At 40.4% G+C, this 144,179-nt stretch overlaps 2 protein-coding genes, 1 long non-coding RNA gene and 2 other non-coding genes across 5 annotated transcripts in view; 2 read left to right on the forward strand and 3 right to left on the reverse strand.

The window, feature by feature from the left end:
* Nucleotides 1–37, reverse strand: part of BMP4 (bone morphogenetic protein 4) — a 7,107-nt gene extending 7,070 nt beyond the window's left edge. Inside the window, exon 1 of the mRNA XM_024997309.2 lies at nt 1–37. This exon is cut by the window's left edge and continues 60 nt beyond it. Coding sequence (XP_024853077.1) covers nt 1–2 — 2 coding nt within the window. The 5' untranslated portion in view covers nt 3–37.
* A 4,876-nt stretch (nt 38–4,913) lies between these two features.
* Nucleotides 4,914–71,920, reverse strand: LOC132346381 (uncharacterized). The gene is made up of 4 exons (XR_009496221.1): nt 71,229–71,920; nt 36,339–36,545; nt 6,776–6,975; nt 4,914–6,672 (listed from the first exon to the last, which is right to left on the reverse strand). It is a non-coding gene; the product is annotated as an uncharacterized lncRNA (long non-coding RNA).
* Nucleotides 24,314–24,386, forward strand: TRNAS-AGA (transfer RNA serine (anticodon AGA)). Its single transcript has one exon. It is a non-coding gene; the product is annotated as a tRNA-Ser (tRNA).
* A 1,857-nt stretch (nt 71,921–73,777) lies between the features above and the next one.
* SMIM27 (small integral membrane protein 27) lies at nt 73,778–73,942 on the forward strand. The gene is given in 1 exon segment (XM_024998222.1): nt 73,778–73,942. A coding segment is annotated over 1 exon segment (165 nt).
* A 3,540-nt stretch (nt 73,943–77,482) lies between these two features.
* On the reverse strand, nt 77,483–77,553 carry TRNAC-GCA (transfer RNA cysteine (anticodon GCA)). Its single transcript has one exon. It is a non-coding gene; the product is annotated as a tRNA-Cys (tRNA).
* Nucleotides 77,554–144,179: the final 66,626 nt, after the last annotated feature.

Consider the following 144,179-nt stretch of genomic DNA (forward strand, 5'->3'; position numbering starts at 1 on the left):
ATCTTCTTCCTCCTCTTTCCCTCTCTCTTTCTTTCTTTCCTTCCTCCTCCTCTTCCCCGGCAGCCCCTCCCTTCTTCCCTCCTCCCTCGCTCGCCTCCCTTTCTGGGATGGGAGCCCCGCCCACATCCTCCCATCCAGCCGCCGGGCCTCGCCTCGCAGGCCCTGGTCCCGGAAACCCAGTCAGCGCCGGAGTCCGCCGCTGCCGCCGCCCGAGCTGGGACGCCGCTGTGTCCAGCTCTGGGAAGCGATCGGGGCTCACCTGGGGACCACGTGCAGAGGTACTAGAAAGCATGCACCGACTAGTCGCAGTACCTTCCAAAAATACCCATGGGAGTCTGGGCTTCCCTGACTTTAGGAGTAACTGCTGCCCAAACTGATGATTAAAACACTGAGTAATCACCATTTACCCCGAATAATTAGAGATAATGAAACACCTCTAAAATCAGGTTATGGAGAAAGGAGCTGTTGGATTGGTTTAAAGGGAGGCCTTCCATAAACTGTTAAAGGATTTCCAAACGTTGAGAAACAGGCTGTGCTCAGAGCTGTGTGCCTAAAAGAGGTACCTCTTTGGCTATTAAAAGATGACTTTCCTTCCAAAACTTTTTTTTTTTTTTTTAATGCTTGTGTAAAGCCTTTGTGATGACCCTCAGAAAGTCACCCCTAGTAGACATTCTGCCCCTCTAGACCTAACCCTTCTGAGGACAGAGGTGGCTTGGAGACAGGATGGGGCCACGGTTTTACACAAACAGAAAAGTCTGTTTGTAACTCAGAAGTTCAAAGAACCGACAAGGCAGTTAGTTATTTTTGTTGTTGTTATTGTTGATTTTTGATGTTGTGGTTTACTTGTGGTGCACCTAAGAATCCTTAACCTCAGCAATCTGATGTTCTAAAGAGGTAACAACCATAGAAGCAACAACCTTTACGGCCACAGGGACACAAGAAAAGATACCCTTTGGTCTGTTTTTAAAGGAAGAAGGAAGATGAGGAGTTGGCCCTTTCCATTAAGAAAGTGCTATTAATCATATTAGCAGGGAGGTGGAATGTATAGCTTTAAAACCTTCCCAAACAGGAGCTAAATTCACACAGTGCCTCTGATGGAGCAGTGAGGAAGATATCAGCATCATCTCTCTGTTTTACACACACTGAAGGGGAAGTACAGCCAGGTTAATGAGACTCGCCCAGAGCCCTGAATTAAATCACAGCCTCTGCTCTGGAGCTACTCTGGCTGCAGGGCAGGGCTGAGGGTCACGGCCCATAGCTCTAGGTAGGCAGGGGCATACTAAAGGATGGAGCACGGGTATACTAAAGTGCTGGATTTCTTTCCCTGGGATAGTCATTACCCTTCACTGTCTCAAGCAGGGCATTTAGGTCTTAACTTAAAAAGATACTGGTCCAACGTAGCTCTTCTCTAAAAACTACCTTCACACACTTCCAATATTTAGAAAACAGGAACTACTTCCTGTGTGGAACACAGGTTACAAAAGGGTGGAAAGTGCATGAGATCAGAGAAACAACTGTGAAAGCAGAGCCAAGGTCTCCTGCCATCTTTTCCAAGTCAGGCCTGTGAAGTCTTTTAACCCAACAGAACATCAAACAAGGAAGACAAGCTGAATGGCTTTGGGCAAGCCCTTTAATTCTCATGGGTCTCAGTTTTCTCATCTGCATAATGAAAGAATTAGGCCAGATAATTTCCATGACCCTTTTTAATTTGAAAGTGATTTAAATTTTTAATTGAAGTTTTATTAAATATCAACCTTCTTTCATTTAAATCACTGCTGAGCCCACTTCCTCTAAGAATCTCTGATTAAACAGGTCAGGGCAATACCACTGCCCTGAAAGGATGCTGACAATATACCTCCAGCTTCCAACATAATCAAAATTACATTAATTATTAATAACAACACAAAATTAAAACTCCATTAAATAGTTACCTAATGCCCATCCTGGGGCACTAGGCAGTGTGCTCCTTCAGTAAGGAATAAGGACAGATTAAATGTTTACCAAGTCCCCTAAATCAATCACTACTGTTTTAATCATTAACAAAATATGTTCCTTAATATTTAAACTTGAATTCAACAGTGATATGCTATTCTTAAAAGAATGTCCTTATTTCATTTTATTTTAAAGCACCAGATAATAGTATTTTTTTTTTAACCTAAATATTTTTGGATGATAGCTGTTATCTCATTTTGCTGAAGCCCAGATACTAAAGTGGCCATTGGCCCACCCACGAGTTTGTGAAACTCATAGTTCAGGAGTTTCTAATTAAGCCACCTGTCATACCTGGTTGAGACCCTGATATGAATCTTTCAATGTGTGTGGAGAGAACTCAGCTTCAGCTCTCTTGAGACAGCTTTATTTCTAGCCCACATTTTAGATGGGTGCAAACCATCTTATCAACTCCTTCCACTCACTCTTTTTCTCTCTCATGCCAAAGAAAAAATCACTTGTTGGTTAGAGAGCTTAATTGATTACAGCCTAGTGATCAGAATTGGTGAGGGCAATCAGTCCAGTCTTTTCCCCATCTCAAGTTTACTTGGGAATCTTGGTGTTTTTATAGAACATAATATGGACGGAACCAATGAAACTGTATCCTCAAAGCATATAGATTAGGAAGAGAAATCCATCATCGTTCAAGAGCTCCTCTGCTGCTACTGCTAAATGGAGGGCATTCGTTCATTGTTCATTGGGCTGGACAGTGAGTGAGCCCTTAGAACAGCCTTTCTCAATGTATGTTCTGAGGGCCATAAACTTCAGAACAAGGCTGGAGGTGCAGATAAAAATCCAGATTTCCTGGCCTGGATGTCTAAGATCTGGATCCAGAAATCTATATATTTCACAAGGTTCTCTGATTCCCAGTACACTAAAGCTTAAAAACTACTGTTTTGAAAGTCATTTCACTTATAATTTCAGTGCTGATACCCCTGAAAGGCTGACACCTAGACATTATTAATCAGGTAAGGAATATGCCTAGCTTGTGCTTTATAAACTGTTAAATATGGTAATCATAGTATTACTACATCTAGAACACACAAAATAGGTTTTTGCAAATGAAAAGATTTCTAATCCTATAGGTGTAATAGTCCTTGCTTCTAAGTCCTTGATTAAAAACCACATCAAGTCTTCAAATCTTTGCCTATTGAGTGTCTGCTGAAGCTATGGAATTGGAATTATAAGGGATCTCAGGAGGCATGTGGCATTTGTTTTTCTCTTATTAATATTTGCCATTTGTTTCATATTTGCTGTCTAGCCCTCACAGTGACCCTCAAAATTTCAGCTCTATGGATGAGAATCTGAAATTTAGAGAGCTTGTATAAGTTGCTCAAGGTCACAAAAGTAGTAGGTGGTGATTCAAATTCAGACTAGCTGAACCTGACTTCACCTCTACAAGCTGAGAGCTGGGCCTGCAAAAGGGTGGATCCCCATGGCCACAGTTTCTGACTAACATGGCTTGTCCTGGAGGCTTTCTCAAGGCCAGGATACCAGCAGCTCCATCCTTGCAGCTTACTGTTACAGAAAATTTCAGGATATCTTCTTGGTCCTTAGAAGACTGAACAAAATCACGACCTAGAAATTTATCTTCTCCTGCTCTTATTACACGGAGAAGGCAATAGCACCCCACTCCAGTACTCTTGCCTGGAAAATCCCATGGACGGAGGAGCCTGGTAGGCTGTAGTCCATGGGGTTGCTAAGAGTCGGACACGACTGAGCGACTTCACTTTCACTTTTCACTTTCATGCATTGGAGAAGGAAATGGCAACCCACTCCAGTGTTCTTGCCTGGAGAATCTCAGGGACGGGGGAGCCCGGTGGGCTGCCGTCTATAGGGTCGCACAGAGTCGGACACGACTGAAGTGACTTAGCAGCAGTAGCAGCAGCAGCTCTTATTACATAACCCACCTTAGGGCAAGACTTATGTGACCCTCCTCGGGAAAAGGCTGTGATCTTAAGTAAGAGGCTACTTACCTCTGCTGGGTCTGTTTCCTCATTGTAAAATATGAGGATGGACCAGAGTCCACATAGGTCTTTCTTGGGCTCAAGATCAAGAAACATATATCATTAGTTAAAATCATGGTCAAATGACTTAACCTCCAGAGTCTTGGTTTCCTCCTTTGTAATCTGGGAATAACAATTTCTATTTCATAATGTTCTTATAAGCATTAAATGAGTTAATGTAATAAAATGGCAGGTACATACTGTTCAATAAATATTGGCTATTATTATTTTGCAAAGGTAATGATTACATGAGTAAAGTAGGTGAGAAGCCACCCTGGTATTGACTTTTATTTAGCTAGTGAAACTGTTTAAAGGGAAGGGCTATATTTCTTGTTGACTTTGTAATCATTGGTACTTCACACATCTCAGGCATTGACTGAATAAGGGCTGTTTACCTGAATCTGTATTCATTGCATTAACATTCATTATGATTTATTGGTATAGATCTGACCCAGGAACATAATCTCTGCCAAGATAACTAATACCTGTCAAAGTAGACAGTCATAACTAGTGAGAGCAATAATAATAGGAAATAATAGATTAGATGACATATCCAAAGCATTTTCCATCTCTGATTTTTCTGATCCCTAACACCTCTCACTTTTAACAATTTTTCTCTATACTTCTTGCTAAAATGTGAGCCCATTTCCTCTTCGCTGGTCAGCAGAAGAAATAGAAACCTGGTTGTAAAGTTTTCCTTCTCCAAACATTTGACTGTTGTCAACCCTTGATACACCTTACTCAAAGATAAAGATATTGGATTCTAATATTTTCTCATGAATAAAATAAAATGTAAGATGACTTCAGTTCCTTATACTTTACACTGTTATCTTGCTACTTTCTGGAATATATTTTTAATCCATCAAAACAGACCAAAAATGGACAGAGAACTCTATTGATGACTGCAGAGAGATCATACAGATGAAAAGACTGCTTTTATGTCTTAACTTGTTTAACATGTGGATGGCAGACAGGGCATGGATGTTGAAATTCCTCCCTTTCCAAGGAAGGGTTATGACAAAGAACATGGGATTGGTACACAGTGCAGGATATTTGGCTTCTCTCTGTTTTAGCTTTCCTTTCTTTAAAAAAAAAAAGGTCAGTTGCAGCCGCTTGATTCTATAGCAGGGATGTTGTTTGGAAATAAATTATTATGGAATGTAGAAAGAAAGTTAAAACCTTGGAATGTCTTCATTCTCAGCATATACACTCTTCTCTTTCTCTCCCTGTTGTGCATGAACAGTGTGACCTGGATAAAATGCAGTGTCACTGTGGGGTCAATTTTGGAGGCAGAAGCATAGTCCTACATGGACATCAGACTGTATCAAATGAGTTGTTGTGGTTTCCCAACCAGATGTCAACTGGGCAATACTATCTGTCTCCCCTTACTTCATGCTAAGAGTCTTTTGCAAGGAAAGCTTTGTCCAAAGGGATTTGTGACACAAGAACTTGTTATTGTATAAATGAAACTTGGATATTTTCACAGATGGCCTAAATATATCAAGGTCATTGGGAAAGGGAGATCCTCTTCACTAATGTCCTCTTCAAGAATAATATATTATCTGTAATCCTGTCAAGGATTACATATAGATGTAACAAATGCTTGTTGGTGTTCACTTTGTGAAAACTCATCAGGCTGTATACATGAAATGTGTGCACTTTTCTACTTGTGCTGTATTTCAGTAAGAGTTTACAAGAAATATTCTTTCAAAATGATTTTTTTAAGTTATTTGACTATCAGCCTACCAGCTAGAGACAATATTTCGTCACCTCAGGTAGCCAAGGGGCTGCATAGGACAAAGCTAGAAGCATAATCTGTAGTCCCCATGTCTACAGCAGGGATGAAAGGGACCTATGGCTTCAGGAAATCCACTCTCGGGTCCCTAAAGTAAAGCAGTGGCAACCACCAAGACCTGGTCTCTGGGGACCAGTGCAAGCAATCCAAGTTAGGGGGCAAGGTGCTGCCCCCCAACGTTTTTCTCAAACTGAGGAGGGCAGGAACAAGTGGGCTGGAAGAGAAGCTCCGGGAGGCATCTGCACTGTGTACAGCCCTTCCCTTCCTTCGCCTCTTTCAGAGGCTCAGACTGGGCATTATAAAGCATCAGTCTCGGGGTCGGGGGAGTCAGGGACACCATATGCTTATTTCATAAGATAAAAATGCATTAAGCCCAAAGGAGCAGCGGTAACAGCATCAGAGAAAGGAATAGGGTCCATCTCCAGATTCCAGAGGCCCCTGGCTTGGGGGATTGCACTGGGGACGGGCTGGGGACAGGAAAGTAATACAGAACATAGGGCTCTGAAGGAGCGCCTCTCTCACCAATGCCAAGTCCCAGCTCAGACACGAAGAGATTGGTCCGAAGTGCATGTGGCCCGTGTTACCTCTTTTCCGGCCCTTGGCGTCCCCAGGGCCAGGCCCAGAGATGACACAAACTCAACTTCAAGGAGTCCGAGAAATCGGAGAGGCGTTGAGAGACTAAACTGTAGGGAGGGGGCCGATCCGCCGGTGCGAGCGAAAGGACGCCCGGCTCCCGCGACCTGGATACCCGGGCCCGAGACAGCCCAGGCGCCTCTCGGTCCTCTCAGGCGGCTGCGGACACATCGCTCCTGCTCCTCTTCCTGCACCCACTCGGGTCAGAGGCGGGGTTGGGCTGCCACCCCGAGGACCTCGGCGCGCGACCTGGCAGGCACCCGGGGTGTCAGCACAGCGTGGGTGGAGGCCACCCGGCTCCCCGCACCGCCAGCCCCGCATTATTTTGAGCGCGGCGGCTACACTTTCCTACCTGCAAGAGCTCGCCTCGCTCTAAGACTCTTCACAGGATTTGTGCCCCAGGTGGCTAATCTGACGCACACTTGAATAAACAAGCCAGCGTCCCGGTGGCGGGGTGAGCCGCCCGCACAGAATCTCCGTCCTGCCGCGCGTGAGACCTGGAGAGGTTGCCGACTGTTCTTGGTCTTCCAGATTGGAGCCTTTGGGCCATTCCTGCAGGGGGTGGGGGTGGTGATAGAAAGGTGGGAGGGAGGAAGATAGGTAGGTAGGTAACTAGGTAGGTAGATAGGTCCTAACTTAGGGTTCCTGAGACAATTTTGCTCCTCCTCCCTGCAATTCCCTGAGCGCTGTCCCGGCCCTTAGATTCGTTGGGGCACAGGGTACCTGAGCCCCATTACAGTCGCAAAAATTAAATCTGTATAGCATATGTAATAGGTTTCCCTGGTGGCTCAGACTGTAAAGTATCCGCCTGCAATGCGGGAGACCTGGGTTCCATCCCTGGGTTGGGAAGGTCCCCTGGAGAAGGGAATGGTTACCCACTCCAGTGTTCTTGTCAGGAGAATCCCCATGGACAGAGGAGCCTGGCAGGCTACAGTCCATGGGGTCGTAAAGAGTCAAACATGACTAAGAGCCTAAGCACAGCAGGCCACACAGTATATGTTATATAGCCCCTCTCTCCACTACTGGTTCCATCTTACAGCAGGTTGTGCAGCGAGTCTGGATTTTCCCATCAGGTAAGGAAAAGAGTGTGTTTCCCCAGGTGCCTGGGCTCAAGGGATCTGCTATTTCTACTCGCCATGTCCAACAGCAGTACCTGCAAGTTTATGCAACACTGGCCAGGTGAGATTATAAGGTTAGGAAGAGGAGGAGCAAGGAGCTGGCATGGAGAAGGCCCAGCAAAAGGTGTAAGGTTGCTGGAAGGGGCTTCAGATAGTCTTTGGTGGAGCAGTGAGTCATGGCCAAACAACCTAGGGGACCCCAGCCTTTTCTAAAGGAGTTAAAAGTGAAACTGGGTAACTCTATTACCCAGTACAAAGGGGTGACATGCTGGATTTTGAACCTTTTGCTTTAGAAGTCTTTCATTTTGAATATCTTTTTGTTCCTTCTTTGTTGCTTAACATGTTAGGGTGTCAACTACAGGTAATGGGTAAATATGTCTTCAGTTCAGTTCAGTTCAGTTGCTCAGTCATGTCTGACTCTTTGCGACCCCATGGACTGCAGCACGCCAGACTTCCCTATCCATCACCAACTCCCAGAATATGTCTTCAGTTTGTACCAAAATGATGCCACTCCTGCATCTGATTATATCTTTAGCTAGAATCAGAAGAGTTTGTTCAGTCTCATCTTATTTCCCCTACTTTAGAATCCAGGGAAAAAATGGGGATAGAAAGTGGAGGACTGAAAAACTAAAGACCTTAAGGAGAATATAAAAGTGAGTGCTGGCTTTGTTGTATTTAAATTAAATGCTAATCTTCTTAAAGATTCTTAAACCTGCTATGTGGCTTCATTAAGGATCCTAGAAGGATTTAGGGGATCTGTGAAAGCCACAAATTTAAGCATACAATTTTGGGGGTAAGTGTAAAAGTGCATGTAAGGAAGGATAATTTTATCAAATTTTCAAAGGTATTTGGGACCCAGGAAATGTTGAAAAACCTCTAGACTATAGTGTCTGTGGTAAACCTTCCTTATTGGGATAATGTCTCCAAGTTGCACACACACAAACCTTGACTCAGTGATACAGCTTTCACACCCAACAGCAAAATGTTCTTAACTCTTAACTGAGAGAATAGAAATGTCTCTCCATTTAGGGCCAACACACACAGGGGAAAGGACCTGGCAGAAAAGCAGAAGTGTGACCTGGAACTCAGCTCTACCCAGGTTAGCTGGCCCCCACTTGCCCACCTAAGACTCTGGAGACTTTTAATGTGTAGCTCAAATGCTGGAGCGTATGTGAAACTATTTCACAGATCACAAAACATATGGCTAGTGGCATTTATGAAAATAAATGCTGATGGGTTTCCACATGCTAGTTATAATTAGATGAACAATTATGTAAATAATTATAATTATGTGAACATTTGCATATTTCCTTCAACCGTATACTTATAAGAAAAATCAACATACTTTGGATTCTTGAACATTGTCCGGTTCAAGTTTCATTATCTCATTTAATTCTTGAAACAATTTACAGTTTATATACTATAGTTATTCCCTTCCCATCAACTCCCTCCCCGCCCCCCCTTTTTTTTTAAACATTTGAAGAGAGGCATAGAGACGTTATGGAGAAGGCGATGGCACCCCACTCCAGTACTCTTGCCTGGAAAATCCCATGGACAGAGGAGCCTGGTAGGCTGCAGTCCATGGGGTCGCAAAGAGTCGGACACCACTGAGCGACTTCACTTTGACTTTTTACTTTCATGCGTTGGAGAAGGAAATGGCAACCCACTCCAGTGTTCCTGCCTGAAGAACCCCAGGGACGGAGGATCCTGGTGGGCTGCCGTCTATGGGGTTGCACAGAGTCGGACACGACTGAAGCGACTTAGCAGCAGCAGCATAGAAACATTAAGTAAATCATTGAAGGCTGCCCAGCTAACAAACACCAGATTTCAGCTCTAGATGAGGTTCCTGCTTTAGAGAGGGGATTCTGGAAAATGAGCAAAATTTGTTCAGATTTAGGTAATGTAATTCCTGTGGTACTTGTGCATTCTGAACTTGGGAAGTTCAGTCCTCCCATATACTCTTTGCCGGAAAACTGTCTTTAACCCATTTACTTCCTTTTCATTTCCTCCACAGTTTAGGTTCACTAGCATCTTAATAGAAATTGATACACAGCACTCTTTATTAGTGATATCTATGCTTCAACATGCTTCAACTATGCTTCAACAGGTGGCTCAGTGGGTAAAGAACCTGTCTGCAATGCAAGAGACACCAGAGATATGGGAGCTATGGGTTTGATTTCCGGGTTGGGAATATCCCCTTGGAGGCATGGAAACCCACTCTAGTATTCTTGCGTGGGGAATCCCATGGACAGAGGAGCCTCAGTGGCTACAGTCCATAGGTTGCAAAGAGCTGGACAAGACTGAAGTGACTGAGCACAGCACAGCACATGCTTTGACTTATTAAGCAGCCATAGAAGGGAAGAAAACGCCTCTGCCCTCCACTAACCCTTTGCAGTAAGAACTATCATTTTTGGCAGCTAAAAGATGGCAAAACTGAGACCCCTCAGATGTTTAAACACCTCACCCAAGGTGAATTTGCAAGAATATGAGGTGCTTTTTTTTTTTTTGGTCTATACCATCAAGTCACAGAGCTGATGAAGACAAAATAGATTCATCTTGCAATTTCCTGAGTTAGCAGTACATTAAAAGAATTACCATGAGCTTTGTCTTTAGCACTGGTATGTGGGTTTGTTTCAACAGTTAATTCTTCTACTTTGCTTCTCATTAGCATAAAATGCATAATACCAAACTCTACACTACACAGCTTGTAGAAGCTCTGGAGAGCAGGCAGACACTGTTCCTGATCTTTATGTTTGAATTATAGCTTCAGAACCAGTGTCACAGAAAATGAGTTGCTGGAGTGCAAGCCCCAAAAGCAAAAATGAAAAAATATGGATCATAGTAGTGCTTTGCTCCAAAAGATTATGGGTTACTATATGTTTCTGTAAACAACTCAGGTTTCTAGGCTGGAATAATAGATGGAAACATTGTCTTAGTAACATTTTGTACTTAAACACTTCACTTTCACTTTTCACTTTCATACATTGGAGAAGGAAATGGCAACCCACTCCAGTGTTCTTGCCTGGAGAATCCCAGGGACAGGGGAGCCTGGTGGGCTGCCGTCTATGGGGTTGCACAGAGTCAGACACGACTGAAGCGACTTAGCAGCAGTACTTAAACAAGGGGAAACTGATGAACTCACCTTTTAAAGTCTGGTAGTCATGGTAGTGTAATTTTTTTAAAAAACAGACTTAAAATCAGATAGTCTGGTTTTAGGTATAGATAAAATGGGTTCATACTACATGTATGAACTTGGATACATGATTTTATTTTTAAAAGCCACCCTTTCTTCATGAGTTATATGGGCTATATGATCTCTAAACTTTAGGTGTCAACAAGCTTTTTGTGTAAAGGACCAGCCAGCATGTATTTTAGGCTTTGTGGGCCACATACTGCCTCCCATTATTTCTTCTTTCTCTCCTTCCTCTCACCTGAACCACCTCCTTCTCCTTTTCTTCTCTTCCTCCTCCTCCTTCTACAATTGTTTACAGATGTACAAACCATGTGTATTAGTTTATTAGGGCTGCTGTACCAAAGTGTCACAAACTGTGTGGCTTAAACAGAAGAAATTTATTCTCTCACAATTCTAGAGATGAGAAGTCAGAGATAACAGTGTCAACAGGGTTGGGTCCTCCAGAGGGCTATGACGGAGAGACTATTCTATACCTCTCTCGTGGCTGCTGCTGGTCCGCTGGAAACCTTCAGCATTCCTTGACTTGCAGAGGCTTTACCCTGATCTCTGCCTTTCTGTTCATTCAGTGTTCTTCCTGTATGTCTGTGTCCCAATTTCTCCTTTCTGTTGGGACACCAGTCACATTGGGTTAGGAGTCTACCCTATCCCAGTATGATCTCAACTAATTATATCTGCAATGACCCAATTTCCAAATAATGTCTCATTCTGAGGCGTTGAGGGTTAGGACCTCAATATATGAAAGCAGGGGCACAGTTCCAGTTTGTAAGACCACTCTGAGCTCATAAACCATATAAAAACAAGTCATACTCTTCTGATCCCTTTAGTAAACCACTGTTTATTCTTGGGCTTCCCAGGTGGCGCTAGTGGTAAAGAATCTGCCTGCCGATGCAGGAGATGCAAGAGATACAGGTTCGATTCCTGGGTAAAGAAGATACCCTGGAGGAGGAAATGGCAACCCACTCCAGTATTCTTGCCTAGAAAATTCCATGGGCAGAGGAGCCTGGTGGGCTACAGTCTACAGGGTCACAAAGAGCTGGACATGACTGAGCATGCTTGTACCCTGTTTATTCTGAAATCCTGTAATTTTCTATTTCCTAGTAGGAAAGGCAGACCACTGACAAAATAAACACAAACTATAGCATGCTAGATGGCAACAGGTACTAAGAATAAAAATAATGTGGGAAAGAGAGGTGGTGATGAGGTTGAATTTTAATAGGGCAATCATGGAATGGTTTATGGAAAAGGTGACACTTGAGCAGAGACCTGAAGGAAATGAGGGAGGCAGCCAAATGGATATCTGAGGAAACCACATTTTGTCAAAAGGAAGGGCAGCATAAACGCTGAGATGGAAGTGGGCCTGGTGTGTGTCGGGGAAACCCCAGGAGGCAAGTGAGCCAGTGCGGGGAGATGAAGGTCAGAGAGGTGGAGGGGTGAGAGGTTAGATGGTGATGGTCTTCACTCAGAGTCAGAGTCAGTGTCTAGGGGGATGGGGGAGGGCCGAGGGTCCACAAAGTAAGGAGGCGCTCTCTCTCAGGGACCTGGGAGGGCAGGTGGGCCCTGAGAGCGAGCACCTCCTTAAACTGCCCTCAATGCCTCGGTCACCTTACCCTAGTTCCAGCCCTGGAAAGGGCTTTGGCTTTAATTACAAGTGAGTCAGGAAGCTTCTGGAGGGTTCGCAACAGAAAAGTCGCATGATGAACCTTACAGTTTATCAGGAGCACTCTGGCTACTGAGTTGAAGGCAAGGATAGAATAAGGGAGACAACTGTTGGACTACTGAACTAACTTCCAGAGTAAAATGGTGAAAGTGTTCTTGCCGGGTAACCTGCTGAAAGTTGAGCCATCCCATAGCTATCAGGCAAAGCCGTGGACCCTGAGTCTTTTTCTTTTGTTCTCACTCAACATTTGTGGAGGTCACCTACATGCTAGACTAGAGGTATGTGAAGTGCTGAGATTCCTATGAGGAATAGGAAATGGTCACTACTTCAAACAATTTTTTTTTCTCCTTCCTTCCTTCCTTCCCGCTTTCCTAAAAATATTTTGAAATTTAAAACAAAAAGCCTGTCTCAAAGCTTATCTTCTGGGGAATTTACCACACCTGCTTTACTGAGGTTTTCTGGCTCAGGCTCTCCATTTCCATTCCATTCAGAGTAGTATGTGAACGGTCATGAGCATCAAGGAAGGACTTAGGAAATCAGTCACGTTTTATGATGACTTTCTCATGGGAACGCTACATCTCCCTTTCAATTACAGGACCAGGAACTTCTAGGTCCAGAAGCTTCGAGATTTTCACACTCAGCCCCCTCATTTTACAGATGAGAAGACTGAGACCCAGTGAGATCAACCTACAGTTATATACCTACTTAGTGATAGAGTGGGGCAGGTCATATTTTTCAAAGCTGGCTGGAACAATGTCTTCCAGTCCACATGCTCTTGAATGTGACTCTGGCACTCTTCCCATTGAGAGATGTGGTCTTTGGTTCCTCTCCTCGAATCTGGGCATGTTAGTTTTCTATTGCTGCTGTAACAAAGTAGCACAAACTTAACGGCCTGAAACAATACAAATATATTATTTTACAGTTCTGGAGATCAGAATTCCAAAATGGGTCTTCTTAGGCTAAAGTGAAGGTGTTAAGGGACTGCGTTCCTTCTAGAGGCTCCAGGGGGGAGTTTGTTTTAGTGCCTTTTCCAGCTTCTAGAGGCTTCCGGCATTCCTTGGCTCCTGGCCAGCATCACTCTGTCCTCTGCTTCTGCATCACATTTCCTTCTCTGGCTCTGACCCTTCTGCCTCCTTGTTTATAAGGACACTTGTGATTACACTGGGCCCACCCAGATAATCCAGGATAATCTCCTCATCTCAAGGTCCTTAACTTAATCACATCTGCAAAATCCCTTTTGCCAGGTAAGGTAACATAGTCACAGGTTTGGGGATGAGGACATGGATATCTTTAGGGGGTTATTATTCTGCCTGTCACACTGGGTAAGCGCATGACTACAGCAGAACTGAGCTATGTGCCTTTCAAGACTAGGCTATGAAAGTAACACTGCTTCCAGCTGGTTGTCCTGGATCACTTGCTTTGAGAAGCCAATTGCCACTGCCATGCTATGAGGTGACACAAGCAAAGAGGCAACATAGAGAGGCCATGCCGTACAGATGTTCTGGCTGGTAACCAGCAGTGGCCTCAGATGACCACCACCCATGTAAATAAAGAGACCTCCAGATGATTCCAGTCCCCAGCTATTCATTACCCCCAACTTTCAAGTCTTCCCAACTAAGGCTGCAGATGTTAGTTGCATCTTAGGAAAAATAAGTACCCACACTATGCCCTATTCAAATTCTTCATCCACAGGAAATGTGAGAAATAATCAATGACTGTTGTTACCTTAAGTCATTGGGATCTGTGAGGCAGTCATAGGTAATTCATATAGAGGGCCATAACCCAGGTCTTCAGTTTCTCAGTCCCAGTGATTTTCCATGCCAAGCAAGCAAACCAGGGAGCAAGAATCATTTATTGAGCACCTATTAGGAACAATGATCTTTGGGAAATTTAAAGGCCTATAGAACTTGTTCTCAATGTTTAAAGAACACTCCCTAATCTGGTGGGAAAGATGTACAGAAAGTATCTGTTAGGAGTGGAATTAGGAATTTGGTGCATTAGTCTTGGTAAGAGATGATGAGATCCTGAACCCTGGTTCAAACTGTGGAAAATTCTTAAAGAAACAGGCATACCAGACCACCTGACCTGACTCTTTGAGAAATCTGTATGCAGGTCAGGAAGCAACAGTTAGAACTGGACATGGAACAACAGACTGGTTCCAAATAGGGAAAGGAGTACATCAAGGCTGTATATTGTCATGCTGCTTATTTCACTTATATGCAGAGTACATCATGAGAAACTCTGGGCTGGTTGAAACACAAGCTGGAATCAAGATATGCAGATGACACCACCCTTATGACAGAAAGCAAAGAAGAACTAAACAGCCTCTTGATGAAAGTGAAAAAGGAGAGTGAAAAAGTTGGCTTAAAGCTCAACATTCATAAAACAGATCATGGCATCTGGTCCCATCACTTCATGGCAGATAGATGGGGAAACAATGGAAACAGTGAGAGACTTTATTTGGGGCGGGGGGGCTCCAAAATCAGTGCAGATGGTGACTGCAGCCATGAAATTAAAAGACATTTGCTCCTCAGAAGAAAAGTTATGACCAACCTAGAGAGCATATTAAAAAGTAGAGACATTACTTGCCAACAAGTCAAAGCTATGGTTTTTCCAGTAGTCGTGTATGGATGTGAGAGATGGACTATAAAGAAAGCTGAGCACCAAAGAATTGATGCTTTTGAACTGTGGTGTTGGAGAAGACTCTTGAGAGTCCCTTGGACTGCAAGGAGATCTAACCAGTCCATCCTAAAGGCAATCAGTCCTAATATTCATTGGAAGGGCTGATGCTGAAGCTGAAACTCCAATACTTTGTCACCTGATGTGAAGAACTGACTCATTTGGAAAGACCCTGATGCTGGGAAAGATTGAAGGCAGGAGGAGAAGGGGACAACAGAGGATGAGATGGTTGTATGGCATCACTGACTCAATGGACATGAGTTTGAGTAAGCTCTGGGAGTTGGTGATGGACAAGGAGGCCTGGCATGCTGCAGTCCACGGGGTCGCAAAGAGTCGGACAAGAATGAGCTGAACTGAGCTGAACCCTAGTCAGAACACTGAAACAAGAGACAAACTAGAGACTGAGGACTTGTCTGAGGGTTAGCTGACACTAACTTCTAGGTGAGGGAGACACAGAATGAGGAGGTAAGGAAGATTCTATTGCTTGTAGCCATCCATGCAGATAGAAAATCTAGGAGGAAAGTCAGGTTTGAAGAGCCTTTATGATATATAGATTCTGTGTCTGGTCATCAATGAGGCTAATCACCACGTTTTCCCCATTAAACAATGCTTACTGTCCAAAGATGGAGCATTTAAAGAACCAGCCATGCCATGCTAAGTCGCTTCAGTCATGTTGGACTCTTTGAGACTCTATGGACTATAGCCCACCAGGCTCCTCTGTCCATGAGATTCTCCAGGCAAGAGCAGTGGAGTGGGTTGCTGTGCCCTCCTCCAGGGGATCTTCCTGACCCAGGGATCAAAACTGCATCTCTTACGTCTCTGTCTCCTGCACTGGCAGGTGGATTCTTTATTACTAGTGCAAAGAACCAGCAGGAGTCACCTTAAGACATACTACTTCTGGGAAGGAGTTGCAATTCCTACCATTCATTGCCATGAGCATATCTGGTCTCTAGTACCATTTGTAATGCAGGAAAAGACAGTTTTGCATAAACTGCATATGTTCTTCATTGTAAATCATAGAAGGGAAGGTGCAGCCACTGGTGGTGCTACTAGGAAAACATTCAGAATGTGGACGTGGCCAGGGTGCTGCTCCTTCCCCATGTGTATCATGTCTGCAATGGAGTTTCTCTAGCTTAAAGGCAAGCATTTTCCCCTTCATTCTCTAATGAGTTTTGAACTATATAAGCAAACAAGAATTTGCTGCCATTTGCTACTTTCACAAGGGGTTAGAAAGTTTGCTTCCACATAATTATAAATGTAGTATTTGCTGCTCTATTTGAGAAACTCGGATTATAGCCAAGGAATGCTCCATCTTATCAGTGTTCATGATTCTGCAAGCAATCCCTCAGTGATCTGAACAGCAGAAACTCTTCTAGGAATTCACTTGAGCTATAAACAGATTATTTCTACTTTTGTTGTTGCTGTTATTCATGTAGGCAGAAGTGCTGTATTTTGACTCTACTGGAGGTTGGATGGAACAAATATACATGAAACATATATAACTGTTTGAGAAGGAATTGAAAGACTTTGATTTTATGGTCTCAGGAAATACAGAAAAATACAAGAAAAAGAGGTATATCAATGCTCCAAGTTAGTTGTATTAAATAACATTTTTCCTGATTATAAAACTATACAATTTTATTTTAAACATTTTAGAATGCATGTGAAAGGCGCTAAGAAAAAAACAAAATTCCCTTCTGAACTTTTTACCCACAGATAATATTGCCATTAGTTTGACAAAAACGCTTTTAGACTCTTTCTGCAAATATACAGAAAGAGTTGCAAAAAATAAGGTTTTTTAAAAATGGAATTATGCTTGTTCTTATTGCTTTGAAAACTGGTTTTAAAAACCTAGCCTTTTTACTTAACATATCATTAATATCTTCATATGTCATATTTTATTCTTGAAGCCAATGTGAGATGTTTTCTGTAGGCTGAATATATTTATTACATGAACATTTTATAACATATTAGCTTCATCTGTGATACATTCATCTTCTCTCTCCTCAAGTGTTTATTAATTCAACAAATACTTACTGTAGACCTAGTATAAATCAAGTACTGTAACCAGGAATGAGGATACAAAGGATAATAAAACATATGAAATCATTGCCATCTTGGAGCATATATTGAAAAGGGGAAGGCAAGTGACAGTCAGATAGACAAACATGTAATAGATGGTGTTAAAATAGTATTTCTCCTATTAAGGAAAAATGGAAAGAATTACAAAAGTTTTGCATGTAGACTTTGGTCCAGATTTGTATATTTGCCACAAAATCTAATTTAATATAAAGAAGCAGCTTACCACCTTCATCTGTGGATTGGATCTGAGTGTGTCTTAACTGTACCAGCAGCTTTAGGGAATAATGAGTGTTTCAGTTATCTAGTGCTTCTTAGTGATCCCAAAACAGTGTGGATTAAAATAACATTGTACTGTCATCTCTTGTAGTTCTATAGGTTCACTGGGCTCTTGCTTGGGTTTTGTGCAGCTGCAGTCAGATGGTGGATGGGGCTACAGATATCTGGGGGCTCAGCTGGGCAGGATGTCGAAGATGGCTTCTTTCCTACATATCTGACACCTCACCTGGAAGGCTGGAATTACTGGGGGGCTTTGTCTCCATGTAGCCTCTCAGCATGGATAGCATGGCTTTATTACAGCAGACTGGTCTCATAGTAGCTGAACTTCTTACACAGCAGCTGGCTTCTTCCAGAGCATGCTTTCAAAGAACCCAAGGCAAAGGCTACTAGACTTACTATGACCTAGTCTCAGAAATTATAAATGTCACTACTACCATATTCTATCATATTGTGTCTACCATATTATATCGTATCTATCTACCATACATAAAGACTGCCTAGATTGATTGAGGGAGGGGCCTACACAAAAGTGTGAATACCAAGAGGCATGGCTCATTGCAGGACCATCTTTGGAGGCTAGTTACCAAGATAAGGAAAGCACCTTAAACAAAACAAAATTGCATTTACTGAGGAAATATCAAAGGTAACTCCACAGAGCTTAGTGCATACCAAATGAAGGTCCTTCCCCCAAACCATTTCAGAGCCAGAAGCCTACTAATTCTCTGGGTCAATTAAAGCTGGCAGTGGACAGAAATCCAGACAGCACCATTATTCTGTTCAAAAGATGTGACTTTCTGAAGCACGGGGTCAGTAAACCTAGGAGTCCCTTTTGGAGGAGAAGCAGGACTCCTACCAGGGACAGCCAGAAAGCAGTATTCATTTCTTTTCTCCAGAAGGACCAAAATATATCCGAATGTCCAACTTTCCTCCACTCATACACCAGGCAAGCTGTCCTCAGGCCACTGTATCACACAGGCTAGTGGCAGCCCTGCCCTGGCTAAGCTACCAAATACTTAGTTTGGATCAGGTGATAGGCCAGTCTCAATAAGTATACTTACTCATTTTGTTTTCATAAGAACCTATGAAGCAACTGGAACCCCTGTTTTACAGATGAGGAAACTGAGGCATAGAAACTTTCAACAATTTGCCCCAGGTCACATGAGGATTCCCACCCAGGAAGTCTAACTCTAGAGCCCATCCTCTTAACCACTACACTGCACAGCCTTGGGCAGGTCACTTGACTTCTCTGGGTTGCAGCTTTTCCCTTCACAGGCTTGTACTAAGAAATGAGTGTCTCTCCAGCTTTGCCGTCTAGAAGCTTTGTAACCCTGGGCAAATTGCCTAATCTTTCTGCAACTTGGTTTCCTTATTTAATAAATGAGTATGTTCTTATGAGGAATCCAAGGGACAATGCATACAAAATTCTGTACTTGGCATAAGGAATTTAATAAATGGTATTAGTTGGTATTAATATTATTATTGCTTATATTGTAGCACAAAGTTCTTCATTTATGCCTAATACATTCACAAGACTCCTGTTAAAAGTGCTGTTATTTTGTCTGATTTTTACTGTTCTCTTACTTTCCCACCCAGGAAACAGCTGCACATTTGACCAAAGGGACATAAGAAGCATGGGTAGATAGTCATGTTACCACCACAGATGTCCTTGCTTTGGCTGAGGACAGAGGACAGCAGCCAGTACTCACAGAGGACTGCACATGTTCTCCTTTAACTTGGATGAGAGGGGCCATTACAGACACAGTGTGGGTGCCGCACACTTGTCTGTTCAGAATGGAATATGGCAGAAGATGTGTGCATTCATCCAATACTTATTGAATACCTACTCTGTGCTGAGTTGCCTTAGAAATACAAAGATGAATGGGGCATGTTCCCTGTTCTCTTGGACTTCAATATATAGACAGGGAGATGAAACACATCTAACTAACCAGAGTACAGTGTGAGTATTCCAGGTACAACAGAAAATCAAACAGTGATTGATCTCAGAAGGAGAAACTTTATCAGAGAGGTTTGAGGGAGATCAGGAAGACAACTTGGGGAAAGCAGTATTTCATCTAGACTTGAAAGGAAAAAATGAAAGGCCTTCAACAAACAGGGGGCAGGGCAAATATTGAAGGCAGAGGAAATGATGTGAAGGCAGATGTGGAGTAAGGTGAGTGAGCCACCTAATTAGAGTAGGTGTGTGTGTGGCAGGTACTACTGACTGGCTGGCCCACCTCCATCTACAATTCTGCCTCCCCCAGTCACCTTCCACCGTGTGACACTCTTCTGATCATTGAGTCATAAGCAGAAGATTGCTAGGTTAGCATTCTAGCAAAGTATTCACTTTATCCATAAAAACAGGACAGGTTAAATTAGCATGCACCTTCCTTCAACTTTTGCCCTTTGCTGTCTCTTCTTTCTCCTACTTGGAATGTAGGTGAGATGCCTGGAAGTACATCTTGAGGTTATGAAAGTGAAAGTCACTCAGTCGTGTCCGACTCTTTGGGACCCTATGCACTATAGCCCACCAGGCTCCTCCGTCCATGGGATTTTCCAGGCAAGAATACTGGAGTGAGTTGCCATTTCCTTCTCCAGGGGATCTTCCAGACCTAGGTATCAAACCTGGGTCTCCCTCATTGCAGGCAGACTCTTTACCGTCTGAGCCACCAGGGAAACCTCAAGGTCAAAGCCGTATGCTTGTATGATGGAACAGAGAAACAGAAGGAGTTTGCATCCATTGTTGAATACTTGCACTAGCCCTGGACTGCAGACCTATTAATTTCTTAAATGAGAAAAATAGTTCTCTATTTGTTTAAGCCAGCATACACTGGATATACTTGATATTTGTATCCAAATGCATTCCTGGTTGGCACAAGAAGCAATGGTGATTCATAGGATACATAGTCAGAAAAAATGAGTGGAATCCATATTTTGAAGGGCCACAGAGTCCATTTACAGACTGTTGCTTATTTAATAGGCAGTGGGGAGCCAGTGAAGGTTTTTGAGTAGTAATAGTATTGAAGCTGTGCTTTAGGAAGATTTATCCAGTAACAAAAGAGAAAGTGCTTGGAGTGAAAGAAACTGTTTAAGAAACAATTCTAATAGTTGCTATATAAAATAGGGTCTCCCCATCATAATCTCCACCACAAAATTTTAGTATATACGATGAACACTTCCTCAATTATTATAAAGCATACCTTGTATAAAACTTTGCCGTATGATTGTATAACATACAACCTAAAGAAAATTTCATTTTATCCCGTGAAGGCAGCTTCAAAACTAGTCTTCCAAATCTCCTTCGCCACCAGACTGTGACCCGCCTCACCCAGTTCTTCCCATTTAAAAAACTGAGTATTCGTCATTCTACAGTAGGAGAGCAGCAACAGTGAAGGAAGATGAGGCATGCGGGAAGTATTGTACGAGAAGAGCTGAAAGGTCTTGGCAACTTTAAATGTTTGTACCAAGGACAGGATGAATTAAGGATGACTCCAAAATAAGGCCTGTGTGGCTGGAAATTTGAGGAGAGAAGTGCACAGAAGGAACAGGTTTGAGGGCAGAGTGGTGAGAAGTAATAGGTTCCTCAGGCTGTTGACTGTTGGGAAGGGACACTTTAAGAACTATGCAGATAAAAGAGGGACTCTGATGGAAACCTGTGCCCACGAGGTCTTCCTGGGAGAACTCTACTCCAACCTATTCACCACCTGGTTAATTTTATGTTTCAACCTGACAGGGCCACAAGGTGCCCGGACATTTGGTCAAACAGTATCCTTAGTTTGTCTGTGAGGGTGTTTCTGCATGACATTTGAATTGGTAGAATGAATTAAGCAGATTGCCCTCCTCAAGGCAGGCGGGCCCCATCCAATCAGTTCAAGGCCTGAGTAGAACAAAAAGGCTGAATTTCCTGAGAGTAAGAGGAAATTCCTCCTGCCTGAGTGTCTTTGAGTCCAAAGGCAGGGGAAAAAACCCAGGATCCCTCCTCAAATGGAAACGTTGGCTCCTCCTGTGTCTTAAGCATGCTGCCACTCAGACTGAACTACATCATGGGCTCTCCTAGGTCTCCAGCGTTCTGAATAGATCTTGGGACTTATAGCTTCTGTAACAGTGTGAGCCATAATTCCTTTTAATAAATTCCTTTTTGTATTTGGTTCTGTTTCTCGAGAGAACCCTAATACACTCTACCATCTCTACTTGCTCCATAGCCATCCCCCTCTTTGTCCAGCTGGCCCCTAACTGGGTTTCTCTATCCCCAGTTTTGGCATTGCTGTCTACTCTCTGCCCATGGCTTATGACACTCCACTTCTGTAGCCCATCAGACTGCCTCTCAATCAATCTGTCCCATCCAGGTTGACCTCCTGGTTTTGCAGCTTGGTTTGAGGGGATATAAAGATCAGTAAGACACTCTTGAGAATCTCAGCATTTATTTTACAAACACTTACTGAGTTTCTACTACTTCCCAGGCTATGTGTAAATGAATACAAACACAGTATGATTAACTCCCAGCCCTCACGACATTTGATGAGACAGAGACAGATAAACTAAGGATGGCAAAGCAGCATGCTGGAAGGTGTGCCTCTGGGACTAAGTTGGGAGGTGGAGGGATATCTGGTAGGGCTTCGCAGTGCTGAGACCCCATTTGAGTACCAAGTGGGTGAGGGCATCCCAGACATGAAGATAGCATGTGACTAAGGTGTCACCACACTGCATTCTGCTGTTATGTTGCCACGGCTGTAGTCAGGGAGGAGTGTGTGTAATTAAGTGGATGAATGAAATCCAAGATGTAATCTACAATTTACTTGCACAATTTACTTAACCTCTCTGAGCCCTCCCTTTGCTTTTTTACAAAATGGAGATTATCTCATGGGATTGTTTCAAGGATTAAATGAGATAATGATGAATGTAAAGTGCTGAACACAATGCTAGGCACAGTGAGTGCTCAATAGCTCTTGTTATCTAGTAGGTCACAGGCTCAGAGTAGATTGATATTTTACAAAGACTGCAGTATGCAAGAGCAGAGTGTGAGAGACAGGAAAGCCAGATAGGAGCCAACTGCAATGGTCCAGGCAGGCAGAATAGACAGTGGTGGTGGGCTGGAGGGAGACGAGTGCATAAATCTAAACATGCTGTTAGTCTAAACAGCATTTCTTTAAAAAAAAAAAAAAGAAAAGAAAAGAAAAGAAAGAAAAAGAAAAAAGAAAAACTCATTAAGCTGGCATAGTAAGTTTTAATTTAAATGCTGTTAAGAAAAATAGCAGCAAACAGGCTATGGAAATGCTTAAGTAGTTTATGAAATTAGTTCTGAAGCTGTTGGCATCTTTTAATGCCTTAATTCTACAGTGTGCAAGAAACTTCACAAAAGGCACTTTTCCATTAGATTCTGTAGTGTGGCCATTGTTTAAGGAGGTTGGGTGGGCATCTAATAATACATAAGTATTTATTGGGTTTGTGCAAAGCATTATTAAAAGTGTCACAATCTTTAATACAATTTTCAAGTTTGTTCAAAAACGATTGCTCTTGTTCTATAGAACTCTGGAAAAAAACCAAAATGATTGTAACTTTTAAATTTGAAGATGTAAGAGCAACTAAATTTACTAAAATTACAAATGACTCTGTAAATTCAACCATAGATTCTTTAGAAATGGCATAGTACCCCACACAAGAGAAAAACTAAAATTTTGTCCCAGAATTTGTACAGGTCCCCAAACCACCCAATATGGTTTTGTAGTGCTCTGCTGAGACACTTTGGCAGGAGAAACAGAGACAAACTTTAGAGCTATCTATTTACATCAAGATGGTTTGTTCTCATGAACACACGTGAATTCAAATGTTTATCAGGGCTTGCCAAAATGAATCTGATGTTGAGTAGTACATTAAACAAAATCACTGTCCCACCATGATTACATTTATTCAGAACTTGTCATGTGTCACATAACTTGTCATTAATCTTTACAATTACTCTGAAACATTGGTATGCTCATCCCCATTTGACAGAAGAAAAGACTGAGTGCCCAGAAATTAAGGTTAAGTGGAAAAACAGGAATTAAACCTCAGATTTGTTGACTCCTGAGCTGAAGCTCTATCCATTTTCACTGGTAGCTTCTTAATCTATCTGTTAGTTATTTGACTCTTTTTTTTTTTTAATAGGATGATAGAAGTATGTCTTTAATGTTTCAATATTTAGGAACATATACAAAACATTAAAGAAGTCAATTTTGACTAGTGTATCAAAACTACAATATAGCATGCAACAAAATATATTATTGTAATTAAAATAATTCTATTTGTTTCCCCAAATTACTTACTAGATTAACTTTTTAAAGGGGGAAGCAAAGTAATGTCATAAAGCAATATTTCATTATATAGCAATAGTTTGGTTATATTTTGAAAAAACAATGATACATTTTCTCTTATTCTTTCAAGAAAAGGATCTGTAAGATTTAAATGATCTCCAGGAAAGTGTTTACACTGCTTCAGTTGTGACATGGAGAGAGGCTTCAGGGAGTTAGACTTCTGTTGATGTGGACCAAGCTGACAATTTCTAGACTCAGGGAGTTTTTCCAATAAGTCACCTGTATGATTTTCTCCTGGATATTCACAGCCAAGCAGGTCATGAGTAATGCAATGTGAACTTTCATGCAATGTGAACAAAATTTTAAGTTCTTCCACTGAAAACTGAATATAATCAGATGTCTTGGATAAGTCTACAACTGCCCCAGAAAGACCTTGTTTACTGATCTGTCTTTGATAGATCTTTTCCTCTATTGTGTCTGTTAGGAGGAGCCTGGAAATATGTACAGGGTGCTTCTGACCATCTCTCCACACTCTAGACATTGCCTGGATATCAGTAGCTGGATTCCAATCAATGTCATAGAGAATTAAGTGAGATCCTCCCTGGTGGCTCAGATGGTAGAGCATCTGCCTAGAATGCAGGAGACCCAGGTTTGATCCCTGAGTCAGGAAGCTCCCCTGGAGAAGGAAATGAAAACCCACTCCAGTACTCTTGCTTGAAAAATCCCGTGGACGTAGGTTCCTGGTGGGCCACAGTCCATGGGGTTGCAAAGAGTTGGACACAACTGAGCAACTTCACTTTCCAATAAGGTTAAGTCCCACACCATCAGCTTTTGAACTTAACAAAAAAATAAGATCAGACAGGTATTTACTATTAAAGCCATCAACAATTTGCTGCCTTTGAGAAACTGGGGGTCTGTCCATCAAGTCCTGTATAAGCATATCCATGACACTTGCATACTTCTTGTAAAATATCCAAAGTTTGTGTATAGTTGGATACCAACATAACTTTTTCAGCAGGATAAAGTTCACAGACAACGGCTAAGAGTTTGGACAGCACCTGCAGTTTTCTGGACTCTTCCTCAGTAAATATGATCAGGTTGTAATCAGCAGGGAACACATTCATCAAGCCTTCATAGAGATTTCTTTCTTCATTCTCATCCCAAGTTGAGCTGCTTTCTTTCCTCGCCCCCCACCCCACCAAAAAGCCCACTCTAATTGTTATGTAAATCTTTAACGATCACAATTTGGCCATGTTTGATTACAGAGCAGTTCTAATAATGTCTCCAAATGCCTGCCCCCTGAACCCCAGAAGTGCAGTATCATTGCTGATGTATGATTGAGGGGGAGGCAGGGACCAGAGAAATAAACAGGAGGAAAATAGAGGGCAGACAGTGCTAGGAAATCTATGCTCTCCGAAACCCTGAGAATCCTCATCATTGCTGCTTTGTTTTCTCTCTTCTGACTTGTCTCTTAAAATAGACATATAGTTTAATTCATCCTTTGGCAAAAAAATTTTTTCCTAAACTGTCCCCTTCTGGATTATTAAAAAATATAAGTAATCACTGCAGAAAATTTGGAGAAAATAGTAACATGTAAGGAAGCACTACATCTATAAATTTGCTAATCATTCCTAGGTTGCCAAGCTGAAACTTCACTGCCCTCATTAAAAAAAAAAAAAAAACTTTTCTTTTTCAAAAAATATTATTTTCTTATCTGGCTGCATTGGGTCTTAGTTGTGGCAATTTGGATCTAGTTCCCTGACCAGGGATTGAACCTGGCCCCCTGCATTGGGAACTTGGAGTCTTAGCCACCACACCACCAGGGAAGTCCCACCTTTTCTTATAAGTTGACTTAAAAAGGAATGCAGTGGTGAGGGTCTTTGCCAATTTTCAGGTATACAGAATGAACACATAAATGCTATGAGATGGCTTCCTTTTTTCTAAATGAGGATGAGAGGTGGAGGAGACAGAGCCAGATTCTTGTACGTGGCAAGATGGAGGCCCTTCTAAAGTCATTGGAGCACAGGCTCACACATTTTAGGGACTTACGTGTTACTCTCCAGTTTCCACAAGTAGATCCCAAGTCCCTGCCACAGCTTTCTACCAGCGATTAGGGAGAGTTTGTAAATTAGTTTTAAGCCAAGGATCTAACCATTTACATCTTGTTTCAATGTAAAAGAGGGGAGAGAAAGCCATGCAGGATATGAAAAGCACAGAAAGAGCAGTTGCCAAGAATGCCCAGTGCCCCAGTACATCCCGTACTGATTGTATATATTGATGCTATTGATGCTATTTAACTCTGAGATCAACTATCAGCAGGGGTAGATAGTCACCCTTCCCTCTTCATTCAAGAATCTCATAACATTTACCTTCACTCTAAGATTATGAGGCAACTCTGCCCTGTTCTCACTTTCTACATCAAGGGTTGCAAACTTCTGACATATTTTGTCTGGTTTAAATAGTATTTTGAAACAGTTGCATCAACATTTTTAAACTGAGAAATTTCACATAAAATCTTTAAGTTTTTCACTTCTCTCAGTTCAGAAGATCTGACAATACCAGGGATGAACTCCTCCATGGCAATAACCAGCTGAAACTGTGGCCCCCTTGGCAGCCCTATGGCCACATCGCCTCTGCCCACTGCAACTCTGAGACTGCAGGTCAGCCTCTGTTTCTCCTTGCTGAATCAGCGCTGTTTTTCTACAGTGAGTGAAGTCGCTCAGTCGTGTCCGACTCTTTGCCACCCCATGGACTGTAGCCTACCAGGCTCCTCCCTCCATGGGATTCTCCAGGCAAGAGTACTGGAGTGGGTTGCCATTTCCTTCTCCAGGGGATCTTCCTGGCCCAGGGATCGAACCCAGGTCTCCCGCATTCCAGACAGACACTTTAACCTCTGAGCCACCAGGGAAGCCCTGGTATTGCCAGATCTTTTTCTACAGTAGAGAAACACTTTTCTGTGCTTATAGCTCTGAGATGAGGGAATTGTTAAAAAGTCAGGAATATGTTCCTAGAAAAATCCAGCCTGCTTCATGCATTAGATGTCTTCATGCTTCCTTATATACTTCTGTGTTTTCTGCTTTCAGCAGCTCCCATCCAACTTACAGGTTTAAACTGCAAGACTAGTCCTAGGTTTTAACTTTCACTCTGCCCAAACTGGTGCTGTGACCTTGAACAAGTCACTCCACACTCGACCTTAATTCCCTCCTCTGTTTAGAGAGGCTGTAGGTCTCGACCTTTCAGTGCTGACATTCTCTGATCTCTAAGGAGCTTCTCTGGTCCAGGTAGGACCTGTCTCGTCCCACTGGGCTCTTTTTCATACAAGCTCCCAGGATTAGGCAGACAGCTCAGTTCAAGCAGATGACCCTAACTGAAGGAGGAGAAAGGGCAGCAAAGGGTGGAAAATGAGAAGAAGGGGAAAAAGCAACCCACGGAGAAACTCAACCCAGAGATGAGCAAGGGACAGAAAAGAGGTTCAAAATTTTCTCATTTAAAAATATAAACATCATAAAACATCATAAGATTTGCTAAGTTCTTTAGCAAAAATTATATATCAGTAATGTTATAACCATTAGAGAACCATTAAAATGTGCTTGTACTAATAATCATTTGTTCTTTCAGTAACCCTTTGCATACTATTATTATTAACTTTTCTTTTTAGAGTAGAAGAAAGTGATATTTATAAGGACTAAGTTACTTTCTTCAAGTCACAGAACTCATCAATTGAGGAGATGACTGAAAAGTTTATCCTCTTCAAACAGAATCAAATGAATGTTAAAGAATGGATGAGATGAGTAGCTTTTTGGATTTCCAAATTCTAAATGGTGCTACAATAAGTCCAGCCTTAATTCACAACGTGTATACTGGTCCTGTGCCCACCAATCTAGAAAGCCAGAGGGAGGAAAGGGAAAAACTCATGTTATTAAGCACAAACCTCCTTTTTTTGAGCATTTTCATGTGTGTGTGTGTGTGTGTGTGTGTGTGTAGTTTCAGTCGCAGAGAGTCATGATCTTCAAGTTTCTTTGTTTACTGGACATAGAAGTATTTTTTTTTTTTATTATGTGGAATCTAAAAGGAAATGATATAAATGAATTTATTTACAAAACAGAAACAGACTCACAAACTTGGAGAATGAATTTATAGTTGCCAAGAAGGAAGAATGGGCAGAAGGAATAGTTAGGGAGTTTGGAATTGACATGTACATAGTGCTATGGGTAACCAATAAGGACCTACTGTATGGCACAGGAAATTCTGCTCAGTGTTATGTGGCAGCCTAGATAGGAGGGGAGTTTGGGGGAGAATGGATACATGTATTTGCATGGGTGAGTCCCTTTGCTGTCCACCTGAAACTATCACAATGTTGGTAACTGGCTATACTCCAATATAAAATGAAAGGTTTTTAAAAAATTCTCTTTTAAAACACCCAAGAATAAAATGATTGGAATATTTTTATACCTCAAACAAAATTATATTGTTTTAAAAGTAATAAATATTAATTATAGAAATCTGGAAAATTCTGAAAACTGAAAAGAAAAAAGATCAACTATAATTGTACCATTTAAGGCCATGTGCTGCTTAACTCTGGGTATATGAACTTCCTAATTTTTAAGAAAATTCTTTTCGTAGTTGATATTATATAAAAAGCTCATTTAATTTGAAAACAAAAAAATCATAAAATAAAACATTCAGAATTATCTTATTAAAGTTAAAACTAGATACACTGATACATTGTTTGGTTTAGGTATTTAATAGGCAGCATTTTGAGCAAAATACAAAACAAAAACAAAAAAGCTGAATGAAACCTTTCATTTTCCATCACCTTTTCAACTTACCAGTATATTTGAAGGGTTTTGACATCATGACTTTGACATATGGGCTTTATTATAAAGGGTTTTAAACCAAGACCAATTTGCAGAGTCTTAATAAAGGAATAGCTTTCTGCATTCTGACTTCTAGGTCTTAAGAGCATTTTCCTACCATCTTCCCCCCTACCTCTTTTTTTTTTTAAAGAGGGCTTTCCTTTGGCAGGGGTTCGGGTGTCATTTCAGAGGTCAAGCATTCCTTGTGTCTATTATTTCATTTCAATCAAGAGCTATAAACTGTTGGTGATAAAATCCTCTTAAAATCGATTCTACCAGTTTTGGGGACACAGCCTAGAGACGGCCACAACTCAGTTTTAGATGACCTTTCCTGGATGCACAAAGGAAAGGTAAGAAGATGTGATTTAAACTGTTTGTAAAAGTAAAAGAATAATCTCCTTGCTCAGAGAAGTTGGGAAAGAGCCTATCTCTAACTTTCCGTGCCATTAAGTATACTTGGAGAATGAATGCCCCTGATACAAATCCCAGAGGAGGAGAGGCCGCCCCTGCCTAAGCAAGGGTACTTGTTTGCAGGTCAGCTTACCTGATTTGCAGAAGATCTTCAATCTTATCAGAACTGAACTACCTGGCTTATTCTATTTCTGCTTTGTTGATACCCAAGCTGGCCTTTTTCCCCACTTTTTTTTTTTTTAAACTGAGAATGTCTAAAGCCTGGGGCAAGCTTCTGGGTGTTCTCAAGACTTAAATGCCACTGCTTAAAGAGTTAAAGATCTCCGTGGCTGCCAGTAAAAGGATGATAAGGTAATCACTCATCCATTGGAGATGCTCTTCTTGTCCTTAACCAAAACAAAGTCTGAGAAACATGGAATGCATTCAATGGTTTAGGGAAATTCTACCATGCAAAGCCAAAGATTACTATTAGATTTTTAAAGTCAGAGAAAGTTCACATTGTAATAATTTATCTAGGAGAACAAGAGTTTATTTTTCATTTATCAAAAGCTTAACATTTCCTTCTCAGAAAAAAAAAAAAATGCTTTGAGGGATACACTATACCCAGGAAAATACTCACTAACAACATGTTTTAATTTATCAGTTCAAGCTAAAAACTCCTCTTAGAAATAAATAAATACTGTTTCCAGGGTAAGGGGAATCCCATTGGAACGGCTGTCCCCAGAGAGGAGGGTCGAGTCTCCGTTGTATCCCCAGTAATTGTCCTAGCCCTAGGCCAGGGGAAAGTTGCCCAGAGAGGTATTTTGAAATAACAGTAAAAAGGATCTCCACTATGTCTACTCTGTTGCCAAGAGGAATTCCAATCTATGCCTCAGATGAAGCCACTTGAGGCTTAGTATTTGGGAACTTAAGAGTAGAGAGCACTGGAGAAAAAGTGATAATCAATTGAGTTTACTGAGGGTCATTTAAAATTTTTATTTTAGTCACACTTATTAGAAAAAGAAAAAGGAAGAAGAGGAAGAGGGGAAGTGGAGGAAGAAGTATCCTTTTTAGTAAATGTGTTCATAAAGTAAGATACACTTAAAATATTTGCATCCTAATGAAATAAAAATTCAGCTTTTAAGAAGTCCCAAATTTCATTCCTCTACCAAAGTCTCAAATTATGAGCAGGATGACTCGAGGTTTGAAGGACAGAATTTTGGTAGAACACATTCTCTAAATAGAAGATGGTTGCTCTACCCAGAATCTTTCAGAATTAGGCACGCTGAATCCTTTTTGTGGTGTTTATTCAAATTTTAAATGAAAATTTTTTTCTAATGAAACTTACTATAGGTGATTGAAATGTTGGTGGGAGGCAAAAAGACCTGTGCAAAAACATTTGAAAATGAAACACTCCAGCACATAATCCCTTCCTCCGCAGTTCAAGATTTTCAAATAAGTGAAAAAAAGAAAAACGCACATGAGACCATGCCTAGGAGAAGGTATGTGCCTAAGAATCCCTCACTGCAAAGTGCTGACATTTGACACCACTTTGAGCTCTGCGTGCAGCTAGTGCTGGGCTCTGAATTCTCTCCCACCTTGTTCTTGGCCTTTCACTCATCCCTCTGGCCAAATGCCCCTGTGCCTTAGGGGCCACTCCCAGTGCAGAGGTTACTAGCAGGGCAGAGAATGAAGCTGGCATCCTTGCCAGGGTTTGAGCCACATCCAATAGCACCCATCAGAAGGCAGTTCATCAGTGACTTGCAGAGGGCCGCTTGCTAGGCAGGTGGAGATTTTCTGCTGGTGTGTAACCAGCTTCTGCGAGTTAGTGTGCATTTTTAGTAGCTCAGTCATGTCCAGCTCTTTGTGACCCCATGAACTGTAGCCCACTAGATTCCTCTGTCCATGGGATTCTCCAGGCAAGATACTGGAGTGGGTTGCCATTCCCTTCTCCAGGGGATTTTCCCAACCCAGGGATCGAACCCAGGTCTCCTGCATTGCTGGCAGATTCTTTACCAACTGAGCCACCAGGGAAGCCTCATGAGTTTGTAAATAGCTGTAATTAATTAAACCCCAGCCACAGTGGTGGGGAGAGTCCCTTGCATGAGGGAACAGCATTAAAGATGCTGTGGCCTCTTTGGTGCGGTAGCTATGGAAGCATTAGGTGTGGTGAGAGATTAGGCTGCAGCCAAGCCATTGTACATTGCCAGACAGAATTATCCTTTGATGTACACTGGGGTCTAAATTGTTTTCTTTCTTTCCATTTAAAATTAAGATTTCATGTTAATCTCCCATTAATTCCAAGATCAAGCTTCTATTTTAGCTCCTTGAGTGAGTGATGTTGGAATGCTTTTAGGGAAGTGAAACCAGAATAAAATATTTTCCAATTACCTTAAACACCTTGCAGGCATGGTTATGAGGCATTGCTGTATTAAATGTGGGATTTTAAATTCAAATGTCATGGTTTTAAATCAGAAATCATTTAAAGTCAGAAATGGTTCACTGAGGACAATAAGGTTCCACATTTAAATAGCTGTTTAAAAAAAAATGAGAGAGAGATTGAAACTATCAAAGATGAAAGTTCAACTTGGATCATGAGCTGTGAAATTTAAAATGATTGAATATTAAGTATGAAAACTGAGTATAGAATAAGTAAGATGTCCACCAGCTGGGAAATGTGGAGATGGAAGAATAAAAAGAAGGAAACCTGTAGTTGACCAGAACTTTTTCTAAACTGCAATTTGCAAAGAAAATCCACCTCCACTCACATAAGGGCTTCTTACAGACCCTGACAGAGGGTCAAAAGACAGCTGACCTGGACTGGATCCAGGCATAACTGTGAGGGTGGTTGGGATTAATGAGTCACCTTGTGAGACCTCCCAACAATCCCATCCCAGGTGTTTGCATCTAAGGCCAGAAGGAGGGCAATCCTTTATAGTAAGGAAATAAAACTCTCCTTGACCAGTTTTTGGGTGAAGCGCAGTAGTGAACACCAAATGATTCCTGAGATCTGTCAAGTCTGTCACAAATTTGTAGGCCAGTCATAATTTAAAATATTCTCTTTATCTTCACAAATACAGTAATACTTGTCAGACCATGAGTCTGAGGCATTGGGGAAGAGGGGAGAGGTGTCATCATTGCAGTCTTCTAATTTAGTCCTTCTCCTCTATCTCAAAAAAAGTGAACTTGCATTTTTTAGTCTTTTTTTTTTTTTTAGTCATCATTTTCCATTTACTGTCATTTGTCCTGGAAGGTAGGTGAAAGCAGGTGATTTTCTATTCTCTCTCCCACTCCTAATTAGGGGGCCCATCCATTTGATAACATCTTGGGGGTAGTTTGACATTATCAGTGGGTAGCCAGTGGAGTGCTCTGGGAGCACTTGTCTGCATCAGTTCTGAGGGGACCTGCACCTGGTTGTTAAAATATTTTTACTGGTTGCTTAATGTTTTTAATATCACCTGATACAGAGACTGCATTTTATGAGACTCCTGGTCACTCAGTGAGGGCAGCTGTGATTCAGTGAAACACTTTGTGTTTGGCACCATCAAAAGATTCTAGTTTGAGTGCTGGCTCTGCTAAGATATAGTGAGACACTAGGTGTGAACATCTAGAACAAGAAAGTGAGCTTCTGTTCATTTCAGGTATAACGGTGTATGATGACACATTCTTAAATATAGCCCTTCTTATGATGCAAAGGAAGGGATGTACACTGGAGCATCCCAGCTAAGGGCAAGCAGGTTGCAACTGGACTTTGTGAGTTTCCAAAGCCACTGAGGTCTCATTGGCCTTATTGATTCAATGCTACAATGTAGGGTAGACTTATCAGGCCTTGAAAAGTATCCATAAGTCTTCAAAAAATCATTATTCAATGTGTGATTCATTATGGGAAGCCTGTTATTGATTTGTCTCCCAAATGTAGATTCTTAGATTCTGCCCCATACCTGCTAAGCCAGGATTTCTGAAGGTGCAAGGCCCAGGAATTTTCATTTGAAACATTTCACAGATTTTGACAGATGAATGTAAAAGTAAGAACCACTAGTTTAGGGGCCAAATACTGAGAACCACTCAGCACTGGTGATACAAGACAGAAATCAGTTTCTGGATACCTATATTAATGGCCACTGCTCAAGCAGTCTATCAATGCAGTTTCTGGACCAATTACTAGAAAAGTGTATGAATGTATTTGAGAGAATTGTGTGTGGTTGAGTGAGTGTATATATGCAAGCCCAAGTGTGTGTTTACACTGCATCACAGTTAGGCCAGTCCCTCTGGATTCATGGCAATCCCACTGATTGCATCTGGTTTTCATGACTTTGCTCAGGCTTCCACAGAACAAAGCTAGACATAATTCTTGTCAAATTTGACCCCTAAGAATTTAATGAACTTCTGACCAGGCACTCACAGTAGAGTTTGTTGAAAAGTTTCTTTAGCTCACTTGAACTTGCACAAGTAAAGCTGTGTACCAGTTGCAGGTTTATGAAGATCTTCTCAGAGATCTCTGATCTTGAAACTAAAACTGGACACCAGGTCCATATTTTGAAAAGTATTATTTGTGCCCACCTGACCTCAGCAGGCTCACATGTGCTTTTGTTACCTTTCACCCACAGCTACTTGCTTTGGGTGTGGAATGCCTTTCATTCAAATACTTCTGAGTGACATAGTCCAGTTTCTTCATGACAAATGGTAGCAAACTGTTTTCTTCCAGCTTGCTCTTTTCTCCCGTGTAGGCCCAGACATTGCATTTCAACTCAGTTCAGTTCAGTTTGCTGCAGCTAAGTTGCTTCAGTCGTGTCCAACTCTGTGTGACCCCATAGACAGCAGCCCACCAGGCTCCCCTGTCCACGGAATTCTCCAGGCAACAGTACTGGAGTGGATTGCCATTTCCTTCTCCACAGTTCAGTTTAACAAACATTTATTTAGTACCAGCTAAGTTCTAAGCACTATCCTAGGTACTATTTGTATTTGTAGGCTAGGGTGGGGTAGGAGAGGGTCAAAGGAGACAAATGAGCCAGAACCCACTGCTGCTCTCCAAGTATTCAACCAAGCACAGCTCCTGAGACAGCTACACAATTAACTATACTCAAAGTGTAATGAAGGGATAAGCCAGTAGTTTACCCAAAGTTTAGAAAGAAGAAAGGTTACTCTCAGGAAGTTCAGGAAAGTGCCCTTGACTGGCATCTCAGAAGAAGGTTAACATTTAGACCCTCAAATACTTGGGGCTTGAATATCCCACATATATTTTAAGTCTCTGGTAGCGCTGGACATAGAATCATAATATTAATAACTAAAAATATATTGATCACTGATTACTACATATTATATATATTCATTTAGTCCTCCCCAGAGCCCTGTATAATAATAAACACTGTTTTTTTCATCGTTTCTGAGATGAGTAAATTGAGACAGAGATAAAGTAATAGACTCTCAAAGTCACACAGCCAGTAAGCAGTGTTTTGCTTGCAGGCTGTTCAATTCCAGAATTGGAGAGCTTAAACATCATGCTGGAATATGCACACATTTTACACTCTATGCATAAACTACCTGTTTATCTTTTACCTTTTCTGCCTACACAAATATTTTTCTATCCTGTTTGGCATCTCTTTTATTTTCCTTCAATATTTCTACTGCTTGGGGAGATGACTGATTATGGATTTTTAAAGGTTTTATTTTGCTTTTAATCTCAATATTTTATGGGTAATCACAGAAGGGCCCAACTTGTAGAACACACAGCCAAAGTGAGTTTTTCCTTCATGCTCTTGGTGTGCTGTCCCTGGGGCCCACTGCAGAAGAATCAATGAGAAGACCCACCAAAGATGGCATGGCTGTGAATCTTTAAACAAACCTAGATCTACATTAATGAAGATATAGATGTATGTCAAAATGGTTCTGCTTAAGTATCATTCTTGCCCCAACTCCTGCTATCCCTTCCTTGTGAAGTGAGTGAAAGTCGCTCAGTCATGTCTGACTCTTTGTGACCCCATGGACTACACAGTCCATGGAATTCTCCAGGCCAGAATACTGGAGTGGGTAGCCATTTCTTTCTCCAGGGGATCCTCCCAATCCAGGGATCAAATCCAGGTCTTCCACGTTGCAGGCAGATTCTTTACCAGCTGAGCCACAAGGGAAGCCCAAGAATACTGGAGTGCATAGCCCATCCCTTCTCCCGTGAATCTTCCTGATCCAGGAATCGAGCTGGGGTCTCCTGCCTCGCAGGCAGATTCTTTACCAAATGAGCTATCAGGGAAGCCCAAGTGAAAGTGAAAGTTTCATCTAGTCATATCTGACTCTTTGCGACCCCATGGAATATATAGTCCATGGAATTCTCCAACCCACATCTCTTATGTCTCCTTCATTGGCAGGTGAGTTCTTTACCACTGAGCCACCTGGGAATTCTGTCCCCTCCTTGGGCATTTTTAATTTCTGCCCTAGGAAGGCAGAAACTTCTCAATCAGATGCTGTCAGACCTTTGCACTTTTAGACACTCAGAAGTGCCAAGTTGACAGCCTGTTAGGGAGAACCCACAGTAGGAAGGGGCACATTCATGGGCATCACGAGTCTTAAGAATCAGAAAAATAAGAGTCAACAGACCAAAAAGGACACAGCTTTGCCTCTTGCCAGCTTTAATCTCTACTAAAGAGATTTAATGTGTGCCCATTTAATCTCTCTGCACCTCAGTTAATACCTCTGTGAAGTAGAGATAAGATCTCCCTGATATGCTTTTTTTGTGAGGGCTAAATAATGTTTATAAAATGCTTAGCATAGTCCATCCTAAAGGAAATCAGTCCTGAATATTCATTGGAAGGACTGATGCTGAAGCTTAAACGTCAATACTTCGGCCACCTGATGCAAAGAACTGACTCATTTGAAAAGACCCTAATAGTGGGAAAGATTGAAGGCGAGAGGAGGGGACGACAGAGGATAAGATGGTTGGATGGCATCACCAACTCAATGGACATGAGTCTGAGTAAACTCTGGGAGTTGGTGATGGACAGGGAGGCCTGGTGTGCTGCAGTCCATGGGGTTGCAAAGAGTCGGATACGACTGAGAGACTGAACTGAACTAGCATAGTACATGCCACATGGTAAAGAGACCATAGTTACAATTTTTTGATTTGATTATAACGGGGATATCACAGTAGGGAATACTTTGAGGGTCAAAGGGGAGGAATCAAAGCAAAGAGCTGAGAATTGAGTACTCACTGCAAACTGTGCCATCTCCTTTGACTTTGTTTCCCCATTTGGTCCAAAAAGGTTCTGTATTTATTACAGCAGCACATTTAGGGGGAAGAAAAGCTAGGCAGTAGTGCTGAGCACAGTACCACTGAGACCCCAAATGTTTTCCAGGCACTGTTCCTTCCACCCCAGGGCCCAACCTCACCCACAAATCCACTCTTGCTTGAACTTCATCCTCACATCTCATGGTCTGTCCTTCTCTGAGGGGCCTGAAGGGCTGGCTTCTGTTTCCATTTCACTGATGGGCCATTCCTTTAGCCATACCCAGTCCTGGCTTCACATACACGTGCTTTCCATTCTTTGAGACTTTCTCTTTGGGCTTCCCTGATGGTTCAGTTGGTAAAGAATCCGCCTGCAATGCAGGAGACCCCGGTTAGATTCCTGGGTTGGGAAGTTTGGCTGGAGAAGGGATAGGCTACCCACCCCAAGATTCTTGGGCTTCTCTTGTGGCTTAGCTGGTAAAGAATTCACCTGTAATGTGGGAGACCTGGGTTTGATCCCTGGGTTGGGAAGATACCCTGGAGGGGGGAAAGGTTACCCACTCCAGTATTCTGGCCTGGAGAATTCCATGGACTGTATCAGACCATGGGGTAGCAAAGAGTCGGACATGACTGACTTTCTTTCACTTCACTTTACTTCAATTTGACTTTTGAATTATGTAGAACCCTGTGATTTAACTTCTAAACATTTGTGAATTTTCCAGGTATCTCTCTATTGCTGATTTTTGTTTAATTCTATTATGGTCTGAGAAAATACTGTGTGTGATTTCCATGCTTTCAGCTTTGTTAAGGCTGGCTTTGTGACTCAGGATATGGTCTATGTTGGTGAATGTTCCATGTGCACTTGAGAATAATATGTATTTCACGCTCTTTGATGCAGTGTCTGTGAGAGTCAGTAAGGTCAAGTTGCTGGATAGTGCCATTTAGATCATCTAAATCCTTATTTGGCCTTCCCTGGTGGCTCAGATGGTAAAGAATCTGCCTGCAATGTGGGAGACCTGAGTTCGATCCCTGGGTTGGGAAGATCCCCTGGAGGAGGGCATGACAACCCACTCAAGTATTCTTGCCTGGAGAATCCCCATGGACAGAGGAGCTTGGCAGGCTACAGTCCACGAGGTCACGAAGAGTCAGACATGACCGAGCAATTAAGCATAGCACACACATCTTTATTTTCTGCTGTATGTTTTATCAATTACTGACAGAGGGGTGCTGAAGTCTCCAATTATAATTGTATATTTGTCTGTGTATTTTTAAATATTTATTTTTATTTGGCTGCATGCAATCTTAGTTGAGGCATGTGGGTTGAGCATGTGGGATCTTAGTTCTCCAACTAAGGGATCGAACCTGTGTTTCCTGCATTAGAAGGCATATATTTAACCACTGGACCACCACAGAAATCCCTCTATTCGTTTGTTAGCTGTTGCCTCCTGCATTTTGAAGTTCTGCTATTAGATGCATACACATTTAGGACTGTTATGTTTTCTTGGAAAATTGACTCCTTTATCATTATGTAATATCCCTCTTTTTCCCTTATAATCTTTGTTATTCTGAAGACTACTTTGTCTGAAATTAGGGTAGTTATTCCAGTTTGCCTTTAGTTAACATTTTCATGTTATATCTTTTTCCATCCTTTTTCTTTTAATCTAAGTCTTTACATTTAAAGTGGGTTTATACAGCAACAGTCTCACAGGCTTCCAGAACAGGCTTGCGGTTGCCAGGGGGAAGAATGCGGGGGAAGGATAGTTAGGGAGTTTGGGATAGACATGTACACACTGATTTATTTATAATGGATAAACAACATGGACATACTGTATAGCACATGGAACTCTGCTCAATGTTATTTGGCAGCCTGGATGGGAGGGGAGTTTAGGGGATAATGGATACATGTACATGTACAGCTGAGTTCCTTCACTGTTCACCTGAAACTAACAACATTGTTAACTGGCTATACTCCCAATACAAAATAAAAAGTTTAAAAAAAAATAAAGTGGGTTTGTAATAGACAGTGTGTAATTGGGTATGGCTATTTTAGCCAATCTAACAATCTCTCTTTACCTGGAATGTCCAGATCATTCACTTTTGAAATGATTGTCGAGGGAATTCCCTGGCAGTCCAATGACTAGAACTCTCCAGGGGCCCAGTTTGATCCCTGGTAGAAAACTAAGACCCACAGTCTTAGTTGCAGTGCAGCCAAAAAACTGAAGTGATTGTTGCTATTACTGGATTGAATTCTGCCTTCTTATTGCTACTGTTTTCTCATCAGTGGACTAATTCTTGCTTATTATATCCTCCTTTTCTTCCTTCTCTGGCTTTAATTAAGCACTTTTATGATTTCATTTTATCTATTATAATTGACTTATTATTTATACCTCTCTTTTCTTTTAGATTTTTTAAGAGATTGACTAGAGTTCTAATGTATGAGTGATTTAAAAGTCTGGTCATTTTTTATTTCCTAAGTGTGGACTGGGAAAAGGCTGTGGTTTTGTTTCCTTCTGAGATGAACTTTGAGATATTTTTGGTTAAAATAGCTAGAATTTAAATAAAATGTTGAAGTATGGAATAGCATCTCCATTTGAATAGAATTTTTAAATATACATTTCATTTGTAACCAGTCAACTAACTCACACACTTTATTTTAAACAGAGGAAGATTAAATCTGGATGAACAAAAACAGCATTCTATATTTTTATGCAATGAAAATTGTATGAAAAGGAAATTGCAACATAGATTTAACTGTTCAACTTAATTCTTTTAAAAAAAATAGCCAGAAATTATTGAATTTTGCTCATTGGGAAAATCCTAGAGAATTTTTCCCTTCTAGAGAAGCAGTCATTATTTTTGGGACCACAACCTCTTTGAGAATCTGATGTACCACACTAGACAAATACATATGCTTGTCTACACATCAACTTTTGTCTATAATTTCAGGAAATTTGCTGACTCCCTTCAGTGTCTAGGTTCCTGTTCAGGAATACCTGCCCTAGAATAAGTAATAAACACTGTCAACAAGTATTTTGATGTAACCATATATCTTGGTATGTACGCCAAACAGCACAATTACCAGGTTTGACTTGAGCTAAACTCTTGTCCTTTATTATTATTTAAGCAGAGTCTCAGTTCCAGGCCATGCCTGGGTCTAGCTCTTAGATTTGTCATCTGCCCAGTCCCATACCTTAGTGTGACACCACTACAGTCTCTACAGTGGCAAAGGACTCAGACAGAAAAAGCCACCTGGCTAGTCTAAACAGCCAGCATACCCAGAATGTGTTTGTCTCCTTTTATGCTAAAGGTAGAATTCTCCCAGGTACAAGAAGTACTTAACTGAGGTCTACAGTAACCTAGACAAATTTGTTCATGAGCATGTTTTCATGCTAATATCAAACCTATATACAGTAAAGAGGGATAAGTTTCAAGCAACACTTGCCTGTACTTTTAAAAGAACAGTCTCCCATTTATTCTTTTAAGTCAGGGTCACAAACCATTTTATGGAAACAAATCCCAAAGGATCCACCAACTACTCTTCCCTTAGTCTTCTGCCATATTCTGAAATCTCCCTCTAACTATGATACCCTCAATTGGTATCAGTTTGATTGGGTCAATCAAAACAGATTTGACTCTTCTCTATAAGCAAATAACACCCTTGCTGTATTCATTCTTCCACTAATGCAATTGTCATTGTCTAGTATTTCATTTTTTTCTCTTTTTATGTATTTGTCTCTTTCAATCATTTAGTTAAATCCATATCTTCAAGATATTTATGTCATCTGCAAAGGAATCCCATTTCAATGGACATAATGCCATATAGAAGTATTTTCATATACTTTAAAACAGAGAAGATGGATCACATTTTCAATTTTATTAACATATTCACTTTCTAAATAGTAAAAAAGTAGAGTGTTTACATTAGCCAGATTGAATGGAATCCTTTGGAAACAGCTATGAAGGGGCTGGTTGACCTGTAGCCTGGAGGCTCACTCTGGCAGCTGGGAAACTGCCTTAGATACATCATGGTTATCTGGGTCATGAGGATCTTTTTTGTATAGTTCTTCTGTATATTCTTGCCACCTCTTCTTAATATCTTCTGCTTCTGTTAGGGCCATACTGTTTCTGTCCTTTATTTTGCCCATCTTTGCATGAAACATTCCCTTGGTATCTCTAATTTTCTTGAAGAGATCTCTAGTCTTTCCCATTCTATTCAGTTCAGTTCAGTTCTATTGGTTTCCTCTATTTCTTTGTATCAATCACTTAGGAAGGCTTTCTTATCTCTTCTTGCTGTTCTTTGGAACTCTGCGTTCAGATGGGTATGTCTTTCCTTTTCTCCTTTGCCTTTAGCTTCTCTTCTTTTCTTAGTCATTTGTAAGGGCTCCTCGGACAACCATTTTGCCTTATTACATTTCTTTTTCTTGGGGATGGGTCTTGATCACCACCTCCTGTGCAATAACATGAACCTCCGTCCATAGTTCTTCAGCAACTCTATCAGATCTAATCCCTTGAATCTATTTGTCACTTCCACAGTATAATCGTAAGGGATCTGACTTAGGTCATACCTGAACAGCCTACTGGTTTTCTCTACTTTCTTCAGTTTAAGTCTAAATTTGGCAATAAGGAGTTCATGATCTGAGCCACAGTTAGCTCCTGGTCTTGTTTCTGCTGACTGTAGAAGCCAAAGCTTCTACATCTTTGGCTGCAAAGAATATAACCAATCTGATTTCGGTACTGACCATCTGCTGATGTCCATGTGTAGAGTCTTCTCTTTTGTTATTGGAAGACGTTGTTTGCTATGACCAGTGAGTTCTCTTGGCAAAACTGTTAGCCTTTGCCCTGCTTCAACATCTTTGGATAAAACGTATCATATAAATATTACCTTTCATCTTGTAAATACAGATGCTTGGAAGCAAAAACAAGTGTTATTTATGATAAAAATCTCTTTTCCAAATTTTCTTAAAGAAATGTCTTGTGAAAACTTCATTTCCTGAAATATGTTAAGAGAACCCCAAAGGAACAAAAAGTCTTCCCATTCTGTATGTCTGTGTTTTTTCAGTGTTCTTTGAAATAATCAGAACGTCAAGAATTTGGTATTTTCCAAGGGAATGTTCTCAGGTACTCTAAGATAGTTTTCATTCCTCTTTATTCTTTGTAATGACTGGTTCCAAATAGGAAAAGGAGTACATCAAGGCTGTATATTGTCACCCTGTTTATTTAACTTATATGCAGAGTACATCATGAGAAACCCTGGGCTGGAAGAAGCATAAACTGGAATCAAGATTGCCAGGAGAAATATCAATAACCTCAGATATGCAGATGACACCACCCTTACGGCAGAAAGTGAAGAGGAACTAAAGAGCCTCTTGATGAACGTGAAAGAGGAGAGTGAAAAAGTTGGCTTAAAGCTCAACACTCAGAAAACTAAGATCATGGCATCTGGTCCCATCACTTCATGGGAAATAGATGGGGAAACAGTGTCAGACTTTATTTTTCTGGGCTCAAAAATCACTGCAGATGGTGACTGCAGCCATGAAATTAAAAGACGCTTACTCCTTGGAAGGAAAGTTATGACCAACCTAGAGAGCATATTCAAAAGCAGAGACATTACTTTGCCAACAAAGGTCCTTCTAGTCAAGGCTATGGTTTTTCCAGTGGTCATGTATGGATGTGAGAGTTGGACTATGAAGAAAGGTGAGCACTGAAGAATTGATGCTTTTGAACTGTGGTGTTGGAGAAGACTCTTGAGAGTCCCTTGGACTGCAAGGAGATCCAACTAGTCCATTCTAAAGGAGATCAGTCCTGGGTGTTCATTGGAAGGACTGATGCTAAAGCTGAAACTCCAATACTTTGGCCACCTGATGTGAAGAGTTGACTCATTGGAAAAGACCCTGATGCTGGGAGGGATTGGGGGCAGAGGGAGAATGGGACGACAGAGGATGAGATGGCTGGATGGCATCACCGACTCAATGGACATGAGTTTGGGTAAACTCTGGGAGTTGGTGATGGACAGGGAGGCCTGGCGTGCTGCAATTCATGGGGTCACAAAGAGTCGGACACGACTGAGCGACTGAACTGAACTGATACCCTATAAAAGATAAACTTCTTTTTTATTATCAACTTTTTTTCCATTTGATAAACAATACTTTTCAATATGTCCCCAAAGAAGCCAAAATGAACTGAGATTAAGTTTGATGGCTTTCTTATTTATATGTCATCCTCATTAATAATATCCTCAAATACTATCCAACAGAGTTCATCTACTCAGCTCTGTCTCCTCCTATCTTGAACATCTTTTCTCTAAACAGTTGCTCTTTTTCAATTGTTTGCCAACATTAATAAGATTTGAGTTTTCTCTTAGTGATAAGAAAAGAAATATATTCTTGGTTTGATTCTGTTGTTCCGAATAAAATCAGAACTAGAGAGCAAACATTTAAAAGTTGATGCATGATTTTCTCCCTCCTGTAAATGTTTTAGTTCTCACCTTAAAATGAGATCTTGCATGAAATTTATGATGTTCCAAGTTTTCCAAGTTTTTACACCATGGTATTATAGTAAAAGTCTCTCTCAGTGGGGCATCTAATACACTGACTTTACGGTAAAGCAGGCCATGAAGAAAAAGTTAGCTACCCTTGTTTTAGCCAATGATTTTAACCACTGATGGCCACACAATGTTCTCTACTCTGAATGTCCAAGTCATAAGTGGCTTGGTGTGCCCATTGAGGGTTACTAGTTTGATAGTTCTGCCAACTGCAGAAAGCTATTCTTTCCCTGAAACCCACCACAAAGCCCCTCACTTCTTGCATACTCAAGAATCAGAGTGTAAAGGAAAACAGAGAGAAAGAAAGGAGAAAGACACAGTAAAAGAAAATCTAAAGATGGAGCAAGACAAAGATCCTCATCTGAGGTGAAAGAATCTCTTGTAGATGAGAAAAGTACAAAGGTCAGGAGAGGAAATTTTGGTGCTCCCCACCCTCTTACAATCTGGGGGATGAGGGGGCTATTCATCAACTCCTTCTTGACTTGCACATGTTCCTCATAAATTAAAATCTGTCCCAGAGAAATTTAAAATGTTTCAATGTTATGAAATATCTTTTCTTCCATTTATGGCTTCTGGGTTTGTGTCTTGTTTAGAAAGGCTGGGCTCATTTCATTTATTCCATGATGATGAATAAATTCAACCATGATTTACTGTAGAGGTTAAATTTTTAATATTTGACCCATTTTTAATTTACTTTGTGAAAATCAGAAAACATATTTTTAACGTAATTTTGTTTCAATGCAAATTCCACGTAGCTAACACTTGGGTCTGTTAATCATTGACTATTTACTAACAACCCTCTATAAGCCAAGCCAGTGAGGGATCCAAAAGAAATATAAGAGATGGTGGTTGAGTTCAAAGAAGCTACACTATATTTGAGGGAAACAACTAACACCCTGAGCTGGTTCTAGAATTAGACAGCATATAATTAAGTACTAAATACTGAGATGCTGCCTAGGATTATTGTGGGAGCTCAAAGGAAGGAGCCATCTATCTGGGCTATAGTTACTAGGAAAGACGTTGTAGACAAGTTGAGGCTTGAGTTGGATATGTATTTCTCTAAATGCCAAAACAAAAAGCTATGGCTTTCTCTAAGTGTATGTATGTATGTATGAGTGGTTTAGGTGGACACCCAGTTTTCAAAAAATAACCTATCTGTTGGGAAAATATACCTGACACAGACTCAATAGGATTTAGGTGCATACTTGTAGATTTGAGACAAGTTTTAGAGCCAGAAGTAAGTGGCAGAGTGGTGAGGGTAGTGGTGAGAAATATGTGCCTAAGGGAGGGGTGATTACCTGGCAGTCTTACCTTCTGTTCACTCCCCAAGCATCGGCCCACCCTACAGACTATCCCTGGGGTTTTGCCTACTCTGAAACTCCTGGAGTTCTGCCAAGTGCGGGTGGGCATCCCTTGAAGGCCTCTTCCTGTGAGAAACTAGCTGCTGCTTCCCTTCTCTCACTACTTGAAAGAGCTGCCACCCCACTAACTCTTAACCAGTCCAATATATCCTCTGTAAGTGAAGTGAACAACACCTTACTACATCACTTCTACGAGTCTGTTATTGTTGGTTGGACTAAAAGTTGGTTCAGACTTTGATGGATTTGTGGGCAATAGGAATGGGTAGTTATTTACCAGCATGTTTCAAAAGTCTTATGTTTTTATATACCATTTGATCCAACCATTCAACATCCAGGAATTTCCTTTTTATTTAATAAAAACATACTGCAGGTACTGTTTTAAGTGCTTAAAAAGCTCGATACATTTAATCTTCATAATAATCTCATGTGATAGGCATTATTTCTTTACAGTGAAAGAAAATGAGACAGAGAGGCTAGTAACTTGTCCACTGCCACCAGCTAGTGTCAGAACCAGCACTTTTAAAAAATTTATTTATTTAAATTGGAGGCTAATTACTTTACAATATTGTACTGGTTTTTGCCATACATTGACATGAATCAGCCATGGGTGTACATGTGTTCCTCATCCTGAACCCTCCTCCCACCTCCCTCCCCATCCCATCCCTCAGGGTCATCCCTGTGCACCAGCCCCGAGCACCCTGTCTCATGCATCAAACCTGGACTGGCGATCTGTTTCACATATGATAATATACATGCTTCAATGCTATTATCTCAAATCATCCCACCTTCGCCTTCTCCCCCAGAGTCCAAAAGACTCTTCTATACATCTGTGTCTCTTTTGCTGTCTTGCATATAGGGTCATTATTACCATCTTTCTAAATTCCAAATATATGCATTAGCATACTGTATTGGTGTTTTTCTTTCTGACTTACTTCACTCTGTATAATAGGCTCCAGTTTCATCCACCTCATTAGAACTGATTCAAATGCATTCTTTTTAATGGTTGAGTAATATTCCATTGTGTATATGTACCACAGCTTTCTTATCCATTCATCTGCTGATGGACATCTAGGTTGCTTCCATCTCCTGGCTATTATAAACAGTGCTGCGATGAACACTGGGGTACATGTGTCTTTTTCAATTCTGGTTTCCTCAGTGTGTATGCCCAGCAGTGGGATTGCTGGGTCCTATGGCAGTTCTATTTCCAGTTTTTTAAGGAATCTCCACACTGTTCTCTGTACTAGTTTGCATTCCCACCAACAGTGTAAGAGGGCAGAACCAGCATTTAAACTCATGCTGTCTGACTCTAGAGTCCTTGATGCTAAAGGATATCAACACTTAATATTCACTGGAAATACTGATACTGAAGCTGAAGCTCCAATACTTGGGCCACCTGATTGGAAGAGCTGACTCATTGGAAAAGACCCTGATGCTGGGAAAGATTAAAGGCAGGGGGAGAAGGAGACAACAGAGGACAGACGGTTGGATGGCATCACTGACTCAATGGACATGAGTTTGAGCAAACCTGGGAGATGCTGAAGGACAGGGAAGCCTGGTGTGCTGCCGTCCATGGAAAGTCCATGCCGTCTTTACAACATGCCGTCCATGTTGTAAAGTGTTGGACACGACTAAGTAAATGAACAACAATAATAACACTATACTGCCTGTGATGGTCAATTTTATATGTCAATTTGACCACAAAACCCAGATTAAACATTGTTTCTGGGTGTATGTGTGTAGTTATTTCTGGGTATTATTAGCTTGTGAATTGGTAGACTCAGTAGATGTCCCTCTGCAATGAGGGTGGGCATCATCCAGTCTGCTTAGGGCCTGAACAGAACAAAAGGCAGAAGAAGGAGGAGGCTCCTCTCTTTTTTCCTGCCTCACTGATTGACCTGGGACATCTCTTCTCATCTTCTCCTGCCCTTGGACTGAGATTTATGCCATCAGCTCCTCTGGTTCTCAAGCCTTCAGACTCTAATCAAATTATACCACTGGCTTCTCTGGGTCTCCACCATGCAGACAGTAGATTGTGGGACTTAGCCTCCATTATTGTGTGAGCCAATTCTTCATAATGAAAGAGAGAGAGTGTGTATATATATATATATATATATATATATATATATACTTATATATTTTATGTATGCAAATACATTAACAATAAACACATTATTTATTAACAAATAATATATTTTATATATACAATATATATGTATATAATATATATGTATATTGTACAATATACATATACAAAAATATATGTGTATATTGTATGTATGTACAAATAATGTATACAAATAATATACTATATATACATATATATATAAAAGAGAGAGTATATATATGATAAATACATATCCAATAGGAGATAAACATGCATATCTATTCCCCTAGAGAACCCTGATTTATATGCCACCTAAACAGTCAGCATGGATGCCTACTGTGTGCCAAGCACAGCCCCTGCTCCTGTGGAACTACTACTGACTTAGTGTTTTTCTAACTGAGGGTTAAAACTCATCTATGAGACATAAAATAAATTTAGTGGATTGTGACCAGAATTTCTTTAAAACTGATGTAGAAAAAAGGAGAAATTACCAGAAAATGAGCTTTGCTTCATGACATTTTTTCTACTTTTATGTGTGTGCACAAGCAAACAGGAGCAGATGAGTACTGAGTCACAGAATCAAATGTACTTCTTATGAACTGCAGTCAGAAAGGTTTAAAAGTCAGCAGTCTAGCAGGAAAGACAAATATTATTGATAGGTAAGTGATTATATTTATGCAAGTTTTTTAAATTAATTGCAAAAAGTTGTCTGAAAATGGGAAATTATTAAACAAATTATGATAGAGATATAATGGAATTCTATCCAGAAACTCAAATTACATTGTGGGTATTTAGTGACATTGAACATTTGCAAGATGTGCAGATAAGGAGGAGAGTCAGATTATAAAACAACATGTGAATATAAATGAATGTATATGCAAACTAGAAACAGATTCACGGATACAGAAAACACACATAGTTACTGAAGAGAGGGAAAAATCAGGGATATGGAACTAACAGATACAAACTGCTATGTATAAAATAGATAAGCAACAAGAATGTACTGTATAGGGAGTCATAGCCATTATCATGTAATAACTTATAATGAAATATAATCTGTAAAGATATTGAATCATTATGCTGCATACCTGAAACTAATACTGTTAATCAACTTCAAAAATATTTTTAATAAAACATGTATAATATATATTTTTATAAATATATATACATATATATATATTTGCATAGAAGGAGGACTAAAAAGGATAGTCACTCATGAAGATGTCCCTAGCTGTGGGAGTTATGCAAAAAATATTCTTTTGTTTCTCTGCATTTATAGGATATACCTTCATCTAAAATAAGATATATCCATATATATATATATTACATGATAAGGATTAGTATCAAATGCAAAGAAAACTCTTGTAAACAATAAAAATAAAGAATTCTTGCAGACAATAATAAAAGGGCAAATTATCCAATAAGAGAGTATGAAAAAGACGCAAACAGATCATTCACGGAAGAGAAATCTTTCTTCCCAAATAAACACATCAAGTAACACATAAGTGATAGAGATGCAAGTTAAAAAAACAAATAAAATAAAAATATCTCTTTTGGGAATTCCCCTGCAGTCCACTGGTTAGGACTTGGGGATTTCACCATCTGGGAGCAGGTTCAATCCCTGTTCAAGGAACTAAGATCCTGCAAGCTATGTGGCATATTAGGGGAAAAAAATCTCTTTTATTAGTTTTGCAGCCAGCCAGCCCTGCCCTATAAAAACCACTTTAAGAAAATTCAATATTTGACAACCTGGAGTTCCAGAATAGAAATAAGTGAGTTTTCATCTTTACAAAAGAGTAGGTTTACTTTAAATATGAAACTTTCCCAGGGCACTCATTATGTGTTTCTATCTCTGCCTCATTCCAAGGACTAGGGGTCAAAGAGACTGAAACAACTCTCATTGATTAGGAGCCCCTAAGATATCATAGAGGAGAGTGAAAAAGTTGGCTTAAAACTCAACATTCAGAAAATGAAGATCATGGCATCTGGTCCCATCACTTCATGGGAAATATATGGGGAAACAGTGGAAACAGTGTCAGACTTTATTTTTTGGGGCTCCAAAATCACTGCAGATGGTGACTGCAGCCATGAAATTAAAAGATGCTTACTCCTTGGAAGGAAAGTTATGACCAACCTAGATAGCATATTCAAAAGCAGAGACATTACTTTGCCAATAAAGGTCCATCTAGTCAAGGCTATGGTTTTTCCAGTGGTCACGTATGGATGTGAGAGTTGGACTGTGAAGAAAGCTGAGCGCCAAAGAATTGATGCTTTTGAACTGTGGTGTTGGAGAAGACTCTTGAGAGTCCCTTGGACTGCAAGGAGATCCAACAAGTCCATTCTGAAGATCAGCCCTGGGATTTCTTTGGAAGGACTGATGCTAAAGCTGAAGCTCCAGTACTTTGGCCAGCTCATGCGAAGAGTTAACTCATTGGAAAAGACTCTGATGCTGGGAGGGATTGGGGGCAGGAGGAGAAGGGGACGACAGAGGATGAGATGGCTGGATGGCATCACTGACTCGATGGACTGAGTCTCAGTGAACTCCGGGAGTTGGTGTTGGACAGGGAGGCCTGGCGTGCTGTGATTCATGGGGTCGCAAAGAGTAGGACACGACTGAGCGACTGAACTGAAGATATCATGAAATAAATCATTAAATGAGGTACAAAGACTTGTCTAAAGAAATGCAAAAAGTTTTCATAGATAGAAAAATAGCATTTATAGACATAACAGATAATTTTCTAGTGTTCTATACACACACACACACACCCCATGCTAATCTCTTAACATACATTATCTCATTTAATTCCTATGACAACTTTATGAGTTTTCAGCTCCATTTTTACTATAGGACAAGTGAGGCCACCAGAGGTTAAGTAACCTGCTTCATAGGTAAGTGGAGGAGATGGAATTTGAGCCCAAATCTCCACACTTCCACAGTTTGCAATCTCAGCCACTTGGGTAACTTCACATATTGTAACCTAATTGGTTGTGCATGATGCTAATGAGGAGTAGTTTTTGAGGTCAGAGGGTTTCAAAGAAAGGTCTGGGGATTATTGGTGCTGCATACAGTGTCTCTAAGTTTTCAAGTGAGTATTTCTTAGAGTACACATCTATAAAGCGGTCATGACTGGAAATTGTTTCCCTGATGAAAACCTGAATATCATCAAACACAATGTATCTTGTTCTGGTGAGGTTTTTTTGTCAATATGTAGGATAATGAAGAAGATGCTTCATGGTCTTCTTCCATGCTGATGTGATTTGAATAAAAGAACACTAAAATCATCAACCTAGGCTCTTTTATAGCTTCATAAAGTAGGTTTATTATATTTGGCCCACAGACAACACAGTCATCAAAATAATGACCATAAGAATAATAATAAAAATAATAACTATATTAATAATAGCAATGGACTAAGGGAAACAATCAGCAATAACCAAATATAAAGGCTATCTACTTAGAGATATATATTTCTGAATGGAACACAAACCTTAGGTTTTTTTTTCTTTTATCATTTCTGTGAGGCCAGAATAACTAGAAATCTGTGAGTTATCTGTGAGGACAGATAACTAGAAAATATGAATCAGTTTGAGTGAAATAGAAGACACAATGTCCATTCTCTATGATTTCTGACAGCATACTATTTAGCATTTGTGTTCTTTAAATAACCCATTGGTGCAGCAGCTATTAGCTGCAGCAGCGGTCGTGATGGACCACTGTGCCTTGCTGCACAGCTGACCAGTGTCCACAGAGGACAGCACTCATCTCTCTGACACTGTTTCTCCTGCCTTCATTTTCCCTTTGCCCTGATTCTTAACTATTTTATCTATTTTATGAACCATCTCAAATAACTTGGGGAATAAGTTATGAGATAAATATGTGCATAAAGAGCCAAACAAACCTCATCTTGTAAAGCAGCCTGAGTTTTTCTCCCCATAGACACAGAGTTTCAGGTTAAATGGCTTAGCTAATGGTTTATATGGCCTGATAGTGGGAGTTGGCGGAGAAGGCGATGGCACCCCACTCCAGTACTCTTGCCTGGAAAATCCCATGGACGGAGGAGCCTGGTAGGCTGCAGTCCATGGGGTCGCTAAGAGTCGGACACGACTGAGCGACTTCACTTTCACTTTTCACTTTCATGCATTGGAGAAGGAAATGGCACCCCACTCCAGTGTTCTTGCCTGGAGAATCCCAGGGACGGCGGAGTCTGATGGCATGCCGTCTATGGGGTCGCACAGAGTCGGACACGACTGAAGCGACTTAGCAGCAGCAGCAGCAGTGGAAGCTGCGATTAAGGTCTCAGGTGCTGACATAATGACAGGAGGCTACACCTTCATATCTCAGAGAACTGAGCCTAATTGTCCTTATGGTCCTTACTTGCTATTTCATTCTCTCCCTGGTAGAAACTGTGGTCATTTCCAGTCAAGCCCAGTAGAATGTGATCACTAGTGAAAAACTGGGAAGGTGGGAACAGCGGGGCAAAGCAGAGGATGGATATAGTTAGTCCTCTGCATGGAAAACAGTTTTAAAAATAAAATCTATTTTGTCCCACATTTTTAATATGGGCTTCTGAAAGTAAATTAATGATGCTTTAGTTACCTATCAGGTTAAAATACAAGATATATTTACTCCTGTATTTTAAAGTGAAAGTGAAAGTTGCTAGTCCTATCCAACTCTTTGTGACCCCATGGACTATACAGTCCATGGAGTTCTCCAGGCCAGAATACTGGAGTGGGTAGCCTTTCCCTTCTCCAGAGGATCTTCCCAACCCAGGGATCAAACCCAGGTCTCCCGCATTGCAGGCAGATTCTTTACCAGCTGAGCCCCAAGGGAAGCCCACACATAAAGATGCACATGCACAGAGACGTGAGGGAAGAAATATGCAGTTACATCAAACTTTACTTGAAGGTCCTCCCAATAATTAGTTTATAAGAGGTGATTAACCAGTTGCTAAATATACTTGAAATGAATTTAAAAGGGCAAATGAAATACTTTAACCAACAATAACATCATAGCAGCTAAGTATGTACATAAAACAAAATAAAGTAAAATAAGATAATTACTAAGATTTCTTTTCAACAGTTTCACCAAGCCCTGCTACTCACTGGGTACTGCATGGCTGAGGTAGATCCATGGTTTATAGCAACTGTTGGTGCCCCTAGGGCTACAGCAGTGGGTGGGTGGCAACATGAAACAGAACCCCAGCTAGTCCAGAATGTGGTTCTGATTCACTGTCCTCACTATTGTGCTGGGACAGATGCGGACAGTATGAATCACCATAAGAAAAAGGATGTTTTTATCTTCTGGGCTACATGGGGAAAAGTGGCAAGAGCTAAGAAGCTTCCTTCAGCAGTTCTGCAGCTTCAACTCATTTTTTAAAATCTTTTTATCCCTCCCCCAGAGTCCTAAGAGCTGGAGCTTAAATTCGGTTTTGAGCTAATAGAGGGAAGGCAAGAGGTTAAACCAAACTGTTAACTGTGTCTCTTCAAAACTGACATTTAATACAGGGTGTAAATCACTAGGGGAGCCTGTTATTCCTTCAGGAATGCAATTACATAGGGTCAAATAAAACATGAAAGAAACCAACAAGTTTTAAAATGTAGTATGTTCTCAAAAGTAGGCAAGAAGGAATGTGAAGCAGTCCAAATATGCTAACACTCCCTGCTGTCCTATAGGAGAGGATTACAAGCAGAGGTTTCTGCTCTTTAATGATTATGTGGTTAAGCATGGGTATGGAAGCACATCGCCCAATCTGGCTGCTCCCCACTGGACTCTGGGCTTCCCCAAGCTCCCTGCATTCATTCAAAGCAGGTGTAGGCTCTGCTGTTCAGTCTATTACCATTACAGTCTCATTACCAGCCCTGCCCTCCACTTAACACTCTTCAGAAGTGTTTATATGGGTGTACAGAATACACCATAGGCATTTTTTCTCTTTCTCTCGTTCATACTAAAAACCAAACCACAAGCAGAATTCTTATTCTGTGACTTCAAAGACAGACAAAAATTCGTAAGATTTCAGCTATAAGCTTTCTGATATTTAAGGTAACTTGCAAATTGTGTAGGTGCTAATTTACTCCATGGGGTGGGTGGAGGGTGGGCTTATGTTTGTATTTGGGAAATATCTGTTAACAGTTCGATGTACTTCAAAAAATTTAATGTGTTGAAAACTTGGGTTGGATCTCCTTCAGCTTAACATTCTCAAAAACTAGGGTGACAACGTGTTCCATTTTACCTGGCACTCTCTGGATTTTAGCACTGAAAGTCCTGCATCTCAGAAAATCTCTCATTCCGAAGACAACTGGCCATCCTATGGCAAACAAAGGACATCCCATCCACAGACCACACATCCTCCCTTTGGCCCTGTGCTCTTAGCCCTGTGTGCACCCCGTGTATGTGCATCAGGTGTGTGTATAAACAGGACACATATGACAAGCACATGAATTCTGAATCAGACCAAGAGACCCAATTTGTAATTAATAGTTTCTTTAAACTCTTGTTTCTAAGCATATGCAACAGCATGATAGAAAGCATGGTAGATAGACTAAGGTGAGGGAATGCCTGGGAAGGGACACTGGGATCAGGACTAAACTAATAAAAGAATTCAAACAAAACAGATAGGTCAGCTGGGTTCAGATTCCTGTATAATCACTGACTTTCTGTAAGCTATTTCTCACTTCTCCAAGAAAAATGGTTTCAAAAGAGTTGTGACTCAAACTTGAATTTTCCTAATCTTGCTTACAAAACGTATCATACTACAAACTGACTGCCCAGAGTATAATTCCAAAGGGTGCAAGTTCTATCTGGTTGGCTGAATCTTGGGCACCTCCTCTCCCTAACCATCCCAAGACCAACCTGGCAATGGTGGCCTCAGGCTGGTCCTTGTGAATCACGAATCCTGTCCAGGGGCAGCTGCAGAGGTCAAGTTGGTCTACCTCCTGCTCACTGATGAGGCAGGCACCATGGGGTGTGTCTCTGAAGTGCACTACTTCCCGATTTCCTTACCACACTGGCAGTTCTGTATGCTTCCAGGTTTTTCTAGCAATCCCTTGGCAACTTCATAGATTACATGGCTGCCTCAGCCCATAAAATACACCATTTCAACTTCAGGCTGAGTTATGAAAGTCTTGGGCTCAGAAGAGCTCCTGAGAATAGCTTAAAGCTGAGCAGACCCAAGACTAGAGGAAAATGCAGTTCATTTTACACTTCCAAGTCATTTGGCTCTTTTCTTGACTCTTCTCCTGACAGTGCAGCAAGAAATCTATCTGTCCAAGGAGAATTCATATCCATTCTTTCTCTCTCTCTCTGGCTATTTCCTTGTTCTGTTTAAAAGATGCCAAACAGACACACTCACTATAAAAAAACACAAAGTAAAGCAATAGTAATAATAATAATAATAATTACAGCTTTCCCTCCTGACTTATCATGCATGCCCCTCACTACAGAGGCTCCCCTTTCCTGTGCTTGAAATTTGTCTGTCCAGATCAGACAGTCTTTTAATATAATCGTCAGTCTCTAAGCTTAGTGAAATGTAAAGAAGTTGGTGGTAGACAGGACAAATAAAGGCTCAAAGATTAAAGGAAGAGACTTGGGAGGATAGAAAGGTGACTCCTTGAAGTTTTCAGATGAGCATGAGGTATGTGCTGGGGAAAGAACACGGGTTGAGAGGCAAACAGGTCTGGGTTTGAATTCCATCCCAGGCACTTATTAGCTAGTGATCTTGGACAAGATACTTCACCACTGTAAATTCCAGTTCCTCATCTGTGCCATGGGGATAATTCTAGTTTCAATATGAGGATAGGAAATAACATATTGTAAAGCACCCAACACATAGTAGATGTTTAACAACCCATAGCTTTTACTACCACAGAGATGCATGTCTCAGGAAAAAGTGACCCTTCCAACAGCCCAGTGAGTTGTGTGCTGCAGCACCCTCCGTGTTTTGATTGCCAGGTTTCTGCCCTAATGGACATCTCCAGGAACTCTCTGCTCTTAATCCCAGTCCTCCACCCACACTCCCTAACTGGCCTGAGGCAAATCACTTAACTGCCTCAATTGCTTCATCTGTAAAGAAGAGGATAATAATATTTACCTCCCTCAGAAGAGTGTTGGGAGAATTAATGAATGCTTGCAAAGTACCCTGAGATCTACAGATGAAAGGCATATAGAATTGCTAAGTATTATTATAAATATTAGTGTTATTTTGATACATTTGCATACATACATGTGCGAGCAAATTTGCATCTAGAGTACTAGATGAAAGTATGTGACTTTCAAGTATCATCGTGCAAACACCTCCAGTACCCGTGGATGTTTACATCTGTGTAATTTTTATACGATAAAACAATTGGTCCCAGAAATAAGAATTTGCCTGTACGGGAAGCACTGCTTTGGCATGCTGGTATAAAATCATTCATAGCTTATGATTAGATGCTTTCTAGAAGTCCTTTTGCTAGTGCCATGATCCTTCCAGCTGCCTTTAGCGACTGAGACCTGACTATGTGATCAGCTCCCTAAAAAGCAATAAAGTATAACTCTCAGATTCCTGTATCTGCCAATTGAAAAAAAACAACCTTGAGCCTAGAAGACTTTGCTCCCAAGCTAACCATATCCACTTGCAAAACACACAGTCATAAAATCAAGTTGCAAAGAAACACCTCTTTTAACCCATCTCACAGCCATTTCTCCACCTTCCGCATCAGTGGTGCCAAATCCCAGCTCTGGCTGCTCCTCTCTTCTTCCCAATAAAGCTCCTGCTTCCTCCATGTGTTCCTGCTCCCCAGCAACTCAGTCCCCTCCCTGCAAGTGCAAGGTAACATTATAACACTGTCCACCGCAATATCACAGCACATAACTCCCAGGAGACCACTTCTGTAGCCTGTGCTTTTAGGAATAAAAGAGTGAGAGCAAGTGGAAGCTACATGAGGAAGTTAAAATTCCCTAGTGCTTTGACTGAGCCCTCAGCAGTCATTCCTGCCTGGATGAGGATGTGGCCTCCTCCTCTGATTCCGGAAACAGAGTAGCGTATGGGCGTGAGCAAGACATATGTCTGGTCTCCACCATAAACCTTTGCAGCCTGGCAGGAAACAGCAAGGCTTATTCCAGACCCAAATTCTCATTCCTGCTACAGCCATCATAAACGCCTGCTGACACCAAAGAAGAACAAGCCTGTAATCCTCATAAAAGAACATTCTTGAACTCTGGAAACCAAAGAGCGATGATTCAATTGCCAGTTTTTAACTGACATCCCGTCTGCTTCTAGGCTAGTTAGGACATAAAGGAAGCAGGTGACGGCCTCTGAGGTATGGGGTAAAGGCTGTTCCTTATATCTCCCTGTACTGGCTGGGCAGATGGCCTGAAGTTCCCACAACTTGTGGTTAAAACATTGTCTCAGAAGGTTGTGTGTAGCATTGAAATATGCAACATGAAAATCAACATTTTAAATCATTCCAGCGGTGTGCTGGAACCAGCTAACAGTGGATCGAGAGAGAGCCAACTCTGTGGTTCTCTCAACCCAATTCAGTGTTCACATCACACTGAGCTTGAAGTCAGCCATTAATTCTTGGAAATCACCAAAAGCTGCACACCACCAATTAGTACCCAGTTATTAACATTATCATTTGGCTACAGGTAGGTTGATACCATTACCAAGAAACGAAGTCCAGGTGGGCCTTGAAAAAAGGCAGATGAGACAGTTGAGAGACATAGTGAGTTAACCCAAAGGGAGGTGGTCATGGAGGAAAGGCAGCATCATTGCAAGCTGTGCAGGGAGCAGTCAGAGGGTACTGGGTGCCTCAGGGTGGAATGAGCAGAATGCCTCAAGGTTTTGCCAAAGTTTGCCTGGCCTTGTAGATTTTAGGAGCAAGTAGAGGATGCTGCCAGAGAAGGCAATGGCAACCCACTCCAGTACTCTTGCCTGGAAAGTCCCATGGAAGCAGGAGCCTGGTAGGCTGCAGTCCATGGGGTCATGAAGAGTCAGACACTTACTGAGTGACTTCAGTTTCACTTTTCACTTTCATGAATTGGAGAAGGAAATGGCAACCCACTCCAGTGTTCTTGCCTGGAGAATCCCAGGGACGGGGGAGCCTGGTGGGCTGCCATCTATGGGGTCACACAGAGTTGGACGAGACTGAAGCGACTTAGCAGCAGCAGCAGCAGCAGAGGATGCTGCAAGCTTTGCATTCCCTGAGGTATTAGCAGAAATAAATCTGTTTTAGGTCCTTTGTTGTCCTAACAAACAGTATAATCTCTGAGCCTTTTTAACTATGAAGCAGAGCTAACTGTACTTTTCTGATGAGACTTGTGAAGGATTTAGTGAGATAATGTACTTGCTCTTAACAGCGGTTCTAATCTAGATAAATTGATGAATACTTTTCTGCCCTCTTCTTATTTTATTTCTCAACAGTATTTGTTACGTTCAGTCAATCGAGACATGAAACTCTCAACTCCTCTGGCTACTGAAACTCCATGCTCTCTTCATTTTCTTTCCACTTCTCTGATCCTGACTTATGGAGTCTGTCTTCTCCACCCCTCCTCAAACCTTAATCTCCTCCTTCTGTTTCTCTGCACAGCCTCACTCATCTAGGCAATCTCATCTAGTCCCATGGATTTAAACATTATCTTCTTGCTGATGACTTCCAGACTCCTAGATTTATCCGCTGTTTGGACCAGTGGTTCTTAAAGTGAGAACCATGGACCAGAAGCATCAGCATCACCTGAGAACCTGTTAGAAATGCAAATTTACAAGCCCCACTTCTTAATCAGAAATTCTGGGGGTGAGTCCAGCAATCTGCTTTCCCAAGCCCTGTGGGTACTTCTGATGCTTAATGAAGTCTGGGAACCACTGGTCCAGACTAACATAGTTAATGGCCTTATTTACATTTCTATTAACATGTCTCATAAAAATATCAAAATTAACACATTCAACACAAACCCCTTCATTGCCCAGTTCCTCTTCAATTCTGCCCCACTTACTGTGTTCTCAGAATTGCTCACTTAATAAAATGGCACCATCTTTCATTCATTTACTAAACCTGGAAATCAAGAAGTTGTCTTTCTGTCCTCTCTTTCTCCCACCTTCCTCAGCCCACATTATCCATTAACAACTACTACTGTCTCTTTTCAATTTATACCACAAATGCTCTATTTTCTCCACATTTCCATCACTACCACCATAACTGGGACCACCACCAAGTCTTGCTCATTCAAGTTAGACCAGTGAAACATTTTCTACCTGCTTCTCTATTGTCCCCATCTGACCCATACTTCATGTTGCAGCAAGAATGCAAGTTCTTCTCAAAATGGAACTTGGCTCGTGTTGTTCTCCATTCTAAAACATTTTCAGGGGTTTCCCCTTAGACCTATAATAAATCCAAACTCTGTACTATGGTTTAAGGTCCTGCTTGACTTAACTCATACCTACCTATTACCTCACCTCCTGACATTCTCTCCCTTCCTACTGTGTCCCACACTCAATGGTTTTCTCTCAGTTCCCTGAGAGTTCCCTTAGGTCAACTCCTTTCTACCTCAGGGACTATGATCTACTGTCTGGAATCTTTCTCCTCACTCTGTGAGTGGTTGACTCCATCTCATGCTGCCATCTCAGGTTAAATGTCACTGCCTTTGTGTCCTTTCCCTGCTATCGATGTAAAGTACCCTCCACAGCCCATTATTCTCTCATAACCTTTTTATATTCTTCCTAGCAGATCTGAAGTTTGTTAGCTTTCTATTCAGTTATGTATTCACTTGATGTTGCTTCCATTTTGTTTTTCTCTGTTCCACTCATCCTACAACCCTGAATGTAAACTGACAAAAGGAGGGGGTTCACCTACATTCCTCACTGGCAGTGTATGGCAGTGACTGGCACAGGGCAGGTAGCTGCTGTTACTGTCATTATTACTAACATATGGACAGGAACCAGGGACTTAGGAGGTGGGAGAGCCACTACACCAGGCCTTTCAGAGCTTCCAGATGCTGGATCCTAAGTCACAAGCAACAGTAAATCTCTTGCAGACCTTGTGTTCTGGTGCCGGCCCTGCTCTCAAGGAGCATCCCCTCTAGAGGTGCGAGGTGAGCCACATGTGTATGCAAACACTACTGAACAAATGAACATGTGCCATCAAGGATGAGACTGGTTCAAAATCTACCTACCATGGAGATCTGGGGACAAGAAAGATGACAGGGCAATAGAAAAGGTGAGAAAAGCTGTGAACTGAAGAATAGGTTTTGAAGGAAGAGTAGGCTTTTGGTTTATGGTGATTTCTTCATTGTGAGCTTCTCATGTGCGCAAGATACAAACATTTTCCTGTTATTCTCTTAAGTATATGTTTTGTTTTGGTTAAGGGCATAGTTGTACTCCCCCTTAAAGTGAGAAATCAGGGCCACTAGTCTAGCTAGGAAGCCTTTTTCCTCCAGGGAATACTCTCTAAGCATTAGTTGACTGTAGGGGAGAAGTATTGTACTGTGTGAAGTGGGGAGTGCAGTCTTGGACACAGGTTCTTTTTCTGGTTCCACGATTTGCCAAATATGTGATGCTGGATGAATTAACTTCTCCAAATCTCAGTTTCCTTGACCAGGAAAGAAGTGCTCTGATTAAGATTAAATGAGATACAGCATGTAAAGCACTTAGTTTAATACATTGTGGATAATCAATAAATAACAATTCTGTGATTTCCATCTAGCTATCTAGGTCATAATTGCTAAAATATTAAGGGGAGGTAATATTACATCATCTTCTTTATGCCACCTTCTGAGCTGGGCATGGTATACTTGGTTTTCATTTAATTCTGGAGTCAGGGGTCTCCAGAGAAAGAGAAGCAACAGCATACATATATTTTTAAAATCAGCAGCATATATATACACATATGTGAAGTGAAGTGGCTCAGTCATGTCCAACTCTTTGTGACCCCTTGGACTGTAACCTGCCAGGCTCCTCCACCCATGGGATTTTCCAGGCAAGAATACTGGAGTGGGTTGCCATTTCCTACTCCATATATACATATATTAATATATAAAACAATAATGGCTCATGTGATTTTGAGGTTGAGAAGTCCAAGATCTACAGCCAGTGAGTAACCCAGGAGATCTGATGGTACAGTTCTAGTCCAAAGGCTGGTGGGCTTGAGACTTGGGAACAGGCAATGATTCAAGCATGAAGTCAGGAAAAAATGAATGACCCAATTCAAAGGCTCTCAGGTAGGAGGAATTCTCTTTTTCTCTTGAGGTTTAGCCTTTTTGTTCTATTCAGGCCTTCAACTGACTGGATGAGACCCAACCACAATAGGGAGAGCAATCTGCTTTACTGTCTACTGATTCAAATGTTAATCTCATCCAGAAACACCCTCACAGTCATGCCCAGAGTAATGTTTGACCAAATGTCTGGGTACTCCTGGCCCAGTCAAGTTGACACATAAAATTAAGCATCATACCACTTTACTGATAAAACTCAGATTAAGAAAGTTGTCTGCTAGTGAAACCGGGGTTCAAATGAATGTTCTTCTTACTCCAAAATTCACACTATAGGTGCTGTTAAATTAGTAAAATTTTTACTCATGATTCTCAAGTTTAGCTTGTGTAACAAAGAAGATGTCACTTTATTTGTTTCTTTGTCTAGGAGTGAATGTTTTTATCAAGGTCAATCCAAATTCATTTTGTGGTACAAAAGCATCTGCTCCAAGAAAACAAGAGAAACCAGCAGCAAGGGAAAGGGAGAACAAATGACACTTCTGATCTTGGTTCCATAAGCAGACTGAAAATAATTTTGTTTGCTCCCTTGCTTGCAGAAGTTAAAGCCCGCAAATGATTCATTGCTGTAGCTATATCTGGCATATAAAGGTGCTCATTAATTGTTTGCAAGTCAATAGACAAACAAAGGGAAATAGGATATTAATCTGAAAATTTCTACTGAGGCACCAAGATACAACAGAAAGGAAATTTCAACAGAAGATGCAGACCAAGAATTAAACAGTTAAAGAAAAGTCTTTCTCATCACTTCTCAACTCAGAATATGGTCACCCTTAATTTGTACTAAAAGGGCAGGGACAAGGTCTCCATACAGGTCTGACTCACTGGGATTTGGGATACATGATTTAGAGTACCCTAAATGGGAGCTTTTCGGAAGAGAACTTCATGGGGTCCACTTTGGTCTGTGGCTCCCACTGCTTAGCCCTCTTCCAAACAGGGGAGGGGTAGAAGAGTGTCTAATTCTTATCCTAATCCTGGTGAGAGGCTCTCCAAAAGAGCCTCTGGAGAGCCTGGCATATGTTTCTCCAAGTTGTGAGACAGAGAAGGCAAGAGGTTGGCTAACAGCCACTGGAGCAGAGAAGTGCCTGCAAGTCTGAGAACAAGCCAGTGGCATGAGACACCCCCAAATTGTGTGAAACTCACAGAAGAATGTTGTCCTGGCAGTACTGAAGAGGGGACTCTGATCTGTCTAAATAAGTTTCTACTAGGCGTCAGAAGAAGGCGGGAGGATGCAGAAGCCAAGTGAGCAGCCAAAGAAGATACACTGTCCACATGAAGACAGCTGCATGTGAAGAGGCTCTGCAGGGGAGCCTCTAAGGTGCCCAGAGAAGAACTTACAAGTTCCAGGGAGGGCAAAATCAGTTTACAACAGCAGCAGTCAAGCAAGACCTTCCTAACTCCCTCTCCTTTCTCTCGCTACTGAGGCCCTGCTCAGTAAGTGGTGGGAGGATAAGGAATGCTAGGCAGCAAAGAAAAGGACAGTAAAACCTTTTTCATTCTGAAGGGTCAGCAGGAAGCAGGACTCAACCACAGGAGGAGCAATGATTTAACACTAGACAGAGTTTTGGCAACCCACTCCAGTACTCTTGCCTGGAAAATCCCATGGGCGGAGGAGCCTGGTGGGCTGTAGTCCATGGGGTTGCACAGAGTCAGACTCGACTGAGCGACTTCACTTTCACTTTTCACTTTCATGCATTGGAGAAGGAAATGGCAACTCACTCCAGTGTTCTTGCCTGGAGAATCCCAGGGACGGGGGAGCCTGGTGGGCTGCCGTCTATGGGGTCGCACAGAGTCGGACACGACTGAATCGACTTAGCAGAGTTTGATTATTATATATCAATAGGATGGAAAAATTAATTACTAAATTTTAGAGGCCATGTTTAAGACACACATGATTGTAGGATTTCTTTTTTTTCCTAAGTGATTAGCGAAATAACAGGATCAGCCTGGATTTTCATCCAGAGTATGATACTGAGGCTATGTCTGATAATTAATCCTCTGATTATTAATAATAGGTCTGATGTTAATACTCCATGAGTCCAGCTTAACTAACACACTATTTACAAACTGAAAGGATGACAAATACATGAATAAATAAACCAAACATGAGAATCCCCAAAGCTAACCTGTCCAAGATGAGGAGACAGTTCCAAAAGTAGCATGTTCTTTCAGATCCCTTGTCTGTAGCATCCACTGAAGGAACTCAGAGGTAAATCCAGGAGAAAATCCAGGAGAAACAAGGAGGTTGTTTTATTGATTACTTAACCAAAAGCTATGACAGCTTTTTAAATAAAGGAGCCAGGTAACAATAAAAACAACTGTCTTCTCGAAAATTCTAACCAAACTCCTCTTCCAAAGGACAACCCAAAGTCAGCAATTTGGTCTGTAACTCTCTAGTCCTTTCTCTATACATTGGCATAAATTTAAGTACACGACAGAGAGCCATATCTATTTTGGACTTCGTTGGCTTTTTTAATGAGTTTACGATATATCTGTTATTCAGCAGCATTTCTTTTGACTGAGCAATAAATATCTTTCACTTTTAAATAAAGTGTACATGATAGTGATATGTCATAATTTACCACATTTCTACTGATGGACATTTAAATGTATTGAATTTTTTATCAAAGGGATACAAAGGAATTTTTTTAACATCTGTATTTGCATGTGCAAACATTTCTTCAACACAGAATCCTAGAAGTGGAATTACTGAATCAAAGATTCATTTTAAATGTAGACTGCTGCTGCTAAAAAGACATTATTAATTTACATTTCTACCAAAACTGTCTGATGGTACTTAGTTTCCCACATAATTGATAATGCTGGATATTATCAAGCTGTAAATATTTTCCAATCTACTGAGTAAAAAATAACACCTGAATGTTTTTCTTTGCATTTCCTTCATGAGAAGCAAGACTGACCATCTTTTTATGTTTGTGAGGACCATTTATATTTTTTGCTGTTAATGGCTTATTCATATTCTTTCCCCATTTTTCAATTAGGTTGTCCTCTTTTTTTGTACTTGTGTGTAGGACATTTTTATATTGTGGATATTATTTGTTAATTACATGTTTGACAAACATCTTCATCTCAGTCTATCATTTGTTTTATTTTTAACTTTTTAAATGATGTCTTTGATTGAGGAAAACTTTATATTTTTATGGGAAAAAGTGATATTTTTTTTCCTTTACAGATTCTATATTTTGTGTGTTGCTTAAGAAAACTATCTTTCCTTCTAATAATCATGCAATTTTGTTTTTCAAGTTGAAGTTTCTTAATCACTGGAATTATTATAGCATGAGGTAGATATCTATATTTTTCCAAATTGTTCTAGCACCACTGATGATTCACTCTTCCTTCTTTGGTTAGAAATATAATTTATATTATAAGCCAAATTCCAATTCATTTATTAGTCTGGAGAGTTTCTATTCAATCATTCTCTTTATATTATAGGAGCTAACAGTATATTTACTTTAATTACTACAGCTTTATAGAATACTTTGATATTGGAGAAGTCAAGCTCCATCTCATTTCTCTCCATTTTTATCTTGTGTGTTTGAGAATCACTTTTCAAATTTCATAAAAATTTGAAGGTCATTGAATTTATTAATTTGGGACTGATGTGACAGCTTTACAGTGTTAAACCTTCCTAACCAGAAATACAATTCCCATCTCCACTTACTGAGATCTTCTTCTATGCCCTCAAGTAAAGTTTTTTTTCTTTTTGGCCATGTCAAGTGGCACGCAGGATCTTAGTTCCCCAACTAGGGATTAAACCGGTGCTCCCTGCAGTGGAAGTATGGAATCCTAACCACTGGATCACCAGGGAATTCCCTAAAGTATTTTTATATAGTTTTTACACACTTCTTGATAGATTTATTCCTGATACTTTATATTTTTGTTGCTTTTGCTATTATATTTCCTAGTTGCTGGTATGGAAATTCTACAAATACCTTATATCCAGCCATTTTATTAAACATTCCTTTAGCTGATTCTCTTTGTTTATCTCTGGAGATTCTCATCACTATTACTTGGATGTTTTGACCTCAGGTTTGAGATATATTCAAATATCCTTAAATATCTGTAAGATTTTGCATCCAAGAGGGAACAAATATGTAAAGAATAGAGAATTCAATCAGACAATAAAGAGATTAGATGAACAGAATTATCAGCAACTTCAGTGGGAAGCTGTAGACTTAAATCGGAGAAGGCGATGGCACCCCACTCCAGTACTCTTGCCGGGAAAATCCCATGGACGGAGGACCCCGGTAGGCTGCAGTCCACGGGTTCGCTCAGAGTCGGACAGGACTGAGCGACTTCACTTTCACTTTTCACTTTCAAGAATTGGAGAAGGAAATGGCAACCCACTCCAGTGTTCTTGCCTGGAGAACCCCAGGGATGGAGGAGCCTGGTGGGCTGCTATGGGGTCACACAGAGTCGGACATGACTGAAGAGACTTAGCAACAGCAGTAGCAGTAGACTTAAATTAGAAGAATTGGGTCATCTGTAGTATTGAGTTTTTCTTTGGTATCTTTCGTCAGAGTTTCGTCGTTTTCTTCATACAGACAGACCTTACTGAAATTTTGTGAGATTTACATTTAAGAATTTTGGGGTTGAAGTACTAATGTAAGTTGTAAAGTGTTTATAATTTCAAATTCCATTTGTTCATTGTTGGTATACTGGAAAGTGATTAACTTTGGCCTATTAACCTTATATCCTGCAATCCTCCTATAATTGCGTATTAGTTCCAGGAGTTTTTTGGTATATTGTTTTGTATGTTCTGCATAAAAGATCATGTCATCATCTCATTTTGGCTTCCATCCCTGTTAACCTTTCATTTCCTTTTCTTGTTTCACTGCATTAGCTAGGACTTCTAATATGATGCTGACTAACACGGTGGGAGAGGACATCTTTGACTTGATCCAACCTTAGAAGAAGAGCTTTGAGTTTCTTATTGTTAAGTATAATTTTGTTGTTGCTTAGTCATTAAGTCATGTCCAACTCTTTGTGACCCCATGGACTGTATCCCACCAGGCTCCTCTGTCCATGGCATTTCCCAGGCAAGAACAGTGGAGTGGGTTGACATTTCCTTCTCCAGAGGACCTTCCTGACCCAAGAATTGAAACTGCATCTCCTGCTTGGCAAGTGGATTCTTTACCACTGAGCCACCTGGGAAACTCAAGTATGATGTTACCTTAGCTTTTTTCTGTAGATGTTTCTTATCAAGCTGAAGAAGTTCCCCTCTATTTCACTTTGCTGAGCTTTTTGTTTTAAAATCATGAATGGTGTTGGATTCTGTCAACTTCTTCTGTTGACAGAATATGCTTCTTCTGTATATATTGATATGATCATATAATTTTTCTTTTTTAGTCTGTTGATGGATTGAAGTAATTTATTTTTGATTGTTGAACAAGCCATGCATACTACAGTACGTCCTCCTTGATCTTGGTGTATAATTTGTTTTATACATTTTTGTTCTCAATATGCTAATAGTTTGAGGATTTCTGTATCGCTTTTCATGAGAGACACTGGTGTGTAGTTTTCTTTTCTTGTAATGCCTCTGTCTGGTTTGGGTATTAACATAATGCTAGACTCATAGAATGGGTTAGAAAGTATATTACTTCTTCTATCTTCTGGAAGAAACTGTAGAGAATCATTGGGTTTTCCTGGTGGCTCAGATGGTAAAAAATCTGCCTGCAATGCAGAAGATGCTGGTTCGATTCCTGGCTTGGAAAGATTCCTTGGAGAATGGAACGGCTACGCGCTCCAGTATTCCTGCTTGGAAAATCCCATGAACAGAGGAGCCTGGCAGGCAACAGTCTATTAAATTAAGGTCAGCCTCATAGAATGAGTTAGAAAGTATTACTTCTACCTTTTGAAAGAAATTGTAGAGAATCATTATAATTTCTCCCTTGAATATTTGGTAGAATTCACAGGTGTACTTGTTGGGGTCTGATGCTTTCTCTTTTGAAAGTTATTAGTTGTTTATCCCATTTCTTTAAATAGATATAGGCCTATTCGGATTGTCTATTTCTTCCTAAGTGAGTTTGGAAGGCTGTGTCTTTCAAGGAATTGATCCAGTTTATCTTGGTTTTTAAGTTTATAGGCATAGAGCTATTCATAATATCCCTTTCTTAGCCTTTTTAATTTCCATGGAATCTATAGTGATGTCCCCTCTTTCATCTCTGATATTAGTAATTTGTGTTTTCTTCCTTTTTTTGTTATCTTGGCTAGAGGCTTATTGATTACTCTGACTTTTTCAAAGAACCAGCTTTTGGTTTTATTGATTTTCTCTATTGATTTGTTCTTAATTTCATTGATTTCTAATTTTTGCTATTTCTTTTCTTCTACTTATATTTGATTTAGTTTGCTTTTCTTTTTCTAGTTGTCTGAGGTAGAAGCTTAGATTGTTACTTATATTAGATCTTCCTTCTTTCTAATATATGCATTAGCTGCTACAAATTTCCTTGTAAGCACTTTTTTCACTGCAACCCACAAATTTTGATGAGCTGCATTTTCATTTAAATTTATTTAGATTTAAAAATTTACCTTGATATTTATTCTCTGATTTATGTGTTATTTAGAAGTGTGTTGAGTATTTTTTCATTTTCCAGCTATCTTTCTATTAATGATTTCTAGTTTCATTCCATATGATCTGAAAGCAGACATTGTATGATTTCTATTCTTTATACTTTTTAAGATGTACTTTTCGGCCCCAAATGAAGTATATCTTGGTGAAAGTACCATATGAGCTTGAGAAGAATGGATAATCTGCTACTGTTGGATTATGTAATCTGTAGATGTTAATTATATCCAGTTGACTGATGGCACCGTTGAGTTCAACTGTGTGTGCTATGCTTAGTCGCTCAGTCATGTCTGACTCTTTGTTACCCCATGAACTGTATCCTGCCAGGCTCCTATCTCCATGGGGATTCTCCAGGCAAGAATACTGGAATGGATTGCCATGCCCTCCTCCAGGAGATCTTCCCAACCCAGGGACTGAACCCAGATCTCCTGCATTGCAGATTCTTTACCATCTGAGCCACCAGGGAAGCCCAAGAATACTGGAGTAGGTAGCCTATCCCTTCTCCAGGGAATCTCCCTGACCCAGGAATTAAACTGGGGTCTCCTACATTGCAGGTGGATTCTTTACCAGCTGAACTACCTTACTGATTGTCTACCTGCTGAGTCTATCCATTTCTGACAGAAGAGTGTTAAAAGTATCCAACTATAATACTGGCTTCCTCTCTTCTCCTTGCATTCCTATCAGTTTTTGCTTCATGTACTTTGATTGTTATGTCATTTTGGAGTTGTTGTTCAGTCCCTAAGTCGTGTCTCTTTATGACCCCAGGGATTGCAGCATGCAAGGATTCCTTGTCCTTCACTATCTCCTGGAGTTTGGCAGACTCATGTCCACTGAGTTGGTGATTCCATCCAACCATCTCATTCTCTGTCACCCCCTTCTCCTCCTATCCACCAGAGCAAGATCCAGTTTTCCTCATGGCTGCTCCCTCCCATTAGGAAGCTTGCACAAGTTTCTTACCCTCATCCATCAGAAGACAGAGAGAAGAAGCAAGAACTACAATCCCATGGCCTCCAGAATGAAAACCACAGTCACAGAAAATTAACCATGAAAAATAGGAGTTCAGTATCATTATTCTGTCACCAGGTGGCTAACTAGTGATATGTGACCATATTTCAGTAATGGTTAAGTGTTCGTATCTGCTATTGGCACATGGGTTCTCTGCCCATGTGCAGAGAGGCAGGGGGTCAGATCCCATATAGAACTTCCATGCCTACAGCCACACTTTCTATGAGCTCACTAAGAAATCACTGGAGTGACCAAGGAAAGTGGCTGCTGACTGACATCCATAGAATGGATCATTTGGGCCATCTTTTGCCCTTATGATTACTGAGAAAGTCCTAGTCTGTGAGCGCCTTTGGTGAGTATTCATGAATACAAATATTGTGGGTCAAAGGCAGGATAATGGGAGTGGCTCTTCAGGTGCAGGTGATAAGAGGGTGCATTGTTTGTAGAGAATTTTAAAATAATAATAAAGCCAACTATAAATTAGCCTTCTTTTAGTATCATGTGATGGGCATTCTAAACAATATCAGTGATGCAATACTCTTCTTCAAAAAATCTTTTGTTGATTTACATTCTAAAAATTGCTTTGCCTGCGGTGGACTGTTCCTAAAACCCACCCTTAGTATGTCAAAAGTTTCCATCCACTTACCTTGTCTCTAGACATCTTATTGTCAATCCTCCAGTATTATTCTTTTCCAATCTGTCCATCCAGACTACCATTAGTTACTGACTATGTCCTGGTAGGCTGCAGTCCATGGGGTCGCTAAGAGTCGGACACGACTGAGCGACTTCACCTTCACTTTTCACTTTCATGCATTGGAGAAGGAAATGGCAACCCACTCCAGTGTTCTTGCCTGGAGAATCCCAGGGACGGGGGAGCCTGGCGGGCTGCCGTCTATGGCGTCGCACAGAGTCGGACACGACTGAAGTGACTTAGCATAGCATAGCATAGCATGAATCAATCTAGATTCATAACACAGGACATCTCTCTTTCCAGGAAATGTGAACAAAAATGTACCACTTATAATTCTGCCCACAGTGAGAATTTCTCTTCATCATTGTCTTAAAGACACAACTGAGGTTAAAGAGTACAGCAGTCTGCATATAGTGCATGCTGCTGCTGCTGCTGCTGCTAAGTCACTTCAGTCATGTCCGATTCTGTGCGACCCCATAGACGGCAGCCCACCAGGCTCCCCCGTCCCTGGGATTCTCCAGGCAAGAACACTGGAGTGGGTTGCCATTTCCTTCTCCAATGCAGGAAAGTGAAAAGTGAAAGTGAACTTGCTCAGTCGTGCCTGACTCTTAGCGACCCCATGGACTGCAGCCCTCCAGGCTCCTCCGTCCATGGGATTTTCCAGGCAAGAGTACTGGAGTGGGGGGCCATTGCCTTCTCTGGCATATAGTGCATAATCATCCATAAATCAGGTTACATGTTTTCCTTCCTTATTTAACTAGTCAAGGGTGCTTCTCTCACAATATAGGTAGAATCTGGTAGGTTGGAGGATATGTGACTATGTATCAAGGTTGGGAACACTGAGAGTGTGCACCACTTACTCACATAGCTAACTGGTCCCAGCAGGCCTGCTTGAGCTCAGTCTAATATGTTCCACTTACCTTTAATGAAGAAGTATTAATGGACACACTCAACTTTATGGCTTGCTAGATAACATAACACCAAATTCAAGTATTTTTCAAGTTTGTGATTTGAATTTATCCCCAGGATATGTATTGCTTTTGATTTGCTATTCTACATTCTTGAAATTATTTGCAAAATTTGTTCATATTGTTACTATTCTTTTAATGCCTCTACAATCTATAGCAATGACCTTTCCTTTACTCCTGATGACCATGATTTGTATTTTCTCTTTATTCTCATTGTCTTACTGTATTTTTTAATCAATTGTATTAATCATTTCAAAGAACCAATTCTTTTACTTTTTTCTGTTGTCTGTCCATTTTCTATATCATTGATTTTCATTCTTATGTTAGTTTAATTTTTCTAAATTTTGTTTCAACCTCCCCTTCTTTTTTTGTCATCTTAAGGTGAAAGTGTGGATGACAGATTTCAAGGCTTCCTCCTTTTCTAATATAAAATTTAAAAGCATAAACTTCCCTCTATGCACTGCTTTAGCAGTATCCTTTTCAGAAATACCTTCATTATTCAGCTTAAAATATTTTCTAATTTACATTAATTTTTCTTTAATCCATAAATTATTTAGAAGGGCATTGTTTAATTTCCAAGTATTTGAGGACTTTTTAGGCAGCTTTGTATTATTGATTTTAACTGTTTTTAGAAAAAATATTCTGAATCATTTTGAAGCCTCTGTACCTTATGAGGCTTGTTTAATCCAAAGGGCACAGACCAAATCTAGTCTTTGTACACTAGGATGTGGTATAGAGTAGGCGCTCCATAAACATTTGAATTAAATAAATGAGTGAAGAGTTGCTACAGCCACATAGATAAAGTGAGACACAAATTATAGAAGTCAAAAGAGAGTAGTGAAATCGTGATGGTGACAGCACCATGTAACTTTCCTACAGTTGAGAGTGCAAAGTCCTTGTTCTGTAACAACTGGATCTTGAGAAAGTACAGAAAGGATTTAAGAAGTCATGTAGTCAAAGGATGAAAACTAAAGATAAAGCCTAAGAAACAGCAAATGTTGGAGATAGAAATAAACCAAAAAAAGGGGGCCAGAATCCAAAGTGAAACTTTGCCTCTCTAGGAAGCCAAGATTTGACTAGTTTATTAACTGTCATTTGTGAACTACTGGTGATTTAATTAGGCCTTATCTGCATTATATATGTTGTAGTAATTGACATATGAGCAAAGATAACTTTGTGTGTGCTTAGTCGCTCAGTCATGTCTGACTCTTTGTGACCTCATGGGCAGTAGCACACCAGGCTCCTTTGTCCATGGGGTTCTCCAGGCATAAATACTGGAGTGGGCAGCCATTCCCTTCTCCAGGAAATCTTCCCAACCCTGGGATCAAACTCAGTTCTCTTGGATTGCAGGCAGATTCTTTACCATCTGAGCCACCAGGAAAGCCCAAAGATAATTTTTAGTAAGCCTATAAGTAGGTTCTTTTATCTCTAAACTAATGCCTATTATTTTCAATGTCCTGCATCAAGTATCCCATATTATACAGACATCAGCAAGGTGCCCTGGCAGATGCTAAAGATAATTTAGTCTACCAGGCTCCTATCCAAGCAGAATAATTATGCCTCAACTGGGGCATCCCCTGATTTAATGACTTAGGGTGGTCAGTCTTACAAATATTAAAGAAATAGTCTCTCATATGGGAATGCCAGCTGGCCTTGCTGCTGCATAGAATTTCTTTACCCAGAAGGCTTTAAACAAGAAAGAAAAAAAGCATTTCATTATTAATGCCTGTCCCCAAAAAATTGCTTTCTAAAAGCACAAATTTCCATAGGACACTATTTAAAGCAGTTATATAACTTTTTCCCTATATGGTTACAACATAATTCAGCAAGTCCCATATTGATAGTTGTTCAAGTTAATGTCAACATTTTGCTATTGTAATAAATATTACAGTGAACACCTCTCTATATCCATTATTACACTGTTACACTCTTTGTCTTTCTTTTTAAATAAATTTAAGTGAAATTTTATTTCTGTAGCCCCAATATCTAGTAGAAACCAGAGCAGAATAAATATTATGAACTGACACTGTTAAAAGAAAAAACTTTTTAGTTTCATAGACTTTCTAAGTTCTTATTTAAATTTCCTTAAGAATAAATATGGGCTTTCCTGGTGGCTCAGATGGTAAAGAATCTGCCTGTAGTGTGAGAGACCCAGGTTCGATCCCTGGGTTGGGAAGATCCCCTGGAGAAGGGAATACCCACTCCAGTATTCTTGCCTGGAGAATTCCTTAGACAGAGGAAGCCTGGGGGGTTTCAAAGAGTTGAATACAATTGAGAGACCTTGACAAGAATAAAAATGCAACTAACTTCTTAAAAAAAAAAAAAAAAAAAAAAACAGGTCTAGACCTAGGGCTGCAGCAGCTAGAAGCTTCTGGGGTAACTACTTACTTGTGTCTGAGACTCCCCTCCCCGTGGTTTGGGAGACAATAACCTGAGACACATAAGGCTTGCAAGTACCTACAAGTCTAACTGTCTTTCTCACCTGAAAGAATGGATAATACAGAATTAGGTAATGAACACCTGTTTCCTCTATTTGGCTTTCCTTGGATTAAGATACTTACTGTATTTTCTAATTGTTCTTCTCCCATTCAAGAAATGCCCCCCCTTGTAAGGCAGAGCAGGAAAGAGTCCTTTTTTATCTTTACTACTGAGGCTTGGTGACCCAATGTGCTTGCTGCAACTGGAGATTACTTTTGCTATGAGCTCTTCATGTTGGTTAACTTCACCAATCAGATCACAAAGATTCTGAGGAGGTATTCAGATTGTTCTGGAATTCTTCATGTGTCACTATGGGGGACTATCAGACCAAATGTTTTATTACACATACACAACATTTTAAGGTCTGTTGTTCAGTTGCTCAGTGGTGTCCAACTTTGTGTGACCCCACGGACTGCAGAAAGCCAGACTTCCCTGACTTTCACCATCTCCTGTAGCTTGTTCTAACTGATGTCCATTGAGTCAGTGATACCATCCAACCATCTCATCCTCTGTCGACCCCTTCTCCTCCTGCCCTCAATCTTTCTCAGCATAAGGGTCTTTTCCAATGAGTTAGCTCTTCACATCAGGTGGCTAAAGTACTGGAGGTTCAATTTCAGCATCAGTCCTTCCAATGAATATTCAGGGTTGATTTCCTTTAGGATTGACTGGTTTGATCACCTTGCATTCCAAGGGATTCTCAAGAGTCTTCTCCAACACCACAATTCAAAAGCATCATTTCTTCAGTGCTCAGCCTTCTTTATGGTCCAACTCTTACATCCATACATGGCTACTGGAAAAACCAGTTTTGACTATACAAACCTTTGTCAGCAAAGTAATGTCTCTGCTTTTTAAGGTTAAGTGCATATTAAACAAAACATTTTATGAGAATATGCATGTGTGTGGGCCTGCATGCTAAGTTGTTTTACTTAGTGCTAACTTGTGTCTGACTTTTTGTGACCCTATGAGCTGTAGCCCACCAGATTCATCTGGCCATGGGGTTCTCCAGGCAAAAATACTGGAACTGGTTGCCATGCCCTCCTCCAGGGGATCTTCCCAACCCAAGGATCAAACTCCCGTCTTTTATGTCTCCTGCATTGGCAGGCAGGTTCTTTACCGCTAGTGCCAACTGGGGACTCTGTTGATTGTATTCCCCTAATATCACAGTGTAAAATATTAAATATAGAGGGGATATGCTGTTAGAATGATTACTGTGGTTTTTTGTAGTGTGGTTGTTAAGGGAAGTGGAAAGATAAGAAAATATATTTTAGCTTAACTAAGCATTCAAATGAACAGTATTTTCATCTAATTTACATATTCAAACTAATATTAATGTATAAAATATTTTGATATACTTTATTATCTGCTATCAAATTTCAATTTTACCTAAAAATTCAGAGCTTTCAAGAAAAAGTTAATTTCAGATGACATTATGGAAGGATTCATAACACCTCCTTGCCCAAGGTTACATACAGTCAATTAATATCCCTAGGTCTTGGATTCCTCATCAATAAATATTGAACCAGGCAGTTTCTAAATAACCTTCTCACCCCAAATTCCATGATTCTACATATTTGGAATGAAATAATTCATTGCTCTACAGATCATATATCTCTCTGAGGAATGCAAGGAGTTAACAACAACAACAAAAAAAACTCAAGGTATAAATATGAATTGTTTTGTGAATTGCCAATAATCCATTTACTTGCAAATATTCCACAAATTAGTTTTTTGGTGTAGTTATTTCTGTAAGAGCTTCAGTGTAAGAGGGAATCTCTATCTGTATGTATTTAGCATGGCAGAGTTGGGAGGAAGCTTTCATAAATTTTCTTCAATGCTGAAAAAAGTAAGGATAACAAGTTTGAAAGGTTGGAGAAACTTGGACTTTGAATCACAGATAGAGAAACTGCAATTTAGTCAACTATGAGGTTATGTCTAGTGTTGTCTGCTTATTTTCTTTTGCTGTTTTAATGTAATGCAGTTGTATTTAGTGCTGAATTAATGAAACTGCTCATTCATTGATTGCCTTCCTCTCCATGATACAAATGAACATTACATCTAGTTTTGACCCAGCCTGACAATTTTAGACTCAGAAAAAAGGTAACACGATCCAGTGAAAGAACAACAGATGAAACCAGGGAGTTCTGGATGACAGGTTTGTTTCTGTGACTTTGAACAAGTGGATTAACCTTTTGGGTTTCAGCTTTTTCTCTCATAAAATGAAAATATTGAATTGCTTAGGTCTCTTCCTCTTTAAATATTCTATAGTTCTATGGTTCTATGAATGATATGGCCTCCTCACTGCCTATTAAGAATGAGTTCTCCTCACTGCCTATTAAGATTTGAATCCACCCCCGATTCTAACAGGATTGATTTACAATAGAAATTTCTTGCTTTCACCTTAATAATGACAATAATAACAAAAGCATCATTCCTTATCTTTTCTTTTCTGGTTTTTGAATGTTCCATTCTCTAAGCACGAGCGAAATCTCAAATTGTGAAGTCTCATAAATAGAAAGGATGGAAAATTAGAAAAAGAAAAACTCAAAAGAGTTTTTTTTTTTAAACCACTTCAGAGATTACTCTAGAGCCTGCATCTTATACCCATGCTTTGAATTTTTGTCGTCTTCTTACCATGAAGCCAGTGAGTTGCCACACACTGGACCAGATTTATTCAGCTTTGTATTCTGTCATATTGCTGTCCTGGGGATATATCATCTATGCATCAATTGTAGCTGTATGATGACAGCTAAGGAAGGAATACCCAAGCAAAATCTTCAGGATGAGTGAAGATTTCTAATTCTTGTGGATTTGATTCCATGCACAATCGTTTAACTCATGCTTATCTGACATGTGTGTCAATTTAAAGTAAAATCCTTAATATAATGTTTCTGAATTAAAAAAAGATTTTCACACCCATGGATAAGGAAGGGGAATAAGCATATTAATAAAGAGTCTTTACTGCAGGTGGCATTAATCTAACTCAAAAAAATGTAAGCAAATGAAGGGAATTTGTTAACTCTCATAAATAGGTTAGGAGATTCATCTGGCCTCAGGTACACCTGTAAGGACACTCTAATTCTTCAACAGTTCCTCTCCACCAACAGAATGACAGCTGGAAGCTGAAGACTCCAATTCTATATAAGCTTAATAACCCAAAAGAGAGGAAATACATTTTGTATTGTTTTCCCAAATAACTCTAGGAAAAAGTCCCAAGAAAGAATGATTTACTGATCTGAGTTGATCATGTACAGTTCCTGTACCAATTAAGGTAGTTTATGGGATGGGTTATCTGATTTACTGGGATAACCTAGGTGATACTGCCTCTTCTTGGAAGCCTATAGTCGGGTCTATGACACTCATATGGAATGGGTTGCTCTTAGGAAAGAAGGGTTTTGTATTCTGAAAAAGTGGGGCCTCCTTTATTAGGATTCTGAAATGGTTTTTAGAAAGAGAAAGATGATTGTGAGCTGTGCAAATGTCCTAAAAGATGCCTATGGCTCAAATCTTTCCCACAGAGCATGAGAAAATTACATGCAGAGAAAAAGATGCACATAAAGCTAATTTAAGTTTTATAACTTGATTCAATAATGCCACAAAGGGAGTAAGTACAGATCTTGGAGCCCAAAATACCTGTGTTCTAATTCTAACTCCAACAAGTTTACTAGCTGTGTGGCTTGGACAAATTCTTTCACCATTCTGCTCAACTTTCTTTTCTTTCTGTGAAATTGTGATAATAATACATATTGCATAGCACAGTGTACACAGAGTGATGAAGTACTACTACTTCTGAGGCACTTAAACATTAATGAGTATTTACGAGTGCTTCCTCTATAATAGGCAAATGTCCAAAAGGATGCACAAGCAGCAAAAAGGGAAAGGTGAAGAAGCAAAGAATCTACTTGGCCTGGTGGACATTACCGTGATATAATAGCACTATACAATGACAAAAGCCAATAGGTACCAGTTGTTGTATATAATGTGATGGGAAATTTTCTTAATGCTTCACATATATATTTATATACATTAGCTGAGTACTACTACTGTCCGCTTTAGAGGCACAGAGAGTTTATGTAACATGTCCGAGGTCACACAGCTAGTAAGTTGTAGAATCAGGACTTGAGCCTAGACAGACTGGCTCCAGAGCTTACATCTTAAACACTACTCTGTACTGCCCTTAGGCCAACTGTGTCAGAGCATATCCTGCCACATGTGTTCCTAAAGCAGAGAGGTGTCTGTGGACATACCACCACAGTGAGAACACATTATGGTTTCAAACCTTCACACTTGCTAGAATCCCCCTGGTTTACTCCACATGCCCCCTTTCTTGAGCTTACCTCACCAGAATTAATGGATTGTTATTCTTCTTGATGGGTTGTAAACTGTGAGATAGTTTGCCTACCACGCTTAGTTTAAGATTTGGAAGGTTTACTTGCAAAAGCTCTTAGAAGCACCCATGGATAAACAAGAGTGAAAAATTAAACCAAGGATAGACATTTTTGTTTGCACTTTTTTCAAAACTATCCAAACAACTGGATTCAAAACATTTCCTTGGCACCACAGGCAAATGCTTCTTCCTCAGGCATGAAATGGGCCATTGAAGATGCAGGCACATTGCTGTAGTAACTGAGGAAATTTGTAAACAATCTATAACTTCATATTTCTGCCACCTTTACAAGAGTCCTAAAGACCAAAACACTGATAAATGGTAGTGAAGCCTGATGACTTCTAAGAGAATTAAACAGGATACATGTGGCAGAAGCCATTGGTTGGTTAGCCCATCTCCTGTTCTCAAATCTACCTTACTTGGCATGTTGCATTACAGAGACTAGAAAAGCCATATATTTGCTTTCCTGCTCTCCTGAAGCTAGGGTTGGCCACTGAGGCAGTTTCAGGCCCAGTGAGGTGTAAGTAAGCATCTCCAGGCGTTCTGGCAAATCCTTGCTTTCCTGATACAAAGGAGAAATGACACTGTCACACATTTCCTTCTGCCACCCACTTCCTGTTTTGGATATAGACTCATGTCTAGAGCTATGGCAACCATCTTGCAAAGCACAAGAGAATGGCCAACAAAACTGGAGAAACGCTGGCTTTGTATTTTTCACACTGTTAACAGTCACCAACCGCTGTTTACCTCCAGAATGCTTGTTACATGAGTAAAATAGTTTGTCACTTTGGTTAGGTTTTCTCTTGATGCTGAAAGCATTCCTATTGATATAATGGGATTGCAGATATATTAGCCCATCTATTTGTCACCTTTTAATTCTACACCAATTTGTCTATCTCTCAAAAATCCCCCAGAAGTTGGGTTAAAGAAGCATTACTTAATCAAGTCACTGACATGACTTATAGGGCACAGAATAATCAAAACAAATCCTCTTTCTGGTTTATCCCCTAATCATACTATTTTAATGTAACTCCAATATAACATCATTAATAGTATAAGGAAGGGTGCATTAATAGCATAATAGTATAATTAATAGTGTAAGGTCTAGCACATTAACCAAACTTAGTTCAATAAAAACCATCTTTTACTTTAAGCTCAAGTTCAACTTTATAGAGTTCATAGTTGAGAGAAATGATTGTAGTTATTTGTTCTACATCACCCTTCTGCAGCTCTCAGATAAGGCCTCCCAAACATGCCCTGAAGGTCATCCATCTGGCCCTCCCGGTAATGTGCACCAGGAAATCTAACTCACTCTCTTTGGACGCTCTCTTCTCTTCCCTGATACCTAGAGATGAGCAGAGCGACTCATAGAGGAAAATGACCCTCATTAGTTAATACCACTGAGTAGTACATAATAAGCACTCAACTTTATATGAATTAAGTGAATAAATTAAAAACTATTATCTACTAGACTGTAGGGACTTTCAGAGAGGCTTTCTGGGGAATATGGTCTGTCTTAGTTTGGGCAGATATAACAAAATACCATAAACTGGGGAGCTTATAAACAATAGAAATTGACTTTTTCCAATTCTGGAAATGAGGATGATGGCACTGGCAGATCTGGTGTCTGGTGCAAGTCCGCTTCCTCACTGATGGCTGTCTTCTCACTGCAACTTCACATGGCAGACAGGACAAGTGATCTTTCTGGGGCCTCTTTTTAAGGGCACTAATCCTGTTCATGCAGGCTCTGCCTATGACCTGATCACCTCCCAAAGGTACCTGCTGATACCATGACATCGAGGGTTAAGATTTCAATATATGAATTTTGCTGTGCATGCTCAGTTGTATCTGACTCTGTGACCTCATGGACTGTAGCCTACCAGGCTTCTCTGTCCATGGAATTCTCCAGGCAAGAATACTGAAGTGGGTTGCCATTTCCTACTCTAAGAGATCTTCCCGACCCAGGGATTGAACCTGGGTCTCCTGCATTGCAGGCAGATACTTTACCACTGAGCCAGCGGGGAGGACCATAATATGAATTTTGAGGGGACACAAACATGCACTCCAAGTACGATCTAAACAGTCTTAAACACCGCTGTAAGATTTAGCCAAGTGAGAGGCGAGCAAGCCAGAAAAAATCGACAGTACAAAACGAAGTGTTTTATATGAATACAAGAGTGGTGTATGGGAGAGAATTGGAAATAACTTCATACTGTGGAAGTGAAGTGTGAAGCAGAGAAGTTGGCAGGGATCTAATCAGGATGGCTCTTGGCAAATGGAAAATTTGAAAAATTTTAAGAAGGAAATTGGCATTGCTCTGCATTTCAGAAAAATCACTTTAGGGACAGTTAGGGGAGTGAATTCAAGACAAGAAACTGGATTCAAGAAAAAGAGGATCATCATGGGTTCCTGGAGAAACAAGAGGCCATGAGGTTTAAACTAGTTCATCCATTCTGAAATGTATTAAGTATAAATTTCAACATTTTAAAGTACTCTACCATGCTGAATTCAACTCAACTATGTGCTGAGTTATATACTGCTGCTGCTAAGTTGCTTCAGTCGTGTCTGACTCTGGGCGACCCCATAGATGGCAGTCCACCAGGCTCCCCTGTCCCTGGGATTCTCCAGGCAAGAACACTGGAGTGGGTTGCCATTGCCTTCTCCAATGCATGAAAGTGAAAAGTGAAAGTGAAGTCGCTCAGTCGTGTCCGACTCTTAGCGACCCCATGGACTGCAGCCTACCAGGCTACTCCATCCATGGGATTTTCCAGGCAAGAGTACTGGAGTGGGGTGCCATTGCTTTCTCCTGAGTTATATACTAGCCAGGAAGTATCCCCATTCTCTCATTGAAAGGGAGGTGGCAACACAGGACCAGGGAGCAGACTGACTACAAGATGGGAAAGAATCTACCCATGTACGTAGGCCACTTGGCAGGTGCCCTGACGGGAGGCCACCTGGCACTTTCCCAACTGCTCATCCCATTCTGAAGCCCAGAAGATAAGAACTTTAACCAAGGTCACACAGTGACCAGTCAGAAATAGTCCTAGTGGCTCCTAAATTTCAGATGACAAAACCTGCTGCATAAAATAATTCAACTAAAATCTAAAATAAAATGGTCACTTGCTTGCAAAAAGAAAACAAGCACAGTATTTCAGCTAAACATCATGAACCTGGATGAAACTGTAATTCAGGAAGTTGTAAAAATATGGCTGCACAATCCTGTTGGGCTGTCACGCCTATCACGTGACTGTGAACTTGTGCCCCGCCCTGGGGCTCTGCCTTGCTTGGTTCGTGTGAGGCTGTGTGTGAGTGAAACTAGAGTGGGAGGTCAGCTACACAAGATGGTCTATTTAACAGCTGATCTGCTGGGACCAGTGCCTAAGAAGTTAATTTCTAGCTTTGAGATGGTTTCTGGTAATTGTAGGTAATTTAAAATATAATTGCAATTTAGTTGGGAAAAAAAAAAACTCTGTTTGCAGTGTTTATGCTCATCACTCTAATTTAAGGTCTAGAATGTTGGATGAACTACACTTCAATACACGCCCATTTTGCATCTTCCTGATTTTTACCACCAGTGATTATAAAAACAGCCTCAGCAAACCTCAGTCTGTGTTTCAAGACAGATGCTGCAAAGCTCAGATATAAAGTTTCACATTGCTGGAAGGTTAACTGCTGCGCATGTTAATGATTATCAAATAGATGAAGAAAACCACAAGGCTCCAAAATGCAAAAGCCCCTCAAAAAAATCCAGCTTGCCCATGTTTATAATAAGGCCACTTTATTTTATTTTTTTTCAAGAAGGATGACTATGGTTGAGTTCAGTGTGGTCTGCATGCAGGCTTAATGGAGGAGTAATTACACAAGTCTGCTTGTGAGGGGGCCAACCGAGCTTCCCTCTGGGTTGTGTGTTACAAAGTTCTCTGCGCTGAGCCAGAGCATCCAGAGCTTTGCAAGGTTCAGAGATTTCTTACCACAGTGAGATCAAGTGTCTTGAATGTACTGGTTTATTTTAAGTGAGGAAGAAACTTTAGGATATATTGTGTGTAGATTTATAGAAAAAAAATGGTCTCAATTATCTAAAATGTGGAAAGGACAGCTACTCAATAGCAGACACCCTGAGAATTATTAAGATTCCAAAGCACTGCCATGAACAAATCCAGCCATCATTACTTACCTAGGACACATGCAGCCAAATGATTGAGAAATTAGTTTGAGATGAGCACTTAATCTAACAACTTCGCATACAGTCTCCCCTCTACCAGCTTGTAAAACTTTCTAGAATGAAGGTCAGGGTGGAAGCAGCACTCCACTGCTATGGCAATTACACTGCATTAACACTGGCAGTACAGTCACACTCTGAGTCTGAGAACTGAGGGCCACGGGTCAATCAAAATCTACAGTGCTGGTACTCAAAGCTTGCTTTCAAAGACAGACCCACACTAAGGGTAGTCACCAAACAATTCTACAAAAGGCAGTGAAGACTGTGTGCCTAGAAAGCTTTCACACAAAGCTGAGAAGTTTAGTAACAGGGAAAACAAAATGTGTTCTTCAGTGGCAGAACCAAACTGATCTGGTTTTGCTGATAACCATTCAACAAGAAAACAAACATTTTAAAAGAACTGATAACTTGTTACATGTCCCTGATTTTTTAAAAAATTCAAATATTACAAAAGTGAAAATTTCTCTCCAACTTCAAACCCCAGTCCTCCTCCCCCATCTCCTTCTCTCAAAGTAGGCCCTGCTATCAGTTTTTTGTGAGCTATCGTCTATTCATATCTAAGCACATATATGTATGCCACATACACTGAAATTAAATTGCTCAGCATTGCACCTGGTACATAACAGGGCTAGGCTCCCAAATTTCTATACTTTAGAAGGGGCTAAGTGGCTATAACCCAACTGGATGTTGGTAAACTGCCTAAAGCTACATTTGCCTAGTAATTTACATAAGCAAAAATATATGAATTTGAGTATCAAAAGAAGTACAGCAATCAATTATAAACCACTAAAAAAATGGGAATTCACAAGTCCATATCAATAATAAATGGACAGTAAATAAAATTAAATGAGGGAAAAGGGAATCCTCAGCTGTAATGAAATTCAATGGCTTACTGGTGGGTGGGGAAGTAGTATTAGACCTGGAGGACCATTCTTTTGCAACCATGAAAATGAAGATTAGATGAGACAAGATTCATCAATGGATGCTACATCTAGAGAAAATTTTGATGAGAATGTTTGCATCATAAAGTGTCTCCTCATGGATTGTTCTTACTAGATGCAAAAGTGAGGAGAGAAACACTAATTATATAATGGAGAATTTGGAATACACCTTGAGCAAGTCATTGAAATTAACATTACCAATGTGAACAGACATGGTACTCTGAGAAGGACACAATATCACCTATGTGGTACTCTGGCCTAGAACGTATCACTTCACTCTAATCACAAGGAAATGTCAGACAGACCTAAAATGAGGATTATTCTATTTTTAAAATGGGTAGGGTTCAGGAATTCCCTGGCAGTCCAGTGGTTAGGATTCAGAGTTTCTATTGCAGGATCCCACAAACTGCACAGCACGGCCAGAGGGGGGAAAAAAAAGGACAGGGGAGGAGGTGTAGTGAGGGCTATAATTCTTCAAAAATGCTAACGTAAAAGACAGAAAGACTGTGGAAATGTTACAGATTCAGTTCAGTTCAGTTGCTCAGTTGTGTCTGACTCTTTGCAACACCATGAACCGCAGCACACCAGGCCTCCCTGTCCATCACCAACTCCCGGAGCCTACCCAAACCCATGTCCATCGAGTCGGTGATGCCATCCAACCATCTCATCCTCTATCGTCCCCTTCTCCTCCTGCTCTCAATGTTCCCCAGCATCAGGGTCTTTTCAAATGAGTCAATTCTTCGCATCAGGTGGCCAAAGTACTGGAGTTTCAGCTTCAACATCAGTCCTTCCAATGAACATCCAGGACTAATCTCCTTTAGGATGGACTGGTTGGATCTCCTTGCAGTCCAAGGGACTCTCAAGAGTCTTCTCCAACACCACAGTTCAAAAGCATCAATTCTTCGGCACTCAGCTTTCTTCACAGTCCAACTCTCACATCCATGCATGACCACTGGAAAAACCATAGCCTTGACTAGACGGACCTTTGTTGGCAAAGTAATGTCTCTGCTTTTGAATATGCTGTCTAGGTTGGTCATAACTTTCCTTCCAAGGAGTAATCATCTTTTAATTTCATGGCTGCAGTCACCATCTGCAGTGATTTTGGAGCCCCCAAAAATAAAGCCTGTCACTGTTTCCACTGTTTTCCCATCTATCTGCCATGAAGTGATGGGACCGGATGCCATGATCATAGTTTTCTGAATGTTGAGCTTCAAGCCAACTTTTTCACTCTCCTCTTTCACTTTTATCAAGAGGCTCTTTAGTTCTTCTTCACTTTCTGCCATAAGTGTGGTGTCATCTGCATATCTGAGCTTAATGATATTTATCCCGGCAATCTTGATTCCAGCTTGTGCTTCCTCCAGCCCAGCATTTCTCATGATGTACTCTGCATGGAAGTTAAATAAGCAGGGTGACAATATACAGCCTTGATGTACTCCTTTTCCTATTTGGAATCAGTCTGTTGTTCCATGTCCAGTTCTAACTGTTGCTTCCTGACCTGCATATAGGTTTCTCAAGATGCAGGTCAGGTGGTCTGGTATTCCCATGTCTTTCAGAATTTTCCACAGTTTATTGTGATCCACACAGTCAAAGGCTTTGGCATAGTCAATAAAACAGAAATAGATGTTTTTCTGGAAATCTCTTGCTTTTTCCATGATCCAGCGGATGTTGGCAATTTGATCTCTGGTTCCTCTGCCTTTTCTAAAACCAGCTTGAACATCTGGAAGTTCACGGTTCACGTATCGCTGAAGCGTGGCTTGGAGAATTTTAAGCATTACTTCACTAGCGTGTGAGATGAGTGCAATTGTGCGGTAGCTTGAGCATTCTTTGTTACAGATTAAGTAAAATTAAAGAGACATGAGAGCCAAATGCAATATCAGACCCTAGACTTGAAGAAGAAAAGGTATCATAGGTTATTAGATCACCTGACATGATGGGAATACAAGCAGTAGAGCAGAGAAAAAGTCAGTTGTAGGACTGCTATTTATGCTTCTATAAGACAACAACCCTACCAGATCCACCCTTACCTGGGAGCCCTGAGTCCCATGCCCTTCAGGAGCACTTAAATCTTTATCCTCTAAGCTCCTTCTTTGCCCAGGTAAGTAGAGGATGGAAAAACTCTGATGCCAGGTAGGTTGCTTCTGCAGCAGGAACAATAAGCTTCAGGATCTGGAAATTTAGACTATGTCAGTGATACAGACTCAAAAGTGAGAAACTACATCACAAATTTCTTTCTGGTCCCCTCTGACCAGCTTGTGCTAACTTCACTGAAATCTTCCTCTTACCCTCCTTTTTCCTAAGTCCATTTAAAAGCCAAACAAACTCTGAAAGTGAAAGTCACTCAGTTGTGTCTAACTCTTTGCGACCCCATGGACTTCTCCAGGCCAGAACTGGAGTGGGTAGCCTTCGCCTTCTCCAGGGGATCTTCCCAACCCAGGGATCAAACCCAGGTCTCCCACATTGCAGGAAGATTCTTTACCAGCTGAGCCCCAAGGGAAGCCCAAGAATACTGGAGTGGGTAGTCTATCCCTTATTCAGTGGATCTTCCTGACCCAGGAATCTAACCAGGGTCTCCTGCATTGCAGGTGGATTCTTTACCAACTGAGCTATCAGGGAAGCCCTAGGGAAAAAAAGTAAGGCATGACAAATGTAGGTAGCTAATAACTGTTTGGTGAATAAATAAAAATGAATGAGTGAATGAATGAACAAATAAACAGTGAAGGTATTTCAATAATGCTCTGATAATGAAGACTAGTAGTATGGTTTATGCAGGAATAACAAAAAGAAAACGTGTTTTTCTAACTTTAGCTCATGTTAGCTGAGCTTAGGTAGTGTAGTCATTTCCTTATATCTGTTTTTAAATGTAAGTACACCTGTATTTGAACCAATATTAAGTCTAGGAATATATACCAGGGTAAAAAGGAGAAAAATATCCTTTAAAGGAGACATGGAAACACAAAGGACTCTGCTGGCCTTTCTAATGGGGATGAAAATGGAAAATTAAACTTACAAGAAAACTAGAAGAATTTTACACTCAAATGAAACATTGAGATAAATGAGATTTGGGCTTTAAGTAAAATGTCATAGACTAAAAAATGCCAGAAGTGGATTCAACGCAGCAGACACGTTCTGAAGAGAGACCATCCATTTTTGTTACCTGGATCCTCAGATTCTGTCATAATGATTCCTGTCCTTTCCAAGCCAGGTGCCTAAGTTTTCTCTTCTATTCTAAGAACTATTATATATCCTTCCAGTAAACTCTCCCTCTGCTTAAGTTATTCAAAGTTCATCTCTGCTGCTTATGAAAGAAGAACCATGACAAGACACGTTTCCCAGCTCATTGTATGAAGTACACCAATTATTATTCCCAAACATGGGCTTAGTAGGGCATCCCTGCAGAGAAGGCAATGGCACCCCACTCCCGCACTCTTGCTTGGAAAATCCCATGGATGGAGGAGCCTGTTAGGCTGCAATCCATGGGGTCGCTAGGAGTCGGACACGACTGAGCGACTTCACCTTCACTTTTCACTTTCATGCACTGGAGAAGGAAATGGCAGCCCACTCCAGCGTTCTTGCCTGGAGAATCCCAAGGACGGGGGAGCCTGGTGGGCTGCTGTCTATGGGGTCACACAGAGTCAGACATGACTGAAGCGACTTAGCATAGCATAGCATAGGGCATCCCTGGTAGTTCAGCTGGTAAAGAATCCACCTGCAATGCAGGAGACCTGGGTTCAATCCCTGGAGGAGGGCATGGCAACCCACTCCAGTAATTCTTGCCTGGAGAATCCCCATGAAACAGAGGAGCCTGGCAGGATACAGTCCATGGGGTCTCAAAGAGTCGGACATGATTAAGTGACCAAGCACAACACAGCACAACGTGGGCTTAGTAATAAGGTTTCCAGGTGGCACAATAGTAAAGAAGCTGCCTGCCAATGCAGGAGATGCAAGAGACATAGCTTCGATCCTTGAGTCATGAAGATCCCCTGGAGTATGGAATGGCAACCTACTCCAGTATTCTTGCCTAGAAAATTCCATGGACAGAGGTGCCTGGCGGGCTACAATCCATGGGGTCACAAAGAGTCGGACAGAACTGAGCACAGCACACCACATACATACGGTAAGAAGGTTAGAGGAAGTTTGTGGATTTTTTTCTCCTTTTGTTTCCATATGTCTGGTTGAGCTCATCAAATATATGTAAGGGCAAGAACTTGAGTCAAAATGAAAACATTTAGTTCTTTGCCTACTCCATAAGAACCCTTTATTACTGTATCTAAAAGTACTTATTGTTCAATAATATTAAACAGGGTTACATGTTTTTATGTTAAAAAAACCCACTGATTTCTAGATTTATTTCAAAGGGTGCATTTTAAATTTACTGATTTCCAAAGCCCTACCTCAACTACCACAAATTTCCCCTGATTTTCATGTGCAATTGCTTGAAGCAGAAACAGGGTACCACTTTTGCTGCTAATGTTTCAACTTTCCAAGTTCAACTAGTCATGTAAAGAACTAATTTAAACAAGTTGTAGTATCCTTTTTCAAAAATACAGTTTAAACACCACATTACCTTTATCAGTCTAGGTACTTAATTGAAAGTCCTGGAAGAAATGGTTATTGCTGTCCTCTTTCAACAAGCTGTCCTTTAAGTAATTAAAAAATCTCCATTGATAATTCTTATTGTTTTGACCTTGATTTTTGTGCCTAGTACATTTCTACGCATCTAACAGATGTTTAAGAAATAGAAGTTAAATTCATGAACAAATAAATGTTTTGTTTTCCATTGTGAAGCAATTTTGGCTTGATTCATCACTAAGAGTTGGTTAAGAGGCTCTACTGCATAGCCATTTTAAAGTTAGTGGACACAGATGTCACAGCAAATAGCTATTCTTGATGGTTCCACAAGCTTTCCATAAAAGTTTTAGAGTCCTAAAGTGGTCCCACTACATAATGAAAGCCTGAACTGCTGCCTGGGATGATTCTGTGGTAGCATTTATATTCCAGCAGTTCCCCCTCATGCTCCAACATCAAGCTAGAAGGCTTGATTTTATCTTAAGCCATATCTTTAATTGGGCCCTTCCCCTTCCTATCCTGTCTCCCTCATTACCTTATAGATTCTTACCAAAGAGCAGTTGAAGCCCTATCTCAGGCTCTGCTTTTAGTGAGGCCAACTGAAGACAACAGTATGCTATTATCTTATTAATAAAGAAGTATTATATAACAATACCTACGGACTTCTTTGCCAATGAAATTCCATATTCTACCTAAAGTGTAGATGTCTGCAAAAGACATTATCATGGTACAGAATCAACACAGACAACTATAATTTATGGAGAGCGTTCCATGTAGATACTAGCTCCTTGAATTCTAGGTAGGCACAACCACTCACACTTACAAAATTTTAAAAAATTGAGTCAACAATGTCGAAAAAATCTGTGAAAAATCATATAACTAGTACATGACAATTTATTTTGAGTATTTCCTGAAAAGGCTCACAGATTGATCATAAATGTTCTAAAATACTCTGAGAGAAAATGGTGATGTCCCTCTAACTTCCTGTTCTTTAACAGTTGTGGGATAAAGCCCAAGTGATCACTTCAGAAATGATTGATGTGTTCTAAGGCTTACTCATGAGATTTAAAGCATACTTTTCTAAAAACAAAACCAAAAAACCCCACCCTGCTCTCATCACATTAATATCTTTGTTCACACAAGCCAAATCAACCAACGTCTCCACAGCCAAAAAGAGGGAGTGATAATTGCTAAAACAGCATTTTAGTTTGGGAAGAAGTTGAAAACAGGAATAGGTAAAGAGCATGTGACCCACTCTCAACCAGAAATACCAAAAAGCCTTTGTTAGCAAACTGGATGAAGCAATTATAAGCAGTATCACAGACTGTCAATCTTAGATATCGGTCTTCCTTAAAAGCCTGCATGCTCTGTCATCAACAAGGTTATCTCAACCTTTCCTGAAACTATTTTTACTTTTAGCTTGGCTTACCTCTTAGTATAATCATCTCCTAAGTTCAAGCCCTGTCAAGAAAAGCAGCACTACACTACTGCAGCACTAAAAAAGCTAAGTCACACATGCTTCAGTTCCCAAATAAGTCATAATTTATAGAGCATAGTCTAAGAGGTTAAAACAAATTATAAAAGAAATTCACAGCTATGTGAAATAAACCAGACACAAAAGGACAAATATTGCATGATTCCACTTGTATGAGGTACCAAGAATAATCATTCATGGAGATAGAAAGTATAGTAGTAGTTACCAGGGGCTGGTGGGGGAGGGGTAGAAATGAAGAGTTATTATTTAATGGGTCAAGTTTCTGTTTGGATGATGAAAGAATTCTGGGAATGGACAGTGGTGATGGTTGCACGACAATGTGAATATTCTTAATGCCACTTAATGCCACAGTATACTTTAAAAATTAAAATGGTAAATTTTCTTATGTATATTTCCATACAAGAATTTTTATAAAAGATATTCAGTGCTCTCCTTACATCTCTTAAAAATGCTAATGAGACTCTAATCAGTAAAATTTCCACACTTACCATACATTTTTTAATCCTCTCCCCAGTTTCCTCAAAACCCATACTTACCAACATCACTCCTCCAAACCCACCACCAAATTTCTTAAAACTCTATTCTGGCCACTACCTTCTGTCTTCCACCTTTCCTCCTTTTCCTCATGAGCCTATATCATTTAAGCACTCAAGAGATAGAACCGTCACTTGAGAGCAGGAAGAGGAAAACACATGAGCAAGCGAGGTCTTCCGCAGTGTGCAGGAGAAGGGGAAAAGTTGGAAGTAGTCATCCACAGTAATTTTAATTTCATCACATTCATTTTATTTTATGGTTAATCCTTCTATAGCTTCAAGCATTTCTCGTCACCTATGATTTGGTGAACAAATCTGTATTGACTTTAACTGATATTCATGATTTCACAGTCGTCAATCAAATTATGCCTCAGCCCCTTGCATATCAGGTATTTACACCAAGATTAGAGGTTTTAGGTCAGGGGTTCTCAATTTCTGCTGTACACTAGAATCGCATGGGGAGCCAAAAGGCACCATGTCCAGGCCACAGCTCACACCAACTAAATCCGTAGGACCCAGGGCTAGAGACCCAGGCAACTCTATCTTTTTAAACTCCCAGTATGCAGCTACGTGTGACAACCAATGTGTCAGAGAAATGCTTTTCCATCTTTAATGGACATACCAAATATGTAGAGTTTGTGTTGATTATTAAAAGGAAGGCTGATTTAGGAGGGCTCGAGGAAGCACCCGGATACTGCATTTCTAATAAGTCAAAGTAATGCCAAATCTGCTATTCCTGAAACCTACCTTGAGTAGTGAGCCTTTAGCAAACAAAAGCCTTTCAAGTTTCCTTCTCTCCTTCCTCAGAGGAGCATTTATTATACACACAGTCAGTGAAAGTGAATTCATAGTTGGGCTTCCCAGGGAAGCAGGCCTGGACAAGGACTTGGGACACAACTGCGGTGGCCTCAGTGGCAGGCGTTCATCACTCTGCCCAGTGTGGCTTCAGCTGCTCTGCTTCTGCTTATAGGCTGGTCCTAGGTTTCAATCCAACTCAGCTTCTCTAACTTCACAACTGTTAACAATACACTCAATTCCCTAGGCCTCATGACCTCATGTGTAAAATGGAGAATAAACATGGCAACTATTTCACTGCGTTACCATAAGGTTTAAATGAGATCATCGTGTACAGCACTGGTGTGCCTGCCATTATGCATGCCTGTCCTTATTTCTGCTGCCAGCAAAAAGCAATTCACTAATTCTCTCTCTTTCCCTCAAGCGTCTGTTTCTGGATTCAGCTAACTCGCAGTTTTGCTCTGTGTGCTTCTTGAACTCTGCTTCCCCTACCAACTTCTGGCCCTCTCTACAAGTTCCAATTAGTACGTTCCAAAAGTGGCTTTGATTGGGTCAGTTAGTCACGATCCACTAGACCTCTTCAAGGAAGACTCTGTGTTTGCACAAAGTCTCCTCTAAGATAGACCAAGGAAATTTGTGGACTGACTTCCACAATCAGGGTTTGCCTCAGACTAGGGCCTCTCAGGTGATGCTAGTGGTAAAGAACCTGCTTCCCAGTGCAGGAGCTGCAAGAGATCCCTGGCTTGGGAAGATCTTCTGGAGGGAGGGCATGGCAACCCACTCCAGCATTCTTGCCTGAGAAATCCCATGGACAGAGGAGCCTGGTGGGCTACAGTCCATAGGGTCACAAAGAGTTGAACATGACTGAAGCAACTTAGCACGCATGACAGCTACAGTGTAAGACAAGCTAAATGTAAGAAACCTTCAGAAAGAGATGGGGATATAGAAGGCAATGAGGTTTTCTAGGATGGGTGGTGCAACTGCCAAGCACCTTGCTTGCCTTGCCCAGTACACTTAGCAAATATTTACTGAACAACTAATAACTGCAAAGCATACATTGTAGTCCCTGTCCCTGGAGGCCTGAGACCGTCTACTGATCTTGGTTCTGGACTGGAGAGGTAAAGCACCCAGACACAGAGTTTCATGCAGATGGTATAAGCAAAATACTAATATTTTTGCTGTCTGAATACTGTTTTTGGTTTTTGTTTAATTTTGTGCTGAGAAATGCTATCCCCTAAAGGATAAAGAGAACCTCTCCAAAGCTCAGAACTTGGTAAGGAGATAGTAGCTAACCTTTAGTTCTTATTATATACCAGCACTGTATGTGGCTTAACTCATTTAATCCTTACAAGGGTATTATCATCCCAATTTGGCAAACAGGGAAGCCAAAGCTTTAAGAGGTTAAAACACTGTCAAATCACACAGCTAGTAAGTGGGAGAGCCAGGGCTCAAGTCCCAGAGGCCTGCTTCAGAGCCTACACTCCTCCACAGTGTACAGCGCCTCTGGCCTTCTTCACACGCCTCTTCTTCACAATCTGCTCAAATTTGTGCTGACACAACATCTACTTCAACATACACCTGTCTTGTTTTTTGCGGAGATGCCCAGAAAATGGCATTTTCAGATGTGACATTCTCAAGTATATACCATGAAGATATATACAATATATCCAACTTCTACCAGGAACCTAAAAGGAAATTAAAAGATAAACTTGCAGTCCCTCCAGTTTATGTCAAAATGCAAATTATTCACAAATTTCAGTGTTATTATTATTATTTGCAGCCTACTACATTTTAAAATGTACACATTTTAAAGGACACAATAAATGACAGAAATGGTATACACTTAGTAGACGCTGAAGAGATAAAGAAAAGATGGAAAGAATACACAGAAGAACCATACAAAAAAGATCTTAATGAACCGGATTACTATGAAGGTGTGGTCAGTCACCCAGAGCGAGACATTCTGGAGTGCAAAGTCAAATGAGCCTTAGGAAGCACTGCTCTTAATAAAGCTAGTGGATGGGATGGAATTCCAGTAGAGCTCTTCAAAACCCTAAAGGATGATGCCATCAAGGTGTTGCATTCAATATGTCAACAAATCTGGAAGACCCAGCAGTGGCCACAGGACTGGAAAAGGTCAATCCTCATCCCAATTCCCAAGAAGGGTAGTAACAAGAATATGCTAACCATCGGACAATTGTACTCATCTCCCATGCTAGTAAGGTCATGCTTAAAATCTTGCATGCTAGGCTTCAGCATTATGTGAACCAAGAACTTCCAGATATCCAAGCTGTGTTTAGAAAAAAAAAAGGAACCAGAGATCAAATTGCCAACATTTGCTGGATCATAGAGAAAGCAAGGTAATTCCAGAAAAAACATCTACTTCTGTTTTGCCAACTACGATAAAGCCTTTGACTATGTGGATCAAAACAAACTGTGGAAAGCTCTTATAAGTTCAGTTCAGTTCAGTTCAGTCACTCAGTCGTGTCTGACTCTTTGCGACCCCATGAATCACAGCACACCAGGCCTCCATGTCCATCACCAACTCCCGGAGTTTACTCAAACTCTTGTCCATCGAGTCAGTGATGCCATCCAGCCATCTCATCCTCTGTCGTCCCCTTCTCCTCCTGCCCCCAATCCCTCCCAGCATCAGAGTCTTTTCCAATGAGTCAACTCTTCATATAAGGTGGCCCAAGTACTAGAGTTTCAGCTTTAGCATCAGTCCTTCCAATGAACACCCAGGAATGATCTCCTTTAGAATGGACTGGTTGGATCTCCTTGAAGTCCAGGGGACTCTCAAGAGTCTTCTCCAACACCACACTTCAAAAGCATCAATTCTTTGGCACTCAGCTTTCTTCACAGTCCAACTCTCACATCCATACATGACCACTGGAAAAACCATAGCCTTGACTAGACGGACCTTTGTTGGCAAAGTAACGTCTCTGCTTTTGAATATGCTATCTAGGTTGGTCATAACTTTCCTTCCAAGGAGTAAGCGTCTTTTAATTTCATGGCTACAATCACCATCTGCAGTGATTTTGGAGCCCCAAAAAATAAAGTCTGACACTGTTCCCACTGTTTCCCCATCTATTTCCCATGAAGTGATGGGACTAGATGCCATGATCTTAGTTTTCTGAATGTTGAGCTTTAGGCCAACTTTTTCACTCTCCTCTTTCACTTTCATCAAGAGGCTCTTTAGTTTCTCTTCACTTTCTGCCATAAGGGTGTCATCTGCATATCTGAGGTTATTGACATTTATTTATTTATTTTTAAAGGTTATTGATATTTAGACATGGGAATACCAGACCATCTTACTTGTCTCCTGAGAAACCTGTATACAGGTCAATAAGCAACAGTTAGAACGCTGTATGGAACAACTGATTGGTTCAAGATTGAGAAAGGAGTATGACAAGGCTGACTGCTGTCACCCTGTTTATTTAAGCTATATGCTGAGCACATCATGAGAAATGCCAGACTGGATGAGTTACAAGCTAGAATCAAGATAGGCGAGAGAAACATCAGCAACCTCAGATATGCAGATGATACCACTCTATAATGGCAGAAAGTGAAGAGGAACTAAGAAGCCTCTTGATAAGAGTGAAGGAGGAGAGTGAAAGAGCTGGCTTAAAACTAAATATCAATAAACGTAAGATCATGGCATCCGGCTCTATTACTTCCCAGTAAATAGAAGGAGAAAAGGTGGAAGTAGTGACAGACTTCCTCTTCTTGGGCTCTAAAATCACTGTGGATGTTAACTGCAGCCATGAAATCAGAAGGTGATTACTTCTTGGCAAGATAGCTATGACAAACCTAGACAGTGTGTTGAAAAGCAAAGACATTTCTCTGCCAACAAAGGTCCATATAGTCAAGGCTATGGTCTTCCCAGTGGTCATGCACAGTTGTGAGAGCTGGACCATAAAGATGGCAGAGTGCCAAAGAATTGATGCCTTCAAACTGTGGTGCTGGAGAAGACTCCTGAGAGTCCCTTGGACAGAAAGGAGATCAAACTAGTCAATCTTAAGGGAAATCAATCCTGAATACTCATTGGAAGGACTGATGCTGAAGCTGAAACTCCAGTATTTTGGTTATCTGATGCAAACAGCCGACTCATTGGAAAAGTCCCTGAGGCTGGGAAAGATTGAGGGCAGAAGGAGAAGTGTGTCAGAGGATGAGATGGCTGGTTGGCATCACTGATGCAATGGACATGAACTTGCGCAAATTTCAGGAGATGGTGAGGAATAGGGAGGTGGGCTACAGTCCCCAGGGTCACAAAGAGTTGGATACAATTGGGTGACTGAACAACAACATTTTAAAACAGCTGCCTTCTTTCATATACATGTTACAGTGACTTTTTTTGGTTGCCTAGCATCTGAAGTTCTGTCTTATCTTTGAGAAAGACACACTGTGTAACTTTCCGAATTCCCAGATTCTTGTTTTCTCTCCTCTGGTCACCTTGGGTAGGCACATGTGACCCAGACTTTATCCAGCCAGACAATCCTACCTAGAACTTGAATACAAGCAAACAAGGAGAATGGAGCATTCATCCTGGACCAGAGGAGAGGGCACTACTGCCAGGGACACCAGCATGAGCAACCAGCAGCAGCTCTCGTATCACATCTGCAGACTCAGCATGATTCTGGCTGAGGCTCCCACTACAATGCTTCCTGACTGTGTTAGTTTCCCTGGGCTGCCAAAACAAAGTACAACAAACTGGGTAGCTTAAAACTACCCAAGGATTGCTGACAATCCTTGGTGTCCCTTGGCTTGGGGTTGCATCACTCCAGTCTGCACATCTATCTTCCAATGGCCTTCTTACCTGTGTCTTCTCCTGGGTCTCTTTGTATCAATCTCCCATTCCTTTCTCTTAAAAAGATGCCAGTCACTGGGTCAGAGACCACCATAACCCAATATGACCACATTTGTAACTTGATTACATCTACAATGACCTTATTTCCAAATAAAGGTCACCTTCACAGGTACTGGGGATTAGGACTTCAACATGTCTTTTAGAGGAACACAATTCAATGCACAAAATCTATGTTCCTGTTAATTTCCTGGGCCTGAATCTCCAGGCTTTCTAGTCGTCTTGTGGGCCACCTCACAATATTTTCTTATAAATTCTTCTCTTATTTAAATCAACAGAACTAGTGTTGTAGCTCCCCCATTTTGAATCTTGACCTGTCTAATCTCTCCCTCTATTTTCCTCACCTCCCTTCTGAAATTCTCCACCCAGAGCTCTCTAGGGATGAGTTGAACTGTGACTTTATAATGGCAAAGGCCTTTTATCTTAGGAATAAGGTAAGATGCCCATTCCACTCCCTGGATCAAGCAGACTGAGCAAACGATAGCCCAGGTTCATGTTAAAAGAAGGACTCAGACTGACCAGTCCCAAATCTCTTGACTGAAATGCCTGTAGAACCTATTGATTTCCTATGCTGAAAGTTTGTTCTCAAGCTGCATCTACTTTGGAGCAGAATTTGACTAATCTTTGCCTGTGGATAAGGGTGGTATGAGGCCTATTTTGGTGGTGAGGACCACTCCACTTGCATCAGATCCCATAGACATTGCCCCAGTCTGTGTAATTCTCATCAGGTCATGACAACAGCACCAAAGGGGCTAACTAGCATTTGAATTGTGTTTGGTCTAAAGTTTCCAAAGACTCATCAATGCTATTAGGAACAATAACATTATGCCAGAAAGAGTTGCAGAGGAAACAAACATGGGGTTCTGAGACACATGATAATCAAAGACAGCTGAATCTAAAATGACAACTCTATGTCAATGACTTCAAGGAAATAAAAATACATTTAAAAATTTTGAATACATCAACTTTACAAATGGCCATGAGGAGCAGAGCAGCAATGTCATTTTTTTGTTTACTCTGATTTGCTTCCTTTTATGGCTTGCGCCTGCCAACTTCATAGAACTGTGGTAGGGCTGGGGACCACATAAGCTTGGAACCAACTGCCTAAGGCTCTCTTTGCTATCATCTGTACAGAGCCTGATTGAGAATGAAGCCAATCCAGGAAAGAAGAATCCAAGAGATATATACAAAGTTACTATTTCATTGGAGTCTCACAATCCAGCTATACCTAAAAATACCCATTATACTTCCAAATTACTGGAACCAATATATTCCTTTCTTGGTTTGTTTGTTCAAGCTAGTTTGAATTGCAGATCTAGCCTAACAATGACAATGTGCTATCAAGTGTACATATCTGCTTTGACCTAATTCCCTTGGATTGTTGTTGGCCAGAGAAAACTGTGTCGAAAGGACCATGGATTTCAACTGGGATGGTGCTTTCTGAATTTCTGTCTTCTGGCATGCTATTGGGAACATGCACATATGCATAAGCTAATGGAGAAGCACCTGCATGAGGCAATCTTTTGGCAAGTGTATGGGAATGACCTGAACCTCCCCCATTCATTCACATATTTACTCAACAAATCAGTAGTGGGCACTTACTACGCACCAAGCCCAGGCACAGGCCCTGGGAACTCAGCAATGAACAAAGAACAAAGCCCTGCCCTTGTGAAGCTCCCACTCTAGAGAAGGAAGACAGACAAAAGAAACATTTTAAAGTCAATATATGTCAGATAGTGATAAAATGTTATGATGAAAGATTAAATAGGGTAAAAAGGACAGAAATGCAGGGTGGGCCTCTATTTCATATGTGATGAAACAGTGAGCCTTGTGGTTGTCTGCAAAAAGACACTGCCAAGCCAAGAAAACAGTACACACAAGGCACCGAAGCAGGAATAGGTTGGGGTCCGATGTGGCTGAAGTGGAGGGAATGAGAGTGTGGTAGCAGACAAGGTGAGAGAAGTATTAGTGGGGAAAGGTGTGATGGAGAAAATTTAGAGACTTCCTAGACCACTATAAGAATCTGAGGTTTTAGGGGACTTCCCTGGTAGTCCAGTGGTCCATGATCCCAATGCAAGGGGCACAGGTCCAACCCCTGGGCAGTGAACTAAGATCCTGCAAGGGCCACAACGTAGTCAAAAAATAATAATAATAATTTTAGGCTTTATGTTATGAACCAGATAAGAATTCCCAGGGTAGCTGTGAGCAAAGGAGTCACATAACCTGACTCAAAGTTTTAATGATTGTTCTATTTGCCATATTGAGAACAGAAGCAAGGAATTAGCAAGCCAATTAGGGAGACCATGAAAACGGGAGTGGAGGTGATAAGATATAGTTGAACTCTGAATATATTTTGAAGGTAGAGACACCAACAGAATAGAATTTAAGCAGAAGTTTTCATAAGTATATCTCCATAGGCTAAGCAATTAGAGAGATGCTTAGATTTCATAACTATCTCCTAGTCTAAGCAACTAGAGAGATGAAGATGCCAGGTACTTTGAGACAATGACTGTTTGAGAAGCACAGATTCAGAATGGTGGAAGAATGTGGTTTAGATATATTAACTTTGAGATGCCGGTCAGATACCTATCTAAAATAGATAGTGAGCTAAATGAGTCTGAAGGTAAAAGGAAATTTCTGGGCTGGAGACAAAGTATTTGGGAGCCATCAGAGTACATATGAACTTAAAGTCATGAGGCTGGATGAGATCAGCTAGGCATTGGGTCCATACAGAAGAGAATAGTTCTAAGGACTATAACCTTGAGCAGCATCTCAATGCTGAAAGAAAGATGAATAGCGAGTAAGATAGGATGACAACCAAAAGATAGACGCTAAGTGCAAACATATTTTTCAAAAAAGAGTGGCTAATTAGATCAACTGCTGAGATAAGTAAGGTGAGGACTAATAATTAACAACTAGATGTAGCTACACAGAAGTCACTGGAGTGGCTATAAAAAAGGAGGGAATAAGTCGTATACAGTGAGTAGAGACAACATTTTCCAAGGATTTTATAGTATAAAGAATTAGAGAATTGGAGCAATATTTAAAAGACATGTGGAAACAAGAGAGAAATTTAAGCTGGATGGTATTTCAGCACGTTTGTATGCTATGGAAATGATCCATTACAAAGAGAAAACTGATGTGAAAGGGGGAGGGGACAATTGCTGGAGTAATGCTTTTGAATCCTGAATATTCATTAGAAGGACTGATGCTCAAGCTGAAGCTCCAAAACTTTGGCCACCTGATGCGAAGAGCTGACTCTCAGAAAAGACAAGACCCTGATGCTGGGAAAGATTGAAGTCAAGAGGAGAAGGGTATGACAGAGGACAAGATGGTTGGATGGTATCACTGACTCAACGGACATGAGTTTGAGCAAGCTCCGGGAGATGGTGAAGGACAGGGAAGCCTGGTGTGCTGCAGTCCATGGGGTCACAAAGAGTCGAACACAATTGAGTGACTGAACAACAGTGCTCTTGAGTAGGCGAGAGGAGATGGGGTCTAGTCACAAGCATAGGAGTCAGCCTTAGATTAATATATTGATCACTCATATACTCTAACTGAAGAAGAGGCTGAATATGGGTGCAGATAAGTGGGTAGATGAGGCAACAGGCTCTTGTATAAATCCTCTTCTGCTTCATTTTTCTCAGGAAAATAGGACACAGATTTATTATTTGAGAGTCAAGAGAAGGGGAAAAGTTTGAATGGATTGACGGAAGATGGAAAGATGTGAAATAGTTACCTAAGAAAGTAGGGGAAAGATCAGAGTAGGGAAAAGCAATAAGATCCCTGGGCAGGACTGAGAGCCTGCATGAGGTCAAGGGTCATCTTCCTGCTGTGCATTTGAACACTGTGGTGAAAGGGGTGATGTCCGTAAGGGTTCAGAGTAAAGGGGAGAGAAGTGAGCAGTAATTTCAAAGTCAGCTAACTCAATAAGCTTTAAGACAGAGAAGCAAATAGGTCCACAGTTCAAGTATGAAAAGTGCCTGGAATCTTAAAGGCAATTAGATATAATTGGAACATATTCTTAGAAATAAAATCAGAGAATTTTAGAGATTAAAATAAAAAATGATCCAAGTGATTTTCTTGTCTGAATCCTTCATTTTATAACATTTGAAACCAAGGGCCTAGAAAATTAAATGACTTTCCTAAGACTACGCAGCTAGAGGCAGAGACAAATCTAGATGTCAGTTCTCTGTCTTCATCCACTAGTCTTCCTGTCCTCATTTACTGGCAGGGTACAATGAAGTTTCAGGCTGGTCCACTTGTCTCATTGTAGGTTTAAGCCTGCCTTTCTCTGAGCATTTCTGAGCCCTGTTCCATGACTCCCATCTCCTATAATGACTCCCCCTTGCTATCTCTCATATCATACAGCTTCTCCCAGTTCTTCAGCCAAGTGTGTACTTTACTGAAGCTTTCAGTGCACTAGGCTGGGTCCAGAGCCCAGAATGAGGAAATTACCAACGGAGCTTCACCCAGAAGGAAGGAAGGGGAAATACAGGATGAGCCTCTCTCAAATCCTGCGGCTGATTTCCTCAGACTCACCCGACAGCACCATGGTTTTCAGGTGCCAGTGACCAAGGTATGGCATTCTCTTAACCCGCTTTCCTCTGTCCAGGGAAGGCTCGAGACTTTTCAAGTTACAAACTGTATGTGCTCACTGGACCAACAAATGCCAAACTTTTGCATTAAGAAGAAAACAGATCTGAACCAACAAGCTTGCAGATAGCCTGCAGCCTGTGTTCCATCTGAATACCATTTGAACATAACTGGTTAAAGTTCTTCCAATGATGGCTTTTGTTATCTATAAAATTAAGACTAAACCAGAGATCAAGGAATTTCAACTGGAAGTTATATCCTGTCTCCAGTCTCCCATCTTGGTGTAATTTAAGTGAGTTAAAGACCCCTTTAAATTCACTTATTTAAAACAGATACTCATCCAAAGAAGCACTCTATAAACATTTGGCACATCTTGATGAGCCCTTCAATTGTCCTTTAAAGGCAGTGGAAACAAGCTCAAAACCAATTACTTATGCTCTCCTCCAAGAAGTTCATTAATTGGAACGAGGGCTCTGCCTCTGGCTGAGAGTGCCCTCTCCACTTTTAATGTTGCATAATTATCCCTTCCGAAGAACAGTAGTGTAGTTCCAGGCACTTCTTTTCATATTTAGAAATTATTTAGATAAAAAGGTAAAGGGTATTGATGGGGACTAGGAGTTAACATGTGATACAAAAGGATAGGGTCTTATCTGCCCTCCCTTCTCCTGTTTAAAACAAACAATTGAAAAATGGAGAGAAATCTATGCACCTTCATATCCTCCCATATACTGGATGAGATATCAGGAATAAAATCCCTGAAGTAAACCTACATATATAAAACATGGCCCGGGCCGTGCCATGCTCAGTCACTTCAGTCGTGCCCAACTCTTTGTGACCCTACACACCATAGCCCACCAGGCTCCTCTGTCCATGGGATTCTCCAAGCAAAAATACTGGAGTGGGTTGCCATGCCCTCCTCCAGGGATCTTTCCAACCCAGGAATCGAACCTGTCCCTCTTATGTCTCCTACACTGGCAGGTAGGTTCTCTACTACTAGTACCATCTGGGAAGCCTAAAACAAGGCCTACATACTCTTATAAAGATTAAAAAGGATAAATCTCTGGCAAAAAGGATAAATCTCTGGCAAAATCATCTTTGTCAACACCCACCATGCCAATACTAGAGGACTGAGAATCAAGACATATCATATTTTAAAGAATCAATTATATAATCTACTTGGAGGATAGTTTTGATTTTATATAGTTGTCCATAACTTTGGTCAACAATTCTACATTCATAAATAAGGGAAATAACCACGAGTAGGAAAAGATTTAACTATAAAGATGATTTCAGCATTATTTATAATAATGAAAAATTAGAAACCACACAATAAAATACTGGTACATCCATATTATGAATTATGTAGCAACTGAGTGCTATTATAGAAGAGGTAAGATATTCATAATGTATTAAGTTTTAAAAGTATCAAAACAGTATGCATGGTAAAAAAAACATAAAATATATACATACCAACATATATCTATACATATATATATATACAGAGAGAGAGAGAGAGATTCATAGAAAAGAGACTAGAGAGGAAATACACTAAATTATTAATAGGTGAGAGAATTATAGAAAAATTTTGTCTTCTTTTGTCTAACTCTGCTTTCTTATCCTTCCTATGTTATCATTGTCACAGATTGGGTTCCTTTGGGAAACAGTTTCTGAGGGAGAGATTTTTGCGTTCTTAGTAACAACATCCACAGGGACTTCTCAGCAGAATCAACACCCATAACGAGTGAGGGAAGCAGGGCCAGGCAGAGGGAGAAGTTGAGCTGCACTTGCAAGAGAGACTCAACAGATCCCATAGGGACTATAAAGTTGGGATGGCCCTTGAGAGAGGTCCTGAACTGAGGCTAGAAAACTGTGCTTTTTCACTCCTATTTGGACAAGCCATTGAATGTGTGCTACCCCAGGGAGGAGTGTCACTTACGAGAGGAGCTCCCTTAAGTTGAGAGCAATGCCTGGTGAAGAACTCAACTGTAGGCTATTTGCAGGTAGGACTTGTGCAGCTGGGAAAACAAGTGTCTAAGTCTTTAAGTGGGTGTGAGAAGTTTGGGAAGCCCACAATACAGAATCTACTATACTACACTTTGTGCTCACTTTCTCTATTAAATTTATGCCATCTTGAAACAACTCCTTTCTATTCCTAGGGAAGCTTTCACTATTAAGGTGAACCAGAGAAAAAAGGCCCAGCCCTTACAGTTGGTCATGGGGTGGTGAAGTTTCTATCACCTTCTTCCTCTATTTCCCAGCTTATTTCCCTCTCACGCTCAGCTACCATCGCTGCTAATTTAAATGGCTTACCAGGCAGAGGATGTGAGGGCCTATACTATCAGCCCTGGAGGTCTTAATCACCACGGGCTTCCAGGCAATAATGGCAGAATTTGTGTATCTGTTAACAAAATTGAGCAAGGAATACCAACAGACAGCTCAGAGGATCCAAAGATATTCTTCCCTGCACCCACTCTTCCTACTGACTAGAGTCAATTAACCCCGCCATTCAGTTCAGTTCAGTTGCCCAGTCGTGTCCGACTCCTTGCGACCCCATGGACTGCAGCATGCCAGGCTTCCTTGTTCATCACCAACTCCCAGGGTTTACTCAAACTCATGCCCATTGAGTTGGTGATGCCATCCAACCATCTCACCCTCTGTTGTCCCCTTCTCCTCCCGCCCTCAATCCTTCCCAGCATCAGGATCTTTTTCGATGAGTCAGTTCTTTGCATAAGGTAGCCAAAGTACTGGAGCTTCAGCTTCAGCATCATTCATTATAGTGTATATTGAGGACTGATTGCTTTTAGGATGGGCTAGTTGGATCTCCTTGCTATCCAAGGGACACTTAAACAGTCTTCTCCAACACCACAGTTCAAACACATCAGTTCTTCGGTGCTCAGCTCTCTTTATAGCCCAACTCTCACATCCATACATGACTACTGAAAAAACCATAGCTTTGACTAGACGGACCTTTGTTGGCAAAGTAATGTCTCTGCTTTTTAATATGCTGTCTAGGTTGGTCATAACTTTTCTTCCAAGGAGCAAGCATCTTTTAATTTCATGGCTGCAGTCACCATCTGCGGTGATTCTGGAGCCCCCAAAAATAAAGTCTTTCACTGTTTTCACTGTTTCCCCATCTATTTCCCATGAAGTGATGGGACCAGATGCCATGATCTTAGTTTTATGAATGTTGAGTTTTAAGCCAACTTTTTCATTCTCCTCTTTCACTTTCCTCAAGGGGCTCTTTAGTTCTTCTTTGCTTTCTGCCATAAGGGTGGTGTCATCTGCATATATGAGATTATTGATACTTCTCCCAGCCATCTTGATTCCAGCTTGTGCTTCATTCAGTCCAGCATTTCTCATGATGTACACTGCATATAAGTTAAATAATCCAGGTGACAACATATAGCCTTGACGTACTCCTTTCCTAATTTGGAACCAGTCTGTTGTTCCATGTCCAGTTCTAACTCTTGCTTCTTGACCTGAATACGGATTTCTCAGGAGGCAGGTCAGGTGGTCTGGTATTCCTACCTCTTGAAAAAATTTTCACACTTTATTGTGATCCACACAGTCAAAGGCTTTGGCATAGTCAATAAAGCAGAAATTTTCTGGATCTCTCTCGCTTTTTTGATGATCCAGCAGATGTTGGCAATTTGATCTCTGGTTCCTCTGCCTTTTCTAAATCCAGCTTGAATATCTGGAAATTCACAGTTCACATACTGTTGAAGCCTGGCTTGGAGAATTTTGAGCATTACTTTGCTAGCATGTGAGATAGTGCAATTGTGTGGCAGTGTGAGCATTCCTTGCATTGCCGTTCTTTGGGATTGGAATGAAAACTGACCTTTTCCAGTTCTGTGGCCACTGTGGAGTTTTCCAAATTTGCTGCTATACTGAGTGCAGCACTTTCACAGCATCATCTTTTAGGATTTGAAATATCTCAACTGGAATTCCATCACCTCCACTAGCTTTGTTTACGGTGATGCTTCCTAAGGCCCACTTGACTTTGCATTCCAGGATGTCTGGCTCTAGGTGAGTGATCACACCATCATGATTATCTGGGTCATGAAGATCTTTTTTGTATAACCCTTCTGTGTATTCTCGCCACCTCTTCTTAATATCTTCTGCTTCTGTTAGGTCCATACCATTTCTGTCCTTTATTGTGCCCATCTTTGCCTAAAAAGTTCCCTTGGTATCTCTAGTTTTCTTGAAGTGATCTCTTTCCCATTCTATTGTTTTCCTCTATTTCTTTGCATTGATCACTGAGGAAGGCTTTCTTATCTCTCCTTGCTATTCTTTGGAACTCTGAATTCAAGTAAGTATATCTTTCCTTTTCTCCTTTGCCTTTTGCTTCTCTTCTTTTCATAGCTGTTTGTAAGCCCTCCTCAGACAACCATTTTGCCTTTTTGCATTTCTTTTTCTTAGGAATGGTCTTGATCCTGCCATTAAAGAGTATTAACATGTAATACAAAGATCTTCACACTTAGTGCATAGTTGCATAGTTCCATCCACATTACTCTTATCCATATCTGCTCATCCTTAATCCAATTGTTCTCCTCCAGACCCCTGACCATTCAGTCAAGCTATTTACAAAGGCCTACAAGTTGATGTATGTTCTTCCTTGGCCACTTCTACAGCATAAGGTGGATGGTGTTCTATACTGCTCAGAGCTGTGTTCACTGGAAGAATTTCTCCTCATAAAGCCACATACCAACACATCCACAACTTAGCTTGGCCTTTAGCCTCCTTTGTCAGCTGGTCCTAAAAGACTATATGTGTGGCCAAGGGTATAGATGAGGGAGAGGAAGCTGCCATAATACTGGATGACATGAGAGTCTGGGCCATTTGCTTATGCAGTCTATTTGTGTCCTCTGGTCATGGCAGTGCCCAGTCTTGGATGTACCACTTCTATTTTATGATGGATTGCTATTCAATTCAGTTCAGTCACTCAGTCATGTCCGACTCTTTGTGACCCCATGAATCGCAGCACACCAGGCCTCCCTGTCCATCATCAACTCCCGGAGTTTACTCAAACTCATGTCTATCGAATCAGTGATGCCATCCAGCCATCTCACCCTCTGTCATCCCCTTCTCCTCCTGCCTCCAATCCCTCCCAGCATCAGAGTCTTTTCCAATGAGTCAACTCTTCGCATGAGGTGGCCAAAGTATTGGAGTTTCAGCTTTAGCATCAGTCCTTCCAATGAACACCCAGGACTGATCTCCTTTAGAATGGACTGGTTGGATCTCTTTGCAGTCCAAGGGACTCTCAAGAGTCTTCTCCAACACCACAGTTCAAAAGTATCAATTCTTCAGCACTCAGCTTTCTTCAAAGTCCAACTCTCACATCCATACATGACCACTGGAAAAACCACAGCCTTGACTAGATAGACCTTTGTTGGCAAAGTAATGTCTCTGCTTTTTAATATGCTGTCTAGGTTGGTCATAACTTTCCTTCCAAGGAGTAAGCGTCTTTTAATTTCATGGCTGCAATCACCATCTGTAGTGATTTTGTAGCCCAAAAAATAAAGTCTGACACTGTTTCCACTGTTTCCCCATCTACTTCCCATGAAGTGATGGGACCAGATGCCATGATCTTAGTTTTCTGAATGCTGAGCTTTAAGCCAACTTTTTCACTCTCCACTTTCACTTTCATCAAGAGGCTTTTTAGTTCCTCTTCACTTTCTGCCATAAGGGTGGTGTCATCTGCATATCTGAGGTTATTGATATTTCTCCCGACAATCTTGATTCCAGCTTGTGCTTCTTCCAGCCCAGTGTTTCTCATGATGTACTCTGCATATAAGTTATATAAGCAGGGTGACAATATACAGCCTTGACGTACTCCTTTTCCTATTTGGAACCAGTCTGTTGTTCCATGTCCAGTTCTAACTGTTGCTTTCTGACCTGCATATAGGTTTCTCAAGATGCAGGTCAGGTGGTCTGGTATTCCCATGTCTTTCAGAATTTTCCACAGTTTATTATGATCCACACAGTCAAAGGCTTTGGCACAGTCAACAAAGCAGAAATAGATGTCTTTCTGGAAATCTCTTGCTTTTTCCATGATTCAGCGGATATTGGCAATTTGATCTCTGGTTTCTCTGCCTTTTCTAAAACCAGCTTGAACATCTGGAAGTTCACAGTTCATGTATTGATGAAGCCTGGCTTGGAGAATTTTGAACATTACTTTACTAGCGTGTGAGATGAGTGCAATTGTGTGGTAGTTTTGAGTATTCTTTAGCATCACCTTTCTTTGGGATTGGAATTGACCTTTTCCAGTCCTGTGGCCACTGCTGAGTTTTCCAAATTTGCTGGCATATTGAGTGCAGCACTTTCACAGCATCATCTTTCAGGATTTGAAATAGCTCAACTGGAATTCCATCACCTCCACTAGCTTTGTCTGTAGTGATGTAGTGTGTAGGATTGCTATTAGGATATCCCAACTTATGACTTGGTGGGTCTGATAGAATTTAGGTAATGATGAACAGTTTGGCCACATGGCCACTCAAGTTCCATGATTAGGTGCTCTGTCTACCAGAGCCCAGAAACATAGCAGGACCTAATTTTGAATTAACATAGAATTCTCCACTGTAGATGGAATAGCATTGCTATAGGTGTTCACATTGTGATTCTCCTACTGGGGCTTGCCATAAACTCCACACAACATCACTCTTCACTGAAGACAACACCATAGGGCCTTTCAGATCACGTGGCCAAAGAAGCAGGGCTGTTCGCACCATGGCTTGGGTGTGCTACATATATTCCTTTCCTGCATTGAGCCTTATTCAAAGCTGGACAGTCAAAGCTATGGTTTTTCTAGTAGCTATGTATGGATGTGAGAGTTGAACCATAAAGAAGGCTGAGGGCTGAAGAATTGATGCTTTGGAACTGTGGTGTTGGAGAAGACTATTCAGAGTCCCTTGAACTGCAAGAAGATCAAACCAGTTAATCAAACAATTCAATATTCCCTGAATATTCATTGGAAGGACTGATGCTGAAGCTCCAATACTTTGGCCACCTGATGTGAAGGACCAATTCATTAGAAAAGACCCTGATGCTGGAAAAGATTGAAGGCAGGAGAAGAAGGGGACGTCAGAGGATGAGGTGGTTAGATGGCATCACCAACTCAATGGACATGAATCTGAGCAAGGTCCGAGAGACAGTGTAGGACAGGGAAGCCAGGCATGCTGCAGTTCATGGGGTCGCAAAGAGTTGGAGACAACTGAGCAGCTGAACAATAGTAAAGTTGAAAACCTTTCACATCATCTAGTTCCCAGTCATATCATATACTCTTCTCCAGAATCTGAAGAGCCTTCCAGGCATTCTGCTTCCTTATTAGTGGCAGAAAGGGAAAAATGAAACAATTTGTCTAGATCACTAGATTTCTAAAAACGTTACTGATACGCCAAGCCCCTGAACATTCATGAGGCTTATCTCTTACCTTTCATAGTATGTGTAATATACCAAATCCTTCAACATATTCTCTGCTTCATAATCATCCAGTCTGATTAACACAATGTAAACAATATCATGGATCAATATAATGTTCAATGGACTATCTAGAGAGTCCAGTGCTCTTCAGACTATGACAGACAACTGATGGCAGAGTTAAACACAGCCATGGGACAAGACTGTAAGTGTATACCAATGTTAATCCTATGTGAATGCCAAGTGCTTCTGGTCTTCCTTCCTGATGAAGATGAAAAAATACATCTGCCAGATACTTGAGATCATGTTAATCTGTTCTAGCAAAAATACCACATCTGGCACGGCAGCTATAATTGGGACTACCACTTGGTTGAGCTTGTGATAGTTTACCCTTAACCTCCAGGATCAATCTGGCTTTTCATGGACTGGACTGGTAAACTAAGCAGAGATATGTGGAGATCATGACCCATGTATCCTTCACATGTTTAAGACTGGCACTAATCTCTACTATTTCCTCTGGTATGCAACTGCTTTTACTTACTGCCTTGACTGGAAGCAGGGATTTGAGAGACTTTTGCTTGGTCTTCCCACACTGCAATAGCTCTTACTCAGAGGTCAAGGCATCAACATGGGGTTCAGCCAACTACCATGTATGTATACTCCAATTATGCATTCGGGGGTTGGGGAAACAGCTAGGGGGTGACTCCACAGTCCCAGTGAACTCACTGTGAGCTAAATATGGGCCAGAGCTTCACTGGTCTTCACACACCACCTCTCTTACAGAGGGACTGAGATGACCCTTCAAGACCTAGTTATCAACTTCAATCTAAATCCTTTGTTCAGCAGTCTTCCAATGTATCACCATATGGTTACTCAATGAAATAGCCATAGATCTCTTTGGAGAAGGACTATAGGAATCATATTGTTTATCCTTGCTTGGATACAGGCTATGAGATTCTTCTTCCTGAGAAGCACGCCTTTCCTTCTGGCTGTAAATTCCAGGTCTACATACTTGCTCAAATCTGGAAGCGGGAGAGGGAGCATAGTCAGCTTTAACTGAGATAAATTTTATTAAATAAAGTTCACCTATTTTTCCATATAAAATTTAATGAGTTGTGACAAGGGTATATTTTCATATACCCTTGTCATATACTATAATGAAAATACAGAAAATTTCTATCATCTCCCAAAGTTTCCCTGTGCCCTTTGTAGCCAATTCCAACCTCCTCTCCTCCAACCCCTGTCAACCACTTGTCTGCTTTCTGTCTAGAATGTCATTTATATGGAATTACACAGTATATAATCTTTTATGTCCTTCTCTTAATATAATAATTTCATGTTGTTGTGTGTATCAGTACTTCATTTTATTGCAGAGTAGTAGTATATTATACGGACTTCCCTGGTGGCTCAGACAGTAAAGAATCTGCCTGCAATGCAGGAGACGTGAGTTCAACCCCTGGGTCAGGAAGATTCCCTGGAGAAGGGAATGGCTACCCACTCCAGTATCCTTGCCTAGAGAATTCCATGAACAGAGGAACCCAGTGGGCTACATGGGGTCATTAGAATCAGACACGGACTGTGCAAATAACATTTTCATTTTTTCATTCTACCATACAGACATACCACAATATGTTTACCAATTCATCAGTTGGTAGGCATTTGGTTGTTCCCAGTTTCAGTTCAGTTCAGTCACTCAGTTGTGTCCAACTCTTTGCGACCCCATGAACTGCAGCACACCAGGCCTCCCTGTCCATCACCAACTCCTGGAGTTTACCCAAACCCATGTTCATTGAGTCAGTGATGCCATCCAACCATCTCATCCTCTGTCATCCCCTTCTCCTCCTGCCCTCAATCTTTCCCAGCATCAGGGTCTTTTCAAAAGAGTCAGCTCTTCATGTCAGGTGGCCAAAGTACTGGAGTTTCAGCTTCAACATCAGTCCTTCCAATGAACACCCAGGACTGATCTCCTTTAGGATGGACTGGTTGGATCACCTTGCAGTCCAAGGGACTCTGAAGAGTCTTGTCCAACACCACAGTTCAAAAGCATCAATTCTTCGGCGCTCAGCTTTCTTTATAGTCCAACTCTCACATCCATACATGACTACTGGAAAAACCATAGCCTTGACTAGATGGACCTTTGTTGGCAAAGTAATGTCTCTGCTTTTCAATATGCTGTCTAGGTTGGTCATAACTTTCCTTCCAAGGAATAAGCATCTTTTAATTTCATGGCTGCAATCACCATCTGTAGTTATTTTGGATCCCCAAAAAATAAAGTCAGTTTGGGGTTATTATAAATATTCTTTCCATAATCATTTGCTGAATGCAAATGGTCTCTGGATGGCAGATGTCCACATCATTTCAAAATGATCACCATGAAAGGTGTAGTTATGATCTGCCACCATACAAAGTTGTTACATCATTTTTTACTATTTTCCCCACACTTTACAATTCATATCCATGACTCATTTATTTTGCAACTGTTAGTCTATGCCTTTAAATCTCCCTCCCGTATTTCTCTTCTCCTTCCTCCCCCTGGCAAATAGTTGCTTGCTCTTTGTATCTATTACCCTGCTTCTGTTTTGTTATGTTAATTTGTTTTGTTTTTTAGATTCCATATGTAAGTAAAATTATACAGTGTTTGTCTTTCCCTGTCTGATTTATTTCACTAAGCACGATCTACCCTCTAGGTCTACCCTTGTTATCACAAGTGGCAAGGTTTCAATGGCTCAGCAACATTCCACTATATATATATACACACTATATAAAAACACTGTATAAATAAAACACTATAAATATATAAAACATTCCATTATATTATTATACATACACACATATATATAGCAAATACATCACATCTTCTTTATTCATTCATTGATGGACATTTGGGTTGCTTCCATATCTTATCTATTGTAAAACAAAGCTGCAGTTAATACAGGGATACTTATTTCTTTTCAAATTAGTATTTTCATTTTCTTTTGATAAATACCCAGGAGAACTGCTGGATAATATGGTAGTTCTACTTTTTACTTTTTTGAAAAAATCCCCATACTGTTTTTCATAATGTGTGTGTGTGCTCCATTGTGTTTGACTCTTTGACCTCTGATAACAAAGTAGGAGAAGGTATTATACAAGTCTTCTTGAGAGGCGTACCTGATGTACCAGCTTTGAGAGGATGGGAAAGGAGGGCTTCTCTCCCATACCTGCCTGGTTTGATGGTTGAAGGGGAGGAAGTGTGTGTTGCCTGAGCTCCTCTCCCTACATTCCTTGGAGCTATCGCATGGGGTGTCTGCCAAGACTAAAATGAAGTGTTCCAGGGAGACCTGTGACCCTTTGGACTATAGCCCACCAGGCTCCTCTGCCCAGGGGATTTTCCAGGCAAGAATACTAGAGCCGGTAGTCATTTCCTACCCCAGGGGATCTTCACAACCCAGGGATAGAACCTGCATCTCTTGCATTGGCAAGCGGATTCTTGACCACTGCACCAATAACAGCTACACCAATGTATATTCCCAGCAACAGTGCATGAGGGTTCCCTTTTCTCCACATCCTCACCAACACTTATTTGTTATTTACTATCTTTTTTACGATAGCCATTCTGATAGGTGTGGGTGGCGTCTCACTGTGGTTTTGGTTTGCATTTCCCTGATGATTAGCTATATTGAGCATCTTTTAATATGCTTGTTGGCCATCTCCATGTCTTCTTTGGAGAAATGTCCATTCGGGTCTCCTGCAAACTTTTTAGTTGGATTGTTTGTTTTTCTAATATTGAATTGTATGAGTTTGTTTGTATATCTTGGATATTAACTACTCATTTGATAAATCATTTACAAATGTCTTCTCCCAGTCAGTAGGCAGTCTTTTTGCTTTGTCGATAGTTTCCTTTGCTTTGCAAAAGATTTTTAGTTTGATATAGTCCTATTTGTTCATTTTTGCCTTTGTTTTCCTTGTCTGAGGTGACATATCCCAAAAAATTACTAAGAGAAATGTCAAAGAGTGTACTGTTTGTCAAAAAGTATCTTCTCTGTTTGTCAAAGAGTGTCTTCTTCTAGAAGGTCTATGGTTTCATTTTTAATTTATTTTTGTGCATGGTGTGAGAAAGTAGTCCAAGCTTGATTCTTTTACATGGAACTGTATAATTTTCCCAATACCATTTATTGAAGAGGCTGTCTTTTCCTCACTGTATATTCTTGCCTATATTGTCATAGATTTTTTTAATTGCCCATATAAATGTGAGTTGATCTGAATCTGTCTTCTTTTTGAGTTGCAAGAGTACTTTCTGTATTCTGAATACAAGTCCTTTATCACATATGTGTTTTGCAAATATTTTCTCCCAGTCTGGCCTTCTTTATAATTTCTCAATAGTATTCTTTTTTTTTTTTTTCTTTTGAAAAGCAAGGGCTTTTAATTTGAAAAAGCCATTACCAATTTTTTTTTTCTATGACTCATGCTTTGTGTCTTCTACCTGAAAAATCTTTGCTTGATTCAAAGTCACAGAGATTTCCTTTTTTTTTAATCTAGAAATTTGACAGTTTTTGCTTTAATGTTTAGGTCTATGATGCATTTCAAGTTAATTTTGTATATGGCATGAAATAAGGGTCTAGTTTCATTTTTTTTTCCATATGACTATTCAATTGTTCCAGCACAATTTCTTTAAAACAACTGTGACTTTTTATTGAGGTCAGGCACCCTCAAATTTCTGATTCTCCATCTTTTATTTGTTTTAATTTTATAAATTGAGCAATCAGTCAGTCACTTAAGTCACTCAGTTGTATCCAACTCTTTGCGACCCCATGGACTGCAGCACGTCAGGCTTCCTTGTCCACACCAACCCCTGGAGCCTGCTCAAACTCATGTCCATTGAGTCAGGGACGATATCCAACCATTTCATCCTCTGTCATCCCCTTCTTCCTGCCTTCAATCCTTCCCAGCACCAGGGTCTTTTTCAATGAGTCAGTTCTTCACAGCTGGTGGCCAAAGTATTGGAGTCTCAGCTTCAGCATCAGTCCTTCCAATGAATATTCAGGACTGATTTCCTTTAGGATTGACGGGTTTGATCTCCTTGTGTTCCAAGGGACTCTCAAGAGTCTTCTCCAACACCACAGTTCAAAAGTATCAATTCTTCAGCACTCAGCTTTCATTATGGTCCAACTCTCACATCCATACACGACTACTGGAAAAACCATAGCCTTGACTAGTTGGACCATTGTTGGCAAAGTAATGTCTCTGCCTTTTAATATGCTCTCTAGGCCGGTCATAGCTTTGCTTCCAAAGAGCAAGCGTCTTTTAATTTCATGGCTGCAGTCACCAGCTGCAGTGATTATGGAGCCCAAGAAAATAAAGTCTCTCATTGTTTCCATTGTTTGCCCATCTATTTGACATGAAGTGATGGGACAGGATGCCCTGATCTTAGTTTTTTTGAATTAGTTGAGTTTTAAGCCAACTTTTTCACTCTCTTTCATGGGAAAGACTAGAGATCTCTTCAAGAATATCAGAGGTACCAAGGGAACATTTCATGCAAAGATGGGCACAATAAAGGACAGAAACCGTATGGACCTAAGAGAAGCAAAAGATATTAAGAAGAGGTAGCAAGAATACACAGAACTATACAAAAAATATCTTAATGACCCAGATAACCACGATGGTATTATCACTCACCTACAGCCAGACATCCTGGAATGTGAAGTCAAGTGGGCCTTAGAAACTGAGCAATATCCCCTTTTGACTGCCCAACTACCTATATGCAATTCTGTGTCCATTCACCATGTCCATAGTTCTTTGTGGGTCAGATTCTTTTGGCAGACACTTATTATGGTAACTGTACTCAATTCCTGTCAGAAGTAAGTATCACTTCTGACAGGTAAGTACCACCACCTGGTCTCTATTTATCTAAGGGCCCTATTATCCCCATTGCTATCTGTGAGCTTAGTTTTGGAAAAACAGCTACTGTCAGACTCAACTCACAAAAGACAACCAACTGAGCTCAACAGCTAGTATCCTTCTCACCAGCACATTCCATCTCATGTTGGTCTATGGAGGGTTTTAGGCACCCTCCTGTGTAACATAGTTTGTTGGTTCACTTTCCAGCATTATGCAATATATCTTTTCCAGAATAACCCCTTCTCTAAGCTTTTGACCCTTTATTTTTTCCAACTCACTTAATGCCATCACTGTCTGCAAAGACTCCATTTCCTAGAATACTTGCCAGAGTGTTAAATCTTGTATCACAGGGAGGCGTTCCCATATTGGTAAGCTCTCCTATGTCAGACTTTTTGTTCCATTCCTCATTTGACTCAACACCCCCAGCAACCAGACCCAGGAAATTCCCCTGGCTCTTGAACTAATCAGTGCATGGTGATTAGTTCCTACAGCTGTCTCATTCCTTTACAAGCCCAGCATTTTCCTGGTGAGACTGGACTGTGGCCTAATCATAGTTATAATCTAGTAGCCAGGAGTAGAGGTATATATAGATACTAGGTGGCATACAAATCTTTCAAGGCAGAGACCTCTGGCTCAGCTTTAGGCAATGGAATAGCTCTAGGCTTAATAGAGCAGAGTGAGCCATGTTTGCAGGCTCAGAGGGCTCAAAAGGACCTCAGTTTTCAAGATTGAGTGCATCAACCTAGAATGATACTCCTTCCCAGCCAGAGCCCTGACCTTAGTATAGAAGACTTGCCAAGGTTGAGAATCCAACCTTCTTTGAAGCTCTGTTGTTCTGATAAGTAAATCCTGAGCTTAATCCTCAGGTTTTTCTATCCTCTGGCTGCATATGATAGTCTCTTTATATTCTATGAAGAAGCCCTCTGACTTTTACACTTAAACACATGGCTAATTCCCCTCAGCCTTTCACTCTTTTTCGATGCATTGATAGCCCTCAGCAAGAGACATTCAATTCCACTGCTCTTATTAATTACTATTTCTTCTAAACTTCTTAAATGTTTAAGATATCATACCACCATTACTTTCCTTTTTATCATTTCATCCCAGTTTACCACTAGTGAAAGTTGTAATAATTGTACTGCAACAGCTTGCCAGCGTACTCCCTACCACCAATGAATGGGTTCTAATTGATAACCAGCCAGGAATGATCTCACTCCCAAATCCCATTTTAGAGTTTGCTTCCTAAAGTCATTCCTGATACTAATTGTCATAGGTTATATTCCCTAGGAAACAGACTCTGAGATTTTTGTGCAGGAAGTTCTCTGCAAAACTCTCTCAATGACAACACATCTAAAGTAATGAAAATTGAGCAGAGAAAGAAGCTGAACATCAGGGGCCTCAGCAAGTACTGCAGGGGTGCTCGGAGATGGGATGGCCTTCGGAACTATCCCAAACGGAGGCTAGGATTCTGGGAATTACACTCCCGCAGTGATCAGATGCAGGCTGCCCCTCTTTAGGGGTAACTTTCAGGAAGCAACTCTGCATTACTTTGCTAGGACTGTCACAACAAGCAGACTGGGTGACTTAACCTGTATTTATTTTCTTACATTCTGGAAGCTGAAAGTCCTAGATCAAGCTGCCAGCAGGGCTGGTTTCTCCTGAGCTTTCTCTCCTTAAGTAACAGATGGCTGCCCTCTTACTGCCTCTTCACAGCACCCACAGGATCCAGTCTTAGGCAACTCTCCTGTCCCTCTGCACATGCATGCATGCCTGCAGCATCTCTGTCTATGTCTTAATCACTTTTTATAAAGGCAGCAGTCACATTGGATTAGGGCCCACATTAATGGCCTCATTTTAACCTCACTACCACTTTAACATGCCTATCTCCAAATACAGTCACATTCTGAGGTTATGGAAGTTAAGGTTTCAACATCTGAATTTTGGAGGACACAATTAAGTCCATAACAAGCTCCTTTCAGCCAAAGGCAATTTTTAGAGACAGATTCATCTTTGAGCTATCATCAATCAAAACTTCTGGACCTGGGAGAGTTAGTGTCCTCATCCTTAAGGGAAGATCTGGGTGGAGGACCATCATATCCACAACAGCAATGATATTAATATCTCTAATTAGAACACAAGCACAACACTTGTTGAACATTAATTATATTGTGCAAGGCCCCAGTCTATTTGTTCAAATGACTAATTGTAATCTAGAAAAATGCTCCCTCTTCCCTGAAATCTCTGTAGTTATAAACAACCTCAAAATTCCTCAAACACAGAACTCTATATACAGCAATTCTCCATTTAGTGCATATCACTTATCCCTTCCTGAATAAAAGTTAATCAAGAAATAGCTGTTGAATTTAACTCACTCTTTTACTAGAGAAGAAATACCTCTGCTAGGTTTTGTATTCCTCTACAAGATATAGACAAAACTGTTGACTCCATTTGAGTAATTCTGATGACCAGAAAATAATTATTTCCTTAAGTAAGTTCTAAAGATACATAGTTAAAAATGACAGATAATGCTGAAGGAAAGGTGCATTGCATAGTTCTGAGGGTATCAAGACATGCTAGGAGAAATATCTTTTAGTTGATTAACCTAGCAAGGTCATATCAAGCCCATGGGGACTCTAACATGCATGACAAAACTCTTAAGAATACTGCGTAGCAGTCTTTAGTCCACCTCCATATTCTCTAGTGGTATCTATTCATTCTTCATACTTTCATTGAGTACCTACTACGTGCCAGACACTGTGGTTGGCATTGGTGCTAGAGCAGAGGATAAAACATGCAATCTCTATCCTCATCAGTTTGCAGTCATTTTACCACCAAGTTAAGATTCATAAAGGTCTATACTGGTCCCAGAGTTTCAACTAAAGTCAAAATAGAAATGTTGAAGGCAAACCTAAAACATTACCCAATCAGAAATTCAGCCTGATTCTTACGGTTCTATCTGTTCTAATCTGCCAAGTTCTGAGAACTCTGGAAGGTCTTATTGATCACTCTCTTCTACCATCTACTTCAGAACATGGCTAGATATCTGCACCATACAGGCTGACCATTTTTCCTGAAGGTGAAAAGGACTGGGGGTGGTTAATTTAATGAGATACTTTCAAACTGTTTAAACTCAATCACACACAAGTGGAAGTGACGATGTCTGAAACATCGAGCCAAAGCACAAGTTGGTGGTGGAGACAGAAGTTTTCTGGAGTATTTTCAGAAATGATAGATTATAATCAATAACAATAAGAGCAATACTAGCAATAAAATAGCCATAGTCTTAACTAAGCTATGTTCTAAACACACAAGAATTATTTTTATCTAATGCTCACAATAACCCCATGTGTGAAATAGGTGTAATCATTCTTATAAATAAGGAATAAGACATAGAAATATTAAATAATTTTCCCAATTCATAAAGTAAAAGTGGCATATTTAAACATGAATTCATCTGACTCTAAAAGCTGGGTTCTTTCTCACTGTATTATAACCACTCCCCAAATTATGATGTTCTCCCCATGAAATAACCCTTCAATATTGCTACTGATTCTTGGTTATCTCCAAGGAAAACAAGTACTTTGGAAAGTTAGGTTCAGTTATATGGAATTTTTAACATTTTTAATAGCATTTTCTGATCAGAATAAGTTTTACACAGCCAAATCTTTCTTATAGCCAAAGTTATTTTGTGACTGATTCTTAGCATGTCAAGATACTGTAGTGGCTATTTTAGATAATATGGTGGATGTTTAATGAAGCAGTGTTACAATTTCACTATAAAATGGACTCTATTGTGCATATATTGTACAGTATCAGTTGTAGTATTAGGATAAGCTAACTGCTATAACAAATAATCCCCAAACCTCAGCGGCTTGGCAAAGTAAAAGTTTCTCTTTCATGCAAATTTTTATGACAGTATTTTTTTTATGAGGTTATTTTTATGCGGCATCTCTCCTGAGCAGCTATCCTCGAAAGTGATGACTCAAATAGTTAGCCTACTTTAATCTTGTGAAGATGCCATCTTCATGCAGCCTTTCTAACGTTGACATGAAAGGCAAAGAAAATGTGGGCAAGGCATACAGAATACTTCACCACCTTGGTCTTAGGAAGTGTTATGCATCATTTCTATTCACAGTCCATTGACCTGAACTTGTCATGGACACACTAAAATTCAAAGGAGCTGGAAAGTGGAGGTCCCAGTTAGATAGCTCCAACTTAGGCACAACGATACATTGTAGAAAGAGATTTCACACCTCTGGTCAGGCACCTCTTTCTGCCACAGCTGGTGTCAACTGGTTTGGGCTTGTGATAAGCTTTTATTTATTCTTTTAAACTAATTTTTATTGGAATATAGATGCTTTTCAATGCTCTGTTAGCTTCTGTTGCTGTTGTTTTTCAGTATCTAAGTCCTGTCTGACTCTTTGTGACCCCATGAACTGCAGCATGCCAGCCTTCTCTGTTCTTCACTATCTCCCTGAGTTTGCTCAAATTTATGTTCACTGAGTAAATGATGCCACTCTCTTTGCCCTTTTGCCTTTAATCTTTCCCAGCATTGGGGTCTCTTCCAATGAAATGGCTCTTCACATCAGGTGGCCATAGTAGTGGAGCTTCAGCTTCAGCATCAGTTCTTCCAGTGAATATTCAGGGTTGATTCCTTTAGCATTGACTGGTTTGCTCTCCTTGCTGTCCAAGGAACTCTCAAGAGTCTTCTCCAGCACCACAATTCAAAAGTATCAGTTCTTCAGCACTCAGCCTTCTTTATGGTCCAACTCTCACAACTGTACATGACTACTGGAAAAACCATAGCTTTGACTATATGGATCTTTGTTGGCAAAATGATGTGTTTGCTTTTTAATATGGTGTCTAGGTTTGTCATGGCTTTTCTTCCAAGGAGCAAGTGCCTTTTAATTTCATGGCTGCAGTCACCATCTGCAGAGATTTTGGAGCCCGAGAAAATAAAATCTGTCACTGCTTCTATTTTTCCCCTTTTATTTGCTGTGAAGTGGTGGGACCAGATGCCATGATCTTAGTTTTTTGAATGTTTAAGTCAGCTTTTCCACTCTCCTCTTTATCTTCATCAGAGGCTCCTTAGTTCCTCTTCATTTTCTGCCATTAAAGTGGTATCATCTCCTTATCTGAGACTGTTGAGATTTCACCCAGAAATTTTGATTCCAGCTTGTGATTTGTCCAGCCCAGCATTTCACATGGTGTACTCTGCATATAAGTTAAACAGGGTGACAATATAAGCCTTGACATTCTCCTTTCCCAATTTTGAACCAGTCAGTTGTTCCATGTAAGGTTCTAACTGTTGCTTCTTGACCTGTATATAGGTTTCTCAGGAGACAGGTAAGGTGGTCAGGTATTTCCATCTCTTTAAGAATTTTCCACAATTTGTTGTGATCTACACAGTCAATGGGCTTAGTGTACTCAATGAAGCAGATCTTTTTTCTGGAATCCCCTTGCTTTTTCTATGATCCAACAAATGTTGGCAATTTGATCTCTGATTCCTCTAACTTTTCTAAACCCAGCCTGTACATCTGGAAGTTCTTGTTCTACATACTGCTGAAGCCTACCTTGAAGGATTTTGAGCAAAACCTTACTAGTATGCAAAACAAGTGCAACTGTAGAGTAGTTTGAACATTCTTTGGCATTGCTTGCTCTTCTTTTGGATTGGAATGAAAACTGACCTTTTCCAGTCCTGTGGCCACTGCTGTTTTCAAGGTTTGCTGGCGTATTGAGTGCACCACTTTAACAGCATCATATTTTAGGATGAGAAATAGCTCAGCTGGAATTTCATCACTTCCACTAGCTTTGTTCATAGTCATGCTTCCTAAGGCCCACTTAACTTCACTCTCCAGGATATCTGGCTCTAGGTGAGTGACCACACCATCACGGTGATCTTGGCCATTAAGACCTGTTTTGTATAGTTCTTCTGTGTATTCTTGGTCACCTCTTCCTAATCTCTTCTGCCTGTGTTAGGTCCTTACCATTTCTCTCCTTTATCGTGCCCATCCATGCATGAAATACTCCCTTGATATCTCCAAGTTCTTCGAAGAGATCTCTGTTCTTTCCCATTCTGTTGTTTCCCCTAGCACTGTTCATTGAAGAAGTCTTTCTTATCTTTCCTTGCTATTCTCTGGAACTCAGCATTCAGTTAGGTATATCTCCCTTGCTTTTTGTTTCTCTTCTTTCCTCAACTTTTTGTAAAGCATCCTCAGATAACCATTTTGTCTTCTTGCATTTCTTTTTCTTTGGGATGGTTTTGGTCACTGCTTCCTGTACAATGTTATGAACCTCTGTCCATAGTTTTCATCACTCTGTCTACCAGATCTAATCCCTTGAATATATTTGTCACCTCCACTGTACAATCATAAGGGATTTGATTTAGGTCATACCTGAATGGACTAGTGGTTTTCCTTACTTTCTTCAATTTAAGCCTAAATTTTGCAATAAGGAGCTCATGATCTGAACCTCAGTCAGATTCAGGTCTTGTTTTTGCTGACTGTATAGAGCTTCTCCATCTTCAGCTGAAAAGAATATAATCAATCTGATTTCATGTTGACCATTGGTGATGTACATGTGTATAGTCATCTCTTGTGTTGTTGGAAAAGGGTGTTTCCTATGACCAACATTGATGAACAGAACCAGTTTTCACAGTTATGATGAGCAGAACCAGTTTTGTTCTCTTGACAAAACTATTAGCCTTTTCCCTGCTTCATTTTCAAATTTGCCTGTTACTCCAGGTATCTCTTGATTTCCTACTTTTGCATTCCAATCCCCTATGATGAAGAGGACATCTTTTTATGATGTTAAGTTCTAGAAAGTTTTAAATGTCTTCATAGAGTCAACTTCAGCTTTTTCAGCAACAGTGGTTGGGGCATAAACTTGTATTACTGTGACGTTGAATGCTTTGCTTTGGAAATGAACTGAGAGCATTCTGTTGTTTTTGAGAGTGCATCCAAATATGGCATTTCAGGCTCTTCTGTTGATTGTGAGGGCTTCTCCATTTCTTCTAAGGTATTCTTGCCCACTCTAGGAGATATAATGCTCATCTGAATTAAATTTGCCCTTTCCCATCCACTTTAGTTTACTAATTCCTAAGATGTTGATGTTCACTCTTGTCATCTCCTGCTTGACCATGTCCAATTTACCATGATTCATGGACCTAATATTCCAGGTTCCTATGCAATATTCTCTTTATAGCATCAGACTTTACTTTCACCACCAGAAATATCCACAACCGAGTGTCATTTCTGCTTTGGCCCACTTGCTTCATTCTTTCTGGAGCTATTAGTAATTGCCCTCCACTCTTCTGGAGTAACATATTGGACCTGGGTGGGGGTTGGGGGAAGCTCATCTTCTTCTGTGATATCTTTTTGCCTTTCAAACTGTTCATGGGGTTCTTGGAGCAAGGATACTAGAATGGTTTGCCATTCCCTTCTCCAGTGGACCACATTTTGTCAGAACTCTCCACTATGACCCATCCATCTTGGGTGGCTCTGCATGGCATGGCTCATAGTTTCAGTGAGTTATGCAAGCCCCTTCACCAAGACAAGGCTGTGATCCATGAAGGGGGTGTTAGCTTCTGCTATACAGCAAACTGAATCACTTATACATATACATATATCCCACCTTTTTAGATTTACTTCCCATTTAGGTTACCATAGAGCATACAGTAGAGTGAAAAGATTAAAAAAAATAAGATTTTTCAAATAGTTTCTTTTCTCAACACTATTATATATCAAGCTATGATATAAATCAATATTTTGTACCATGCATTTGATTAGATGAATTAATCTGCTTACAGTAGATTGAATGCCCCACTACCATCACCACCATCAAAAAAGGTATATCCACCTGGAATCTGCAAGTGTGACTTCATTTGAAAATGGGTCTTTATAGGTGTGACTGAGCTAAGGATCTTGAGATGGGATCAATCTGGATTAACTGAGGTAGTGGCAGCAGTTTAGTTGCTAAGTCGTGTCCGACTTCTAGCGACCTCATGGACTGTAGCCCGCCAGGCTCCTCTGTTCATGGCATTTCCTAGGCAAGAATGCTAGAGTGGGTGGCCATTTCCTTCTCCAGGGGATTTTCCCAACCCAGGGATCAAACCTGGGTCTCCCACATTGCAGGTGATCCCCTGCCATTGCAGGCAGATTCTTTACCAACTGAGCCACCATGGAAGCCCTGGATTAGCTGCTGCTGCTGGGTGGACCCTAAATCCAGTGACACCTGTCATTTTGAGAGACAGATGAAAAAGACAGAAAAGAAGATGACCATGTGAAGATGAAGGCAGAAACTGGAGTTAAGCCACATAAACCCAAGAAATGCCTGGAGCAATTACTACAAGTTAGAGAAGATGAAAAAGGATTCTCCCCAAGAGCCCTCTGAGAGAGTGTGGCCCTGCTGACACCTCAGTTTTGACTTCTGGTCTCCAGATACATGAGAGACTAAATTTCTGTTGTTTTAAGCACTAACTGTGTGGTCATTTGTTATAGCAACTCTAGGAAACTAATACACAGCCTAAAGAGGTATGTTATGGACTGAACTGTGTCCCTCAGGCCACCACAATTGTATGCTGAATCTCTAACTGAATAGGACTATAAAAAGAAGGACCCCACAGATCAGACAAAATGCCAGGTGAGGACATAGCCAGATGGCCAGCTGCAAGCCAAAGAGAGAAGCCTCAGAAGAAACCAACCCTACTGACACCTTAATCTTGGTCTTTCAGCCTCCAGAACTGTGAGAACTTTCTGTTCATTAAGCTACCCAGTCTGTGATATTTTATCGTGACTTTCTACACGTAAGAAATTCTAATGAAAGAACTAGAAGGCCCAGAGTATTAGCATTTGATAGAGTACTTCTAATTTAATAAACAAATTTAGTCATAAACCAAGAACATGGTTCTTGATGAGGGTTTCTGACCTCTGATAAATGCTTAGCATAGTGTGCACAGTGCAGAGTAAACACTGTTTACTCAATTCTATCACAAGTTTTTTTGTTTTCATTTCTGATCTCAATGGACATGAGTTTGAGCAAACTTTGGGAGATACTAAAGGACAGGGAAGCCTGGTGCACTGTAGTCGATAGGGTTGCAAAGAGTTGGACACAATTTAGCAACTGAACAAAAACACAGGATATACATATACTACTAATAAACATATTTTCCATTAAAATCTATTTTTAAATCGTGGTTTTTCTTAAAATTGATGGCATCTTAAAGTCAAGGAAATAAATGTATATAAGAATAAAATTAAGTACTTCGCATGCTGTATCTCACTTAATGTTCCCACCAACCATAAGGTTTAGGTACTGCTGTGCTGTGCTGTGCTTAGCTGCTCAGTCGTGTCCAACTCTTTGCAACCCTATGGACTGTAGCCTGCCAGGCTCCTCTGTTCATGGGATTCTCCAGGCAAGAATACTGGAGTGGATTGCCATGCCCTCCTCCAGGGAATCTTTCCAACATGGGGATCAAACCCAGGTCTTCCGCATTGAGGGTGGATTCTTTACTGTCTGAGCCACCTAGTGGAGTGCTAACGATGGCTTGCACCAGCTCATGAGAACTGATTGTGCTGGTCTCTCCCAACTCCAGTTGACAACTTGAAATCAATCAAATGGAAATATTCATACTGTGGAAATGAACTATTACCAACATACCACTGGACTGGGCACTATTATTACTTCTATCATATCAGTGAGGAATCAGAGAGGCTCATTAGCTTGCCCTAGTTAGTGCTAAGTGCAGAGCTCAGATTTCAACTTTGGGTTTATCTAGTTCCACAGCATAAATTCTGAATGCCTGTCTTAGGCTGCCACCCTCTTAAATGATATTTAACATAAAGCTGTCGTTGCAGTGGTAATTTTGGAACTTCTTAAGTCCCATAAAAGCAGCTAGGTCTCCTTTGCCCAATTACTTCACTTTCACAGATTACATCGATCTTCTACCATCTGGCATATATAACAAAAAGTAAATCCATTATCACATAAAATGGAAATGAATTTGCCAAACTGTATAGGTGCCTGATCGCCATATCATTAAAATCAATACATGTTATAGATGTTGTATCGAGATACCTCATAATAGGTTTACTACTATCAAAACTTGATAACATAACCAAAGCATGTAAATCCCTTAAATCTTTAAATAAGAACCTTGTTTAAGGTTGTACAATACATAATCAACAGTAATGCATCCTTTAAATGAGATATTTCTCATCATGTTCCTACAAAGTTTAGATTATGGTTGTTATTCAGGAATGTGTAAACTAAGGATTGGGAGGGAGATATCTATTCTATTTCTGGTGGTGGGGGAAACAGGATGTAATCTAACCTTATTTCTACTTCCAAAGATCAGCAAGTTTACAACTGCAAGCAAGGAAGGAATTTGGCCCCACTTAAGATGCCTGCAACTACTGATTTTGTCTAAAAGCTGGAGGTGGAGGGGGGGAAGCTACTTTGAGAGGATAAAAAAGAATCCATAAGATCAGAAAATACTGCATTTATTTTTCTTGCAGCTCACAAATATTCATAGTTTCAAGAGTATTTGACAAAGAAAGGGGAGGGGAAGAATAGAATGCAAGACTTCTTTTTTCTATTCCCTAAAGTCAGTGGGATAAACAGTTCTCAGTCACTCACTCATTTTCATGAATGTAAGAAATAGCAGTCAGCTCTTTTAAAATGAAAGAAAAAAGTCCGAGATCCCATGAGTTTCCCTTCATAATCCTTGCAGATTCCAGCTTGTTTTCAAATCTCTTGAAATGGGGCAGAAGCAAAACACTATATTCTTTAAAAAAAATAATTTAGGGAGCTTGGTACATGGGATAAATGGGGAAAAAACAATGCTTGTCACCATACAGTGGACCAAAAGTCACGCTAGAAAAAGGACAGAGAGCTTAGGGTCATCAGCACTGCTTGTTAATCACCCATCTTTTCCCTACTCTGCATTCTTAAGGGTTTCTTGAAACAAAAACAAAGGAATCCAACCAAAACCAACATTTTGATGAGTAAAGTGTAAATGAATGAGAAGCAGATGGGCCTGGTTTTCCCAGGGGTCTATAAACGAAGGGCAAGGTGCTTGGGGGCAAAATGCATGTGGGGCTTCACTGGCAAGTGCTCTGCCCTGCTAACAAATCCAAAACGCAGCCAAAGTTCTCCTGCTGCATCTCCACCAGTTGGAAAGACTCAACATGAAAGAAGGTTCTAGAGACCCCAAGACATTGTTGGGGACCTCAAAAATCATATTTCATAGGTACCAAAGGCAGCTGCAGACCTGACATATGTAGAAGTTTTCATTCAAGAACCCAGAATTTTTGGCTTTGATCAGAAACCACAGGTTGGTGTAAACATTTCTCTGACCATGTTTTATGATATTTACACTTTGCAGGGATCCTCCTGGTCTGATGATGCCAAGTGCTCTGCAGGCATCTGCTGTGGAGTCATCCCCACCTGAGCCTTCAGGTAGAGAAACAGCTTCAGGGCAGAGAGAGTGACCAGCAAAGGTCAGTCCTAAATCAGAGGGGGTGAACTCCTCATGCATCCAGGCCAAGCCTCTCTCTGTTTGGGATTAAAGTGTCTCCCTGCTGTCTTCAAATCATGTATATATCAAGTTACAGCTCAGAAAGAATGCATTTTCAGTTTTTCATGAGATGCTGGGGGTGGGGTGGGGGCAGTTGGCAGAGAGGGAGTGTAGGCCCCAAATCACAGATTATTTAAAAACCATCCAAGCTGACTTTGAAATTTTTGAAAATAATTTATTTGGCAATTCCAAGAGCCAGATTGGACATTTGGCCAAAGTAACATGCCCTTCAGTGCAAAGACTACAATTAATGGGCCACATCATTCTCTGCTCTCAGGCAACAGAAGCGGCCAGCTGCTGGAGAACGCTGTGCGGTCTTCCAGTGTAAACGCCACTGATATCATCACCATCAGAAGGTCATAAAACTGATTGATTATAAACACAGCTCTCATTTGTTTACAGCTTACATTTTTGGGTTTGGGGTAATTAGCACATTAGCCGTCTCTCCAGGGTGAGGGCTCACAGGTGCTGGGAGAGCGCCTTCCAAGCCAGGAGGGGATCACAAAATGTTTCGCAAAGCCATCACTGGCCTTTCCGAGAAACAGACTAGGGAATTCTGGTTCTTCTGTGAGAGGGGTACTTGATAACACCTACGTGGGGTCACCTGTGTAGGAAGACATTTGACCTCTGAGGTAATTTCTTCTAACACAAGGTAAGGTTGGAAAAATCTAAGACATGTCAGCAATGTGAGGGAGATGTCCTTGGTGAGGAGCCTGCAGCTGCTGGAACCTTTTAAGATTCCTTCCCTTTCTCTCAAGCCAACAAAGACAGATAAAGATCACTCTTGCTAGTGGTGACTGATACTTAGTTTCTTTTAGTTATTGTGAAAACAAACCCTTTCAGTCTTATAAAGATGTTGCTTCTCAGACACTGGCTTAGGGAAGCAGCTGGCTCAGCTGTTTCCCTGGATGTGATTCTTGTCCCAGATCCTGTCCCTTCCAGCCTTGCTTGGAGTCTTCCACTATCAAGGCAGATTTTATTTGAACAGTTAGAACCATCAAATTAATGCAGACTGTCCAATTAGTCACTCCAGCAAGTTTTCCATATCAGCTTCAGTGAGAACTCCAGGGAATCTGAAAAGCTTCCCAAATGATTAAAAGGATATTCTTTGAAAGGACATGTACAGATACTCACAACTTGGCTTGTGAGATTGATCAGAGAACATTTTTGCTTTTTTAAGTGTTTTATACCATTCCTAAATCTTTCGCCCAGCATAATATTTTTTCCATACTTTAAGTGATGGACTGCTAACAGGTGAAGGACTCTGGAGCTAAATATGGAACATTAAAGGTTCTCCCTCACGGGCCACATTCATGTTTAGCGATTTTAATTCCATTTTCTATTCATAATATTGTTGTAATAGTTAACACTCATATTGCTTTTTATAGTTTTCAAAGTTCCTTCACTTGCATGATCTCCTTTGATCTTCATAGCAATGCCATGAAGTTAGGTAACATCCTATCTACATTTCATAGATTAGGAACCAAGCTCAGAGAGATTAACTGACATATCCCAGATCACAAAACTACTAAGTGGTAAATCTTTTCATTTGAAATTTATTTTCTTTGCCCCATATCACATTATTTGCATGAGTTTTAATGAGGATATTCCTTTGAAGCTATTTGTTTTGTCTGTTTTCCAAATGTTAGTAACTAAATAGAGTTGGCAGCTAATTTCTTTGTGGTGCACAGAAGTAATTGCAAATAATAATCAAGTAATTCTTAGGTATTTCAACTATCTGTAAATATCCAGACACATTCTGAAAGAGCTTAAACAGAAGCATGTACTTGCTTTATTGAGTTGTTAAGACTCAAATTATGTTGTACTGCAATGTTTCCATGGGCATTACATATTGATTTTTCCCCTTATTTTTTTCAAGCTATATCTGATACCTTCATGACATCACACTGAATTCTTACTGGGGAATTCATACTAAAATGTTTATATTCATGAAAGTTTAAGAGCAAATAAGTGTCAGATTAATTAATCAGTGTTTCCAGAAATGTTTTTTCCTCTTCTTATAAGAAAACTCTCAGAATCAAAGAAGAGGATTTGGGATAGTATCTTCCATTAAGACAATTTCCATACCAAGCAAATGAAGTAAAGAGAAGTCTTGATTAACTCAATCATTCAACCTATTTTTATTGAGTTTCTCTCACATATTGAGCATTGTGCTAGGTTCTAGGGATGTTAAAGTGAACAAGAGCAATGAGGTCCTGTTCTAGAGATTCTAGTCTACAGGGAACCTTGCTTGTGCAGCCTCATTCTTAGCTGCCAATTCTGGGTTAGATGCCTCTCTTCTTTGCTCCCATGACACCCTGTGCATATTGCATTTCCTCATACTTATTACACAGAATAAAAATTGACTGTTACCTTGACATCAGCTCCCTCTCTGCCCATCTTGCTCACAGTCATGTCCCTAGTTCCTGGCACCCTACTTGTAAACAGTAAGTTCAATAAACATTTGAATGAATAAATTAGTCTCCTTTCATCTAGGTTAGAAACCCAACTTAATGAGAAAAAGTGCTTCAGCTCTACTTCCCAGAAGTGCTCCCTTATCAAAACTGACTTTCAGTATTTGTTAAGGCTCAGAGAACCCACTTTGTAGCTGGAGGGAATTGGGGAAAGGAGCATCAGTTTGGTCTTTTCTTGTAATTTTTCTTCATCTCCATTTATGCTCCTCTTCCTCTTAGGATATCTCTACTCTTTTGGCCATTATTGTCTTTAGCTATCTTTAAACCACTGTCTAATATCTAAGACAGTAAATACATTCTGACCTTCACATGTCTAATTTCCATCCTTTGTTGTTCTTTTCACATTTCTTTCTAACTTTAGGAGAGTACATTCTCAACAACTGAAAAAAAGTCCCAGTCCTCTTACATCTGAAAATGTCTGTCGAAGAGATTGTAGATAACCCCATTATATAATAGTAGGTAAAATTCAAATAAGCCTAAGCCTTTCCTGATAAATTCTTTGATGAAAACACAATGTAAATCCTTTAGTTAGCAAGTCGCAAGAAGAATACAAGGCATGGTTTGGGTTTGGGAAAGGTAGGCTACATGACCAGGTGGCAAGCAGAAACCCTGCTCCAGGTCTGAGCTTAGCTCTGAAAACCAGACCAGTTTTGTCAGGATGTCTAGAGGTGATAAGACCTAGGGAGGTCAGCTCATTCTAACCAAACCCACAAAGGTCAAGTGTCACTGGAAGTAACAGACATCTATCCCTTTTCTTGAAAATTCTAGAGAACAATGCTGAATAGAACTGGTGAAAGAAAAAAAAAAATTCTATTTACTCTCTAGCTAAAGTTTCCTTCCTTTGCTTTAAAAGTGAGCTTCTCAAAGAATAGCTACACGTCCTTTGCCTGTTTGCTTACTTCAGATTCACTCTTTAGCTTGCTGACATGAGTTTCACTCTGGTATTTTATTAAAACCACTTTCTCAAAGGTGATCTATTTATAGCAAAATTCAACAGGCCTTTCCCAGTTCCATGCTTTCTTTTATTTAATATGATTTATTCATTAAGTCATTAATTCAAATGTAATGCGCCTTTGTCAAAGTTTCTAATCCTCTTTTGTTTTGTCTTTGTCTTGCCTCCTATATAGCAGGTGCCAGGCTTGTTTCATTCACCGCATATATCTAGCTCCTACCACAGCAACAGACATATAATAAGATACACCCAATAAAACTGGGTGAATGAGTGAGAGGATAAAAGAGGTAATGCATAAGATTCCACTTCTGGCATGACAGTGCAAGAAGCTCCACAGACTCATTCCCCAATAAAACTGGTAAAAAATTATAATTAAGGAGAAAACACTAAAAACTCTAGAAATGGTCTGAAGGGCATAGAGCAATGAAGAAATATTTACTCAGGAAAATTTCCTAAAACTCAGTAAGAAATTCAAGAGTTTATGGGATTTGAATGAAGAATCATATCTTCTTCATTCAAAGAGCAGTGAGACAGCAGTGAGACAGAAATTTTGCTCCAGATTGATACAATGAAGAATACATGGCTCCCTTTCCCCTGAACTCCCAAGGGGCTATCCTCTCAAGAGGGGAAAAATACCAGCAGATGTCATCCTGCCCCAAGCTGTCTATTGTGAGGGCAAAGTTCCAAGAGAATGTATCCAAGAATAGGGGCCCCCTCCTTCTTCTGCCCAGTCTTCACTTATGAGATGGAGATTTTACCTTGGGGATGACACCACTGAGAATATGGGGGCCCTGAATATCCTTGCTGTTGTTTGTGGGGGCAAGGATCCCATGTCAAGGGAGGAAAACTGAGAACATCTGGGACCACTGCCACCATTCACTGAGCACTCAGTTCCAAAAGAGAGCTGGGAGGTGTTACTCAGATGTGTGCAAGTATTCCTGCCCCAAGCACACTGCTAAGGATCAGAGATGTGCCCTGGGAGAAGTAGTCCAAATCCCTCCCTAAGAAGTTGACTTCATTTACAAGCTAAGTGAGAGGTTCCTACAGAAATTCTCAAAAACCATGGAAGTTGTGGTCAAAGGATACTGGGAGGAGATTGATAGAGTCATTGGAGATAAATGCTAAGCTGCAGGATGTTTAATTTACAAAAGAGAACTGGGGAAAGGGGAACTGGGGAAAACAGTTAGGGTCAGAACAGGTCTCAAAAGCTGACTGCTGCAACTATATCTTCAAAGGAGCCTGAGTTTGATTGGATTAATTTATAAGCAGTTTATGCCCCTAGTATATTGTTTCTAGAGAAGGCAATGGCACCCCACTCTAGTACTCTTGCCTGGAAAATCCCATGGACGGAGGAGCCTGGTAGGCTGCAGTCCATAGGGTCGCTAAGAGTCGGACAGCTACTTCACTTTCACTTTTCACTTTCATGCATTGGAGAAGAAAATGGCAACCCACTCCAGTGTTCTTGCCTGGAGAATCCCAGGGGCAGGGAAGCCTGATAGGCTGCCGTCTATGGGGTCGCACAGAGTCGGAGGTGACTGAAGCGACTTAGCTGCAGCAGTATATTGTTTAAAACAATATAGTAATCAGAAGGCAATTCGTGGCACTTAGTGGATAAGAGTCGGAGAAGGCAGTGGCACCCCACTCCAGTACTTTTGCCTGGAAAATCCCATGGACGGAGGAGCCTGGTAGGCTGCAGTCCATGGGGTCGCTAAGAGTCGGATACGACTGAGCGACTTCACTTTCACTTTTCACTTTCATGCATTGGAGAAGGAAATGGCAACCCACTCCAGCGTTCTTGCCTGGAGAATCCCAGGGACGGGAAGCCTGGTGGGCTGCCATCTATGGGGTTGAACAGAGTCGGACACGACTGAATCAATGCAGCAGCAGCAGCAGCAGTGGATGAGAGTGGTCAGGGAAGGAGACAACTAAGAGAGCCCTGTCAAAACTATGTTCATCCCAAGGTGAAAGGGCATACCCAAAGTTGTGCCCCCGAAGTAGTAAAGTCAGAGATTTCACATTGCCAGAAGAAAACAAGATTTCCTAAAGTAATCCAGAAAGTTAACAAAACAAATTAACAAAAATAAGCTCCAGATTTGGGAACCAATATCCAGAGATGCTCTAACATATTATCTAAAATGTCCAGTTTCCATTTTAAAATTATGAGACAAAGAAACAGGAAAGTATGTTCTTTACACCAGGAAAAAAAAAAAGCAGGAAACAGAAGCTGCCTGTAAGAGTGACCAGAGGTTGGATTTAACAGAAAATGACTTCCAAGTAGCCATTATAAATATGTTCAAAGAACTAAAGGCAATCATAATTTAAAAAGTAAAGGAAGACATGATGACATCATTGCATCAAATAGAGAATATCAATAAAGATAAAGATTACAGGAAACATGAAAATTCTGAAGATGAAAAGTGTAACTGAAATTAAAAATCAGATCAGATCAGATCAGTTGCTCAGTCGTGTCCGACTCTTTGCGACCCCATGAATCGCAGCACTCCAGGCCTCCCTGTCCCTCACCAACTACCGGAGTTCACTCAGACACGTCCATCGAGTCAGTGATGCCATCCAGCCATCTCATCCTCTGTCGTCCCCTTCTCCTCCTGCCCCCAATCCCTCCCAGCATCAGAGTCTTTTCCAATGAGTCAACTCTTCGCATGAGGTGGCCAAAGTACTGGAGTTTCAGCTTTAGTATCATTCCTTCCAAAGAAATCCCAGGACTGATCTCCTTCAGAATGGACTGGTTGGATCTCCTTGCAGTCCAAGGGACTCTCAAGAGTCTTCTGCAACACCACAGTTCAAAAGTATCAATTCTTCGGCGCTCAGCCTTCTTCACAGTCCAACTCTCACATCCATACATGACCACAGGAAAAACCATAGCCTTGACTAGACGAACCTTTGTTGGCAAAGAAATTAAAAATAGGGGAGCTCAATAGTAGATTCAAACTGGCAGAAGAAATAATTAGCAAACTTGAAATAATTAATAGAGATTATATAACCCTAGCAACAGAGAGAAGAAAGAATAAAGACAAATGAAAAGTTCCTCAGAGAAATGTGAGATGGCATGAAAAATACCAATATATGCATATGTGGATACTGGAAAGAAAGGAGAATATAAAGGGAAGAAAGAGTATTCAAAGAAATAATGGCTGAAAAGTTACCAAATTTATTGAAAAGCATTAAACTTCACATCCAGGTAGCTCAACAAATTTCAAGTAAGATAAACACAATGAGACTCACAAATAGACATATTACACTAAAAATGCTGAAAGACAGAAAATCCTAAAAGTAGAAAATGGAAAATAATTCACCACTTACAAGGAAACCCCAATATGATTAACAACTCAGATGGTAAAGTGTCTGCTTATAATACGGGATACCTGGGTTCGATCCCTGGGTTGGGAAGATCCCTTGGAAAAGGAAATGGCAACCCACTCCAGTATACTTGCTTGGAGAACCCCATGGACAGAGGATGCCTGGTAGCCTACAGTCCATGGGGTTGCAAAGAGTCAGACATGACTGAGCAACTTCACTTTCTTTCTTTCATATGATCCAAAAAAAACAGTACCAAAATCATAAAGCAAATAAAGAGAGAGAGACAATTCAAAAACAGTAGTCAGAGACATCAATACTCCACTTAAATAATGATAGAACAAAATCAGAAGATCAAGGAAATAGAAGATTTGAACAATACTATAAATCAATAATATCTAACATACATCTGTAGAACACTCCACCAAACAACAGCGGTGTATACATTTTTCTTGGGTGGACATGGAACATCTTCCCAGATAAGCTATATGTTAGGCCATAAAACAAACCTTGAAAATTTAAGAGTGAAAATATTATTAATATGTTCTCTGATCATAATGGAATGAAATAATAAATCAAAATAGAAAAAACCCGGAAACTCACAATTGACAAAATCGAGAATCCATTTATGATAAAAAAAAATTTAATAAACCAGGAATTGAAGGAACCTCTTGGCTTGAACAAAGTGATCTACAAAAACCCATTCTGTTCTTCTTGTTCTTCTTCAGTCGCCCAGTCATGTTCAACTCGTTGCGACCCCATGGACTGTAGCCTACAAGGCTCCTCTGTTCATGGGATTTCCCAGGCAAGAATACTGGAGTGAGTTTGCCATTTCCTTCTCCAGGAGACCTTCCTGATCCAGAGCTCAAACCTGCCCATAGCAAACATCATATTAATGGTAAAAGACTGGATGCTTTCTCCTGAAGTTCAGGAACAAGACAAGGATGTCCACTTTGCCACTTCTGTTAAACATTATATCGGAGGTCCAAATCGGGGTAATTAGGCAAGTAAAAGATGTAAAAAGCATCTAAACTAGAAAAGAAAATGTAAAACTATCTTTATTTATAGATGACATGAACCTGTATAAAGAAAATCCTAAAGAATCCACTAAAAATTATTTGAATAATAAATAAATTCATTAAGGTTATAAAATATAAGATCAATATACAAAAATCAATTGTGCTTCTAAAAACCTGTAATGAACAATCCAAATATGAAATCTGAAAGAATTTCATTTACTAAGCATCAAAAAGAATATTTGGGAGTAAATTTAACAAAATTACAAAATTTATATTCTGAAAATTATGAATCATTGTTAAAGAAAATGTAAATAAATTGAAATATCCCAGGTTCAGGGATCAGAAGACTTAACACTGTTATGAAGCCAATTTGTTGTTGTTCAGTGGCTAAGTCATGTCTGACTCTTCATGACCCCATGAACTGCAGAGCACCAGGCTTCCCTGTCCTTCAACTCATGTCCATTGAGACAGTGATGCCATCCAACCATCTCATCCTCTGTTGCCCCCTTCTCCTCCTGCCCTCAATCCTTCTCAGCATCAGGGTCTTTTTCAATGAGTCAGCCCTCATCAGGTGGCCAAAGTATTAGAGCTTCAGCTTTACCATTTGTCCTTCCAATGAATATTCAGAGTTGATTTCCTTTAGGATTGACTGGTTTGATCTCCTTGCTGTCCAAGGGCCTCTCAAGAATCTTCTCCAACACCACAGTTCAAAAGCATCAATTGGTACTTTATACCAATACATGGCCTTTGGTACTCGGCCTTCTTTATGATCCAACTCTCACATCCGTATATGATTACTGGAAAAACCATATCTTTGACCATAATGGACCTCTGTCAACAAAGTGATGTTTTGTTTTATAATACACTGTCTAGATTTGCCATAGCTTTTCTTCCAAGGATCAAGCATCTTTCACTTTCATGGCTGTAGTAACTATCCACAGTGATTTTGGAACCCAAGAAAATAAATCTGTCAATGCCTTTACTTTTCCCCCTCTATTTGCCATGGGACAGGATGACATGATCTTAGTTTTCTGGATGCTGAGTTTTAAATCAGCTTTTTTACTCTCCTCTTTCACCCTCACCAAGAGGCTCTTTAGTTTCTCTCTGCTTTATGCCATTAGGGTGTTGCTGTCATCTTCATACCTGAGGTTATTGATATTTCTCCCAGCAATCTTGATTCCAGCTTGTGATTCATCCAGCCCAGCATTTCGCATGATGTTTGCATATAAGTTAAACAAATAGGATAACAATATACAGCCTTGATATACTCCTATCCCAATTTGGAACCAGTTCATTGTTTCATGTCCAGTTCTAACTGCTGCTTCTTATCCTGCATACCAATTTCTCAGGAGGCAGTTAAGGTGGTCTGGTATTTCCATCTCTTGAAGAATTATCCATAATTTGTTGTGATCCACACAGTTAAAGGCTTTAGTGTAGTTAATTTGCAGATATTTTTTTGGAATTCCCTTCCTTTTTCTATGATCCAGCTGCTGCTGCTGCTGCTGCTAAGTCTCTTCAGTCGTGTCCGACTCTGTGTGACCTCATAGACAGTAGCCCACCAGGCTCCTCCGTCCCTGGGATTCTCCAGGCAAGAACACTGGAGTGGGTTGCCATCTCCTTCTCCAATGCATGAAAGTGAAAAGTGAAAGTGAATTCACTCAGTCATGCCCGACTCCTAGCGACCCCATGGACTGCAGCCTACCAGGCTCCTCCGTCCATGGGATTTTCCAGGCAAGAGTACTGGAGTGGGGTGCCATTGCCTTCTCCATATGATCCAGCAGATGTTGGCAATTTGACCTCTGGTTCCTCTGCCCTTTCTAAATCAAGCTTGTACATCTGCAAATTCTTGGTTCATGTACTGTTGAAGCCTAGCCTGAAGGATTTTGAGCATAATCTTGCTAGCATGTGAAATGAGTACAACTGTACAGTAATTTAAACTTTCTTTGGCATTGCCTTTCTTTGGAATTGGGATGAAAGCTGATCTTTTCCAGTCCTGTGGCCACTCTTGAGTTTTCCTAGTTTGCTGGCATACTGAGTGCAGCACTTTAACAGCATCATCTTTTAGGATTTGAAATAGCTCAACTGGGATTCCATCACCTCCACTAGCTTTGCTTGTAGTGATGCTTCTAAGGCCCACTTGACTTTGCGTTCCAGGATGTCTGGGTCTAGGTGCGTGATCACACTATCATGATTATCTGGGTCATTAAGATTTCCTTTGTATAATTCTTCTGTGTATTCTTGCCACCTCTTCTTAATCTCTTGTGCTACCCATTTCCATCCTTTACCATGCCCATCTTTGCATGAAATGTTCCCTTGGAATCTCTAATTTTCTTGCAGGAATCTCTATAGTCTATCCCATTCTATTGTTTTCCTGTATTTCTTTGCATTGATCACTTAGGAAGCCTTTCTCATCTCTCCTTGCTGTTCTTTGGAACTCTGCATTCAGATAGGTATATCTTTCCTTTACTCCTTTGCCTTTAGCTTCTCTTCTTTTCTCAGCTATTCATAAGGCCTCCTCAGACAACCATTTTGTCTTTTTGCATTTCTTTTTCTTGGGGATGGGTCTTGATCACCGCCTCTTGTACAATGTCACAAACCTCCGTCCATAATTCATCAGGGACTTTGTCTATCAGATCTAATCCCTTGAATCTATTTGTCACTCCCACTGTATAATCCTAAGGGATTTGATTTAGGTCATACCTGAATGGCCTAGTGGTTTTCCCTACTTTTTTCAATTTAAGTCTGAATTTTGCAATAAGGAGTTCATGATCTGAGCCACAGTCAGTTCCCGGTCTTGTTTTTGCTGACTGTATAGAATCATAATGCTTATCATTACCTAAAATTTTACTTATTAATTGGTTTATTGTATTTCCTTACACACACAAAAATATTTCCCATTGATTCTAACTTCAGAGTCTAGAACTTTGTATCTTAAATGTGGTAAGGATAGTGCCAATCAATGTGTGGTGTTACCAGTCATCTATGAGCTAAGTAGAGAAGCTGTATGCTAATTTTATGTTTGCTGAATCTAATAGACTTATACATTTTGTATATCTTTGGCTTATTTTACTTTTCCAGTAATTCATTTTTACAGGTTTTCCCCCCAAGTATCAGGCTGTGATAGATTTTAACATTTTTAAAAACAGAGCTGTCCTTCACCTCAGATGGTTTGAGAAACACTGGCTTGGGTGACCACTGAAATTTTTTGCTCCTCTTTCCTATTATGTTAATGCTTGGAAGTATCCACAAAGCCAGGGATATATTTTCCAGTCCCTCTGCCTGGGAGTAAGGGAGGGCATTTGTCACAATGTGAGTAGAAGCGATGCATGTCACTCTTGAAATGACAAATAAAGGGCTATGCCTTCCCCACCATCTCTTTTTCCATAGCTAGCTAAATGAAGAGGACTTTGCAGAATATAAAAAAGTGAGCCACAAAATGGAAAGAGCCATTTTCCCAAAAAGCCCATAGCAGAGCACCAGACCAAGAACAACTGCACAGACTGTGAAATAGAAAAATGAGTTTCTATTACATTAACTTCAGGACTTACTGGTTATAACTTCTACCATTATGTTAACTAATTTGTTGCTCAATAAATGTCTGCTAAATGAATAAATGAATAGTAAACCTGTCATGAGAACTGTGCTACTACAGTTGACAATAATATTACTGCACTATTGCTGTACTATACTGTACTATTAGTCAACTTGCCAGTTCATGAGAACGTAAAGAACTTGCGCCAGAATAGAAACTAAGAAACTTTTAGGGAGAAAAAAAGTAATGAACTAGTCTATAGGCTTATTATCATTGCTATTGGGGAAAAAATAGCTTATGTACCAGAAAGGGTCTATGGGCTTTTAGAAAGCATTGCATTAGAGAACATTTTTTAAAGTATTGAAAGAATCTAAAATTATGTTTGAAACCACAAAAACAGTATTTGTAAAATCCATTCAACCTAATCTCCTACTTTGGATTTACTTCTAAATTGTTTATTATCTGGTTAAGTATAATTGTTAATTATGCATATTTAAAATAGAATATATATACATACATTCATCGTGCATCCATCTGTCTGCATGTCTAATCTATCCATTCAAACTTAAAATGATCTGAAGAGGAGTATGGCTCAATGGATTAAATATAGGCCAGCGAGTAATCAACTGCTTTATCTGAATAACACATACATACCTAAAACACACAAACATGTGGATAGTGCTTCAGAAGGTACTAAGTACTTTCTAAATACACTCTTCATGTTTGTAGTTTAATCCTCATTATAATCCCATGGGATATTTAAAATTACTATTACTTTCATGTTACAAGTCAAAAAAACTGAGAATATCTAAGCTCTGATGGCTCAGCATTATAGAATCTGCCTGCAATGCAGGAGACACAGAAGACACAGGTTTGATCCCTGGGTTGCGAAAATCCCCTGGAGGAGGAAATGGCAACCCACTTTAGTATTCTTGCCTGAAAAATCCCATGCACAGACCAACCCAGACAGCTATAGTCCAAAGGGTCACAAAAACTTGGATACAACAGAGTACAATACAGTACAGTACAGTACCAAAGCAAAGTGAAATTAAGAGATAATATAGCTAAGTTATCAACAAGTTCAGATCTCAACACCTGCTATTAAAGAAAGGTAAAAATTGGCGGGGGTGGTATTATTCAATAAATTCACCTTCACTTCTGCTCTTTAAATGATTTCTTCACTTTATTAATGTTAACACAGTCATAATACTGTGGCAAATAAGAGAAACAGAGAATCAGATTTACACCACTATTATGTATACACAATTATACAAAACAATATGTACAAAATGTGATGGCTCACACCCAGAATCTTGGTTTGCAAAAATAGTTTGAATAAAGAAGAGTTTATTTTTAAGGGTCTACTATTCTTGGGTATTAAGCCATGCTGTGATGCAAACAGGCTGACCAGGACTGGGCATTTGTTGCACCATTTTAATCCTTTGAAGTGTTTTTTTAAGTTCTTTTGCCTTTCAGCCTGTAAACTTATGATCTGCCGAAGTCTTGTAGCCAGGTTTCCAGAGAAAGCATGCCAAAGGTGAACCCACTCAGCAGTTTCTAAGCCATCTGCACCACATACTTGCCAGCTTTGAGCCTCAAAATTTCAAAAAGTTATGCAATCTCTGGTTAAACTTTTTAAAATACATATTTTATGACTTAAAAGGCTCACACCTCTGCCTCCTTCCATCCCTGACATTCCAAAGATCTGGGAGGATCTGTTCATTCAGATAAGCCTCTGAACACACAGATGATCCCTGGAAACTGGTCTACACTCAGATGTGCCAAGGTCTCCTCACCATGAATCTACTTCCTTAGGTGCAATGACTGTCTTCAAATTAGGCGCACTAAAGATTTCTCCAGGGCCTGTTCTCTAGACCACACTTTTCAGTATAAGGATAAGTAAAGGAAGGAGATAGCATTTAACTGATTCTTTTCAGTTACTCATTCATCATCTAATATGCACAAGGCATGTTTATGCCTTCCACAAATTGAAACCCAATGAGAGAGTTAAACTAGGTACCCAAATAACTATAGTGCAACACAACACGATGCCTGCCAGGGCCCTGAGAGTAGCCCTAATCAAATGCTCGAAGACAGGAAAACAAAGAAAAATTCTGAATAAACTGGCCATAAAAGGTTTTATGAAAGAAAGAGGGAGCCTCTGAGTTGGATTTGAAGGAAAAACAAGATTTCATCAAGGACAGATGAGAGGAAGTGACAGTCCAGATGACATGAGTCAGAAGTAAGCAAGAGAAAGATGAGTTTAAAAAATGAAGGGGTATGGAGGTGTCATTTGGCTGGAACATAGGAAGCATAATTTGAAAGCAAATTTGAGAAGATCCTGAACACCAGGATAAATTGCCATGATTTTATTCAGTAGTCAATGGGAGAATCATTACAAAAGTTTAAACAGAGAAGTGACTTGAGCCAACAATAATCTAAGAAGCTTGCTCTGGTGGTGGTGCATAGAATGGCCTTTAATTTTGAAAGGTTAAAAGTCTGTGGATGAGTTTGGGAGTCTTTTATAATAGACTAAGATGAAGCAAGAAGACTTACAGTGAGGTAGTGGCCAAGAAAATGGAAAAGAAGAGAAGAAATAACAAACATAACTTGGTAGGGAAAGGGGGAAAAATAAAAAGATAACTCCCAGGTCTTGAGTCAGTGCCCGGAAAAATTTATGTTGTGGATAAAAATGTTTGGACTCAAATTTACACAAAGATTCAGAGATTTTAAAAATTTATTTCAAGACTGTGATGTTATCCATTTAGAGAAGGAAAAAAAGACCATAATTTCGCAGGATCACCCTGGACAGCTGGTTGCTCTTGGCACATTCCTTCATAAGGCTTCTTTCTCCATGGTATCAGCCTGTTTTGGAAGATAGACTTGAGTGTTATACAGGGGATGAAGAGTTCTCAGTATGATCAATCTAATGCCGGCATACTCAGACAGTGTTTAAAGATACATATGGACCGTCTCAGTCCACTTTCTGGAGTAGACAACTAGACATGCCCTTTGATGGGGACAGCGGAGAGAAACATTCCTTTAAGAATACTGGAGAACCATGATCTCTTCTGATGGCATCCATTATAACAGCACTGGTGGCAGGGGTCAGGGGGTGCAGGGGTGCGGGGGTGTGGGGACTTTCTTCAACCTATTTCTAACCAAGTAACCAAGAGACCTTCAGGTCCTTCAGCTAAGGCAGCAGATGGAAAATATTGCATTTCTTCAATGTCAGGGCATTGATGGCTACATTCTGCATGAAGGAGCAGGTCTATGGGAAAGTCACTGGCACAGGATTCTTTACCTGTGGTGGGCAGGGGCCAAGAGAAACAAAACCCGTATCATTTTCAGGGCTGAGAAACCTAACCTGGCCACACAAATAATTAACCTGAAAGGCCACTTCATGCTCCTTCAATGGACCCAGATGTTGCACTTCACTTTAGGTAAACGTTATTTTTAGAGACATAAGAATTCAGCATCCAAAATTTATCACCCATCTGAGTGGGAGACAAAGAACACAGAACAGATTTATATGTTTAGGGGGTAGGAATGGGGTTTAAGCTCAATAAAATCTTAACTGTGCTTTACTTTTTAATTTAACTTTCAAACATTTCTTTCCTGTTTTGTGACTGAGAATCTCGTACATGTCACCCTTTCAGTGAAGTATCACAGGAAAGACATTTTTGTGGTGTTTAATGGAAATAATTTTTCTTGTGGTATTGCTCTGATACCCTGGGAAACTGGCTTTCAAAGATAAATTAGGCTAAGAGACGTCCAGTGCTAATTTATTAAGCAGTCAATGGTTTAAAACAACTTTCCCTGTTTCAGCTCACTGGAGATCTGTTACTGGCTCTTGAGAAGACAGCAGAGAGCCAAAAACTGATAAATCTCACAGATTATCTTGAAACAAACAAAGTGAAGGTTGGTGTGGGTAGTTCCATGGGTGCACACGGTTGGACACACTCCGGGTAGGACTGCACATATGCACTGGGCCTTTTGCAATGGTGGGTGAACACTCCGAAGAAATGTTTAAATTCTATTACAGGAAGAGATTTCTGTAAGAAATATCTCCTAAATTTTCTCTTCCTTTCAGGGTGTGCTGCAAATAGAAAAGGCTTCATCTGTAAAGAAAAATATTGATGATCAGCCTCAGATGCTCTAAAGGCCTCAATGCACTTTATACAGATATCCCCAGAATCGTGGTTCTTGGTCTAATTTGTACCCTGACATGGGGCTTCCCTGGTGGCTCAGCTGGTTAAAGAATCCACCTACAATACAGCAGACCTGGGTTCAATCCCTGGGTTGGGAAGATCCCCTGGAGAAGGGAACGGCTACCCACTCCAGTATTCTGGCCTGCAGAATACTCCATGGACTGTGCAGTCCATGGGGTTGCAAAGAGTCAGACACGACTGAGTGACTTTCACATCACCAAGGGAGCTTATTAAAGTACTGATGCCTGGGTCCTACTTCAAAGGTTCTGATGAGCTCAGGTCATACCCCTGACATTGGCCAGGGGTATGACCTAGGCATAAGGAGTTTTAAACCTTCCCAGATAGTTCCAACATGTACGTAAGTTTAAGACCACTCCCAATAGAAGGTGTTGTCAGCGACTGGGATCTACTTCATATGTAGTAACTGTCAGGAGACTCAGCTGCTAGCACGTGTTCCTTTTCATGCCTGAAAATGCAGATCATGGTCACCTATCAGTAATGCAGTGATATTAGGAACAAACAAGAACCAAAATTAATAAAAATGAGGTTTTGGGAGCTGCTCAACTCCAAATGCTATTCTTATTCTCCATGAGGAAGGCTGGTCAACTGAGCCCATGAAGGAAAACAGAGTTAAGAGCAAACATGGAGAAGAGGGAAAAAGCTTTGCTCTTTGGCTCAAAGAATTTTTTCAAAGGCAATGTACCACTGACCCTTTCTTCAAAGCTAGAAAAGTACCAGCGCAGAAAGCACTACTGGGTTTTATGACATAACCACTAATATTCACTTTGAAAGAGACCACCTACATTTGAAGATGCAAAAGAATCACCTACAAAGCTCACTAAATATGCAGCTTCTGAGTCCCCACCCAGACTCAGTAGGGACGGAGTGGAGCCAAGGAATGTGAAGTTTCTAAAGCTCTCCAGGGCATTCTGATAGAGGTGAGCTGTGCCCCACCACTGAGAAACACTTAAGTCATCCCACCTTCAAGCAACCTCCTGAACAGTTCTTTGCCATCAACTGCATTGCTCTTCTTCTGTTAAACAGATTATTAGGTTATAAAAGGGGTGAGGGTATGCCTCTTTAGTAGAACAGTCTGCAAAGTATTTTTTGAAAGACATTTGACCAAACTTTATATTGAAAAATCTTCAGTCCTTTTTGGACATCCAAGTGTCTCCTCATGTGCTCAGTTTATCTACAAAGAAGAACAAAGACAAACTACTGCAAACAAATACAACTATATCCACAAACTATGGGCTAATATAGTTCTTGAGGTTTATAAATTATAATTTTTTATGTCTTGAAATGCAATCAAAACTACAATGAGGTACCACCTCAAACCAGTCAGAATGGCCATCACTAAAAAATCTACAAATAACAAATGCTGGAGAGGGTATGGAGAAAAGGGAACCCTCCTACACTGTGTGTGGGAATGTAAGTTGGTGCAGCCACTCTGGAAAACAGTATGGAGGCTTCTTAGAAAACTAAACATAGAATTGCCATACGATCCAGCAATCCTACTACTGGGCATCAGTTCAGTTCAGTTCAGTTCAGTCGCTCAGTCGTGTCCGACTCTTTGCGACCCCAAGAATAGCAACACGTCAGGCTTCCCTATCCATCACCAACTCACGGAGTTCACCCAAACTCATGTCCATTGAGTCGGTGATGCCATCCAGCCATCTCATCCTCTGTCGTCCCCTTCTCCTCCTGCCCCCAATCCCTCTCAGCATCAGAGTCTTTTCCCTTAGATCATGAACTCCTTATTGCCAAATTCAGACTACTGGGCATACATCCAGACAAACCTAAAATTCAAAAAGATACATGCACTCCTATGTTCACAGTAGCACTATTCACAATAGCCAAAACATGGAAACAACCTAAGATGTGGTACATATATACAATGGAATACTACTCAGCCATTAAAAAGAAATAATGCCATTTGCAGCAAAATGGATACAACTAGAGATTGCCATACTAAGTGAAGTAAGTCAGAAAGAGAAAAACAAATACGTACGATATCACCTATACACGGAATCTAAACTATGACACAAATGAACCTATTATCTACAAAACAGAATCGTGTACATAAAGAACCGACTTGGGGTTGCCAAGGGGGAAGGGGTTGGGGGAGGGATGCAATGGGAGGCTGGGGTTAGCAGATGTAAGCTTTTACATACAGAATGGGTAAACAGCAAGGTCCCACTGTAGAGCACAGAGAACTATATTCAATTTCCTATGACGCAACAATTAGAACTGGACATGGAACAACAGACTGATCCCAAATCGGGAAAGGAGTACGTCAGGGCTGTATATTGTCACCCTGCTTATTTAACTTATATGCACAGTACATCATGAGAAACGTTGAACTGGATGAAGCACAAGCTGGAATCAAGATTGCCTGGAGAAATATCAATAACCTCAGCTATGCAGATGACACGACCCTTATGACAGAAATCAAAGAAGAACTAAAGAGCCTCTTGATTGAAAATGAAAGAGGAGAGTGAAAAAGTTGGCTTATAACTCAATATTCAGAAAACTAAGATCATGGCATCAGTCCTATCACTTCATGGCAAATAGAGGGGGAAACAATGGAAACAGTGACAGATTTTATTTTGGGGGGCTCCAAAATCACTGCAGATGGTGACTGCAGCCATGAAATTAAAAGACGCTTACTCCTTGGAAGGAAAGTTATGACCAACATAGATAGCATATTGAAAAGCAGAGACATTACTTTGCCAACAAAGGTCCGTCTAGTCAAGGCTATGGTTTTTCCAGTGGTCATGTATGGTTGTGAGAGTTGGACTGTGAAGAAAGCTGAGCACCAAAGAATTGATGCTTTTGAACTGTGGTGTTGGAGAGGACTCTTGAGAGTCCCTTGGACTGCAAGGAGATCCAACCAGTCCATTCTAATGGAGATCAGTCCTGGGTGTTCATTGGAAGGACTGATGCTGAAGCTGAAACTCCAATACTTTGGCCACCTGATGTGAAGAATTGACTCATTGGAAAAGACTCTGATGCTGGGAGGGATTGGGGGCAGGAGGAGAAGGGGATGACAGAGTATGAGCTGGTTGGATGGCGTCACCGAGTCAATGGACATGAGTTTGAGTAAGCTCTGGGAGTTGGTGATGGACAGGGAGGCCTGGCGTGCTGCAGTCCATGGGGTTGCAAAGAGTCAGGCACGACTGAGTGGCTGAACTGAACTGAGTGATAAACCATAATGGAAAAGAATGTAAAGAAATAATGTGTATATATCTATATATGTATATAGATATAGATCTGAATCACTTTGCTATATAGCAGTAATTAACATAATCCTGTAAATCAACTGTACTTCAATTTTAAAAAAAATAATAAAATACCCCCAAAACAAAATCTTCCCACGTCTTGAAGGATCACAAACACTGAAGAAAAAAATCTATAATCATTACAGCAAAAAAATAAACTTTATACAAGGAATTTGAGAACAGGAATGGATATGTTCCTCCGTGTCTAGAAATTACTTCCTTTCCATGATTAATATGGAAAAGCAGTCTATATAAATGCTTATTTTTTAAATTGATCAATTTCCATTATGGTAGCTTTACTCACTTTGAGTCAAAGATAATGGAAAGAAAGAAAATGTTATTTCCAGTTTGGGATTTAAATATAACAGCTGGAACTTACTCAACAATCTCTCCTTCCAATTCAATTTGTATGTGTGTGTATGTGAGAGAGACAGAGAAAGACTGGAGTGAACTGTACATTTGCAAAATGTATCTATAATTATTTGGCACCAAATTTTGGAATCCATAGTTCACAGACATAAAATTCACTCAGAATTCACAATTCAATCTGTAAACAGGGAAACTTGGTTGGGAGCAGACAGTGATGTTCTTCCCTGCTTTGTGCTTTTCACTTAGAATTCCCCTGATCCTCTAAAGCTCTCCAGCCTTGGACATTGTTCCTGTGCTGTGCCCACATTCCACTGGCATAGTCATGGAATGGTATGCTTGGAATGTCTCCACCCTCCAAAATATTTTTGGATCAAGCTTATCCCTTTTCCCTGAAAAACCTCTGTTGTACAGCATTTGCTTCACTGACTTTTATATTTTTAATATCATGAAAACTCTAGGGGCCCAGTCTAAAGCTCTATTAACCCTCCAACACTAACAGAACACCCACAGAAGGAGAGCAAACCCAGAATCCTCTGCTTGGTGCATACAACCGCTTTGTTTTCTTGTACTTACCTGCATGCTTCTTCTCTAAATGCTCTTTTGAGTTTAGAAATCAGCTAAGAGAAGTCTAATCTAATTACCACCAGATTTACCTAAAAATAACAATGACTTTTCTTTTGAAGTTGCCTCTTCATGGGATCTTTTTCCTATTATGACTTGACAATCTCAATAGAAGACTGAAACTTAAGGAAAACTTAAGGAAAAGATAACCTTTCTTTTAAAAAAAAATTAGCAGCAGGGCACTCATTGGGGTTTTTGGCTTATATCAATAACGAGCACTGTTTGTAATAATAATAACACTATTTAATGTGTCATTATGTGCCAGGAACTGGGCTAAGAGTGTCACATAAATTATTTCACTTCATTTTCCACAATAATCATAAAAGGTAGGTACCAGCATCCCTATTTCAGTCATAAGAAAATTTGAGTCACAAAGGTAGCATGTGACATAGCATAATTATCTTGATTGTCATAGTAAAATTATAAAAGAAAAAAATGACAGTGAAAAGACTTTAAGTACCCTCAATAGAACTGTGATGAAAAAGAAAATTAAATGGGTTTTCTAGTACAACTATGATAGCAACATCTTTTGGGATCACTCAAGTGGGTAAAGAGACTTTGGGGAAAAATTCCTTTTAAAATCTTGTTGGCATTTAAGTGACATTTTGGCTAAACACCACGGAAACATCTGGTCACATCCTCTCAACCCTAATTTCTTCCCTAAATGTTGTTCTTAATATGTCACAGTTGTTAAATTTGTAACAAGTAATGCCCTTGAGACTAAACAACAGTGCCTGGTATGTGAAAAATGAACAATACATTTACAACAGTAAAAACCAAAAGGAAATTTTAAATAAACATTTAATTGAGTACAAATAGTCTGAAAGTTATTTTGGTGGAACTTGCCCAATCTGTGTGCTGACATTAGCAGCAGGATGTTCTACATAAACTCCATTAAAACAAATGTAGTCTTCAGTTGTGACATAACTGATCAGATTCAGTTCTTCTAAAGGATTATGGCTGGGGAAGGAACACTTTTTAGTTGGAAGAGAACTCTCCATTCACAGTCTCAGAACAAAAGGGTGACCACCAAAATGCCAGGAAGAAGAGAGTTGGGAATTTGGATGTTGTACAGTGGCTTCAAAGTAGACAACCAAAAGTAGAAAAACAACCACCAACCACCAATGTTTGTGTATTGGTCAGTTAGCCAAGGTCCATGGGCCTGATTCACTTCCTTTCTAACTCTAAAAGGATTTTTCCTTCTAGATAAAACCCTGCATATTTGAATCTAATCCAACATATGTACTTGTCTCAGGCTATATTTTGCTCTTGGTGTGTTTTAATTGTGTACAATGGAAAGTCTTGCAAAGAACTACAGCAAGGGAAAAAAAAGTCAGATCATGGATCATATTCAGGCAATTAGTAATGCAGCTGAGAAAGAAGGGCTGTATATGTCATTAGTCAATTATTTGAAAGCAATTATTTTTTAGTTTTGTGTCCTGACTCTTTCTACATATGGATAGGCAGATGCTATTCAGCAGAAATGTTTTTCCACTGATATGGAATCCCCAAAGAAACCATATTGGCTTTGGTGTGATTCAGAGATTGTGTCATTCATCAACATGGTTTTAAAGAATGTTAGCAACCTTAGGGTTGGTTCAACCTGAAAATAAACACAGATGGTTCTTTGGAGAATAAACTATTTTCCATAGCAGATTTAACCATACATGTAATGGAATATATATCCTTTGTATTTAGTGCCACATTTGATTAAATAAAGGCAGTTGGAATGAATGAATCAGACTTTTTTCCTAATATGATAAATACATAGCTTAGCCCCTCCCATTTTTACAATTTGTGAGATTTTTAAAAGCACACAGAAAAGCTGCATATATGTTATACAGAACTTTATTCTTGAACTATATAAGAATAAATTTAGTATGTAGTCCCTACAGTGACATGAAAGCAGAAAAATAATACTGATATCTTTCATTCACCTGCTCTGCAGTTTTAATAAGTGCCCCAACAATCTGCTTTTAACCAATGCATCTCAAACCTA

Source organism: Bos taurus, chromosome 10 (assembly GCF_002263795.3).
Source record: "Bos taurus isolate L1 Dominette 01449 registration number 42190680 breed Hereford chromosome 10, ARS-UCD2.0, whole genome shotgun sequence".
In the NCBI taxonomy this organism is placed as follows: Eukaryota; Metazoa; Chordata; class Mammalia; order Artiodactyla; family Bovidae; genus Bos; species Bos taurus.